Source organism: Zootoca vivipara, chromosome 5 (genome assembly GCF_965207765.1).
Source record: "Zootoca vivipara chromosome 5, rZooViv2.hap1.1, whole genome shotgun sequence".
Lineage (NCBI taxonomy): Eukaryota > Metazoa > Chordata > Lepidosauria > Squamata > Lacertidae > Zootoca > Zootoca vivipara.
Window position 1 is genome coordinate 7628690 of NC_142588.1, and position 135166 is coordinate 7763855.

Consider the following 135166-nt stretch of genomic DNA (forward strand, 5'->3'; position numbering starts at 1 on the left):
TTGTGGCTTGTACGAGTCCGCTGTTTTATATGATTTATTTTGTTGTGTTGTGCTTTATGATGGGCGTAAAGCCAAATAAACATCTTTTGTTTGTTTGTACATTGCTGTGGGTCCTGTTGATACTCCGTAGCTCAGAGTAAGCCCTGATAGCAAGAGCCAGAGTCTTCGCCAGCCCCCCTACAAAAGTTCACCTAAATGTAAAGTAACAAATGGAAATTTGTGCCAGGGGACTGTGCCCCAAGCCTTTCAAGTGTTTAGCACCTGAAAGGTGTCTGTCACCTACAGAGCCTCAGTGAAGAGCAGTGGGGGAAAGTCCATACAGGGAAATCCATCTTTATAGATCAAACCTGGAGTCCAATGACATTTGCACAAAGGGCAAGCAGCAGAAGGTCCTCGGAGAATCATCTCTCATTTCATAGACCCTCATGACAACTGGATGCAAAGAAGGGAAAGGCAATGCTTTCAGCGAACTTTCAAAGACAAGAGGAGGAAATAGCTACAGATTGGTTTACAGTTTAATTTTTATTTTAGTCCAAGGTCGAGGTCAGTAACAATGTGAAGATTCTGAGACAAGTCTCACTTTTGTGCCATGATAAACCTGCTCCTCCTGTGCCTTAATGGGGAGACGGATGATATTGTCAGATGACTGGGATACGGCTCTACATAATTTATCCCATTTCTCTTGAAATTCCTTCTCAGAGCTTTTGAGAGAGGGATTCTTGTGCCATAATGGAACTGTAATTTTTTTTATACATAAAAAACCCCTTAATCTTTTATGGAAGGAGCACATGTCAAATGGCTGGGGGCTGTTGCATTTTTAATGCAAACTGCATATCCCAGGTTTGCTTTGAAATATTGAGAATTGTTCTCATACAGATCTGCAGGCTAATAAAGATGCTTTGTAAATAAGGGTTCCAAAATAAGCGTTTTTTTCTCTCTTTGCAACGTTTGACCAGTGAATGGCCACTGCAGTTGTGGAGTGACCATTCTTCAGTCTTCTTGTCTATATTGTGGGAATGTTGAGGGTGGCAGGAGAGGATATATTATTAATATCCTTCCTAACTTGTGCTAGCAAGTTTCTTCACTTAGCAGAGTGCATTCCCCTTCTTACGCAGCAGAAAGCTGGTTGCAAACTCGTGTGAGTTTCTTAAGACAATACAGTGGTACCTCGGTTTATGAACACAATTGGTTCCAGAAGTCTGTTCATAAACTGAAGCGTTCATAAACTGAAGCAAACTTTCCCATTGAAAGTAATGGAAAGTGGATTAATCCGTTCCAGACGGGTCCGCGGAGTACTCAACCTGAAGCGTACTTAACCCGAAGCATGGGTGTAATTGGTTCCGGAAGTCTGTTCATAAACTGAAGCGTTCATAAACTGAAGCGTTCATAAACTGAAGCGAACTTTCCCACTGAAAGTAATGGAGAGTGAATTAATCTGTTCCAGATGGGTCCGCAGCGTTCGTAAACCGAAAATTCGTAAACCGAGGTGTTCATAAACCGAAGTTCCACTGTAAACCATTCAATCTGGCTTGCCCAGATTGAGATATGTTCTAATATTCCTGGTAAGAGCCCTTTGAATCTCTCCTAAAAGAATAAAGACAAAATAATCTTATTCATAAGTAACAAAAAGTAGTTTTTACTCATAATGAGGCAGAGCACTGTGTTATCCCTGAAGGCAGGCTTTAGGCTTAAACAGGTTTACCCCATATGGAAGATAACCAGCCAGCAGTACAGCCCAGGAAGTTCACAGGACGAAAGAGAAGATCGAAGAGAGGAAGGTGGCAGTGTGACTTGCCCTTTTATCAGGTCTGGAAAGGTCACGCCCACCTACCAGTCACATGCAAGGAAGGATGCTCCAGGCCAGGAGGAACAGGAAGTTCGACAGGCTGGACCAACATCCCCTGCATGACCACTCTAGCAAAACAGGTAATGTTGTACTTGACTGCTCCCAGTGGATTATATATACCGTATATTCTGGCCTATAAGACGACTTTTGAACCCAGGAAAATCTTTTCAGAAGTTGGGGGATCGTCTTATACGCCAGGTATAAGATTCTGCGGTCACCGCATATGGTGGGGGGAGCTCAAAAACGGCCCGCAAGCGCATCCCCGCCATATGCAGCGACCGTGTAAGCAGCTGCCGCTTTCTTTCCGTGCAGGAAGAGGAGATGGGTGGGGCTTTCCTCCCTGCAGGAAAAGAAAGCAGCAGCCGCTTACTCGCGTGTAAGCAGCAGCCGCTTTCTTTCCGTGCAGGAAGAGGGGATGCACGGGGCTTTCCTCCCTGCAGGAAAGAAAGCAACAGCTGCTTACTCGCATGTAAGCAGCAGCCTCCGCTTTCTTTCCATGCAGGAAGAGGGGATGCACGGGGCTTTCCTCCGTGCAGGAAAGAAAGCAACAGCCGCTTACTCGCATTTAAGCAGCAGCCTCCGCTTTTTTTCCGTGCAGCAGAGGGGACGCACGAAGCTTTACTCCCTCCTCCCTGCAGGGAAAGAAAGCGTCACCTAATTACGCGTGTGTAAGCAACTGCCGCTTTCTTTTCCTGCAGGAAGAGGGGAAAGAAAAGCACAGAAAGAAAATGTGCACGGCAGCCTCTTTCTTTCTCTCTCTCTCTCCCCCCCCCCCACCTCGGTGCCTGGAACAACAGAGTGCCAGTGGAGCAGGCTCCCTCCCCTTCTCCCTGTCCCCACCTCCCTCCGAATGAAATCTACGGTAGTTCAGGTAGTTCTTAGCATACCTGCAAGTAAGTGCATTTAAGCACCTGTGCATTTAAGCACTGATGTCTCTCTTTTGGCTTCATTTACTGGTGTTTAAAAAGCGGGGAGAGGAAGAGATACAGAAAATTTTTAATTGGTGTGCGTTGGAATTTTGGGATATACTCATTAAGGTGAGTATATCCCAAACTCTATATTTTGACTGGAAAAGTAGGGGGTCGTCTTATACGCCCAGTCGCCTTATACACCGGAATATACGGTATATATCCCAGAAGCTAAGAAAAAATGACGAGATTCTGTATGTGACTCTACATATATCTGCATCTTCTTTTTGGCACTTTTACTGATACATACATATACTCTTGCCATTGGTGTGTGAGATCCATGGGGAAAGGCCTCATTCTCCTTGATCCGTGGTAGATGCTTCAAGAAATGAGGTAACTGAAGACCATGCAAAAACATTAAAAGGGACATGGGTGGCGCTGCGGTCTAAACCACAGAGCCTAGGGCTTGCCGATCAGAAGGTCGGCGGTTCAAATCCCCGTGACGGGGTGAGCTCCCGTTGCTCGGTCCCAGCTCCTGCCAACCTAGCAGTTCAAAAGCACGTCAAAGTGCAAGTAGATAAATAGGTACTGCTACCGGGTACAGTGGGAAGGTAAACGGCGCTTCTGTGCGCTGCTCTGGTCCGCCAGAAGTGGCTTAGTCATGCTGGCCACATGACCCGGAAGCTGTACGCTGGCTCCCTCGGCCAGTAAAGCGAGATGAGCGCTGCAATCCCAGAGTCACCCGGGACTGGACCTAATGGTCAGGGGTCCCTTTACCTTTACACATTAAAAGGGATTCAAACAGGCCCTGGACAGATAGCTCTCTGTCCCTAGTCGCCTTCAAGGTTTTCTCTAACTTTCTTATGGATAGTATGACACTCCTTCAATAGCTGTTGTACCCCCAGAATAGAAGACTAAGGCCTTTTAACTGAGGCCGTTTCTCTGTTGGGGTCCCAAGAACCTGCTCTGGGTGAGCTGGGTATATGTTAGCAAATAAAACCAGAATAACGGCAGATTTCTAACATGGTGAAAACGTCAGAAACAAACCCAAGAAAGTCGTAACTCCCCAAATCGATAGAAGACGTACCAACATGGACTGCAATGAAGTGTCTTCTCTTATCCAGGCTAAACCACTGTTCCTCGTAAGCTTGGTTTCCACACCCTTTTCCATCTTGGTCACTCTCCTCTGCACATATTCTACCTTGTCATTTTCCCTCTTAAACTGCAGAGACCAGAAACTGGACACAGGACTCCAGGCAGTCAGGTCAAAGCTACTTCCCTTGTACAGCTGCTACTTCCCTTGATCTACACCAGGGGTACCCAAACTAAGGCCCGGGGGCCGGATGCGGCCCAATCACCTTCTAAATCCGGCCCACAGACAGTCCGGGGATCAGCATGTTTTTACATGAGTAGAATGTGTGCTTTTCTTTAAAATGCATCTCTGGGTTATTTGTCAGGTATAGGAATTCATATTTTTTTCCAAAATATAGTCCGGCCCCCCACAAGGTCTGAGGGACAGTGGACCGGCCCCCTGCTGAAAAAGTTTGCTGACCCCTGATCTACACTATGTTTCTGTCTATACAGCCTACGACTGAATTCACTTTCTTTGCTGCTGCATCACACTGATGACTCAGGTTAAGCTTGTGGTTTACTAAGACTGCTAGATCCTTTTCACACCATACAGTTGTCAGGCCAGGTGTCCCTTATCCTATATTTGTGCCTCTGATTATTCCTGCCCAAGCGCAGGACCTTACGGTTGTCCCAACCGAAATTCTTTTTGTTACTTCGGACCCAGTTTCACAGCCTGTTAAGCTCATATTGAATCCCAATTCCATCTTCTGAGGACGCTCCATTTGGTGTCATCCACAAATGTGTTGGCCGTCCCATCAAGTCCTTCATCCAAATTAACTGGTTAGATAGTATAGCAGGGCATCTGCTGCTGAAGGAATAAGGTTGCCTTCCATTTCTATGTAGGAGTGCCAGTGCAAATAAGTGTAAATAGTGTTTGACTGTCTATCAGCTCCACCTGGTACGCAGGCTGAGACCCTACCTGCCTGCAGATTGTCTTGCCAGAGTGGTGCATGCTCTGGTTATCTCCCGCTTGGACTACTGCAATGCGCTCTACGTGGGGCTACCTTTGAAGGTGACCCGGAAACTACAACTAATCCAGAATGCGGCAGCTAGACTGGTGACTGGGAGCGGCCGCCGAGACCACATAACACCGGTCTTGAAAGATCTACATTGGCTCCCAGTACATTTCTGAGCACAGTTCAAAGTGTTGGTGCTGACCTTTAAAGCCCTAAATGGCCTCGGTCCAGTATACCTGAAGGAGCGTCTCCACCCCCATCATTCTGCCCGGACACTGAGGTCCAGTACCGAGGGCCTTCTGCCGGTTCCCTCATTGCGAGAAGCCAAGTTGCAGGGAACCAGGCAGAGGGCCTTCTCGGTGGTGGCGCCTGCCCTGTGGAACGTCCTCCCATCAGATGTCAAAAAGGAAAACAGCTACCAGATTTTTAGAAGACATCTGAAGGCAGCCCTGTTTAGGGAGGCTTTTAATGTTTAACAAATTAGTGTATTTTAATGTTTCTGTTGGAAGCCGCCCAGAGTGGCTGGGGAAACCCGGCCAGATGTGCGGGGTATAAATAATAAATTATTATTATTTATTATTATTTGACTTGGATCATAGAGGCAATGATTCAAATCCTTGCCCAGCTCAGGAGGAGACCTCAGCCAGTCTCATCTCTATGCCTGACCTACCTTGAGAAACCATGAGGCTAAAACAGTGACAACCTCCATGTCTACTACCACAGTCCCCTTGAAGGGGGTAGGATACACCCACTCCAGCTGCAAAAAGCTGCAACAAACTCCTGGGTTGCAGCTGTTGGGGGCTCTATTATTGGTTTTAGTGCCCCAACTGTTTAAATTTTGGTTTTGATTTGCCTTTGTTTTAAATAAAAGAGCATAGGATGTGCCATGGGACCCAGGTGGCGCTGTGGTTAAACCACTGAGCCTAGGGCTTGCTGATCAGAAGGTCGGCGGTTCGAATCCCTGTGACGGGGTGAGCTCCCGTTGCTTGGTCCCAGCTCCTGCCAACCTAGCAGTTCGAAAGCATGTCAAAATGCAAGTAGATAAATAGGAACCGCTATAGCGGGAAGGTAAACGGTGTTTCCGTGTGCTGCTCTGGTTCGCCAGAAGCGGCTTTGTCATGCTGGCCACATGACCTGGAAACTGTACACCGGCTCCCTCGGCCAATAATGCGAGATGAGCGCGCTACCCCAGAGTCGGTCACGACTGGACCTAATGGTCAGGGGTCCCTTTACCTTTACCTTTAGGATGTGCCTGAGAAGAGAGGGGCAGGGGAGAGCAAGGGGGACCCGCAATCACAGTCGTTCAAGGTAGGAGGTATGGAGCTGGGAGTTGGGACAGGCTGGGGCACACAGTGACTGACTGTGCCATATGCCAGTTGTCCTATCAGCCAGCCTTCGGGTCTGTGGCTGCTGTTGCTGAATGCCAGGTTGGCCCAGAGCAAGACCTCCCTCATCCATGAACCTACCCAGACCCTGAGATCATCCTCTGAGATCATCCTCTGTGTGCCCTCCTACATGAGAGGTCCGGAGGGTGGCAGCACAAGGATAGGCCTTTTCTGCAGTGGCTCCGCGCTTGCTTGCAGAATGCTATCCCCAGGGCATTCCTCTTCAACCAGACCTTTGGCTGATTAACATCTTATACTCTTTAAATGTGTTTGTGTGTGGGGGAGGGGGTTACTGGTTTTTGTTTTTTATTCTTGTTTTATTATGCATTTTGTGTTTTTATATTGTATTTTATGTCGTGAACCATCTTGAGATCTACGGATGAAGGCGGTATACAAATTTAATAAACAAACAAAGGCTAAAACTGTTCAGCATCGCTGACACTGGATTGGGACCAGTTGTAAGGGTAAAAGAAGTGTAGACAAGCAACAGCCCTTGCAACCAAGCCTTGCTAATTCCGATACTGAAATCTGGAATTGCAGCATTCCACTGTATACAGGAGGCACAATGCCTTTGTCCTACACGCTGACAGAACTGAGTACAAACCACTTCCACTTATTGTTAGGACACTGAGGTCCAGTGCCGAGGGCCTTCTGGCGGTTCCCTCGCTACGAGAAGCCAAGTTACAGGGAACCAGGCAGAGGGCCTTCTCGGTAGTGGCACCCACCCTGTGGAATGCCCTCCCACCAGAGGTCAAAGAGAACAATTACCAGACCTTTAGAAGGCATCTCAAGGCAGGCCTGTTTAGGGAAGCTTTTAATGTTTGATGGATTTCTGTATTTTAATATTTTGTTGGAAGCCGCCCAGAGTGGCTGGGGGAACCTGGCCAGATGGGTGGGGTATAAATTATTATTATTATTATTATTATTATTATTATTATTATTATTATTATTTGGAAGAGAAATCAAAGGCAGCTTCATTTCTAAAGTACAGTACTGGTCCTCTGCTGATCTGGAGTGCTTAGCTCAATCTTTTTAACATGTCTGAAAGCAAGGGACACAGATCCGACAGATAACATACCTCTTGAGCAGGGGTCTGGCACCCTCATTACGAAAATCTACAAAGGGACAATACAGGATTTTCTTGGCATATCGTACTCCTGAATAAAACAAGTGACACTAATATTGTAAAGGTTACATGATTTATATAGGGTTTTAGCTTTGTATGTACAGATTTCTTCAGAAATGAGTTCAGTGTAACCAGTCTGAAAAACTCTCAAAGTAGATTACATGTCGGTAACAGGCTTGACTATTTTTGCTTCCTCAAGCTCAGCTTCCAGCCAGCGGAATGTGCGGTGGCGACGCAAGACTTCAATTGCTTTCTGTTCTATAGGAGTTGGGACAATACCCAAGTCCTCCAAGCCAGGAAGATCAGGGAACCTCATATCTGTGGTATGGAACTTCAAACAAACAAACAAAGAAGAAATGAGTGAACGGTGAGCTATCTTATAAATTCATCTCTCACACAGCTGCATCTTTACAAATCAAGTATGCAATATTGTTTGGATCTTATTTGGGGGGGGGGTTCTTTAGATTCCAAAGAGTTCATTAAGAGTTTCACATGAAACAGTGTGAAATAAAAAGTTAACTTCAGCTACAAAATATACAATTAGACTTTGCCAATTTTAACATCTCTCTCTCATACCTGGTCAGAGGCAAGAATGTTGAGTGTATTACCAAAGAACAGTTTGGATTCTATTTTCCTATCTGTGATTAGACTAGAATTGCAATTGTCACAACTTTTGGGTCTGGATTTAAGCTCAATGTGTGCCTGGACTTAAACTCCTGCACAGCAGAAGACATTACCTAAGGCTCTTTGCAAAGTTTCCACATTTTGCACTTGTCATATGGGAGGGTCCTCTAACACCCACCCACTCTTATTGGGGGTTTGCAAACAATAACTTCTAGGGAATACCTGATATCCGATTGACCCACCACCAAAAAGATGCATCCTGCTTATTAAGAAAAAAGGAAGGGTAACGGGAGATGAAGCCTTTAGAGCTACACAGGTTCCAAAGACTAGAAAACAAGAAAGAAGCAGGAAAGAAAACTGCACTAAAGGGGAGAGGGAAACTGCAGCTCTTTAGGACCCCAGGGATTCCTCTTGTCTGGCGTCCAAACAATTATCTTGTCAGTCACAGCTCTGACATTGCTCATTGGCTAAAACAACAAAAGGTGGGAGGAGCCAGGCAGATTCATCCCACCACAGTAATTGCTTAGAACAGTGTTTAGACATTTGCTTTATAACATTTTCTCTAGGACGTTAAATACTTTTTTAAAATGAAAGCTCATAGTCAAGGTCCCCTGCTAGCTTTGGATCTGGTACATCTGTACCCCTGCATCTACCTCTTGGCAATCTTGAATGGACTCAACAGTCTGGAGCCGTCTTTCCCAACCTAAAGATCTCCAGGTGCTTTGGACACCAAGCATTCCTAACTGTTTTTCATTATGGCTGGAGTTGTAAACAGAAACATCTGGAGGGCATCAAGTTTAGGGGGGCTAGTCTGAAAGAAAATTACCGGTACCTCTGCTTCCCCGCCCTCTACAAATAAGAAGTCTGCTTCAAGTAAGGCACAATTCAAGATTTAATTCATGGGTAGGCAAACTACCGTAGGGGCCAGATCTGGCCCAAGTGCCTTCTCAATCCTGCTCGCAGACGGTCTGGGAATCAGTGTGTTTTTACATGAGCAGAATGTGTGCTTTTATTTAAAATGTATCTCTGGGTTATTTGTGGGGCATAGGAATTCGTTCATTTTTTTCCCTTCAAAATATAGTCTGGCCCCCCACAAGGTCTGAGGAACAGTGGACCGGCCCCCTGCTGAAAAAGTTTGCTGACACCTGATAATTGATACGTTGCAACTCAAAAACTAAACATTGATCCCATCCCATTAATAAAAAATTCCACACGTGTGTAATGTTAGAATGCATTCAACCCTAAAAATAACACTGAGAAACCACACACACAGATAAACTTGTTCTGTATTCATATATATAGAGAGTTCTTAAATTGATTATCATTCTGATATTCTGTATTAATTGCATTTTGTTCCATTCTTAGCGACTTTAGGATTCGCAGGTGATAAGCAATAAACGAGATGAAAATGAAGACAATCTCACACCTACCCGATCCACTTTGTCCCTTGTTATCCATGGCTCAAAAGGATTTATCTCAAACAATCTTGCAAGTAAGCTGTAATTCAAAGTGCCACAATAATTAATACCATGGCTGAACACTGGCAATGATAGATCTGTTCTTCTCTCAAATTGGTTAGTGAAGTTTCAGATTCTCCTTCGAATTGCTCCACCAGACAAAACAGACTACTTTGTACTGTATATTCCGGCGTATAAGACGACTGGGCGTGTAAGACGACCCCCAACATTTCCAGTTAAAATACAGAGTTTGGGATATAATCACCGTATAAGAAATACGACCCGGCGTATAAGACGACCCCCGACATTTGAGAAGATTTCCCGGGGTTAAAAAGTAGTCTTATACGCAGGAATATACAGTATTTATTAATTCTATCAACCAAAGTAACTGTTGAAAGGAAAGTTAACTGAAGCCACAAGACACACGTGCTGAAGTTGGGGAAGTGCTGAGAGGACTGAGCTAGGAGAGGACAGGACTGGAGCAGAATCTGACAATTCCCTTAATAATGTTGATTACCTGAAACCTGAAAATGTGTAATAGTAATTTCTGTTCTGCAAGTCTCATGGAGGGCATCCATCATACTTGAGATGGTACCACCCTTTGGAGTACATATAGACAGGGCCAATTCCAGATGACTTCACCAGGTGGGGTGGCAGATGGGGGGTGAAGGATATGATTTGGGTCTGCTTCCCTTTGAATCCATGTCTGCTCTTTCCTGGATGAGACCTGCCACAAGGTTCCCAGTTTCTATTGCTGGAATGGACTTCCTGGACCTGCTAAGTCATCAGTGTCTTGTGGCCACTGCATAACCTGGGCGAGGGCCTCATACCCAGAAAGATCAGCGCAAAGGCTGGAAGGAGGGAAGCCATGGTCAGGGTTCGAGGCACCTTTCCCTAGGATGCCAAATGCCCTCCAGGGGCCTCTGGAGAAAGCCCCTTTTTAAAATGATGGGAAGGGGGCCATTTCTTCTCAAAACGCATTACGGTTCCCTCAGTGTGAAAAGTGAGGTTACAGGAAACCAGGCAAAGGGCCATCTCGGTAGTGGCACCCGCCCTGTGGAACGCCCTCTCATCAGATATCAAGGAAATAAACAACTATCTGACTTTTAGAAGACATCTGAAGGCAACCCTATTTAGGGAAGTTTTTAATGTTTGAAGTTTTATTATATTTTTAAGATTCTGTTGGGAGCCTCCCAGAGTGGCTGGGGAAACCCAGCCAGATGGGCGGGGTATAAATAATAAATTATTAATTATTATTACTATTATTATTATTAATAATAACAACAACAACCAGTTAAAAGTTTTCCTGAGAGCATTCTGGTTGCCATTTCAGAGGTCCCAAAATAGAGTGGCTACATGCTCTTGCTTAGGGCTCTCTTCACCTTGAGCGACGGAAGGCAGAAAAATTCTCCTGGCACATATTTTTAATGCCACCTCCCTAACTCAACTGCAGAACCTGAGTCCAGACTGATTAAGGCTCAAGCTACACATGAAATCTAATGAGGTCCAGTTCTCACTCCCAAAAGCAAGCATACAGCAATTGCAATCAAACAGACAGAGATAGTACATAGAGAAGAGGTGTGTCTTAAGCCTGCCTTCTCTGCCAGTAATCCACCTCCCAAAAACATTCCCCACCCCTAAACAGAGATAACATCTCTTCTATTCCCTCCAAAATCCAGGCCTAGTCCCCTGTTGAAGAATGCAGCCTGCGCACCTGCTTTCAATGGCAGAGATGAACAGATCTGTGTGCGCACACAAGGGGAAAAAAAACCAAACAACCAACACAGGTAGCTGGACCCTCAGAGGTAACAACTTGTCAACAAAAAACATATTAAGACTTACTGATACAGAGGACGGGGCATAGGATATGGAAAGAAACTTCTGTGGAGTACTGCATAAGCATATTCTACCACGTCGTGAAGAAGGTATCTGTTAGGGCTGCAAAGAAATGGACATTAAGTTGACTTCCGGTAATGGTGCGCTAGCGAGCGGGTCGGAAGACGGGACGCTCCGAACATCGCGGAGCTTAAACTGCAGACATCGGTGTTTTAAAGGGGGGGGAAAGCGCCTGAACCCCCTCCTAGATAAAAGGTGAGGGCACGGAGCCCTTCCCAGAGAAGAAAAGCGGCGATTTTACGGCAGAACTCAGCGGCGGCACCCTTCGAGGTGGAGAGCCGCAGAGAGGAGCCTTCGCCACGGCGGCAGCAACAGTATCGGCTGCCAGCTACAAAGTGTCTGCAGGCGCGGCGCCCGAGAACTCGCCCAGTCAGCACCAGAATTCTTCGACGGAGAACGGAAAGGATATACCGACCCGTGAGTTTAAACGAGGATTGTTTGAAAGGGCTTAAACGCGATCGCGGGCGGGGGACCAAGTCGAAGAAACTCGCAACGCACCGCTATAAAACTTGCGAGTGACAGCTCCGTGCTTACACAAGGAAACGAAGGGATATGTTAAAACAGACTATAGATCAATAAGTCCTAATTGTTGAGGGGGAAAGACTGGCGGGAATCCCTTTGCTTAAGACCTAACTGGCAGGAAAACTTTGCCCCAAGATGGCGATTTGGATCGCTGCCAACACACGCTGATCTCTGCCCGGGCTGGGAGTCTGAAAGGGAGGGAGAGGAAGAACGGGGAGTGAGGAGTGAGGAGACGTGACGATAAGCATAACTGAGAGGCTGGAAGGCTGTAACAACGGCCAGCGGACAGCGCCTAATTAACAAGCAGGAGGATATCAGGCAGCCGGTTGCCAGGCAACGTTCTTTGCTGGTTGCAGCGGACGTGATCTGAAGGCAAGCTTAAGCAGACTCTGAATGCGCTCCCTCCCCCCAGTTTCTCCTAGCCTCCCCTAGCCTCATTTTATGACTTTTGCAGCTGGCTAAAACAGTAAAGATGACCCGCTAAAGGCCAGGAAGGGGACTCCCATAAGAGGAAAGCAGGACTTGGTCGCGGTACAGCGAGATTGAAATCAATCAGAGTATGCCTTTAAAAAAATATAAGGATCAACAAGGGAATTCAGCAACGATGGCTGGGAACCAACAAAGAAGACAGTCAATGTCAAATCCTAATGGCAATGACGCCCTAGCAGATATAAAGGAATTAATAACGGAAATGAATAAATCCATAAATGAAAAACTGGACTCTGTAGAATCCAACCTAGAATCTAAGATAGAAGGGAATTCCAAAATGATTGTAGAATTGACGGGCCAAATGAAAGAACTGGCTGGTAAAAACAAGGAGCTAGACAAAGCAGTCAAGGATCTGGGAGCTAAGATGGCGAAACAAGATGATGCAATAAAGAAAATTACTTTAGAGAATAAAGAAATAAAAGCAGCAAAAGGGAAAGAAGATGAAGAGAGACAAAAAATGAAAAAAATGCAAGAGGACCTAGCGGATCAGATCGCCCTTCTTGAAATGAAACAAAGAGAGCTGGTTCTACGGATGCGCGGAGTTCCGGAGACGGCGAATGAACAGATAGATGAAAAAATAATTAAAGGTCTGGCGAACTGGTTACAGGTTAAAGAAGAAGATCTGGCACTAGATGTGGATAAAATCTACAGAGTTCGTTTGGACAGAGCTAAAAACATTAAAGGGCCTGGAGACTGCATGCTGTTCCTGAATTTTCTGTTTTTGAAAGATAAGATTTTGCAAAAGAAAAAACATGAGAACTTAATAATTGAAGGAAAATCGATAGCTATATTTAAAGAAATTCCGAGAAGGTTTAGACTCAAAAGACAGGCATATAAGAATGTGACCGAGGCCCTGACTAAGCATGGGATTTGGTTTGTTTGGGAGTTTCCTGAGGGGCTCACCTTTGAATTTAAAGGAAGAAAGAAGACTTTCAGAACGGCGGAAGAAGCAGAAAAATTCTGTACCAGAAATAAAAAAGAATTGTTTAGAGAGGAGGAGGGAAAGAGAGACGAATTAGAATAATTGTTGAATGTACATATTGATTAAGCAATATCTGAGAGTTGGAGGTCCTTTCTTCTCAAAACAAACAAAACAGCCATAGAAATTTGATAGTGTGTTCCTCTCTTCTTGTAACTTGCGGTGAATTAGACCGAGCTTAATGCGATTTATACCTCTACCACCTCCTCCTTGATGGTTAAATTTATTTTTGAAGTTGGTATTTAGAAATCAAGTCCGGGATAATCTAATAAAGTTATGGATTTTAATATTATTTCATGGAACATCAATGGTTTAAATGATAAATGTAAACGTAATAAGATTGAACGCTTATTGAAGAAAAATTCATGGAATATTATCGGTTTACAAGAAACGCATATTTCCCAGAAACATGAAAGAATATTGTTTAATAATAGATTGGGGGCGGAGTTTATTTCATCGAATAAGAAAAAAAAAGGAGGGGTAGTCATTTATGTTAAGTCAAGCATTAAATCCGAAAAACTATTTCAGGATGATGAGGGAAGGATGGTAGGGGTGCGCCTAAATTTGCCAGAGGGGAATGTAGTAGTGATTAACATCTACGCCCCCAATGGATGTAAGAAAGAATTCTTTAAAAAATTGGGAGAGAAAATGGGGGAACACATAACTGATGAGGAAATAATTCTATTTGGAGACTTCAATGGGGTAATACAACCAGAATTGGATAGATCAAAAAGTGGAAGGAAAGGAAGAGGGAGATTACCGGAGGTTTTTCTAAATTTATCACGGAATTATGAATTAGTTGATATTTGGCGAAGAGATAATCCAAAAGAGGAAAAATTTACATATTATTCAGAGGCCAAAAAAGCAGCATCGAGAATCGATATGATCTGGTTAACACCCGGTATATTACAGAGGGTAGAAAAAAGTGACATCCTGCCAAAATCTATCACCGATCATAACCCAATAATGACCAAAATTAGAGGATCAAAGAGGAGATTTAATAGATGGAGGATGGATGAGAGAATCCTGAATGATGAAATATTTGTAAAAAAAAATGAAGGAGCTCCTAAAGGAATTTTATAGAAATAACATCTCAGAAGGGGTAGAGCTTACAACGACATGGGAGGCGGGTAAGGCTTTCGTCCGGGGTCTGTATATCCAACAAAAGAGCAGAGTGAAAAGAGAAAAAGAAAAAAATCTGGAGAAAATTAAGAAGGAAATTAAGGAGAAAGAAAAGGAGCTAGCAAGAAACCCCAGAGATGAGGAAGTGGGATTGAGAATAAAAATCCTACAAAAGGAGATATCAGCTATAGTAGGCCAGGAGATTGAAAATAAAATTAGATGGGCTAGACAAAAAACATTTGAATGGGGAGGCAAGGCAGGGAAACTTTTAGCCTGGAAATTAAGGAAAGCACAAAAGGAGAGGCTGATTACAGGAATAATGGATAAGGGTAGAAAATTAACCAAGGGAGAGGATATTCAGAAATGCCTTACTCTCTTTTACCAAAAATTATATGAAAAAAGGGAAATAAATGAAGGAGAATTAGAAAAAAAATTTGCTAAAAGAAAGAGGAGAAAGATAAGTGAAGAGGAAAATGATATGCTCAATAAACAAGTATCGATGCAGGAAATTTATGATTCCATCAGAAGATTAAAATTGGGAAAATCACCCGGGACAGATGGTTTATCTAGTTTACACTATAAAGTTTTTAAAGATGAATTGGGAAGTACCTATCAAAAATTAGTAAATGGCATTATGGAGGGAGGGGCTGTTCCAAGATCTTGGCAAGAAGCTTATATTACATTAATTCCGAAGGATAATGAAGAAATCAAACAACCAGGAAATTTTAGACCAATTTCACTCCTCAATGTTGATTACAAAATATTTGCAGACATTTTAGCTAATAGGTTAAAGAAGATATTAAATAGAATCATAGGTCAGAGTCAACAGGGGTTTCTTCCAGGAAGGAAGATGGCGAGAAATATAAGGATCCTTTTAGATTTAATAGAATACCTAGATTGGACGCCAGGTAAAAAAGCGGCCTTCGTATTTTTGGATATAGAAAAAGCGTTTGATTCGTTGGTGTGGATATTCATGAAAAAAGCATTAATGGAATTCGGATTTAAAGGGAAATTTATGAAGGGGATTAATTCAATATATAATAGACAATTTGCAAAGTTAATTTTAAATGGGGATGTGATGGATGAATTCGAGTTATATAAGGGGACGAGGCAGGGGTGTCCTCTTTCTCCATTATTATTCATCTTGGCTTTGGAACCCTTACTAATTGAAATTAAGGAGGATGAAGAAATTAAGGGAATCAAAGAAAGAGACAAAATATATAAAATCAACGCTTTTGCTGATGATATGTTAGTTTTAGTGGAAGACCCAGAGGAATCCATGGGCAATCTGAAAAGAATGTTGGGAACATTTGAAAAAATTTCGGGACTCAAAATTAATGAGAAGAAAACTAAGGTAATAGTGAAAAATATAATGAGGGAAGATATTATAAAAATGGGAAGCATAACAAATTGGGAAGTAGTGAAGAGAATTAAATATTTAGGTATTGAAATTAGTGGTAAAAATATAGATCTTTTTGAAAACAATTATGGGAAAGTATGGAAAGAGATAAGAAAGGAAATGGAAAGATGGAATGATTTAAATTTGACCCTTTCAGGCAGAATGGCCGCAATTAAGATGGTTGTTCTACCCAAAATACTGTTTTTATTTCAAATGCTTCCCATTGTGTGGAAAAAAGAGGTATTTGAAAATTGGAAAAAGGACCTGTGCAAATTCATCTGGGGGGGTAAGAAAGCAAGGATCCAGTATAAGCTACTTACCGATGTTAAAGAAAGAGGAGGTTGGGGGGTCCCGGACCTTAGAATTTATCATGCCTCTGCATGTCTTTGTTGGCTCAAGGAATGGGTGTTATTGGAGGACGAAGAGATCTTAGTGTTAGAAGTGGTTACAGGTAGGTAGCCGTGTTGGTCTGGATCGAAGTAAAATAAAAAAATTCCTTCAGTAGCACCTTAAAGACCAACTAAGTTTTTATTTTGGTATGAGCTTTCGTGTGCATGCACACTTCTTCAGATACCTTCAGATTAGTGTTAGAAGGTTTTAGAAATATTACCGGGTGGCATACCTATCTACTACAGGAGGAGAGAGGGGGGTACAAACAATTCTCAGATCATATATTCAAAAAAACAATTCTTAAAACCTGGTTAGAAGTCAAGGATTTAATCGAGCCAAAAACACCTTGGTGGGCCTCCCCCCTAGAAATGACGGCAATGGGGGGAAGATGCAAGAAGGGAACATGGCTTACTTACCGAGATGTAATAGTCAAAGAAAACGAGGAGTTAAGATTGAAACCATATGATCAGATCAAAACTAGCTGTTCCAGCTGGTTTCATTATTTGCAATTGCAAAGCCTATTTAAAAAGCATAAAGAGACAGGTTTTTTGGAAGGGAAGTCGAAGGTCCAAGAATTAATAATTGAAAATGATTCCAAAATGCTATCCAAAATTTACAGATATCTCTTAGAATGGGAGTTAAAGGATGAGGCGATAAAGAGTACTATGACTAAATGGGCCCAAGACCTGGGGAGGCCAATATATAAAGTCCAATGGGACAGATTATGTAAAAAAACATTAAGATTTACGGCCTGTACCGGGATAAAGGAGAATATGATGAAGATGTTATATAGGTGGCACCTGACTCCGGAAAAACTAGGCAAAATTTATAAAAGTGAAGACAGAAACTGCTGGAAATGTAAAAATAAGGTAGGAGACTATTTACATTGTTGGTGGGGATGCGAAGGGATATTTAAATTTTGGGGGGAGGTGTACGAAGAATTGAAAAAGATGCTGAAATTCACGTTTAAGAAAAATCCGGAATACTTTTTGTTAAGTCTAATTCCTGAAAACTTTCCAGAGGATAGGGAGAGCATTTTTCTTTACGCGTGCGCAGCGGCTAGGCTGTTGATGGGACAAAAATGGAAAAAAGCAGAGGTTCCTACATTACAAGATTGGCAGATTAAATTAATAGATCTTATGAGTATGGATAGAATGACCGCAGCAATTAGGAATAAACCGAAACAATTAGTAAGTAGGAAATGGGAACTTGTAGAGGATTATTTCAAGAAAAAGGACATTAAAACGGAGCTAAGGATCTGTTTACTTTGAAGTAGCGCGGAGAAAATTAGAGGAAGTGATGTAGAGGGGGAAGAAATATACTATAGGTTTGAATTGTGAAATGATTGTGAATGATTAAGAACGCAAGAAATTGGAGTATAGTATAGCTAAGCGGTGTGGGCAAGTTGGGAAGTCAGTTTTAGTTAATAATAAATAGAGACAAGAATGCAAATGTAATAATTCTTTTTGTGTAAAGTTATGTATTTTGGAAATGTTTTATTTTATGCTGTATTCGATTTTTAAATGTCTCAATAAAGTATTTTTTTAAAATCAAAAAAAAGAAAAAGAAAAAAAAGAAATGGACATTAAGTTGTAAATTTGAGAATGAGGCCTTGGTCTAAAATGGGGTGCTTGGTACCAACAGGAAGGATATATGGAAGCCTTTGTTTTAGCCACGATGGTCACTGGTAATGAGCAACTTTCACCAACGCCTCCCCCCCAAACCCACAACCAAACCTTAATTATGTAAAAATATAGCCAGAGGTATTGTCACAAAGGTTGCACGCCACCCCCCATCTCTGCCAAGAAGTGGCAAGGGGGGTTCCAGGTGGTCATGTTTCTCGAACTTCTCTTCTCACAACTGACTAACACAATATTCTTGTAGAATTTATGCAGACTTTAAGGGTATAATAAAATTAGGGGTTCAGGTAGGTGAACAGGGAAAATAACATTCTCCCCAAATGCTTATACAACTGCCTTTTGAAACTACAATTTATGGAAAGCAGCTACTGGCTGATGTCCAATAAAAGAAGGTATCTGTAGTGAACACATACCATCTAAATCAGGCATCCCCAAACTCAGCCCTCCAGATGTTTTTGGCCTACAACTCCCATGATCCCTAGCTAGCAGGACCAGTGGTCAGGGATGATGGGAATTGTAGTCTCAAAACATCTGGAGGCTGAGGTTGAGGAAGCCTGATCTAAATCCACTGCAGAGTTTTAAAAACAACAAAGGAGGCTGGGAAATGCCTGTAGTGATTTAAGGTGGTCTGGGTAATAATAATAATAATAATAATCAACAACCTACCCAGTCAATGCATAAGTTTTTCCTTTTGAGTCGGGGTCCTTAATAGCACTAATTATAGCCTTTGCTACATCAACAACCTATGGGATAATATTTAAGAAAAATTAGCATATATTTTAAAGTTACCTTTTTTAAAAAGCAAGGTCAAAAATGTAATGAAATATATACAAAAGGAAAAGTGGTATGAAATATGTATCATAACATATTTTCCAACAATACCTACATAGATAGGCTGCTTCACAGTTTTCTTGCCCATAGCAATCATAGGCACGCCCCAAAACCAGCGCATGTCTGAATTAAGATAGATAAATTATTGGAGGATAGAAGTCAGGCTGTTAGAGATCAAAGAGCAATAACAATAAGTACTGGAAAGTCAAGCTCTCAAATGCACCTGAATGTGTCACGAGAATTGCCTGCACTAAGGGCACACTGCACGAATCTCCTGCATCTGGCCCAAGAAAATGTAAACACTATAACTGAGGATGCTCAAATCTTTCAGCAAGCTGAAGCTCGCTCTTTGGATACGAGCTACTAGATTTGGCAATTGAACATTCTTGTTTAAAAATGTTACGCCAATGCAGTGGGGTGTCAGGAGAGACTGATCTATGAAGCTGGAAGTCCCTGGTTCAAATCTTATCTTTGCTATGAATATACAAGTGGCCTCAGGCAAGTCATTCATTCCTAGCTCCATTTCCCATCTCTACGATGGGTATAATCTGTTGTAAGGGTCGCTGAGATAGCACTGATCACTTTAAAACAGGCACCCCCAAACTTCGGCCCTCCAGATGTTTTGGACTACATTTCCCATCTTCCCCGACCACTGATCCTTTTATCTAGGGATCATGGGAGTTGTAGGCCAAAACATCTGGAGGGCCGCAGTTTGGGGATGCCTGCTTTAAAAGTAGTAAAGAAACATAATAAACCCATGAAAAAATTATGGTCATGTTGCTCCAAAACTGCATACTCATAAGGAAACTATCAATAGGAAGCATATGTTCAGTTTATTTATTTACTTACTACAACAACTACATGCTTCACTCACGGTAATAATCTGCAACTATTGTTAATATTTGTAATTAAAATGACTGGCATATATTTGTATAGTACAATATAAAATACAAAAGGGTTAAAACACACATTTTCTAACATTTCAGAGGTCATCATGTTCAGCATTTTAACAGTGTTTCCCAAACGTGGGTTCCCAGCTGTTTTTGGACTACAACTCCCATCATCCCTAGCTAACATGAGTCAGGGATGATGGGAATTGCAATCTGAAAAACAGCTGGAGTCCCAAGATTGGGAAGCACTGTTCTAGAAGTTCCATTTCACCTGGGCTGAAATATGACAAAGATGGGAATAAGTGTGGGCGGGCCGGGGCGGGGCGGAGGGGAGATCTAATAGGGAGGAACTCGGGAATATGATTTCATTTTTAAAAATTAAAAATAAACCAAGCAAACATCTTCAGGAAGTTATATATATTCTGTACTGGCTTGGCATACTGTACACTCACAATGCTAAACTTAAGTCTCAGAAACAGATAGGATTTTCTGGTGGGCTGGAGTGAAATTAGTTCACTTAGCTATGCAAAGCCCATGCAAGACAATTAGGATTCTGCTATTTACAGGAAAGCTCATCTGTTGGCCCATGAATACAACACATTTCCCATGGAATAAAAGGTACAGTAGGCTAAAAAACATATTCTTTCCTGGCACCATAAGAGTTGAAGCAAAAGCTCAAGGATGATTGCCGAATAGATTTGAGTAAGATCTTAATACAGATTTTCACAATTATTCTACAATTCTAATTAAGTGCAAATACAGTGTGAAGAGATATTCCATCCCTTGCTCTCTGATATTACTTTCTCCCAAGGAGAAAGTACAAATTTTATGCTGCAAAGAGTGTACTTACTTGCATAATGGTTGAAAAACCTATCCTCTCTCCCGTACATTTCAGAAGGCTTCATGATGATGGCATCTGGAAATTCTTCCCTCACAATCTTCTCTCCAATGGCCTGCCATCAGGTCATTAGAAAGTGATTAATTTCCCATGCAAGTTCAAGATACAAAATACTACGAAACTATAATAAATTTTAGAGATACCCTTGGGTAACACATTGCATACACTTGGCCCTTTGGCATAATGTATTTATTTATTTTTAAAAAAATTCCAGCCTAGGTTTGCAAGAATATACAAATCTATATACGTATTAACATAAGGCAACCTAACAGTATTTTTTCTTTTCTTTTTTCATTCTCACACACTTTCTTTTCTTTCATTCTTTCTTCCTCGCTCTCTTTTTATAAATGAAATTCTCTTAATAAAATATTATTATTAATAATAAAATGTTCCAGTCTATCAGGCAGAACACATATTTAGCACCGTGAAATATGTAACCTAGGAAACACAAGAATTAACAGCAAACAGAATAAAGTCCATGCAGACAGCAGGGTAACTACAATGAATGAAAAGACAGAAAATCCATCAAAGGGCTTATCTACACTTCCATTTGCTCCAGCACTTTTCCCTAGGAAAACCCAGTTTAGGACTGAACTGGAGCAAACAGCAACCAGGTTTTCAATGGATTGCTGTTTGTTCTGATTTATCACTAAAGAGCAGGTTTTCTAGGGGAAAGCAGAAGGACAAGGCAAAACTGCTCGGACCAGTACCTAGAAAGCACTGCTCATATCCCATGCCTTCTAGGCCCAGGACAAGCGGGAGTGTGAATGAGCCCACAGACCGTGTCTTTCCAAAATTCCTCTTTGCAACCAGTAAGTGTATACAAATTTAAGTAATCGGAGTCACTCAGTTTTTCAAAAATCGAATTTTCTTGAAATATTTTTCAAAAGCAGCCTTATGGCATCTAGGAAATCTGTATGAAAGGTGCAGACATACACAATAACACAAACACAAACACAAATAACTACAGATGACATTGTGCTTAATCATAGTAGAAAGTGAACCGATTAGTGTTAGCCACCCACGAGAAAGGACAAAAGACATTCAACAGTTAATGTTTCCGACAAATTTACACAAGAATGTTAAAACTGTTCAAACACTATGCAAACCTCATTTCAACTAATGAAAAACTTACTTTATTTCTAAGGTATTTTGAAGGACTTTTCACGTCTGCATTCAGATGAGAAATGTGAACAAAAGTTTCTATCCCAGCTTCCTTTGAGAGCTGAGCAATTTCCCTGGGAATATTAACAAAGACGTCTTCGTACTTAAAGTGACTGGAATAAAGCATAAAGAACAGAATAAAAACCAAACTCCTTACAAAATTTAGCAGGTCATCATATCACAGCCTTGATGGTGAAGCATAGTGCCTAAGAGTGCAATCCTAAAGGAGTACAAAACCCCACAACTTACCAGGTAGCCTAAGGTAACTCAGTCTCTTTCAGCAAATTATTGCTCATTATGGCAAGTGTGCCACTGCCCTCTTGTGACCATGACAAGCCTCAGCTTTCTTCTCAAAGTCAGTAGCTGATCTTTATCTGCAAAATTGGGGGGTTATCCGAGGGTTTATCTGGCTGCAACTCAGCAGCACAGGGCCAAACCAGAAAATCAGCTGTTAGCCTTTCTTACCAAGGGCAGCCAAAAATTGTGAGCCATTGAAAAATGAAGAGAAGATATACTGAAAATGCCTTCCAGGGCTGTTGCAAACATCACAGAGGTAATGGACAGGAGATGTTTTGAACACCTGATAGAACCCAGTTCCCCAAGATGGCAGAAACATACACCAGCTCTGAAGTTGAGAGAGTACTAAAGAATGAGTCCTAAAAAGCAACAGGAAACAGAAAACCACCCACCCCTCCTTCATTTTCCACCATGCTGGCACAGATAAGCCACGGGATACACAGGTTTATTTATAATAATAATAATATAATAATTTATTATTTATACTTCGCCCATCTAGCTGGGTTTCCCCAGACACTCCGGGTGGCTCTCAACAGATTAAAAACAGAATAAAACATCAAACATTGCCTTCAGATGTCTTCTAAAAGTCAGATAGTTGTTTATTTCCTTGACATCTGATGGGAGGGCGTTCCACAGGGCGGGCGCCACCACTGAGAAGGCCCTCTGCCTCTACTTCTGGTCCCCTTCCCTCTGTCCTTTTGGCTGGTTCCTAGGTCTGGTTTACAGATTTCCAAAGATACAGCAGTTTCTTTTGTGCGCAAAAGATGAAGGAATCTGAGCAGACAAGGTATAAGAACTGTACATGCTTACAGTACGTGGGGTTGTAATTGCCTGATGCTGTCAATTTTTGTGTTTGAGAGAGGAAAGGGGCAGTTAAAGTATTTTAAATCACTAATTTTAGAAGACTTCATAAGTGTGTTACAGTTTTCCATTCAAAAGCATCTGTGCCAGGGAAATAAACCTTCCTCCTGCTTCTGCCCTGAGTCTTTGCATCACTAGGATGCATCCACAAAGAAAATGTAAGGCAGGGGTCAGCAAACTTTTTCAGCAGGGGGCCGGTCCACTGTCTCTCAGACCTTGTGGAGGGCTGGACTATATTTTAAAGGGAAAAAATGAAGCAATTCCTATGCCCCACAAATAACCCCGAGATGCATTTTAAATAAAAGGTCACATTCTGCTCATGTAAAAACAAGCTGATTCCCAGATCATCCGCGAGCCAGGTTTAGAAGGCGATTGGGCCGGATCCTGCCTCTGGGCCTTAGTTTGCCTACCCATGATGTAAGGCATAAGAAATTGGTCTTTTCTTTGGGGGGAAATCAGACTGAACCCTAGAACCTCATATAGTTTTATTTTTCCCTTTCTAGAAGAAAAAATTATAGCTATCTTTACTCAATCTATCCAAGGGAGCCAAAGAAGAAAGTTACCTTGTTTCCCACTCTTTGCCAACAAGATTGATGACTACATTGCTGTGCTCAAGAGCTCTTCGGGTAGAATCTTTGTCACGCGGATCCCATTCCTGATAGCCACAGCACAAATCAAGAGAGAAATGAAACAAAGTACAAAAAGCATTTTAGGAAGATGTTATTTATGGCCCATACCCAACTTTCAACTATTTAGCAAGTGATGCTGGTCGATCATTAACCAGACTGGATTATTACAAAGAGCATACCATGAACAGGAGCTGTCCCAGGTCACCCATGGGTCGAAGGTACATGATATCATAAGGCTCACAGCGATATGGGACGATGACTTGGGAGCCAATACGCCCTAAAATTAGAAAGGGGTTTTAAAAGAAGAACTAGGGCATGATATTAATTGAGGATGTTCTATTTTAAGCACTCAGAAAACATCAATGCTTAGCTATAGGACTCTACCTGCTGTAATCAATACAATAACTTTTATTTCTTTAAATTGTATTTCCAAAGTGGCTTCATGGAAGCCACAATCCAAACACTACATACCCTGCAGACATTTTAATTTTGGTTTCACAGCTTCTGACAACACAGCAAGCTACCCTGGAAACTGAGGGACGTTTCAAAAGGGAAAAGGAGCAGCTGGATCTATTTGATTGATTGACCTACTTAAAATGTTTTTAAAAATCTGTTCCCCTGCTGGGAGTAACTCAAGTTCTTGAACACATTTAAAAGATGTGAGTTGCAAAACCAACATGGTGTTATTGGTTTTGGGATGGGTATAAATTAATTAATGGTAGGATTTTGATTATTTGGGATATGAATGAAAATGCATGCTGCAGAACTGGGCCAGACAGGGAAACCCTGGCCAGGTTTACACAAATCAGCCTGGCTGAGCAGAGGTATTAACATAACAAAAGGTGTGGGCGGCCCATCTTAGCGGAATCTTGGACCTGCAGGGACAGAGGTTGCCAAGGTGATGGGTGTGTGAGAGAGGTAACAATAAAAGTGTATTTAGCAAGGTGTGTAGGGAAGAAGATGGGGGAACAGAGAGAGAGACCCATCTTGGGCAGGCTGGAAGAGATGCCTTGGACTCCAGAGCTGATACCGTGCTGGAAGATCTGTACTCCCTCTATGCAGACTGAATGTATAAATATGTGAATAAATCATATTTTTAGGACAGCCTCCACCGTATCTTGATTCTCAAAAAAAAACACAACACAGACCCTGGGTGAGTGCCTGGAACTCCCCTGGAATCTTACCACAGCTTGGCAGAGATTGAAGGTGGCACCCAACCTTTGTAACAGTGGGGAGGACGGGGACGGGACCTTTAAGAGGTGGACTCAGGTGATAAAAGGGTTGAAAACTACCTTCTTGAACCGCAAGGGCTCCTTGGGGATGTAGCCTGCTTCCCATCCCTATCTGGCACCAGAATACAGTAGTACCTTGGGTTATGAACACGATCCGTTCCACAGCTCGTAACCCGAAAAGGTCGCAAACTGAGCGCCATTTCTGCGCATGCACAAAGCGCGTTTTTTGTGGTTTGCGTATGCGCGAAGCGCCCCGCTTCTGCGCATGCGCGGGACGCACGCGCGCCGAAAACAATTCCGGGGGGGGGGGCGGAGTGTTCGCAACCCGAGCGGTTCGTAAACCGAGGTACGACTGTACTTGAAATGGGTAACAGAAAGAAAAAAGAAGAAGTTTGGTATTTAGGCACACAGTAACTATTGGGACATTTAGTGAAAAGCAAGGCATGCAATCAGCTACAATGGACACATGTTAAGACCTTCACATTTCGAATATGTGCAGGCAATAAAAGATGTTGAATCACAGGTCCCAGTGTCAAGCAACAGGAGGAGGAATCGTAGAACTGCAGAGTTGGAAGGGACCCAAAGGGTTAGGGTTAGCTTTGCAAACTTACACATGGGTTTACATCTTGCAAGAGACACTATATCAGATTCATTTTCCTGCTAAATATCCAGACATCTCAAATTTAATTTTGGAGAAAATTACCCAGGCGATTGACAACGTATCGTCCCAGGAAGCCTGTAGCCCCAAAGACAGTGGCCGCAATGCCACTGACAGAGGAGCGCCCACTCCTTCCATGAGGAATCACCGAGTGATGAACCTGACGGTCTTGCTGGAGTACAGGAAATGCAGCTGCAGAAGCACCATAGCCTAAAATACAAGAAAATGGAAGCGATACATGAATGGACAGTTACTACACACTTAACCAAGTAGATCAGAGAATCCCTGGTTATAGTTAATCCACAATAGTCTACCAACTACTAGAAGTTGTTTGGACCAGTGTTTCCCAATCTTGGGTCTCCAGCTGTTTTGGACTACAACACCCATCATCCCTAGCTAGCAAGACCAGTGGTCAAGGATGATGGGGACTGTAGTCCAAAAAGCAGCTGGAGACCAAAGGTTGGGAAACAATGGTTTAGACTGAGAAACAGTGAAAGAAAGCACATAGTTTGCTCAAGTTTGATGAGCTTGGTGGCTGAAACAAGACATGAGCTCCAACCTCTGCCTTTGGGCAGGAAGGATGCAGTTTGACTTACTTTGTATAAAACAAGCCCAAAGGAGGCCCCTAACCCGCTCACAGGTCTTTGTATGATCAGTGGAAACAGTTGGTCCTGGCAATTATTAACCACTCTGTTCCACCCTGATAATTGCCACCTGCCCAGATTTTAACTTGTCTGAATTAATTTTAAGATGTATTTTAATTAATTGATGTCTGTTTTTATGCTTATTGTGTTGTTTTTATGATGTTAGCTGCTCTGAGCCCGGCCTCGGCCGGGAGACAAATAAAACTTATGTTGTTGTTGTTGTTAACACATTATCCACAGTACCACAAAAACTTTATCCAGAAAAAAGAGAAAATAGTAGTAATTGTTACTTCAGATCACAATAAATTCTTCTTATATCTATGTCGACTTCCTGTCACCCCATCATGTATCTACCACTTAATCCACCTACCGCACTATTCAGTCTCTTTTATTAATTTTCATTAATGATTTCATTTTTTCATAAAAACCATGCACCGCTTGATTATTCCTGCACTGCAGGGGGGCTGGCTTAGAGATAACCCTTGGGGTCCCTTTTCCAACTTGACAATTCTGTGTTTTTATGATTAAAACAAAAAACAAACAAAAAAACTCAAAGCGCTTTACAAAAGATCAAAGCAGTAAAAGCGAGGAAAAATTCTCAACCTTACTATAACAGAAAGTTAAAACGCTGAGGCGGGTTAAAATCACCTCTGCTTCAAACTACAAGAGTCTGGCGTAAAATACGCCCACTGTAAATAGGGCTGCTTAATTAATTACACTGGGTTGAAGATGATGATTTATTTATACCCCGCCCATCCGACTGCATTTCCCTAGAAAGAGGGGTGTCTATCAAAGGAAGGGGTTTGGATGAAGCATAAGTGGAAGTGAGATACTGTAGTACAAAGATCAGTAGCTGCTGGCGAGCCTGTTCCAATATCTGTTACTTCTGAGCAGTGCCGGAGTACAGTATAAACTAAACAAGCTATAGCTTAAGGCCCCACTCTCTTGGGGGCCCCAAAAAAGTATACTTCTTAATTGTATTTCACTATTAATATACTTCTTCTTAATTGTATTTCGGTCCAACAATTACTTTGATAAAATACATATTTTGTTATGTGCAAATTGCTTTAGATACCTATTAAGTCTATAAATTACCATATACCGTAGCAGGCGCATCCAACTACCAAGAGACTGTGATCTACTTCCAGTATAAAGAACCTGGCAGTGATCTATGCATTGTCATTGCCCAGAGTTGTTGAGCTTTATTATTATTATTATTATTAGCTTCATTCATCCCATGATTGACCAGGAACACACCAGCGATCGACCAGTAGATCTGCCATATAGATCTGCCATATATATATATATATATATATATATATATATATATATATGTAAAGGGACCCCTGACCATTAGGTCCAGTCGTGACCGACTCTGGAGTTGCACGCTCATCTCGCATTATTGGCCGAGGGAGCCAGCGTATAGCTTCCAGGTCATGTGGCCAGCATGACAAAGCCGCTTCTGGCAAACCAGAGCAGCACATGGAAACGCCGTTTACCTTCCCGCCGGAGCGGTCCCTATTTATCTACTTGCGTTTTGACGTGCTTTCAAACTGCTAGGTTGGCAGGAGCTGGGACCAAGCAACGGGAGCTCACCCCGTCACAGGGATTTGAACCGCCGACCTTCTGATCAGCAAGCCCTAGGCTCAGTGGTTTAACCACAGCGCCACCTGGGTCTATGTCTGCCATATAGCCTTGGCCCAGTATACCTGAAGAAGTGTCTCCACCCCTATCGTTCAGCCCGGATACTGAGATCCAGCGCCGAGGGCCTTCTGGTGGTTCCCTCATTGCGAGAAGTGAAGTTACAGGGAACCAGGCAGAGGGCCTTCTCAGTGGTGGCGCCCGCCCTGTGGAACGCCCTCCCATCAGATGTCAAGGAAATAAGCAACTATCCTATTTTCTAAGACATCTGAAGGCAGCCCTGTTTAGGGAAGTTTTTAATATTTAATGCTGTATTGCTTTTAACACTCGATTGGAAGCCACCCAGAGTGGCTGGGGAAACTCAGCCAGATGGGCAGGGTATAAATATATATATATTATCATTATAGTCAACACAAAAAACAGCAACAATTTGTTGTTGACAAAGGACATCTGGACATACAAATTACCTTCAGTAGCTTAGGGCCTCATCAAACATCAATCCGGCCCTGCCCCTGAGACTGTCAAACTGCCCTACCAGACACCGTTGCGGAAGTCTGGGAGGTTCTATTCAGATGAATAAAGACGATAAACAAGGGAAAGGGGGGACGGGACGTATGTGTAAATAAAAAGAAGCGAGAAGCGGCTTTCGGGATTTTGCCACAGAGAGAGTCTCCACTTAGAAGCCCCAGGTGTTCTGCTGCCTCTAGCCTAGCAGAGGGAAGGCGCCTGCCTCACCTCCAGTGGCAGGGAGTTCCGAAGGGCAGGCGGAAAGCGGGGTCTCGCGGGCTTCACCATCGAGCCCCCCCCCCGGCCTCGGGAGCGTCGCCCAGGGGGAACTCGCAGGCTCACCGGTCCCTGGACCGGAGGAGGCGCCGCCGTGACCTTCCCGAAGGGCGGCCCCTCAGAGACAGCCGCGCTCTTCCCCCCCCCCGGCTACGAAGAGGGCGCCGAGGGAGGGGAGAGGGAGCCCCATTCGCGCCCCCCGCTGCCGTGGTCGCCCCCGCCTCTTACCCGCCCTCGGAGGAGTCAGGAGGGCCCTGCAGGGGAGCCGGGAGCACCGAGCGGAAGCCGCCATCTTGCCCCCGTCGCCTCGCCCCGCCCCGCGACGGGTGCCGCGCGAGGCCAATCGAGTAGCAATCGAATGGAAACGGCCTCCCCGAAAGCGCGTCGGGCGGGGACGACGGAGCGGGCAGGATCCGCGGGTCTTCTACAAGGCGGGCGGGCGAATCTGTTTTTGTTTTTGTTTTCAATAACAAAAAACGACGGAATTGGGGTGCAGGTGGGGGCCACATTATTTTTTATGAAGCACAGGTATTAAAGAAGGACCAGCATGTTGTTCTATTTTGTTTTATTTTTATATTCTTAATTATTCTTATTATTTTGATGGATTTTTATCATTAAGGTAACTGATGCACATGAATGATGTTAAAAGTAATATCTCTGAAAATAAAATATGCAGAATACAGGACTGTAATGTGTTTCCTAACATTTTGATGGAATTTGAATCCAGTTTCAGAAGGGGGGGGGAATCAAAGACTCCCTCGCCATCATCGTAAAGGACTTTCTAAATTACATTCTACAAAAAATGACTACGGTAAACCTAAAGTTACCCAAAATCAAAGAGAAGGCCTTAAGACGTGAGCATAACAGAAGATGAAATAAAATAAACAATTAAGCAGCATCAATCGCCAGGTGAAAAATGGCAGGTGAATTTTTTTTAAAAAAAACTATATTAATATTTTGATTCCAAATTTAGAACTACTTTTTAATAATCGCTGGAAGGTGAACCTATTACAGATGACTGGTAGAAATCTAGAATAATATTACTTTTGAAATAAAGTAAACATCCCAGTTGTATGGATTGTTGTAATTAATCAAGATGTGGAAATAGGTTTTTAAACTTTGACAGGTAGACTAAGTCATAGAGCACTTAAGGTTATTAATTTGAATAATTAAATCAGGGGCAGATAGCTGACTCTATAAGGGGAGCATTAAATATAATTAATCACTGAAGCACTCCTGCAATGGTCCTTTCTATTCAGGCAACCAAAGCTTTTAATAAAGTTAATTGAGATTTTCTAAAAAGCTTATTAAAATTTCTGGAATTTGGCCAAAAATATATATATAGGAGTCATCAATCAACTTTAAAGCAACAATTTGGCTTATCTTCATATCAATGACAGGGATTGTAATATTTATTCAAATTGTAATGATATTAAACAAGGCCTTATCTCCACTTTTATTTGCTTTTTATCTAGAACCTCCTGCTGAACTCATAAGAAATGACCCATAAGTAGAGAATATCCCAATAAATCGTGCACAACACTGTATTTGAATATTTGCTTATTCTTTTTATTATTAACAAATCATGAACAATCAACAATCAATGTCTTTGATTTCAGATTTTGGCAGACGGTCAGGTCTTCAAATAAACTTAAAGGATATCAGAAACGCTACGTTTTAACAAAAAGAGGTTGTTTTCTGGGAACAGAAAACAACTTATGGAAAAATTACACATATATCAACACATTACAAGTCAATAAAATATTTGGTCGAGATTCTCCCTAAAAAAACCTTGAGATTGCTAGAAAAAGATAACTTCAAACTTGTCATTATAAGCTGTAAAAAATAATACATCCCCCCCCCCCAAGATGGAGCAAAATGAGTATTTCCTGGCGAAGAAAAAATTCTTACATAAAAAAAATGAATATTCTACTATGACATGATTGGGGGGGGGGAATCAAGATTTTTTAATAAAAAATCCATAATATATAAACTAAATATTTTACTAAATAAAAGTGCCTGCTGCACAAAGTTGAAAAGCATTTGCATAACACTAAATGTGGTCTATCATATTTATTTAGTAAATATCTAAATAATAATAAAATAAAACATTTGCAATCACACAAATAAACAATGGACACAAGCTTTACTGAAGGCCATATTTATCTCAGAGCTTTCTTTTTCTTTTTAAGGAAAACTTAACATTGGACAACACAGTCTCCCCAAGGAACTAAATAAACCGGAAACTCTTGTGTTGCCTTGTAAAAGGCGGAGAGGTGGATTGCCATGCTTAGTTGTGCAAGTCTGATTAAAGAAAGGAAGTTATGAAACTGTTGTGTGTGTTTATATGTTTTTTGCTCATCTAAGGCAGGCTAGTTCATGTTTTTGTCCCTTGAAAATACATATTCAGATAGTTTTATCTGAGGATCACTGCATTACGTCACTTTACAATCTAATCCTAAATCCATACTGAAGGGTGGGCTAAGGGTATGAGAGGCTATCAGATGGTGGCAATGTAAAGTTATTAAGAAGGCCTGGGAAGTGATATACTGTACAAAGATCTGAAGAAAGTGCTGGAAATGATCTTTGTTTAAAAACAAAACAAAAGCTATGATTCTGAAAGGTACAGGAGTTAATGAGCTTATTGTACAAAAGACTGTGTTCCTGCATCTGAGAGTCGACGCCATGCAGAACATATCATGCAGGTCATATTAGATAATCTGAAACCCGAGAAAGAGAAAGGACATTGTTTATTTATTTATTTTTAAAAGAGGAAATGTTTAATGCATCCCTTGCAAGCTTTGTGTATGGGTTTTTACATTAGCTGAACTTTTAAAGGTTGCTTGTAATAACATGAGTAAGGTTTTAAAATTGGATTATTAAGAATATAATATTTTATGAATAAGCATAAAATAATGGAACCAGGAGGGGGAGTGGAGGGAAGTCAATTAAGATGTATGATTTAAACTTTTGATTGTGATGTTTTGTTTTGTTTTTTGTTATTATAAAATTAATAAATTGTATCATCATAATAATAATCCAAAATCCATACTGGGCAGGGTAGTTGTAGAAAAAGGATGGCTAAGCTCCTGTACCTTCAGTATCTGAACGGAAGAGCAGGTGCCATTTTGCCCAGCCAGCTCCAACTTTGGCAACTCCCTCCAGCACATTTTGTGGGATATGATCCATGAGAGGCAGTCAAGTTCAACATTCCTTGTAATGCTAGAAAAGACATGCGAGGGGGTGTTTGATCCAGCCAGTCGAAAACTTCCTGTTCCTCCTGGCTGGAACATCCTTCCTTTTGCATGTGATAGAAGGTGGGCGTGACCTAACCTGTTCAGGTAACAAAAGGACGAGTCACGAAGCACACCCTCCTCTCTTTTTGACTTCCTTCTTCGTTTGACCAGCTTTTAGCTAGGACTGCTCAGCTAGCAGAAACACTGGGATTATTTCCCCATATGGGGTAGATCCACATGTACATATTTGTAACTAAGTCTGCCTTTAGGAATCCAACTGTGAACTGAATTCTTTTAAGAGGGATTCAAGGGGACTGAATTGTAGAACCACACGAGCCTGTAGCCAGCTATCTGCTGTGCCCATAAGAAGGGGGAATGTAACTTTGCTACATAAAGGAACTTGCTAACGCAAGTTAGGAAGCATATTCATAAACAATATATCCTCTCCTGCCACCCTGAACATTCCCACATACAGTGGACACTTGGGTTGCGAACATGATCCATGCGGGAGGCACATTCACAACCCGCAGCGTTCGCAACCTGCAGCGCCACATCTGCGCACGCGCAGGTTGCGATTCGGCGCTTCTGCGCATGTGCAAACTGTTATTTTAGTCCTTCTGCGCATGCGTGAGTGCCGAAACCTGGAAGTAACCTATTCCGGGACTTCCGGGTTCGGCGCGGTGCGCAACCCGAAAATGCGCAACCTGAAACAGCCGTAACCCGAGGTATGACTATATTTTAAGCGCAGAGGGCTTCTCTTTTCCACAAGGGAATGATTAAAGGAGCCTTTAATTTCATATCTCATCCCGGCCTTGGGTTAGCCTGGCCCCCTCCTTGCAGTGTTGACTGTTGCCATGGAAAAGCCAGTTTCTCCTTGTGCTTTGTGATGTCAGTCTGCATTCTGGCAAGTGGAGGGTAAGAGAGGAGACCACAGTGTGGGGAGCTTTCAAAGAATATCCTAGAAGTTTTTGGTGGGTGGGAATTCTTTTGGATGCTCGCGTTGATGTGATAGAGGTAGGCAAGGGCCCTTGGTTCTGCAGTGAGCACATTATGGCGAATTTAAAGGTGTGGAACTGGGTGGTGACATAGCTGCCAAGTTCTCCCTTTTTTTAAGGGAAATTCCCTTATGCTGAATAGGCTTCCTTGTGAGAAAAGGGAAAACTTGGCAGCTATGGGTGGTGATAAGCGACATCTGCTGAAATTCCTTTTTCTCCATGACTTCTGAAGGCATGTTCTCTTTTCCACTTGGTGACCCTACTGAAGAGAGCCCTAATTTGACCAGGGGGCACCCGGAGAAAAAGAATGAACTCATGAATTCTTACCAGCTGGGTTGTACTTTTCCGTTCATCTACAGTGGTGCCTCGCTTAACGAATGCCCTGCTTAACGAAATTTCCGCTCAACGAAAGGTTTTTTCTAGTGGAGGTTGCCTCGCTAGACGAATTTGTTTCACGAAAAACTCGTCTAGCGAATCGCGGTTTCCCATAGGAATGCGTTGAAATTCAATTAATGCGTTCCTATGGGCAAAAAAAAATTCAATGCATTCCTATGGGATTCGCTAGACGAATTTTTCGTTATAAGAAAAGACCCGTGGAACTAATTAAATTCGTCTAGCGAGGCACCACTATACTCCAAAGATTGAGCCAAATGGCCTTGCTGCTGTTTTGTCTTTTTTGTAGTAAGGGTTAAGGATCAGGAAATTTCCCTTCTAGTGGGGCCCACCTAATTAATGAGAAGTGAATGAAAAATGGAATATTTGCATTTCTTCCAGGTTAAGAGAGTAAAGGGTTAAGTTCCTGTTGCTCTCACTCTTTGCCCTATTTCTGAGGTCACATGGGGGGATTTATCAGTTGCGCCTTTATGTAGAACTTGCTCACGGATCTTGAATATTGAGTAGCTGTTATAAACAGCTTAATAGGGCAATTTGCTAGGCAGTCACGCCAAAGGCACAAAGCCAAAGGCACAAAGGAAAGCCATTTCCTCTTTCCCAGGCTAAACATACCCAGCTCCTTCAACCATTCCTCAAAAGGTTTGGTTTCCACATCCTTGATCATCTTGGTCACCCCCCTCTGCCCACATTCCAGCTTGTCAATATCCTTCTTAAAATGGCGGCAACCGTAACTGATCACAGTACTCCATGTGTGATCTGTAAATTTCTTAACAATAAATCAACATTTGCTTTATTGTGCATGAATGTGAATACTTAAATGGCATGTACTTTCCCCCCAAGGATAATGCACAGATCAACTTAATTAACAACTCTGTTCATCAAAATATCTGTATTTTATGTCAGAAGTGAAATGGCTGAGATGCACAGGAAATATAGAGCGATGGGCAAAAGTGTGTAACTTTATAAAACCTCTGCTGTGTCAATTTCTCATTTTGCTCAATTAGTGGCACTCATTAGAGTAAATGGGAGTTGCAGGAGAGCATCCTGTTACTTAATTTCATTTCAGTGGGGTTGGAAAAGGATAATTTTCCAATGGATTATCCCCAAGGATGTTTTGCTGTACTGGATTTGATGTTAATGCCCTACAACTTAGTGGAGAGCTGTCAACAGCAATTATTTTGTTCCTCTCTCATAGATTCTTTTATGTATATATATATATAGCAACTTATGGAAGCCATTCCTGGAAGTTGAGAGTGTCAGCAACATTTCAGAGACGTGTCTTGGGCCTACAAATCATATGAAAAAGAATGGTGGGTTTTTAGAAAAGGAAGAAAAAGGACAGAAAAGTTACCATAGTATAAGACAGGGACGTCCAACTCCCAAGAGACTGCGATCTACTCACAGGGGGGGGGGGGAAACTGGACGTGATCTACCCATTGGGGGTGGGGAGGTCAAAGTTGTTGGCGGGATCAAATGCCCCTTTTCCTCCGCGGACAAAAACGAGCCCGCGATCGACTTCTAACAACTGGGGGTCGACCTGCCGATCGCGATCGACCTGTTGGACATCCCTGGCATAAGAGATTGAAAAACAATATTGGCATTCATGAATGTTTGATATCTTTGTTCTGTTTTTCTGCTGCCATTCCGAATTAGTTCATTTTGTGCTGGCGTTTTAGGTAGCTAGTTTTTCTAAAGTTATTGGGGGTATTGTGATTCATCGTTAGCGTGCTTCAACAAGTTAATAATGAGTTTTGTAGTTTCCTTGAATTATTTGTATTGCTATTTTTGATGTTGTTCTGCTTTGGTTTTGCTGTCTCCTTTAGGCTTTCTTCAAGATACCAAAAGTGGAATGTAAATATAGATCTTTAAGAGAATCTGCTTCAGATAGGGATTGCAGTACTGTTTGTTTAACACTTTTTATTATCCTCCAGAAGCTACACAGGGTGGTATCCAGTGACACAGTTCTGCAAAGTGACTCTTCCAATCCTCTCTACTTGCACTCCATAAATCTGTTCTGGAGTCCCGTCCCGTCCCCAGGGGTGTAGGAAGGGGGGTGCGGTGGGTGTGGTGTGCCCCGGGTGTCATCCCTGAGGGAGTGACAATATGGCACACCGCGGAGGGTGGCACTTACCTGGGAGTGACACGGTGGCTCGGAGCACTGCGCTGCCCAAAACGGCAGCGTGGGACTTGTGTCCGCCAGGCAGACTCTGTGGGCAGCTTGCCGCCCCGCCCCCCCAGGCAGATCGCCGCCCCGCCCCGTGGGTGGCTCCCCCCGTCCCCCAACAGGTGCCGGAGCAGCTAGCTACTCCCCTGTTCCCCTCACCCCTCCATAGCAGATTTGGGGGCACTGGAAGAAGAGAGGGAAGTTTTGTTGTGTAAGTGTACATTCCTTCACTAGTGAAAATGCTTGGTTAGTGCCCAGTCAGAGTAGCTAGCTAGAGCACATGTATTGTACCTAAAACAGTACAATTTCTCCCTTACGTTTCCTTGTAATTTAAAGGATTTGCAGAAGCTAGGATGGCATTTACCAAAGCCTAGTTAAATGTGATATCTTGAGCTATTTTAGAAGGTACAAAAATTATACACACCCAGTACTTTTTTTCTGTTTTTTAAAAAAATGTGTAGGGTCAAGACTCAAGAAAATCACCATTTTATAGTTCAAATCGGGGGAAACAAATACAGTAAATGGACAAAAGTACCAAGATTCACAAAATGTTTAGGGGTATTGCGTACCCCTCTGTCCCCCGCTCCAGAACAAAGCACTGTACACATGGGCGTACCCAGGATCAAAACTAGGGGGGGGCAAGGGGAGGGGCCAAGGCACGGAAGGGGAGGGGCCACAAAGTGGGCAGGAACGGCGAACTCGCGCTCCGCCGGGCTGTGCCCCTCCCTAGCAGCAGGGCTGGTGGGCGGAGGCGGAGCCCAGCCCAGCGGAGCGCGAGTTCGGCGTTCCTGCCCGCCGCACCGCGCTCTCTGGTTCCCCACCGCGCTTGGCCTTGCCAGAGGGCGCGACGGGGAGCTGGAGGGAGGGCGCAGCGCAGCGGGCGGGAACGGCGAACTCGCGCTCCGCCGGGCTGTGCCCCTCCCTAGCAGCAGGGCTGGTGGGCGGAGGCGGAGCCCAGCCCAGCGGAGCGCGAGTTCGGCGTTCCCGCCCACCGCGCCGCGCTCCTTGGTTCCCCGCCGCGCTTGGCCTTGCCTGAGGGCGCGCCGGGGAGCTGGAGGGAGGGTGCGGCGCGGCGCGGCGCGGCGGGAATGGCGAACTCGCGCTCCGCCGGGCTGTGCTCCGCCTCTGCCCACCAGCCCTGCTTCTAGAGTAGGGCAGCTGCCCTAACTTGCCCCATGGTGGGTACGCCCTTGACTGTACATACATGTTCTTGTGGTTTAATTTAAGTTGAAGATCTTGTGCATATTAATGTCCCTTGTGTAGAAGGAGCTTGTCTGGTGAAGCAAAGCTGCAGTTCTAGCTTCTGGCCAGGGGTCTTGCTGTTGCTTAAAATGAGGGATTGCTTAAAAGGGCTGTGAATGCACTAGCAGAGCTGATACAGCACTGATATAGCTCAGTGGGTAGAGCATCAGACAATTAATCTTAGGGTTGTGGGTTTGAGCCCCATGAATCTACTTTGTGGACTTTTGTAGATATGTAACTTTGAAAACTCTGTGTTTCCTACCTCCAGTAATAGATGATAGGGATTTTTTTTTTTTAAAGGGAGAATGTTGTGTCTTGCCAGGGAGCCTCAGAATTTTAAGTTAACGCCTTGTTTTATTTAGGGTTTACATAATTTTAAAGGGGTTGAATGTTGTGATTTTGAAATCCAGACGTTTGCTTCTGCTTTTATAGAGTTCTATTTGAGTCTGTGTTTGTTTTTATTGACATTAACTTGTGTTAATTTTTTACAAATACATAATTCCCTTTTGATTCGTAAAGGTCTGGTAACTAGGTACAGTACAAATAAATCTGAATTAAGCTGAATTAATGGCCCCCTGGAAATTTAACTTTGGTTGTATTCCCTCTTTATTGCAGATGACAGAGAGTATCGACTGGTTGCAGAGCCAGAGTGGATTGTGTAAAGTTGATCGTTATACCGCAAGTGATGAGGAAGACCAGAACTGGGCAGTAAGAAGTTGATAGTTATTTCGGCATAATTGCTTTCGGGAGACTATGTTGTTGCTTCTTAATGTGATAGTACTGAAGATGTGTTTGATCCTTTACGTTTGAGCTCAGGTGCCGACAGGATTTCCTGCGTCCAGTATACTATATGTGAATTGGGTTCTCTGACCCAGTGACAAAGAGCACACAGATTTGCATAAAATGTGTTTTCCTTTGCAGGTGGAGGGGAACGCCCCAAAATAAACCAGCAGCCACAAATGTAATGTCTATCAGACAGAATCTGAACTGGTGAAGCTTTTCCCCATAGTTCTGCTTCCTTACCAGAAAAGGCCTGTTGAATTTCTGCCTGCCACAGGGCACAAGGCACAAGGACCCTGCTTCTCCCAGTACTAGCTCTAAGCCAGGGGTGTCCAAACTTTTTTCAAAGAGGGCCAGATTTGATGAAGTAAACATGTGTGAGGGCCGACCGAAGGGCCGACCAAAGTTGTTGTTGAGCTTTTTTTACAATTTTACCCCAAAGTTGTTGAGCTTTTTACTTTTTATTGGATAGAAGTTGTTGAGCTTTGTTTGTTTTTTTGAGCTTTTTAAAGGATTCCCCCCCCCAAGAAACAAACTGCACCAGGGGCCAGATGAAACCGACCGGTGGGCCAGATTAGGCCCCAAAACAGACTTTGGACATGCCTGCCTAGGTTTCCCATCCCGTATCTACTTATCTGGGAGTAAGTCCCATGAAACAGAAAGAGACTTCTATTACAGTAGCACCTCTACTTACGAATAACTCTACTTACGAATGTTTCTACTTACGAATGGAGCTCCGTCCGCCATCTTGGATGTGGTTTAGATAGGATTTTTTCTACTTACGAATTTTTTCTCCAAATGCATTCCTATGGGATTCGACTTACAAATGTTTTCTACTTACAAATGTGCGTTTGGAACACATTAAATTCGTAAGTAGAGGTACCACTGTATAGCCTAATTGCATCACACATTGGGGTTATATTCCAGAGGCAGCACGTATACACGAAAATCATATATAGCTATTTATTCACCTGGCTGACAAGGGGCGGAAACCCCACAGGAAGCCCTACCCCGTTGTCTCCCCTGCCTTCCCTCACTCCTCCACATGCGAGCAGGGGCAGAGGAAGGGGGGGCGTGATGGATGCCCTGAAGGGGGTGACAAAATGCCGGGTGGCACAGACTAGGCAATCCATATCCATTAGAATGGCACTTGTGACTTTCAGTGTTTCCCGGAATCAAAAGAGCGAGGAAGTTGTACTTAGTGACTACAAAAACCACGGGAACTAAACCGTTGTGAAATTGTCTTTTGTTTACTGTTTAGACCGACTCATCCAAGAAGCTTTGTCAGCAAACTGCCCCTGATCCACTCAAAGTTTTAAGTTGGCTCCGAAAAGATTTGGAAAACTGTGCCATCGGAGTCCAGAATGTGTTGAATGCCAGTAACAACGCAGGGGGAGCAAAATCGAGGGACCCATCCACAACGAGGCAAAACATGCCGCAACGCAATGTACGTTCCCCGGGCGGTTTCAGTGTCTGCGATGAGGAATTCAGTGTGAACGTCAGGTCCAACACGGCTTCTCCCACCTTTCACTTGTCCATGAAGGCTGCTTGTCAGAAGGAATCCAAGGATGAAGAAAGCGATGGCTCTACTTCACCAAACACAAATCCTGATCCAGATGACGTATCTTTTTATTGCAATAGGCTTTCCAACCTTGCCATAGCTATGGCCCGGAAAGAGATGACCGACCGGTCAGATGGCAACAACACGTGCATACATAAGTCGCTTTATGGCCCTGCTGGGGACCATGGCCACAGGTCTATCGGGGTGGGCACGGAGGACATCAAGCACAATGTACCACCCAAGATGTGTGAAGGCGAATATGAAGAAACTCCAGCTTCTAAGAAGAAAACCACATTTTATTACAAAGAAGAAAATGCCGAAATACCTAATAAGAGTGACCCTTACAGGGACGGGATCAAAGGCTGCAACCGCAAGAAGCGCTTTGGTCAAGACGAGTATGGCAACTCGCTGAGCAAAGGCATATTGGTTTATGCCAACAACGTGGTTTCAGATATGATGGTCTCGGTTATGAAGACCATGAAGGTGAAGGTGAACGACTCAAACATTGCTTGTGCAGTGCTGAAGAAGGTTCTGCTGAAGCACTCCAAAGAGGTTGTGTCTGATTTCATAGACTCCTGCATGAAGAACTTACACGATGTCACCGGAACGCTCATGACCGACTCTGACTTTGTTTCAGCCGTGAAGCGAAGCCTCTTCACCCAGGGAAGTCAGAAGGCGTCTGAAATTGTCCAAGCCATGCTGAATCGGTTACACAATGCTTTGATTGTACAGAAGCACGTGAGCGATAGGGGAAGGTCTCAGAGCATGGCCTTTGCAAGTGTCAAGACAGGGTCCGGACATGATGGAAAGTCTCAAAACATGAGGTTTTCTGCCACGAAAACAGAATCTTGTAAAGAAAAAGAAATGACCTGTGCAGAAACCGTGGGCAACCACATAATAAAGGAGGGCCTCACCATGTGGCACCAGAAACAACATGACGACTGTACAAATCCCCAGTCATCAAAGGCTGGGTGGAATCCAGAAAATCCAGATCTTGCCAACCTCACAACAGATTCTTGGGCAAGAGACCTGATTGTGACAGCATTACTGCTGATACAATATCATCTAGTCCAGCAGGAGAATGCATTGAAGGAGGCCGAATGTGGTAGGAGCAGCAAGGTGGGTGGAACCGGTTTCGGGTTCTTGTCTCAAGATAAAGGTGGCAATGCCTGTCCACTACCTTTAGCAAAACAGTTTGAATCGCTGAAGCAAAGTGACGACGAGCAGTGTGAGACAAATGCCGAAAATGATATGTCAAGTGTCGTAGTCATGCTCATGCAAAAGCTCATCAATGAGACGGTCAACAAATTAGGAGGAAACGCTGGAACTTTGATGGCAGACGAGGCCTACAAGAGCGCTTACAAATGCCCCGAGGGACCTGGGCCTTCAGGCGCTACCGAAGGAGACCACTCCTATGAGGAGGCCATTTCTGGACTGACCAAAATGATTCTGGATCAGTTTGACGTCAACAGGAAGGAAGGAGGCAGCGGGCCGTTCATTGACAACCTGGTGGATACAGTGACCAAATTGTGTCTCATGATAGCCAAATACAGCAATCCTGAGTCAGCTCTGGGGGATATGGGAGACGGGGAAGATGCTTGCGGGCCTCTGTATGCAAAGGCCACAGATTCTGCAGAAAGCCGAATAGGGTCAGGGGAAGACACACTGTCTGGCCGCAAAGTGGTTGTAACCAACCAGAATGCTCCGGAGAACATTCAAAACAAACAGCTTCAAGCCATTCTTCAGTGGGTAGCAGCCTCTCAGCTGAACGTCCCTGTGTTGTACTTCATGGATGATGATGAAGAGACCCTGAATAAGGTAAATGGGAGGGGGAAACTAGTGGGGGCATTTGCGTGGGGTAGTATTAAGTTGTGCATGTATTGCAATAAGTTTTGTTGCCTCTGTATTTCCCTGATATATCACAGATAACCTTTCAGGCAGGGGTATTGGGGAAGCATCTTCCAATTTCGGTTACTCTCCCTCTTGCCCATCCCCTTCTCTCATCTCTTTTCCTCCTGCTGCAACCTCTCCTTCTGCTCAGGTTGCTTCCATGCAGAAAAGAAAATTGCTCAAATGGAAGGAGAAAACAGCAGCTCTTTAGAACCCCAAAGATTCCAAATAACTCACTAATCATCAGTCACAGTTTTTACTTCATTCATTGGTGAAAAACACTGAAAGGTGGGAGCACCCTGGCTGGCCTCTTCTCATACTTAGGCAGCTTAGAAAGTTGCCTGAATATTTTGCTTCCTAACTTTCTTTCCAAGAATGCTAGAGACTTTTTTTTAAGTGAAAGCTCAGAGTCTGGGCCCCCTTGCAGGCTTGAGCCCTGGAGAACTGCTCCAATTGCACCATTATAATCAGTGCTATTTTTCTAGAAAAATAGGTGCCGGAACTCATTCTTTTAGAATGGCAATGGCACCTACCTGAGAGATGGCGGAACTGAGTTCTGGTTAGTTATGGCTGAAAAAAAGCCCTGATTATAATGTTGCTATTGGATGAGTTTAATCTTGTTCAAATGGTATTTGGTACCATTAGTCAAATTTAGACATTTAGTTGGTACAGAACCACAGAACACAGTTTTCTGGTAGTTCCAGTTCTAGGTCTGTGAACTGTCCAAGATGATGGTGATACTACCGGTATTTAGCCTACATGACCTTTGTCCTATGGGATGCCTCAGGGCCCTATTTTATCCCCTGTACTCTTTAATATCTACATAGAGACACTGGCAGTGGTCATCTGGGTTTTGCAAGAAACAAAGCAATAGTGAATGCAATCTTCAAGAAAGGCCAACCCAGTGACCCAGAGAACTATAGACCGATTAGCTTGTTATCAATAAAGGGGGAAATTATGCCTGCTACCGGTACCTCTGCACTAGACTGCCTGCCTTTCTGAATGCTAATAGCATCTTTATTGAGATACAAGCTACATTTAGAGAGAACTACTCAACTTTCCAAACACTGTATACAGTGGTACCTTGGTTTACAACCATAATCCGTTCCGGAGGCCCATTTGTAAACCAAAACAGGTTGTAATCCAAGGCGCACTTTCACCAATGGGGCCTCCAAAAATAATTTTTTCCGTAATCCCGAAAAAATGGGTTGTAATCCAAAAAAGGTTGCAAACCAGGACACGCACTTCTGGGTTTGACGTGTTTGTAATCCAAAACGTATGCAAACCAAGTTACCACTGCAGTTCTATTCCACCTTGCCGAGACCTCTACAAGCAAACTGTATGTAGCTTTTATGGACCAAAAATCAGCCTTCAATTCCATCACCAGAGCCAAGTTATGGGGAAAGTAGGACAAGGTTCTGGTTGACATCAAGACCCTTTATAGTAATAGCAAGCTATTAGTCAGATGTGGTACCCAGGGACAGCTTTTCAAGTGAAATATCTCTGTCTAGAGGAATCAGACAGTGCTGCATCCTTGCACCATCCTTGTTTAACATATTTATAAATGACCTAGAGGATGACCCACTTGGCCACATGCCCAAACCTGGGGTCAGGAGGACACCATTAGTACTATATGCTGATGACGCAGCCATTCTGTAATGTTCCAGACCAGGAGAAACTAAGGAGGTTCATGTCTTATTGCGTACAGAATGATCTAAAAATTAACTTTGGGAAATCTAACATCTTGGGTTTTGAGAAGAAATTTTCCCAATGCAAATGGTCACTAGACAGGCATTAGAAGCTTTCAATACCTGGGGCCGACATTCCATCACACGACGACATGGACCACCCATAGATCTGTGGCCCTCCAGAAAGCACAAGGTAGTCAGCCGGCCACTCTTTACCAAAGGGGGGCAGTATATTCCACCTACCGTCAAAGTATTCAATACCCAAACAGCTGCCCAATTACTATATGCCTCTAATATCTGGGGTGGAGGAATAACATTTGAGTTGAATAATCTCCAGGCAAAATTCTTGAAGCCTCTCCTCCAGATCTCATGGAAACTGGGCGGTGCCCTCTACTGACCAGGGTCTGGTGGGCAGCCTTAAAATACCAGCTTAAGGTCAATGTTTTCAAACTGGGCACAGGACTACTCCAACACGTAGCTCAGAATAATTTCGTAAGATGCTGGTCCAAGCTCAACGCCCGAAAAGCTTCCTCAATTGGGCTGTCCCCATCTCTTCTTGAACACTTGGGCTTCAACATAGCCTTTAAATCACTAAAACAAAACCGTGGGCCATTGCGTACGGTGATCTGCAGGCCCGTTCATACTCATTCTGCTCACCAAGAGCTGTGAGTTTACAGTATATTGGGACACTTTACATAGCTGAATATCTAAAGAACTTGACAGTGGTCAACTACCGCAGGCTTTTTACCAAGGACAGACTGAATCTCTTTCCTTCTGAATTGCTTCAAGGCAAATTTGTGAGTATTCCCTACTCTGCTAGCTTATGCCCCTGTACAAATCAGGTAGTAGAATCTATACAGCATATTCAACTGGCCTGCAGACTATACAAGCAGGTCAGACAACAAAAGATTATTCCTTTAAGTGCAAACCTTCCAGAAAGACCCACACAATTTCATGTTAGGCACCTATTAGAGGATAGGATTCCAAGCGTATCTTTGGCAGTTGCCAAGTTTCTTTCTGAGGTGGTCAGGATCAGAGAGCACTTTGTATTAGTTAAAGGTCTGAGACAAGCTTAGTTTTATCCGACGCTCAAGTATTATGGATGTATTTTGTATTTTTATGTACTGGAATCTATTTGTGGGTCTTTGGACTGCATTAAAGAATTGACCGACTAGGCAATGTTCTTTTTCCAGATGTTTTGGACTACAACTTTCCATCAGGCCCAGCTAGCATGAGTAACGGTTAGGGATAACAGAAATTTAGTTTGGAAAAGCTGGACGGCACTATGTTGACTTACCCCTGTGCTGCAGTATCAGCTGGGCCTGATTGTATAAACTGGGCTTTGGTCTTGAGTAGAAAATAATTTTGGAAATTGGCTATTGGGCAGATGCTGGAGGAGGGTGGGAATGTGAAAGTTCTGGTGGGGGAATATGAACCAATACCAGCTCTCCAAATAAATCACACTCATCGCTGTCTTTTCGCCCAACAGCTTCAGCAACTCTCCACAGTGGCCGTGGACAGGGGCTACAGCGTAGGAGAAGTGATGCAGGCAGTTCTGAAGTATGAGAAGGAAAGGCAGCTGGGGGAGGCCTTGGGCAACTTTGTGCGGCTGCCTGTTCTGGACTGGCTGCTTCAAAACCTGTGAACACGGCGGCCTCTCCCTGCCCCCCTCCAAGCGCAGGCTTCTCTTCCGTCACAGCATTAATTTCCACAGCACTCATTGGTCAGATATGATGTTATGAGTTTTACTAAATCTTCCCCTGCTGAGCAGTCAAATGAATAAAAGGAAATACTTAAGTGGTGGGGCAGTCTTCATTCCTAGGCATTTCAACTTAAATGGGGCATTTGAGTCCAACTTTGGAACTTGCTCCTCCAGTGATGGCCACCGACTTGGATGGCTTTAAAAGGAGACAAATTCATGGAGGAGAGGCTTTTGGTGGCTATGCTTTATCACTACAGTTGGAGGCGTCAATGCTTCTGAATGTCAGTTCCTGGAAGCCACTGGAGGGAAGAGAAGCTCTTGGTTTCGTGTCCCATTCCCTGGCTTCTCACAGGCATCTGGTTAACCTCTGTGACAATGGGATGCTGGACTTAGGTGGGCAGCAGGCTGGATCTAAATTGTTTTTCTTGCAGCAGTTATTCTGTTGCAAATGTTTTAAATACTACATTCTTTGTCACCAATGTTATTTGAATTATACTCTGTCTCTTACCGTTCCTCTAGAGCAAAGAGGCTTATTAGTGAGGCCACAGAGCCTTGAGGCCTCCCTGCACTAATGATTTAGAGTTTCACAGGAGCACAAAACTTATTTGACAGAGGGACCGGCCATACCCTCAGACTTCAAGTTGACACTGCAAGCCATCGTTTATGAATGCTTACAAAATTATGTGGGTGATCAGAGTTCAGATGCCACTCCTGTTGAAAGCATCATTTCCTCCTCTTAAGCTCATTTTTTTACAGAGTTCAAAACCACATGGCTCCCTCCAATGCTTCCATTAGAAAGTAGTAATTTCAATATTATCGCAGCAATCAAGATTTTATGGCTACCTTAATCATTTTGCGAAATCATCTGTGTTGTGGAACCTTGTGCTATTATGAGATTCCAACCAAGTCATGGCTAAAACGAATTTGGTTTTGCTTAATGTTAATGATCTGGGAACATCAGCAAAAAACAACCACCCAGAAATGAAGCTTTCTGGTGAAAGACTGATCCAGATATTGCTTTGTTCTGGGAAACTCACCAGAAACGTAAAAGGTAAAGTTAAAGGACCCCTGGACAGTTAAGTCCAGTTAAAGGTGACTATGGGATGCAGTACTCACCTCGCTTTTCAGGCCAGGAGAGCCGGCGTTTGTCCACAGACAGCTTTCCAGGTCATGTGGCCAACATGATTAAACCACCTCTGGTGCACGGAGGACCATGACGAGTGCCAGAGAGCACGGAAACACCAGTTACCCTCCTGCCGCAGTGGTACCTACTTATCTATTTGCACTGGTATGTTTTCGAACTGCTAGGTTGGCAGGAGCTGGAAAAGAGCAATAGGAACTCGCCCCATCACATGGATTCGCACTGCTGACCTTCCGATCGGCAAGCCCAAGAGGCTCAGTGGTATAGACCACAGCGCCACCTGTGTCCCTTCTCACCGGAAAGACCCCACCCTTAGCAAGCTTACAGGTTGTTGCATCAGATAATATTTTGCTGCATCAGATAATATTTTGCTGCATTTGGAAGCCCTAAACCTGAGGGGTGGTGGTGGTTATTACCACCTTTTTCATCTTCTGTTGCTCCTCTCAACTGGTAGGTTTGCTTTGGGAACCCAAGGGTCGCTATCTGTTTCGTCATGGCACAACTGGGGACTTGAAGTTGTCTTTGACAACAGTCTACTGTCCCAACTCCCACCACCAGCTACCCTTCCTGCATGGGATACCTCAATGATTAAAGTAATAAGAAGGGTGGAGTAGCACGTAGCATTTTCTCCTATATTTAACAGTCTCACCTCACTGATGCATGGAGTTCTATCCTTTAGAACAGGCTTCCTCAACCTCGGCCCTCCAGATGTTTTTGGCCTACGACTCCCATGATCCCTAGCTAGCAGGACCAGTGGTCAGGGATGATGGGAATTGTAGTCTCAAAACACCTGGAGGACCGAGGTTGAGGAAGCCTGCATTAGAACATAACTACAGTACACCTTTTCATGCAACACACACAAAGTTTATTACTCTGGCAATATCTTCCTTACATCCAAGACTTTAGGGCCAGCAAGGCTCCTTTTTGTGGCGGATAAGCTTAAATCCTCTTTAACTGAATATTTTGAGTCAAATACTTTGCCTGAGCTCTCCCAGGTGACACCATGGGATGCCATGAAATTTGTAACCATGAGAAACCAGAGGGAGGTGTCTGAAACTACCTCTCTCTTTTTGTAAAGTACCTAGAACCTCCTTGATTAAAGAAATCTCTGATTTGGAAGTTCCTTACAAATGTACTAGGAGCTCTAAAGTTTATTATAAGCTTGTGGCTAAACAGGCTGACTTACAAGCTTATGAATCATAGAGTTGGAATGGACCACAGGGGCCATCTAGTCCAATCTTCTGCAATGCAAGAATCTTTCACACACACACACACCCATGTGGGGCTCGAAGCCACAACCCTGAGATTAAGAGTCTCATGTTCTGCCAACTGAAATTGCCAAGATCCCTAAACCTTTACTATTAAGAAGGCAATGCTATTTTGAGTTTGGATGAAACAATTCTAAGTTCCTTGCCAATGCGATTACAGAAAAGAAGTGTGGTTTCTTGTGTCCTCAGTTCAAAGGGCAGGAACTGTCGGACCACAGGTGAGATCCGCTGTGCATTCACTTATTTGTACTCAGCTCTTTATGGGTTAAGATTCACTGGATCAATTTGCCATTGACAGCTTTTCGCCCAATGTTCACATGCCTCAGCTGAGTACAGATCATAGAGACCATCTTAACAGCCCTGAATAGTTAGTTGGGAGGTAGCTATCAGCTCTCTTAACAATGGGGAACCTCTGTGATACATTGGAAGAGGCATGGTGATTCCTGGCCTCACTTTGAAGCAGCCTTCCTTCGTATACATTCTAGCTGAGCTTTGGTCCTTTTTGACCTTCATTTTAAGTACTGAATTCTAATTTTCTGGAAATTATTCTCCTTTGAAATTTAAAAGGGACCCCATTGCACTTTCTGGACAACTTTCCATTTACATTGATAGCACTGTGGTCCCTTATTCTTATTTGTACCTGCACCTCACACCAGATCCTGGAGGCATTCTGGATTAACTCCAGGATCAGCTCTCCTCTAGTTACAGGTGAAACTCGGAAAATTAGAATATCGTCAAAAAGTGCATTTGTTTCAGCAATGCAACTTTTTTTTCCTTTTAATTTTTACAAATGCTTTCTTTTGGAAATTCCACAGTAATAAAACAAATAGTTACAATAATACAAAAATAAACATCGCTATTACATTTCATTAATTAGATTACATTTATAATTGACCTGCCTAACGTCAAATAATTACAATGACCACAAATAAAGGCTTGACATACTCTTGCTTTGCATGTCATGCATCTATCTCATATATTGGTTTCACCTTTTAAATTGCGTTACTGAAATAAATGCACTTTTCGACGATATTCTAATTTTCCGAGTTTCACCTGTAGTTGTTTCTAGAATTTTTCTCTTTGTTGACACCTCAACAAAACTCATATAACAAGAGTGACTGAAATGGCCCCGTCATTAAAATACATTCTCCTTTGCTTGGGTCCTTTTATTTCCTTCAGGGTTGTTACCAAATTATTAGCCCAGACTGTTCTTTACATTTCTGGAAAACCCAGTAAAATACACATCTGCAGTCACTGTTGGAGTTGAAGTTCATTGATAGCACTTTTAAATTTTCTTTTCTTCGTGGGTGTCCTGTCACATGCGTGGTGACGTTTCTGTGGGTGGCCTCTAACACCAAACCCCTTATTCCGTTTGCTTCTCACCTGAGCATAAGCCGGCTGTTTTGCTTCCAGTGGCCTAGTGGCACCAGTCACTGGAGACGGAGGGCAAACATGGAATTTCAACAACACAGTTAGAAAAAGTTGTTTTCTCAAGATCTCTATGAAATTCATGTGAGAGATTATCTTGGAAACTGGAATGGTAGCACATATAAAAGGCTTTTAAAGTGTGTGTGTGTGTGTGTACAGGGGTCTCACACAATGCCCCTTTATCACTATTGTGCAAATTATAGGGCTCCCATCTATTGAATTGGGGTCACAAGGCAGAGCTCTGGTACCCCTATCTTGCTGCTCTTTCTGATTTTTTCTTTCTTTTTCTGGGGAATGTTTTAAGTTGTGGTTGTTGTTGTTTTTAACACCTGTCGCTTCTGGTGTCCTTAACCACCCTGAGGTCCTCGGATATATGGCGGTATACAAATTTAATAAATAAAATACGACATGACACTCAAAAAACCAAACCCCTAACTGAAATAACAACATGAGCTGTGCAAGAAATGTCTTGGAGGTTAGACAGAGGTCGTATTTCTTCACCTTGCAGTACTCACGAGTAAAATGTTCAACCCCACCCTTGTTCTGATCAAAATTAATTTCTGTCCCTCAACAGAAGAGCAAAATATATTCTATTTGAACTGTAAAATAGTACCCATTTCCACTCATACAATCTTCCTCCACACCAAGAAATCTGCACAGACAGTAAACAGATAGTTATGTTAAATTTCTGTTCTTGAACATTTTGCAGCAAAAAAAGTTACCTAAAAGCAGACCACAAATGATATGCAAAGAGGACTAGTCATTGCTTGTACTTGATGGGTGGCAAGATGCTTGTATTTTTGTGCATGACCTTCTCAGTCCTATGGTCTCTCTGTTCTCTTTTAACAGTTTTGTCCAACAGGGTTTCCGGTTCTTTTTCTGGAGTTTCTTGCTTGTTTGAATCCTCCTTTTCCTCTTCGTTTGCATCTTGGGAGGTTATGATGGGAGATAATTTCTGATTTGGAACAGATAACTTTTCAGAGGGGTCTGATTTTATTTCTCCAGCAGGTTGGTGCCGTGCGGTTTCATCTGCAGAAAAGGGAAGGCACAAAATTAAAGAGAAAATGTAGTAATCACAGGGAGCAGCAAATCCAGAATTGCTTTAGGACTTCAATAAATACAGAGAAGGTATTTAAAGAAGGTTTTGGCACCTGCTTAAAACACTTTTGTATCCAGCCATATGGATGCTGGCATAGTTTATAATTGTTTTTAACTGTATTCATAATTTTAATATTTCTTGCAGACCACAATTTTTATATACGGTCAAACCTTGGTTTACGCCTACCTCGGCAAGCGATTGCTTTGGCGAGCGACCGCCGCAGACCCGGAAGTCTTTACATCCGGGTTCCGCGGCGTCGGATGCGCAAACGCAATCTGCATAGCTCGCGCATGCGCAAAAGCGATCAAAGCTCGCGTGTGCGCAGAAGCACTCTATCAGTGCTTCGCGCACGCGCAGAAGAGTGCCTTCGGTGAGCGACCGCTTTGGCGAGTGACCGCCTCCACGGAACGGATTGCGGTCGCAAACCGAGGTACCACTGTAGAGGTTATATATTAAGCAACATATAATTTGCTCAAGGTTCGAGCCCCATGTTGGGTGAAAAATTCCTGCACTGCAGGGGGCTGAACTAAATTGCCCTTGTGGTCCCTTCCAACTCTACAGTTCTGTGAATCAAAGTGTTGAACGTTGCTACACACACCGAAGCCAGATTTCTCCTCTCATTCCTCCTCCCCTATTCACAAAAAACACAATTAAGCAAAAACCTAGAAACATACATACAACTGTCTACCATTGCTCTCTCTTGACAAATGTTAATTATAAAAACAAGCTATCGAAACTGGCAACAACCAACTGGCAACAACAGCCTTCTCCTGGCTAGCTGCAACGGACGTGCTTTGAGGTGTGGCCTTATGGAAACCAGCTCTGAGCATGCTCAGACTGTTCTCCAAGGCAGTTCTACTGGGCCAATACTGAGGCTGCTCTTAGCCCTGACAGCAAGAGATGGAGAAGAAACCCATGCCTTCTTCTCCTTAGTCACAAATATGCTTTGGGATTGCGATGGGCAGAGAACAGCAGGTTGACCGAAATGTTTGCCGAGCTTTCCTGCGTTTGGACAGAAGAGTAAAATGCATGTTGTACAGGGAAGAGTGTGTGGCTCTGAAATTTGTGGGGAGGGTTATGCCTCAGGAAGGCAGCCTCTGCTAGAGATACCTGTACCTGTTTGAAATTTCTGCGAGTGGTGCAGGTCGAAGTGCAGTGGGCTGAAAGAACAGGAAGGTTGAGATGTGTAACAAAAACCAGTATTTCTAGCACACCACCAGGGCAGGCCCACCTATGAGGCTGACTGAAGCCACCACCAGGAGCAGCAGAATCCCATGATCACCCTTGCTCCTCCCTGCTGCCAACTGCCAGAGAAGCCAGGAGAAATGGCGGCAGTAGCAGCAGCTTCCAGCGAGATCTCGAGATAGTTCTGCGAGATGTCTCTGGAACATACCTGCCAAGTTGCCGGGCCGGAAATAGCAGACCGGAAGTAGCGCTGCCGCCATTTTGGAACTGGGCGGAGCATGCTCAGAAGTGACTTTTGGTGCTGCTTTGCCCAGTTCCAAAATGGTCGCCACGCCAGGAGTCGCTCTGCAGCCATTTTGGAACTGGGCAGAGCAGCATCAAAAGTCACTTCTGAGCATGCTCCGCCCAGTTCCAAAATGGCCGCCACGCCAGAATAAACCGGGGGGAAACAAAAAAAAAATTCTGTTTTTTCAGCTAGGAACAGCTGGAAAAACGGGGATTTCCCGGGGAAAACAGGAGACTTGGCAGCTATGATGGGCAGCAGAATCCCATGATCACCCTTGCTCCTCCCTGCTGCCAACTGCCAGAGAAGCCAGGAGAAATGGCGGCAGTAGCAGCAGCTTCCAGCGAGATCTCGAGATAGTTCTGCGAGATAGTTCTCTGGAAGCTACCATCACCGGGCAAGTGGAGCAGAGATTTTGTCTCTCCACACTACAAACATGTAGCTGCCCATCACTGATAGACTCTCTCGACCTTAATAATCAAACACGGGGGAGATAAAAGCTTCCTCTGTTCTCAGTCTCTCCTTTCTCCCTCTCTTTCCAGGGCAAACATAGGCGACCAACCTCTATCCCTGAAACAGCTGAAGGCAAGGGGGAACTGGGCTCAGGAAACAGACATCAAATGGCCTGTTTTCTTAGCAAATGCATCACAGTGATAGCTTCAGTAGCAGAAAACAGACTTCCTCCAACCCCAAAGCAAACAGCGTGTGTGTTTGTGTACACATGTTGACTTGGTCTTGGAACTGGAGGATAACACTCAAGGAAAATGATGTTTATATTTTCAGTTCATTCCCCCTGCCACCCCACATCAATTTCTGGGTTGACGGAGGCTGTTATGATGTCCAGGGAACAATTGCCATGGGCTGAGAGTATTTAGGAACCGGGGGGGGTGGCAAGGGCTTTCCGGGGTCCTTTCCATTGACGAGGGGCAAGCATGGACACCAGAGCTTGAGAGCACTTGAGATGTGGCAATTGCACGGTCCTCTACTTTCAGAAATTGCCCACACAGGTGCAACCTACTCCCTGCGGATATCTGAACACGGTCCCATCATACTTTTATCCTGCTCGCCACACTTCAGGGGAGCAGAAAACCGAGTAGGGTAGAAAGCAACGAAATGGGCAGCAAGGTAACCAAATAGATTCTGTGAAATGTATAGGCTATGCAAATTAAGGAAATGTGCATTGTTTCTATTATTTTGTATAATCTGTTTTTCAAAGCGCTATGCAATTTTGCAATAAATTACATGGAAATAGTTTTCTTTTTCATATTTTTTTCTGCTTTCCTGCCTGTCATGGGGAGGGGCAAGGAGGCATATATTGTGCTACAGCCCCACCATACAATCACTGAAAATCTTATGCAACAAGTCCTCTGGCACTGACTATTTCAAACATATCTTTTCGACCATAATGGATGGAAACTTGCTGCTGCTGCTTCTTTATGTGGAGTTGGAATTCTTTGGAAGCTGAGTTCTGCTACTAGTATCCCATAATGTGGCCTTTCTGGTTTCCATAGCATGCAAACTGCCCAAGAGAGAGAAGCACACCTCAAGATGCTGCTGAATTTGGCAGATGCTTCCTGGTGTTTTGGTTTTGGTTTTGGTTTTGTCTCACTCTGAAATACCTATTTAAAGACAATTCATTTTGGGGGAAAGAAAGAACCGAGAACTATGAGTTCACCTCTTTCTGGCTGCGCACTCTTATGAGCATTTTCCTTCTTCTCTGCCTCGCCTGACTTTGTAGGAGGCTTGGGCTTTTGCTTTGCTTTATGTAACCATGGGTCCTGCATCCAGGAGTGGCGCATTGCATCTTCCGGAGTCATGCGCAGGGAAGGTTTCCACCTGGACATAAAACATAGAGAGAACATCAGTATGGAACATTATGCACATGTATTCTATACAGCAAGGGTGGCCACCTCCCAAGAGACTCTGATCTACTCACAGAGTTAAAAACTGGGAGTGATCTACCCCCTTTTGGGGGGTTCAGGTCAAAGCTGTTGAGTTTTTTTTTTAAGGAAGGGAAGCCCTGTTTTGGGGGGTTTAGGTCAAACTTGTTGAGCTTCTTTTAGGAGGGAGGGAGGCCCATTTTTGTTTAGGGCTTCAGGTCATAGTTCAGCTTTTTTTAGGGAGGAGGAAAATTTTGGGTGAGCTTTTTTTAGGGGTGCCAGTGATCTAGCAGTGATCTACCACAGACATCCAGTGATCTACTGGTAGATCACAATCTACCTGTTGGATGTGCCTGCTATACAGTCATACCTCGGTTTAAGTATGCCTCGGTTTGAGTATTTTCAGTATTTTGAGTATTTGAGTATTTTCAGTACTCCGCGGACCTGTCTAGAACGGATTAATCCACTTTCCATTACTTTCAATGGGAAAGTTCACTTCAGGTTAAGTACGCTTCAGGTTAAGTACGGCCTTCCGGAACCAATTACACTCATACCTCAGGTAAAGTACGCTTCAGGTTGAGTACTCCACGGACCCGTCTGGAACCGATTAATGCACTTTCCAGTACTTTCAATGGGAAAGTTCGCTTCAGGTTAAGTACACTTCAGTTTAAGTACTCCACAGACCGCCTGGAACCGATTAATCCACTTTCCATTACTTTCAATGGGAAAGTTCGCTTCAGGTTAAGTACAGACTTCCGGAACCAATTGTGTTTGTAAAGCGAGGTACCACTGTAATACAAACCTAGGTGCATATGGGGATTATTACTCACGTTATCCTACATGTGACAGCACACGAAAACACCACATTCATATGGTATGACCTTACTGCACAGTAATTGCATTTTCACAGCAGTTTCATCACTGCACGTCACATAATTCACTCTGCAAAAATCTGAGTGTCTAATATATAGGCACTGCACCCCAAAAAAGGCAGAGGACCTTAGAGCCGGAAAGCAGGCAAAATGAAGAGGAAAGATAGATGAGGGAGATCAGTTTGGAAATGCCAGAATGCATAGGTAAGTTTTTAACAGGCATTGAAAGGAGTCAGGTGGGTCCTGGGAGACAGAGCTTCAAGAGCAATAGATCTAACTTTAGCCACCTTTGCACCCAACCACCAATACCTCCTAAGCCACCAAGTGAGTGTGGCCTTACACTTCTAAAATCATGTCTTTAATTCTGCCAACTCAGCTCAGATGCTGACTGTGATCCCATCTAGTATCACCCTAACTTAGTGGTTTTAAAACTTGTCTATCAACGGACCTCTTCCCTGCATGTCTGCCATGGGGTCCAAGCAAGTTTATGGAAAACATAAATAGGATAACTCTCCATTAGCACATGGTGTGAACCAGCCACTTGGAACACATCCAATATGTTCTTTAAAGTGGCACATTCTCTTTTCCATCTGTTCTTTATCTTTCTTATACAATTGTTTGTAATAATTTTGAAAACTCTTCCTTATTTCCACAGGGTTCTGTATTATCTTCTCTTCCATCTTGATGTTTGTTATTGTATTCATTTTTTGTCTCTTCTTCAGCTGCCATGCAAGCAATTTCCCACATTTATTGGCTGATTCAAAAGTCTTTTGATTCATCATTTTAACCTTCCATTCTATTTCTTGATTTAATATCTGCGAATACTGTACTCGTAATAAATTTTATACTTTTTTGAATCTGCTGATTCTTTGGATCCGACCTTAATTCCTTCTCTTTATCCTTTAATTGATCCAATAGCTTTTCTTTTTTTTCTCATTTTGTTGCTTTTTCATTATTGCATTTTGCTGTATCAGAATTCCTCTCATGACAGCTTTACTTGCATCCCAAATCACCCTTTTGCCCATTCCTGTCTTCAGATTAATTTCAAAATAGTCCTTCAGGGTTTTTTGGGCCTCCTTTATTACTTTTTCATTCCTCATTAAGATGCTGCTTCCTTCCGCAAAACATTTTCATTACATACTCTGGCACTATGGGGAATCAGCAAATCAAACATTGCTACCATAACACAGCCCTAGACATTTACCAACGCTTAAGGACAGAAAAGAGGGACGCGGGTGGCGCTGTGGTCTAAACCACTGAGCCTCTTGGGCTTGCCAATCAGACGTTCGGTGGTTCAAATCCGCACAACGGAGTGAGCTCCCGTTCGGTCCCAGCTCCTGCCAACCTAGCAGTTTGAAAGCACATCAAAGTGCAAGTAGATAAATAGGTACTGTTCCGGCGGGAAGGTAAACGGGGTTTCCGTGCGCTGCTCTGGTTTTGCCAGGAGCAGCTTAGTCATGGTGGCCACATGACCTGGAAGCTGTCTGCGGACAAACGCTGGCTCCCTCAGCCTATAGAGCGAGATGAGTGCCGCAACCCCAGAGTCCTCTGCGACTGGACCTAACGGTCAAGGGTACCTTTACCTTTGTAAGGACAGAAAAGCAGGGTTTAAGAGCCTATATATGCAATGGGCAAAACAAATGAAAGCTATCTTACACAAGGCACTTTTTCAGAAAATCCAGAAAGGCACCATCATATGTTTTCAATACAGCGCTCAGTTCCTTTGAGTTGGGGTTTCTTATTCTCCCCCTACTATTTGTAAGATTCTTTGGAGTACCGCTGGAATCTTTAAGACAGAAAAGCAACATTTTAAAACTGTATACACATTTGCATAATATTTAAAGTTTTGATGCTGGAAGAGTAAGTCCACAGAAGATTTAAGACTGCCCAGATAATATTTATTTAGAACAGGGATGTCCAATGCTGTAATGTTGGGATCCACCCTATTCAGTTGGAAGTGCATTTTGCCATAAAAACCAATTCCTTATTTTTATGGTCAGACACCCATAACCCGCTTGGTCACTCTTAATTTGCATATAACCATATATATTCACATTATTTGGTTACATACATTGAAGAGTTTTATTCTTGTTCAGCTGGTTACGTTTGGTGTGTTTCTTAATTTAGAAACTGACTTGAATAAAGCAACTGCATATAATATTATGGAACATATAATATAGAAAGTTTTAAAAACAAACACCATTCTTCTTCTCTGTGCCATTTTTGTGTGCTGTATGGGCAGATTATTTGCATTAGAGTTGACATCAGCTGGAACATTTTCAAGCTAAGGCTTGATATTTTCCGTCTCGACAGACCAAAGCTTGGCAACAGAGCCAACATGCCCACTATAGTCCGAGCCCAAACTGCAAAAGCAGGCTAAGCATCAGCACAAACCCAGATGGCATGATAAGAACAACGAGCACTAAATGAATGTGGACAAGCTGCAAGACCAATCCCTAGTCTGCACTGAGCTCTTAATTCCAAGGAAACGAAACCAAAGGCGGCAGCCTTGAAATCTCTGCCACTCGAGAAGCTGGGGTGTGTATCTAGAGCATATAAATATGCATTGCGCAATACAATATGAAGGTCTTTCTTCCACAAATGCCCTATCCACCATAATGATGGGCACTATGCGAGTAAGTCAATAACAGCAAAGGACTTACCAAAGAACGTCCGTCTTCTTGATGCACTCTGAATGAAATCAGCTGGTGGAAGACCTAGTATCTTTAACACACACACAAAAAGTCAGCCTGAAGAGCAGCTCTGTTAAGTATATAACAAATTAATGGTCTTGCACCTTTAACATGAAGGACATGTTGATAGGATGGCTGGGCTCTTTTTTATTTTATTGCAGTCAGCTGAAAAGTGGCAGGGGGCGGGGATACCACAAAAAGTAAAAAAATAAGGGTTCTGAGGAACTCATCAATAGTTCCAATCTAACTGGAGATTTCTACCTGTACTGGATCTGATACTCTTCAAAACACTGTTATCAATGATTAAAAAATGAAAGTTATGCCTGGGACAAAACTGGGAGGGAGAACTAATGTATCAGAAGACAGAAATAAAGTTCAAAACTATCTTAAAAAACTGGGCTGGAACTAATAAAATCTCTGTACACATCTAACCCAATTTAGAAACTGACTTTTATAATCAAATGAGAGTGTATCTGTTAAATCAGGCATAGGCAACCTTGGCTCTCCAGATGTTTTGGGACTACAACTCCCATGATCCCTGACCTCTGGCCCTGTTAGCTAGAGATCATGGGAGTTGTAGTTCTAAAACATCTGGAGAGCCAAGGTTGCCTATGCCTGTGTTAAATGGTACATTTTGAGTTTCATATTCTTCGCAAAGAGTGCTGCCCTCCTTTTTCTGGGTCAACTCTATGGGCCTGTTGCATGCTAAAAGCCCCTAAAGGGGCTTTTAATACTTGGGAGTTAGAGTGTTTAAATCACTTCACACACATAATCTTCTTGTAATCCTTGAAACACCCAACAGGTCTATGTTATTATCCCACATTTCAATTTCCCGTCACTAGGTGATATTTTGGTCTTTGTGTTCTGGGTTGTATGAGTTCCTGTGCGGATATTAAACATTTTACAGACACTCTAATGCCACTGTAATGCCACTTATATGCAAGCCATTTTTGCAATGCAACATTTTATTTCATAAGGACATATTTTGTACAGAAAACAATTTTGTGTGTGTGTGTGCATCTTCTGAGACAAACACTAGCTAAGTTGTTTAAAATGTTTGTAGTAGACATCATTTTTGTTGGACACACTGAATTCCTCAGACTTTAACAGAGGAGCACGGATAAAATGCACAGGTACCGGTAATGAAAGAGATACCTTCGTTTCATGTGAACAAGCATGACTGAAACCTGGTGAGATGAGGCTGATAACCTATTCAAAAGGCATGGATCAGACAGAAAGGAGGAGAAGTAGCATTGCGTGTAAAGGATGTGTATGCCTGGAAGGACACCCATGACTTGGAGCACAGAAGGCAGGTTCAGAGTATTGGGGCGCTGCAGATTGTTGGGGACGGTATGAACTGTGACCACACTTCCATGGGGTTGTGTCTCTGGAAAAGTAAACCTCTGCATGCCATCTGATTCATATTGTCCCACCCCCTGGCTTTTTGCAGGAAATCCCGAAAGCATCTCTCACAGATGGCTGTCCAGCCTCCAAAGACCTCCATTTAGGGAGACTGCAGCACCTCTCAAGGTAATTGTTCCCATTGCCAAATGCTGTTACCATTAAGAAGTTTCTCCTGAGATCTGCCCTCCTGTACCTTAAGTCCACTAGACCTAATCTTGCCTTCTGGAGTAGCAGGCGACAAGTCCTTGCTTGTTTTCCATGTAAAACCCTTTCAGATATCTGAAGAATGCTATCACCTCAGCCTTGTCTTCTCCAGGGGAAATCAGCCCAACCTTCTTTCAACCTTCCACATTTGTTGTCCTGCTCTGAACACTCCCAACATCTACATATCCTTCTAAAAGTGCACAGTTTTCCAGGTGAAGCCGAACTAGTAAGGAATAAAGTGGAACTTTGTGAGACAAATCTTAGAGGAGTTTCAAAAACTACTTGCGATGTTGCAAGAAAGAAAGAAATCCCCTTTGTGAGCATGCGCAAGTTCTTGTGTATAGCTAAACTTGTTCTTTAAAGCCTGGGTTGTTTCTGCACACCTGCTAATATTAAAATCAGAAGTTACCTCCATAATGCATGCAAGCTGCTCCACTTCATTCTCTCCAGGAAAAAGTGGGTACCCTGTGTAGAGTTCAGCCATAATGCACCCTAGGCTCCACATGTCAATAGGGGTTGCATAGGGGTGACCAAGAATCACTTCTGGGGAACGATAAAATCGACTCTGGACATATGTATACACTGGAATAAAAAGACAGGGGGAAAAACACTGGATACATAAATTATCTCCTCTTCCATTGCCACCAATCCTCTCCTCAATGCAAGCCCCTAAGCTCCTTTCTTAACTCCCATCATTTTGAGGTTTCCAACCTTTTTGAGTCCAGAGGTTTCCAACCTTTTTGAGTCCAAGGCTCCCTTGACCAACTACATTCTTTCTGCAGTCTATTTATTTATATATACTTTTCTAGAAGATAGTGTGTTGAACCAGGGATCAGCAAACTTTTTCAGTCCACTGTCCCTCAGACCTTGTGGGGGGGGGGACTTTATTTTGAAAAAAAAAGAATGAATTCCTATACCCCACAAATAACCCAGAGATGCATTTTAAATAAAAGGACACATTCTAATCATGTAAAAACACCAGGCAGGCCCCACAAATAACCCAGAGATGCATTTTAAATAAAAGGACACATTCTACTCATGTAAAAACATGCTGATTCCCGGACTGTCCATGGGCTGGATTTAGAAGGTGATTGGGCTGCATCCGGCCCCCGGGCCTTAGTTTGGGGACCCCTGTGTTGCACTATCAATATAGCAAAAGTTCATATTCTAGCTCACAGGTTTTCAACCTTTTTGGGTCCACGGCTCTCTTGACCAACTACGTTCTTTCTGCGGCACCCCTGTGGGGCTCAGGAGCCCCTTGACTGCAGAGCTGGCAGCCTCTCACCCCTTTTTGAACACCCTCCCTTGTGGAGTGTTCCCTCAGCCTCCTCTCCCCTCTCTCGGGGAGTCCTCTGGGCAGCAGCCCCCACCGACCCTGGGCTCTCCGCTGCCCTATCCACCCCAAAGAGATGTGCCTCCTCACACTGTCCCCCCAGGAGTTTGGGAAGAGGATGCCCCCAGCCTCAGGGGCCCAACAGAGACTGGCCAAAGGTGAACATGAAGCCAGCACCTTACTCACCTGGGGAGGCAGCAGTGGGCGCTGCCTGGCCTGTATGGTGGGAAAACTCCCCTTCAGCACCGGGAACACAGCTCCCAGGCAGGTCTTGCACACAGTAAGCACAAGAAAGGCCACCTGCTTGCCAGGCATCCCACTAGTTTCTCCATTCCCAACTGCAAGGGCTTGCGGACTGGCCGGCTGGGCACCCTGGCCCACTTGCTTGCTTACTTACTTACTCCAAGGCCGCCTCAGCTCCCGGCACTCCCCGCCGCCCCAGAGCCAGCCCCAGAGACACCATTCAGCTGAGGAGCTTGTAGCCAGGGTTGCTGCAACAAACAGCCATGCGAGCCTTTGGGAGGCAGAGATGTGAAAGGGCATCAGAGGAGGGAGGGAAGGAAAGAGGGACAGAGGCCAGTGTTGATTTCCCTTTTTACTTCAAAAAACTATTTGAAAAATTCATTGTGCCTATGTTTCTAACGCCCCCATGAGCTGCCCCAAGATTATAAATTTCATACTGAAGATGTGAAGTATGAAGTACATAAGGAAATAAATCAAAAATTAAGAAATCTAATAAAGAAAATTACATCTACTTGGCTTTTCTGCAAACCTCTTTGGTGTTCATAGCAGCTTGATCCAAAGTCGATAACTTTAAATGAAACCTGCCCAGGCTGGGGTTGGTTTATTAATATGTTCTCCTAAAAGGAGGGAAAGCGAAGAAGGGGGAGAGAAAATATCAACACACACCTATCAGGTTAGCAAACTAACGGCAAAAACATTTTTACAGGAAAAAACAACCCGCCTGCAAATATATGGTGGGGTCTGGTGAGAAATCCCAGCATCTTTGACCTTCTCCTTTAGGTGTGACTTATTTTGTGGATGAAGTGTTCATATAGGAACGCAAAGGTCATTCATTTGCTGATATATCCGCAAGAACTCAAACAATGCTTATAAATTATAGGTTGCCATTTTGCTCTCATGGCTACATTCTGAAGAAGTATTGACCATTCCCTAGCACCTTGGAATGCTTAGCTCAGAAGGGCTGGTTAGTCAGCCACACTGAGAAAATGCCTCCCTGAGACTTTATCATGTTCCCTAGGAGCCATGAAAATTAGCCCCAGAAAGGGAATCAACTGTTGCATACCTATAGAGGGGCCACATAAACCTGCTGGGCCAATCTGGGAAGGAATCAAAAATGCCTCCCTTGATGGGGGTCATTTCCACCCACTTCAGATCTCAGTTCTCTAACATTGAGCATATAGAACTCTGCATGAGCAAATATACATTTTTTTTATACACCGAATGGCACATTTAAGCCAGGCTAAGGATGGCAGCTTCAGACCATCTTTTGCGCTCTCCTCATTCACCCTCATTTGGAGGCTGTGAGAGATTTTACTGTCTTGGGCTCCATGATCATTGCAGATGGTATTAAAAGACGCCTGCTTCTTGGGAGAAAAGCAATGACAAACCTAGACAGCATCTTAAAAAGCAGAGATATCACCTTGCCAACAAAGGTCCGTATAGTTAAAGCTATGGTTGTCCCACTAGTGATGTATGGAAGTGAGAGCTGGACCATGAAGAAGGCTGATCGCCGAAGAATTGATGCTTTTGAATTATGGTGCTGGAGGAGACTCTTGAGAGTCCCATGGACTGCAAGAAGATCAAACCTATCCATTCTGAGGCTCCAGTAATTTGGTCACCTCATGAGAAGAGAAGACTCCCTGGAAAAGACCCTGATGTTGGGAAAGATGGAGGGCACTAGGAGAAGGGGATGACAGAGGACAAGATGGTTGGACAGTGTTCTCAAAGCTACGAACATGAGTTTGACCAAACTGCGGGAGGCAGTGCAAGACAGGAGTGCCTGGCGTGCTATGGTCCATGGGGTCATGAGGAGTCAGACACGACTAAACGACTAAACAACAAAAGGATGGCAGCATACCAATTACAAGGGAAAGTGCTTTTATATAGATGGTGTCTCATAGAAAACAGGCCTTAATTAGGAGCCTGTACTAGAGGAAACTGAAATAAGCTAATGCTTTGGTCTATATATTTGGTCATATGACACTCAGTGATTTGGAAAATTCACTGAATGGTTAAAGCTTTCCAAACATCACTGCTGCATCAACATAAAACAGCTATTGTGATGTTAAACGCTTAACCATATGAGAGTCATCTATACCTCATTGTTTCATCACTCCCTTTAACTTTCATTGAGGTCCGAGTTGCAAGCTAGACATGACATTAAATAGTGACAATGGGAGTTTTCCTTCCAATGCAAATAGCAGTTTCAGAGGTGCATTTTTTTTGGCCAGGATAGAAATCAAGAAGATAAGGGTTAAACTCCCCTTTGCTGCTTCCAGCAATTATCACCCCCAGCACCTACTATTTGTATTTTTTTTAAAGTGCATGTTAAATGCAGATACACACATAATGTCCAATCTTGTTTTGACCTAACTGACCCCATTCATTGAAATGAACTCATCACACACACACACACACACACACACACACACACACACGGGAATACTGAAATGCCACAGACTTAACCTCCATTTTGCAGTAGAATACACAGAATATGAAACAACACAGTTTGGGGGGGGGTTTACATATTTTTTTCTACTCCTTGGTGTAAATAACAATCCATAATGTGCATGAGAGTTAAAAATTAGTCACTGACAAGGTACCCAGAAGATCTTAAGTGAAGGAGAGAAAAAGAATGTACTGTAATGTAATTTTGGAAACAATATTTTTTTGTCTTGTCTAAAGACTTGGACTATGCTTCATTATACAAAATCTGCAATGATATATAAAAAATGGCTGTACTTACAGGCTTTAGATCACAGTGAATAATCTTTTCTGTGTACAACAACTGTAAGCATCTTAATATGCACAGGGTGAATCTACGAATCAAACCCAGCGTAAAACCTTGGAAATTATTTTTCTTGATTAGTTCATACAAATTTATACTGTGGGATGAGAAAAACGAAAAGCATTTACACATTATACTGTGAAGAAATTTAAACGGCAGAAAAAAATATATTACTTTATTTACTACTTCTGACTGAAAGGATAAAATCTGAACACACATTTTCCAAGGCACTTAAAGTCCAAGACTGAATGGATAAAATCTGCACACAAGGCACTTAAAGTCCAAGACCATGTCAGAATATTTACATCCTTCAGAACAAAAGTACAGTGGTGCCTCGCTTAACGAATGCCCTGCTTAACGAAATTTCCGCTTAACGAAAGGTTTTTTCTAGCGGAGGTTGCCTCGCTAGACGAATTCGTTTTACGAAAAATTTGTCTAGCGAATCGCGATTTCCCATAGAAATGGATTGATATTCAATTAATGCGTTCCTATGGGCAAAAAAGAAAAATTCCAAAAAAAATTCCTATGCATTCCTATGGGATTCGCTAGACGAATTTTTCTTTATAAGAAAAGACCCATGGAACGAATTAAATTCGTCTAGTGAGGCACCACTGTATGGCTATCTAGTTACATCATAAAAGTTTCAGCATCTCTGATGGCAGCCGCTGAGCAATGATGGGTGGAGTGAAAACTGAATTGGGCAGGTTACCATGCATCAAAGTTGCTCAAATGCCTGGGTAGGTTCCCTTAATGACTTCTGATTTTTATATAATTTATTTATTAAATTTTCACCTTGATCTTCCTTCCAAAGGAGCCCGTGGCTGTAAATACTTTGAAAGTTTCATTAAAAAAAAAATCACTTCCAAGGTGTACAACACTGGAACACCATACAAATCTTCCTGGTAGGAAATTAGTTCTACCATACCACAGCAAACTGTACCAGAACACCTTGAGTTCTGTGAAACACCCTCCCAGCAGATGTCAAGGCAATAAGCAATTATTTTACTTTTAGAAAACAACTGAAGTTTTTAGGGAAGTTTTTAATGTTTGATGCTGTACTGTTTTTAATATTCGGTTGGAAGCCGCCCAGAATGGCTGGGGAAGCCCAGCCAGATGGGCGGGGTATAAATAATAAATTATTATAGAAAGGGTCCTCAGATGACAGAAAACCACAATCTTTCATTATGGTTATTTAAAAGAATAGAATTGTAGAATCGTGGAGCTGGAAGTGTGCAATGTAGGAATTTAGTGCAATGCAGGAATCCTGACAAAAGCACCTATGTCAGATGGCCATCCAACCTCTGCTTAAAAATCTCCAGTATCAATTTCAAATCATTCTCGTGTGTGTGCATGTGTATTCATTTTAAAGATTCACTATTATGAATCTTGCTAATAACTGGGACTCACATTTGGGCCTGTTCCCCGCGGATCCCATGGATCAAGGGGCATTCAATGGGCTACTCCCTTGGGATGGGCACAATGAATGATGCCTGAATGATCAGGCTCCATATAAGGCAGTTTCATACGTTCAAAAATTATAAGCAGATCCGCAATATGCAACTTGATACAGATCAATGATCAGATCTCCATTCAATAAGGGGTGGCTCGAATAAAAAATTCAAAAATAATTGGGAAAAATTTGGAATATATGTAAAAGAGCTTGGGTTAAAAACAATATTTCTTGTAGAACTCCCAGAAGGAAAGTATTGGAAGCAGCAGAGATGTGAACAAATTTGAAGCCAGGGAGGAGGAGAAGGGGAAGTCGAATTGTAAAGAAGATATGAATATGAATATGAAAATGTACAAAGCAGGAAAAATGATGCAGTAGAAGACAAAATAAAGTATGCTGGAAACGTACATGATTGTTTATCTGTATTTTCAGTTGGTTTGTATTTTAGTTGGATGTTTTGTTTTGTTTTATACTTATTTTAAAATTAATAAAGATTTTTTTAAAAATTTAAAAGATCAGATCTCCATTATACTGCTTAGAGAGATGCCTATGCTTGTGGAACAGAAATGTGAATACTTAGCTATTGCTTCCCCTCCCATACCCCCATCTCTAATTTAGGCATGAATACACACAACGGTTTACATAATTGCTATTATAGATAAGGAAAAGTTGTCTTACCCTAAAAGTTCAAAGGAAATGCAGAAATGATTACGGAAGTAAAAATATTCTTTCATGTGGACGACATTGTGAGCGTTGTCCTCATCCTTTTGCCGTAGAGCACTGAGGATGCTGACTTCTACCAAGGCTTGATTATGAAATCTAAGTGCAACAGAAGGGTTTTGGTTTTCATTTTTTTTACACAAGCTGATGCCAGAAGCTAGATCATTCCCGTGTGTTGTTGAAAACAGCACTTATGACAATATGTCTTGTACTTTGGGATTGTTCTCCCAAATGTGTTTTCAAAAGCTGGTCCTCGACCGTAATAAAATTATTCATTCATTCACTTATGACAAATTACTCTTAGTGCCCTTCAGCTCTCTATATTGGACAAACAGGCCAAACCCTACGCCAAAGGATAAATGGACATAAATCTGACATCAGGAATCACAAGACAGAGAAACCAGTAGGAGGACACTTCAATCTCCCAGGGCATTCTGTACAAGATCTCAAAGTAGCTGTCTTATTACAGAAAATTTTCAGAAACAGACTGGAAAGAGAGGTTGCTGAATTGCAACTTATTACCAAACTTAAAACCATGGAGAGACCTGGTCTGAATAGAGACATTGGATTCTTATCTCATTATACATGATAATGCTATTTTTGGCCATCTCACCCCTTGCTTTTTCCTGTAAGACCACAGTCGTTAACAGTCAACAGGTTTACCACACCTATCAGCCAATCACTCATTCCCGCCACCCTTCTGAGTAATACCCCTCCCTACCCTCTGACTATACATAGGGTCTTCTGGTGACTTCTGTTTCAGTGTATCTGAAGAAGTGTGCATGCACATGAAAGCTCATACCAATGACAAACTTAGTTGGTCTCTAAGGTGCTACTGGAAGGATTTTTTTTATTTTGTTTCGACTACAGCAGACCAACATGGCTACCTACCTGTAACTACTCTTAGTGCAGGCACACTACACAAAATGCAAAGCTGAATGTGATGTTTCTATACTTGTCTGATCACAAGAGGGCTTGTCCCATGTGCACTATGTGTGTTCTTCATGTGTTTAGTGTGAAGTCCAAAAGGGGCTTCTAACCATGTCCAGCAGTTAGAAACCTCCTCAAGATCTTCACACCAAGAGAACAAGAAGGACATACGTTGAAAGAAGATTGGAAAATGTTTATTGAATATACGGGGGAGAAATTGTATACACTTGAAAAGTTTGGCAGCGTTAAGATAAATTTGACAGGGCAAATAAGCTTTGATGGCTGTAATAATGGAATACTGAATGGTTTAGTTTATGTAAAATATCCAGGGAATTATGTCATGCAAAATGAACCATGGAAAGGGAGGAAGGGAAGCCACTGATATTTTAAGGTTGTTTAAATGAATATTCTAAAATGTAAAACAGGAAAATTAATAAAAAACTATAGAATTAAAAGATATAGCCCTCAAAATAACTTACAATTTTGAAAACCTGAATATGAATTTTGTTTGTTTAGTCAGAAAGCTGTAACAATATTTTCTGCAATTTCTTGTTAGCTGAAAAATTTGTGCAGTGGTACTTTGACCTATAGAGTGAGATGAGCGCTGCAACTCCAGAGTCATCCACAACTGGACCTAACGGTCAGGGGTACCTTTACCTTTTTACCTCGGTTTAAGAACAGTCCTGTTTACGAATGATTCGGTTTACGAACTCCGCAAAACCAGAAGTAGTGTCCCAGTTTGCGAACTTTACCTCGGTATAAGAACAGAATCCGAATGGTGGAAGGGCACCGGCAGTGGGAGGCCTCATTAGGGAAAGCGCACTTCAGTTTAAGAACAGTTTCAGTTTAAGAACAGACTTCCAGAACGGATTAAGTTTGTAAACCGAGGTACCACTGTACTGCTTTTCTGACTAAACACTAATTAAAACCACTCCTATCTTCTGCTAAAAAAATAAAACAAATCACAATTAAATTAAAAAAATTAAAAAATGTCTTTCTATTCAACTAATATCTAACATTGTGGTATTTTGATAAAGTTTATAAAACTTTTGACATACCGTACCTCTTTTTGTTCCTTATTATTTTCACTGCTACTTTTTCACCTGTCTTGTGGTCCAAGCACTTCACAACATGCCCAAATGACCCTTTCCCAATAACAGCCAGTATTTCATATCTGTATGCGATATGATCACTTAGAACCTATACAAGGTGACAAAAAGTGGAAAGCAAAAGTAGTACGTGCCCTTGTATCTCTGGTGCTAAAAGGACCTAGGGTCCTAGTAGATCACAAGCTGAACATGAATCAACGGTGCAATGCAGCAGCGAATGCTATTCTAGACTGCATTAACAGACGTCTAGTGTCAGGATCAAGGAAAGTAATAGTCCCACTCTATTCTGCCTTGGTCAGACCCCACCTAGAGTACAGTGTCCAGTTCTGATCACCACAATTTAAGAAGGACATTGACAAGCTGGAACGTGTGCAGAGGAGGGCGACTAGGATGATCAAGGGTCTGGAATCCAAGCCATATGAGGAACGGTTGAGGGAATTGGGCCTGGATAAGAGGAGGTCAAGAGGAGATATGATAGCCATCTTCAAATATCTCAAGAGCTGTCACATGGAAGATGGAGCGAGCTTGTTTTCTCTAGCTCTGGTGGGTAGGACTAGAACCAATGGCTTCAAGTTAAACAAAGTAAATTCCGACAAAACAACAGAAAGAATTTTCTGGCGGTGAGAGCTGTTTGACAGTGGAACGGAGTCCCTTGGGAGGTGATGGACTCTCCTTCCTTTAAAGTTTTTAAGAAGAGGTTGGATGGCCATAAGTCATGGATACTTTAGCTGAGATTCCTGCATTGCAGAGGGCTGGACTAGATGACCCCCGGGGTCCCTTCAAACTCTACAATTCTGGGATTCAGTGATTCCATGAACAAAACACAAGTACATGTTCCATGCATTCACCATCCAGTGACACGTGGGTAGAAGGATCACAGGGATTAAAATAAAGACTCTGGCTCAGACCAAAATCTTCCTTCTCCTTCTAGATCAAAATCCAAGCTGAAGAAGAATTTGGGGCTGTAAATGCTCATCTCATCTTTGAGGTGAGCATTATGAGTCCCCAAGATTCTTATTTCTGAGCCAGGATTTATGAAACGGAATGAGAAAATTACTCTTCACTTCCTCTCAATGGACAGCTCTCACACAAGATGAACACCAATAGTTGTGCATTGTTTCCATAGTCACAGATGCCAAAGCAATACGGCACTTTCAGCCTCTTACCTTTTTGTAGGAGCCATGATCATCATCATAGGAACTGTTGTTCTCTGCATCAGGATAGCCTTCAATCTTTTTAGCTCCCAATCCAAGAAACCACAGCTCTCTATATTCCTTAATCTCCCGTTGTTCATACGTTGTTAGCTGGCTCTTAAAATGTTTCAAGGCTTCTGATTGGGAGACAAAAATCAAACACTGAATACTGGATATTGTGTTTATTTATATATTCTGCCAAGGAACCCAAAGCAGCTCACCATTTAAATACTAACTCAAACAGATTGTACATAATATTGATAGACCAATTTCAAGAGCCGATGGCACTATCTTCCTGGCCTGGACTTCTCTTCTCTGCATTCACATAACTTAACCATCATGCAGGGAATAAATAACTCATTTCCTCATTCTCCCCCATCTCTCAGAAGGTACTGTTTAAAGCAGTTCCCAAAAAATGCTGGCTATGGCTGCTGGAAGTTGCAGAATAAAAACATATGGAGAGCACCGGGTTAGAGGAGACTAGTATTAGTGTCCCTGCATCAGTGAGCTCAGTAGGCAATTGCTATTCTTATTATCCCTGTAGTGCAGGGGTAGGCAAACTAAGGCCCGGGGGCTGGATCTGGCCCAATTGCCTTCTAAATCTGAGCCACGTACGGTCTGGGAATCAGTGTGTTTTTACATGAGTAGAATGTGTGCTTTTATTTAAAATGCATCTTTGGCTTATTTGTGGGACCTGCCTGGTGCTTTTACATGAGTAGAATGTGTGCTTTTGTTTAAAATGCATCTCTGGCTTATTTGTGGGGACGCCCACAAGGTCTGAGGGACAGTGGACCAGCCCACGGCTGAAAAAGGTTGCTGACCCCTGCTGTAGTGCAAATTGGCGCTGGGAAAACTGAAAGGCTGGCCTGAGATCTGCAAGTAAGTTCACAGTTGAGATGTGGTTTGAACCAGTGTCTGTCCCCCCCCCCCCCAATTTTATAGCTTATATATTTACCCACTCCAAGTCTCATTCAAGCATTTGTCACAATTTTGTCCTCATCAATTTGTTTCTGTTAGGGGAAAAAAATAGCATTCAAAATTTGTACCTGCTGAAGTCAGGGGCAGCTTTAGATTGTGGCCTTTTTCTGTTTCTGACTTGCTGGACAGAACTACTGCACTGTTTTCACGATGAGCTGAAGGAAATGATTGGCCTTGGGCTCTGTTTTCCTGCTAAAGAGTAATACAGTGCCTTGTAAAATACTTGCCTTAAGCCCATACATCTAAGCCCCTTTTTCTCAGTCCACCTCTACAGTAAAATAATTTCCAATGAGTAATTCTTGTCTGATTAAAACAGGCATCCCCAAACTCGGCCCTCCAGATGTTTTGGGACTACAACTCCCATCATCCCTAGCTAACAGGACCTGTGGTCAGGGATGATGGGAATTGTAGTCCCAAAACATCTGGAGGGCCGAGTTTGGGGATGCATGGATTAAAACAACAACAGAGGCCATCTTTAGACAGCTGTAACAAAGGCAATGAAGAGCCTTCTGCATCTGTAGGCATATAGGCACATATGTATGGACAGGAACTGGTATTTCTCTGCTGGGGGGTCAGATTTTCAGTTTTAAAATGCCACACACAAACTTGCCTCTAAACCCAACAAAGATTTCCTCTTTCTCTTCCTGCTACCTCCACTCCTTGCCTCATGCTTCAAGTCTTAACAATAATTTTTTTCAAGCAGCTTGAAAGTTTACCCAATTAAAGAAAACAATTTAAAGCTTAAAAATAACACCCATTATTTAAATTTTAACAATTGTTCCAGAGAAAGGGGAAAAAGGAACTTTTTTATGACACAAGAGCAAACCAATATCTACTATGTGCCATCATCCACCAGACCTCAGCTCTGCAGGGACGACTGTAAAGTATTTAATCACATTTAATCACTCTTGCTATCTATGGACTGTCAAAGCATAATCCTGTGCTCTAAAAGTGCTGGCTAGTAGACTGTAGGACAGGTATCCCCAAACTGCGGCCCTCCAGATGTTTTGGCCTACAACTCCCATGATCCCTAGCTAACAGGACTAGTGGTTGGGGAAGATGGGAATTGTAGTCCAAAACATCTGGAGGGCCGAAGTTTGGGGATGCCTACTGTAGGATATGGTGGGAACCCCACAACAGCATCACCTCTTGAGACAGCAGAGCATCTCTTGGTACAAGCCAGCACAACTCCATTCTGTTGTATTTGCACCACTACGGTGTAGCTCTGCTGGGAGGGTGGCCAAAGCAGGTGCAGACTTGGGTGGGAATGGGGAGCAGCATATACATGCCAAACCCTGTATCTTACGAAGTCTTCAGTGCACCTTTGATACAAGTGCAACACTGAGAATCGGCTTCAGGTGCACATTCATCTCCAATGTAGTCCTACGGATTGCAAGGCTCACGGCTAATTGTGATTATGGCTAAGATGTCACTACTTATCCAGAGAACTCCAGTTCAGGGGCCTGCCTTGGGTGTCCCCACTGAGGGGGGTGGGAAAATGCTAGGCGGCACTTACCAAGGGGCCTGCAGCGCACCCAAGCCACGTATCTCTCCAGGGAGTGACGTAGTGGTTTAAGCACCCGCAGGCTCCGCGCTGCCCAAACGTTCCGCCCGTTGCCTCCCCCTCAGCTGTAGGGTGGCTGAGTGGGAGGAGGCAGGCAGACTCCTCAGAGGCCCTGCCATGCCCCCATGGGTGCCCACAGGCACAAGGCGCCCAATCGGCTTGCTCCGCCGCTGCTCCAGTTCCATCCAACTGGAAGCTGAGTGATGGGAGGCAGAGGGACCCCCTGATACAAACTGTAATGGTGGCATGTGTGTCCCCTCTCCCACCTGGAGGGCCAGGGCTGCACATTCCTATGCTAGAGGCAAGGGATCCCTTCCTCACGCCCCAGCTCCATCTCACTTCTGCTAGCCTCAGGATCAGATACGGTGGTACCTTGGTTCTCAAACGCCTTGGTACTCAAACAACTGGGAACCCAAACACTGCAAACCCGGAAGTAAGTGTTCCGGTTTGCGAACTTTTCCCAGAAGTCGAACATGTTCCGTTTTGAGTGCCACACTTCCGTTTTGTGTGTTACGCTGAGGTCTGTCTGTTTTTGCTATTTATTTTGCGGCTCTTTTCCTTTTGTTTTTGCGACTGCGTGGAACCCAGTTCAGCGACCTGTGGATTGATTGTGTGACTGCAGTACATTGTTTATTGCTTTCATTTTATGGAACAATGGTCTCGTTAGATAGTAAATTTCATGTTAAATTGCTGTTTTAAGGGGTTGTTTTTAAAAGTCTGGAACGGATTAATCCATTTTGCATTACTTTCTATGGGAAAGCGCGCCTCGGTTTTGGAACGCTTTGGTTTTGGAACGGACTTCCGGAACGGATTAAGTTTGAGAACCAAGGTACCACTGTACAGACCTTGACTTCATTGCTACCAGTGCTCAGGGTCAGGGGCTCTGCCATTCTCTGCTCGTTCAGGCTCCATGGATTCTAAGGGTCGAGAAGCCTCTTGAAACACGCAAGAGGGATTGGCCACTGCTGGGATGTAGAAGGGATGGGAGTGACAGGCAGCCAGGCCCAAGAGGATGATAACCACCAGATGTGGCTAGCCAAGAGGGGGAAACAAATTGTTACATAGGTTATCAGTGAAAAGGGTGGGCCAAAAGGGCTCAATGTTCCATGCAGAAACCTGGCTACAGATAGCACCCCATGTTTGTCTCAACCACCACATTCTCTCGGGGCCCTCTGTGTGTGTCTGTGCTCTTGTCTTCTGCAGGAGGGCCCCACCTCCTGGATTTGGAGGCGAGGGTTACTGTATATAAGGCTTGAGCTTTTCTACCAGGCTAGGTAGGGCTCCTTCTACAATCAACATGATCTCCATTTACTAAAGAACTCAGAATCAGGGCCGTCTTAAGCATGTCGGGCGCTCCCGGGCGCCGTGGTGCCCAGATCGCTCCGGCGCCCCTGCCCCGCCCCGTTTCTTGCCGTGGCTGGTGGGCAGGCACAGCGCGCAGCGTGGTTGCTGCGCGGCTCCAACATGCCGCGCCCCCCTGCCGGCCCGACGCCCTGGCGCCCCGCGCCACCCAGCCTACCCTTAGAGCCGGCCCTGCTCAGAATTTCCTCCTGCAATTTTGAAAATCTTAAGAATGCCTGGTAAACGTCAATGTTTATAAAAAAATTCTGACACAATGAGATGCACGCATCTACATACACGATATTCCGTAACTTTTCTAACCACAACAATAAAACGTAAAAACGTAGTACTAAGCTCTGTTCAGCTTACCTGATGCAACTTCTTGGTGGATATTTGCGGAAGGATAGCCTCTTGCTGCTGCGGCTTCACAGCACTTGAAACCAAATTCCTCTTAACTTGGCACTCCAACTGAGGGAGCACACTAATGCTGCTATTTAATTTCTAATGGAATAAATAAAGTTAGCACAAAAAGAAATAGTTTGTATTTGGTTTCATAAAGTATTTAAAACATTAAAAAATAACTTTTACAGGCTATATGAAATCATGAGCAAATAGATTGACACAGCAAAATGAGTTTTTCCTGCTACAAGAAATGAACTAACTGCTCTCCTTTGTGTCCTTTAGTATAGGAAGATCCTGACTCCCAAACAAGCCAGAGGATTTAGAGGAGTGGAGTGTCTTTCTCCTGCCTGGCACTAAACAACAGAGCAGGGGTCGGCAACCTAAGGCCCATGGGCCACAAGCGGCCCACAGGGGTCGTTTAACCGGCCCACGAGCCACCCCCGAACCGAGACGCCCACTCAGTGAGTCCCCGTGTGGTGCACCGGAAATCACACCTGCACAGACGCAGATGCCGGAAATCACAGGCGCGCACGCTCACATGCATGTGCAATCTGGCCCACAGAGGAATCTCCACTGGAGTGAACGGGCCCAGGTGAGGTAAACCTTGCCGCCCCCTGCAATAGAGTCACTCTAGACCCTTCCCACAGAAGTTAGGAAAATAGACTGAGAGTGTTCATCAGGAAGCAGTTTCCAGTGGCAACCTGAACTCCACATATGTAGAATCATATTTGTAATCTATTCAGGACATGGGGAAAAAAAATTCAGAGAAGCGGAAATGACAAGGAACAGAGGCTAATTTTTTAAACAATGCCCCAAAATTGCTCAGATGTTAATGGCCCAGAGATGGAAAGAAGACCAAGTCTCTACCAGAGAAGGATGGCAGATTAAGTTGACGGATTATGCCAAAAATGGCAAAAATTACCGGAAGAATCAGAAACCAGGAAGACCAAATTTTAAATAAGAAATGGGAAAAATTTATAATTTATCTTAAAAACCATTGTAAACAGCAAAGATCGTTAGTAGGATTGGAATAATACTTGTAGTTGAGCATTAAACTACATTAAACTTGTAGCTGAGCATTAAATTTTGAATATAATGGAGGTGTAAAAGATTTGGATTATTATAAAAGATGCAGGAGGAAATGGTTAACAAAAGGACCCACAAAGTGGAGGAGGGAAGTTCAGGAGATTCTTTGGAATCTTGTTTTTATGTTGGTTGTTGATAATTGACTACAAAACTTTAAACAGAAAAACTAAATATTTTTTTAAATTAATCAATTTTTTTTTTATTTTAAAGTTGGCAAGTTTGCTTTGCTTTGCTTTATTATACATATTGCCATGCTGCTTTTCTTTCAAATGAATCGTAAAGCGGTTTACAAACCATACATTACAATAACAGAACAGAACAGGACAAATGCAGCATAATTCTTACCAAGCAATTAACAAATCATGTGAAACAATTGCAATCTACAAAATGCCATTAACAAAACAACTAAAAAAATATATAGCTAAACAGCACAATTACAACAAAAGTCATATTATAGGATGAACAAATTAATACGGCACTTAGTATCAATAAAACAATATTAACAGATTTCCCAAAATGGCAACCCATAAATAAACTAAGCACTGCTGAATTCATATACACACTTCCCACCCCCCATAACTCATAATCCTTCACTCTGTTCAGTCCATTAAAGGACACAAACACAGCATCTTCCGCCTGAAAGCTCCCCAGGGGCAGCACAGGTGAAACCAACCAGTTGTAAGGTAAAACTGCTTGAAAGTGTGCTACAGGGACATCCAACTCCCAATAGACTGCGATCTACTCACAGTATTAAAAAACTAAAAAAATTCCTTCAGTAGCACCTTAAAGACCAACTAAGTTTATATTTTGGTATGAGCTTTCGTGTGCATGCACACGAAAGCTCATACCAAAATATAAACTTAGTTGGTCTTTAAGGTGCTACTGAAGGAATTTTTTTATTTTGCTTCGACTCAGACCAACACGGCTACCTACCTGTATTAAAAAACTGGCAGTGATCTACCCATTGTCGTTAAAAAAAACTAGCAGTGATCTACCCAAACTTTTTGAGCTTTTTTTGGGAAGCAAAAGTTGTTGAACTTTTTCAGGAAGCCAAAGTTGTGGATTTTTTTTGAAAGCCAAAGTTTTTGTTTTGCTTTTGTTTTGCTTTTTTCTAAGGAGATTGCTGGGGGGCCAGAGATCAACCAGGATCTACCAGGAACACCCCGTGATCTATCAGTAGATCACGATCTACCTGTTGGACATGCCTGCTTACAGTATTATCATTGCCTGGAGACAGATGGAACTTGCCTTTTAAACTTCAGGATAGATAGACCTATACGTTTACTTGGATCACTGTCCTGCTTTAATAAACTCATCAAGTATTTCCTCTCTCTCTTTTTATATATATAAAAAGTGCACCTTTTTCTTTTCTTCAAAAAGCATAGTAATAGTAATTTAGGACATGATTTACGAAGAGTTTTTAAAAAATGCTAAAACATACATTTCAAAAAACAAAAACAAAACCAGAAGCGTTTTTAGTACGGTAGGCATTTTAACAATAAACATTCTAAACGAAACCAAAAGACTGTTTCTTTATGCAGTTACAGCAGCCAGAATCTTAAAAGCGAAATATTGGAAGAACGAATCTACACCAACAAGAGAGGAATGGCTATTAAAATTATGTGAATGCTTGGAACTCGCTAAAATGACGGAGTTAATATGAAACAAATCGGTAGGTAAGGTTGAAAAAGAATGGGAATGTTTTAGTAACTATTTGACAAAACACAGTTCCAATAATAACATTTGGCTGTGTCTAGAATGAATTTCACAGATAGAAAAATATATTTTTTTCACCCCAAGTTGAGGGTAAACAATTAAATACAGATTAAAAATAGGAGTAAGTTGAACTGAAACAGCAAAGAGTTAGACGGAAGCCAACAAAACAATAAATTGATAAGGGATTTCAATCCAACACGAAGGATTTTGTGTACAAAATACCCTAGTATTAGTTTGAATTGTTTGAACATTGCTTATCGATCAATAGGAATTTTTAGTTTTAACACTTTCTTTCCAATGTTATTAGAATTATATATTTATATCTATAGACATATCTTAGATCTCTAAACAATTTTACTATGTATATTGTAACATTCATCTTCATCTAAGAATATCTACTGTAAGATTGACTTATCTTTCTCTTTTTATGTTTTTCCATTTTTCTTTTGTGAAATTTTTGAAAATTGAAACTTAAAAAAGTAATAGTAATTTAGCTAAATCAGGCATGGCCAACAGGTAGATCGGTATCTACCGGTAGATCCCCAGGACATTTCTGGTAGATCGCGGGTAGATTGTGGGTTCCTTAGTGATCGCCAGCCTAAAAGAAAAGAAAGAGCTCTCCCCCTAAAAAAAACCCTCAATAACTCTTGTCTCTCCCCCACAAAAAAGCTCAATAACCATGGTCAATTACAGGGAGAGCTCCTTCCCTCTTCCCGATACTGAGCTTACCAGTATGTGTGTGACTGCGTTAGTGCATTGCACAGAATGGCTGGATTGCTCCCTGTCCCTCTTGCCTGCCTAGACTAGAGCTCCCCGGCTCCTCCTCCCTCATGCCGGCAGAGAGGGAGGGGTGTGTGTGAGTTTGCTCACAGAGGGATTTCCCCCCTGTCCCTGTCTCTTTGAGCCACTGGGAGCCAGCTAGCGAGAGAGGGGGGGTGGATGGGTGCCTCTAGCTGAGGGGGTGGGGGAGAAAGAGAGAGAGGGAGAGAGGGAGGGAGGGAGGTGGATGGGTGCCCCTAGCTGAGGGGGTGGGGGAGAAAGCGAGAGAGAGAGAGAGAGCAACGTTCAAACATGACAGATGAGCACTTTAAGGATTCCCTGAAGCTGGCCCTGACACAGTACTCGTCTGATATTGAACAGTTGGTTACCAAAATGGTGATGCAGGTGTCACACTAACAATGGATGAAGGCATGTATTTTTTAAGAAATCTTGATAGGTAGGTTAATGGAGTGGGTAAAGGAGTTTGTGCGGCGTACAGTTTTGTGAGTGTTTTTTATGCAATTCCAGGGTGGATAAAAATCAATGTTTTTTTAAAAAAAATAAAAAAAATTGGATTTTTTTGATTTAAATCGGATTTTTTGATTTAAATCGATTTTTTAAAATTTAAATAGGATTTTTTTAAAATAAAATGCTTTTTGAGGAAAATATATTACCATCCAAAGGTTATTCCATCATGAAATAAAGATTAGTTTTTTAATTATGTAGAATAAGGTTGTATATGTTTAATTTTGGGGGTAAATAAATTCCATTAATCCATTCACAATGTCATGCTCTTCCAGAGGTTTTTGTAAGATTATTGGGCAGTTTCTCTGCCTACAAGATATTATCACAGATGCTTGGTTTACTTTTGCAGTTCTCAAAACTGAATTTGACTCAACAGAGGTCACATGCCTCTTCTTCACAGCAAAAATGTTATAACATGAACAGAGTTGAGAAAAAAACCTTAATCCTATTGTTCTACAAACCTATGAATACAGAAACAACCCCTTCAGTGCTAAGTTTCAAGAAGTTCAGTGAATAGAATAGAAACAATATTTTTCTGATTGTTTGGAGTGGACAGTATTTAGGTTTTTCATGTGTAGGCTGGGCTGACTGTCTAAATTTCTTTAAATATATATATATTGTTTTTGTTTAGCCAAATTAGTTAACAAGCATGGGTGTTTGTTTAAGCAAATAACATATGCTGTAATGTTATTGTTTCAGTTGAATAAATCTATTTAAATAGTTATTATTAAGGTAATGATTATTTTTCTCCTTCCTAAGTACAACAGTAAAGTTGTCCAAATATGAATGATTAACCTATTAAACTGGGGATAAAAAACTAATATGAAAAGTTATTCTGAAAATCTTCATCTACTTGCATATTAAAGTTATACCAGCAATAATTAGTCTTTATGTAGAAAACTATGATTTAAATCAAGCCTTACTGACTAGTGATTTAAATCGTGATTTAAATCAGTTTGATTTAAATCAAATCCACCCTGTGCAATTCTCTCCCAAGAAATCTCTAAAAGTTTCTGTTGTCCCTTGTCCCCCGTAAGAAAAGTATTTGGGCAGTGCTCCCCCAAAAAAGGTTACCAAATCTGGTCACCCCCCTTTCCTTCTCCCTAAAAAAAGCTCAACAACTCTGAGCCGAACCCCCCAAAATGGGGGTAGATCACCGCCAGATTTTGATTCTGAAAGTAGATCACAGTCTCTTGGGAGTTGGCCACCCCTGAGCTAAATCATAGCAACTTCTACTTAACACAGAATATACAAGTTAAAATATACTTCTGTTCCCATACTGTATGGCGGAATGCCTATACAACACTGCAACAGCCGTATTATGAACCAACATAGACACACACAGTTTGCAGGAAAGAAGCAAAACAAACTTCCGCAAGGGTTACCTTCGGCTGCACTCTGCGGTTCCTCCTCATTGGTAAACAACAGATGTTGGAGACACTGAGATCACAAAAGTTTGGGGCACGTCTTTCACACCCCATAATAACAGAGCTCCATGATTTAGGCCTGTCTCCATTAAAATGTTCACTCTGAAAAGTGAAATCCAACACCACACTAGTAGATGGTACAGTGGTACCTCGGGTTACAGACGCTTCAGGTTACAGATGCTTCAGGTTACAGACTCCGCTAACCCAGAAATAGCACCTTGGGTTAAGAACTTTGCTTCAGGACGAGAACAGAAATCGTGCGGCGGCAGCGGGAGGCCCCATTAGCTAAAGTGGTACCTCAGGTTAAGAACAGTTTCAGGTTAAGAACGGACCTCTAGAACGAATTAAGTTCTTAACCAGAGGTACCAGTATACTTGATATGAAGCTTTTGTGCTGTATTTTTCTTTCTTTCCCTCAATTAGTGCTTCTCCAACCTCACTGAATTCTAGAATCTTGAGGCCCCTTGTTGGCATGCACAGGTATTTATTTATCTGTGTATGTGCACCTTGTTTTCTCTCTCTAAAAAATCTAAAAAAAACATTTACAAAGCAAAGTTTGAAAAATGGTCATTTTTAAACAGCAAGTTGAAAATGAAATCTGTGTGTGTGTGTGTGTGTGTGTGTGTGTGTGTGTCAGAAAGCAAAGAATAGCCAGGCGTCAAGATATGAGTGGCACTGATTCACTCACAAAGGAGAGACAGATAACCGACTGGGTGAAGGCAATCCAGTTGGATGTTTTCTGAAGTTCCCTCCTTCCCAAGGCTTTCCCATTCTTACAGCTGTTTATTCGTAAGTACATTCCATTGAAGTGAAGCTTAACTATTTTGAAGCAAGGGCTGCCTTCGCCATTGCAGCCCAGTCTTCTCCAGCCGGCTGTTGACATTGGGGGTTTGGGGGGGGGCATGGTGACAAACGGCAAAAACCACCAGAACCCACCTACCCAATTTTATGCTGAATTAACTTTGCTTAACAAATTTTCCTTGGGTCGAGTTTACTGTGGCTGTCAGTTGAAGGAGGAGGATGTCATGTGGACAATACCAAAGATATTGAGACACATGCAACTGCAAATCTGTGAAGAAGCAATCTAACCTAAAACGCAGTGAATTAGGGTCTCTTCATACACCCATTCCCACCCACCCCTGGAGTGAGATCAACTTCCTCAAGATGCAATCCCATGCTTTTGAGGAGCATGCCAGCAGCTCAATTGCAGGACCAAACAAACTGGGTCGCCCTCCACTGCAATCTGATCAACAGGTAGAGAGTGAACTGCTAAAAATAAATCAAACCATATTTATCTCACCTGCGGATGCCAGTCTTTATGATTCGTCAGCCCTTTCTTGAATTTGTGTGTCAGGGATGTGTTTTCTTGGGGAATTAAATGAGGCACCTCCCGTTGTCTTTGGATCACGGCTTTGGGATCAGGTAGAGTCTGCAACAGCAAGCCAAGAAATTACGAGCAGCTTCCCACTGTGCACATTCTAAACCCTGAGAAGGTATCTTTGAACATTTCCCAGTCGGCAAAGACATCAACAAGCCTTGGGGAAATGTGCCCATTTCAACAGTGGGAGAGAGAGTACGTGAGCGACAAAGAGGGAGGGAAGGAAGGAGACAGGGCAGGTGAACAGGTTTGGTAGTTATGTTCCCTGCCTCACACATGTCTTATTAATTGTAGTATTCCCTCCTGCCAAGTGGCAGAACCGTGGGGAGCAGGGGAGAAGATGTGGCTGAACCTGATTCCCCCTGCTGCTCAGCTCTAAGGAGGGAAATGAATACAGGTGATCCTTGTTTTGTGGGGGGGCGGGGATCCTGTTCTGGACCCCCGTTCACGTCAGCAGAAGAGCATGTAAACCCTTTGGCACGATGGGGGCGTGTGCACGATCACACATCATTTAGACAGGCCTAAACCGGGAGCTGCCTGTACAGGAGTATAAGAGGAGGGCTCTTCATTGGCTGAGGGAAGGGAGCGTAACTGCAAAAAATACTTATTTCTTTCTCCAGCCATGCCCCCCCTCCCCCATTCTTAGCTGTTTGACCACTCAGGGGTTAACAAACTTTTTCAGCAGGGGGGCAGTCCACTGTCCCTCAGGCCTTGTGGGGGGGCTGGACTATATTTGGGGGGGGGATGAACAAATTCCTTGTTGTTGTTTAGTCGTTTAATCGTGTCCGACTCTTCGTGACCCCATGGACCATAGCACGCCAGGCACTCCTGTCTTACACTGCCTCCCGCAGTTTGGTCAAACTCATGTTCGTAGCTTCGAGAACACTGTCCAACCATCTCGTCCTCTGCCGTCCACTTCTCCTAGTGCCCTCCATCTTTCCCAACATCAAGGTCTTTTCCAAGGATTCTTCTCTTCTCATGAGGTGACCAAAGTATTGGAGCCTCAGCTTCAGGATCTGTCCTTCCAGTGAGGACTCAGGGCTGATTTCCTTCAGAATGGATAGGTTTGATCTTCTTGCAGTCCACGGGACTCTCAAGAGTCTCCTCCAGCACCATAATTCAAAAGCATCCATTCTTCGGCGATCAGCCTTCTTTATGGTCCAGCTCTCACTTCCATACATCACTACTGGGATGTATGAATTCCTATGCCCCACAAATAGCCCAGAGATGCATGAGTAGACACATTCTACTCATGTAGAAACACGCTGATTCCTGGACCGTCCGCAGGCAGGATTTAGAAGGTGATTGGGCCGGATCCGGCCCCCGGGCCTTAGGTTGCCTACCCATGGCTTAGTTCTATGAATAGATAGGTGGGAGTGATACAGACCCCTGAACCCCCAATCTATTCATACACACACCCTCACACGACACCCCACCTTTCTGTTCATACAGCTGAGCACCCTGCTAGTCCATTCACTGGGTGTGACACATTTGAAAGAGAAGATATTGTTATGATTATTAATACCACACATTTTCACCTGATGGGTCTCAAGGAGGCTTGCAGATATAAAAAAAAACTAGAGCCACTAAAAATACAGAGAAACCAATAATTAAAAATCAACATTCACACAGACACAGACACAGACACACACACACACGTATTTCAACTTGCCTTGAAACTTGCATTATTTGTAGCTATGAAGATGTGCAACAGTTTAGCAAATGAATTGTTCATGCATGCAATGGATCATTATAAATAATTATGAATTGACTGCTTACCAAAGGTAATTGGGCATAAGCTGCTTCACTTGATGCTTGATCTATCTTTGTTTTGCTTCCTGTATGGCATATGTCTCCCTTAGGAGTCCTCCCTATATAGAAAAATATAGGTTAGGAGTATTTCTACACAGGAGGCTATTCTACAGTGGTGCCTCGACTTATGAATTTAGTCTGTTCCGAAGGCACCTTCGTAGGTCGAAAAATTCGTAAGTCGAAAAGCGCCATTGGAAACGCGATTTCCCATAGGAATGCATTGGAAACGAAAAAATTCGTAAGTCGAAGCAACCCCATCTAAAAATTCATAAGTCGAAAAAACCCTATCTAAAACCGCCACGGTTTCCGTTCGGATGTCGAGAAATTCGTAAGTGTGCGGCCATTTGCCCCATTCGTGAGTTGAAAAATTCAGTTGTCGAGTCGTTCGTAAATCGAGGTACCACTGTAATTGTTTGGATACACTATATTTTTAATATGCTAGTTGTGATAATTTTATGCCCATTAAAATTGTCCATACAGTAGTTATATTTTATGTTTCTAAAGTAAAAGAATGACTTTCAATCTGGAAAAGAACAAAGAAGTGCTAATGTAGCATTTTTTCCCATTTTTTTCGAAAATTTCCGTTTCCCCCCGTAAAAAAACCGGAAAAAAACTGGGGGGTTTTCCAAGCTTCAAAATTCCCAGAAATTTTACATCTCTAGGGGTAGGTGATGGCTTCTACTTCCCCTCCCCTCCAATCTAATACTACAATGCCTAACAGCCACCCGAGCCAAACTGCGCGAGCAGGAACCGGAAAAAAGGGGGGAGTTCCCGCCTGTGGGCTGCTAAATAGAACACGCCATGCCCCCTGGCCGCCTGGATTGGTAGGCCTGGGGTGTGACGCAGAGAGCACTGCCTATGACGTGGGGGCTAGCTACACCCCCACGCTTGTGTCCAGCCCACAACTCCATTTCCCTGGGAAGGGAAATGGCTTTATCTTCCATTTAGAAGACATCTGAAGGCAGCCCTGTTTAGGCAAGTTTTTAATGTTTGAAGTTTTATTCTGCTTTTAATGTTCTGTTGGAAGCCGCCCAGAGTGACTGGGGAAACCTAGCCAGATGGGCGGGGTAGAAATAAACTATTATTATTATTATTATTATTATTATTATTATTATTATTATTATTTCCTTATGAGGTGGTTTGTCTATCATCTCAGGTGTGAGGTACATCTGGTAAGTTTTACAGCTCGTTTTGTTTACCCCAACTCCTGCCTGCCCCACTTTCTTGACACTCCATAGATCCCTCATAGACATCTTTGAGAAGTGAAGAGTATGCCAACCAGCTCTTCAACAGGATGCAAATTCTGGTCTCACTTTCACATGCATTGGTCTACTTCCCAGAGATCCAGCTGAATCCTATATGCTATGTTTGTTGAGTTCTGTCAAGCGTTCACAAGAACCGTTGCAGTTACCTAAGCTGTTTGACAAAAGCTCCTACGGAGGACAACTTTCATTTCAAAATAGAAGCGGCTTATAGCCTAAGCTTTGCTTACCACAGGGATCGGGCTGGCCTGATCCAATTCTAATTTTTTCTCCATCTTGCTTTGAGCTGTGAACAACAGCACTCCGTTCCCTTTCCTGTAAGAAAGAACAGGGAGAGGGAATGTATAACGAAGCCAGAGATTTCCTGCACACTTGAATGTTCTCCAGTGGAAAAGTAACACATTATCAGGCAAAAGCACTGGTACAACAGAATTTATTTTGCTAATTAGCACAAGTAGACCCTACTCTGGCTCCAAACAGCCTGACAGCAACTTGTAGAATCATACGACTGGAAGGGACCTCAAAGGTCCTATAGTCTAGCTCCCCGCCAATGCAAGAAACCCACTGATAGGTGGCCATTCATCCTCTGCTTAAAAGCTTGCAATGGAGGTGAGTCTTTCTGAGGCAGCCTGTTCTACTGTCAAACCACTCACACGACTAGGAAGTTACTTCTAATATTTTAATTGACATTTTTTCTTGTAACTTGAACCTGAGAAGTGGTGATTAACTCTTTCCGCACACTTTAGGCCCTAAGGAAAGAGCTGCGTTACCATAGTACTAGTCTTGGAAAGGCAAGGAGTCTAATGAGATGCGTTCTTTATTCTGTGAGCTGTGGTACTGGGATGCCCTGTCACCCTGGGATTCCCCTCAGCACATTTTCAGGCACCCTTGCAGCTCATGAGGACTACAAACATATTTTGAAAAAGGAAAGTCAAGAGGCTGAGGATCCATAATCCTCACTTGTGTTATATATATTGTGCTAAATGGGGGAAATAAAAGGTATACAACTGCTGCGACATTAGTTTTGCTTACCTTTTGGTAAGCATTTGTTTTTTCTCCAGGCTTCCGTATAACCGGGAGCGCACTTGATCTGCCTTTTCTTATTTTTTCAGCCTTGGTGACAATCTTCTTCCTAAAGAGTAAACACGGAGAAAATCAATCATGCGAACATTGTAATAACAACATTATTCCAAATTTAGAAATATAAGCTGAAATAATTTGAGGAAATAATGTGTACCATGCTTAGAAGAGTGTTTTTTTATTGTCGAAAGGATAATATATATTAAAAGTAAAATAAGATAAGGATCAGTAGCCATGTAGCCAGCTAGGACTACAAAAGTTTAACTAAAAGTAAAGAATACTGTGCAGGAACAAAGGTTATTATAGTCTGGGGCATGTCAGGAAATAAGGTAAGGGGGGAAAGGAAAAGGATTAGTTGAACTTGCACATTTTCACTGATGCTTTGTTCTGTTAGTAAGCAACTGGAAGTGTCCTTCCTATTATCAATGTTAACATTTAAAAATCAAACATTGCTATCAATGCATGACCAGCAATAGTTCAGAGCTCACCAAGAAAACCAGGAAAACGTGGACCATTCTATGATTCAAATGACCTATTTCCTTCCTCAATAACAGCAGTAGGCCTTTAAATCAGCTTCCTACACACTTTAATTCAGTTTCTCTCATATTTTAGAAGCTCACATTCTCCTTCTCAGGTGAACCCTACCCTCCATCGCACCCAAAACACTCCCAATGCAGACCCAAATATGTTTGGGGGGGGGGCTCATTGCTACTCTTTCATTGTTTGCTGCCACGATTGAGACTCAAGAGCAGGAAGCGAACAACGCCTTCCTCCAGCTGCTGTTGGGACGGATCCTTCTTGGTATCTCAGAGACCCTGTCAGTACGCCCTGTTCCGCCCACGTCTTAAGCGTGTGCATGGGCTAGGCGACTGGAGCACCTTCACCGACCTTCCGATCACAGGAACATAGACACAGCATTCCCGGAAAACAGGTCCTGGTGCAATGGACTCACACCTGCTCATTGTGAGCACCTCAGACTCAGCAGAGTAAAAACAGAAGCATAGCTGTGGAGGTTTTGAAGCATACCCTAATTTGTTTCTGACAGTCACTACAAAACACTACGGACATACATGAGAAGAGCAGTGTGGTGATTAGCCCAGAGCCAGGCCCGAACAAGTAAGGGTTAAAATTTTGTGCCAGTTAGAACCCAGAGGGGCGGGCTCAGCCAGGGTATAAAAAGCCCTCCCTGGAGAGAGAGGGGAGAGTTGGTGAGAGGAGAGGAGAGTGAGAGCTAAGAGTCCGACGTGAGAGCTGGATCTGGGAGTGATAGGTGATTGGTGGTAGTTAACAGGCAGGATAACCAGTTATTGTGAAACTTGTTGTGTTTATTAATTAGCTGTTTTTAGCGGTAATAGGCCGGTATAGGTCATCTATTATAGGTTTATTGAACACTGTTTATTATCCAGCAACCACAAGCCTTTGTACATGTCAGGGGTTCTTGCGACTACTCTAGAGTAACGACGCTCCGCATGCTTGTCTTTGAACAGTTTTTATTAGTGCAGTCTATTTACAGTGAGACAGGTGTGTAAAACATGTCTGCTCATTCCGATGCAGAATCTGGCACTGCCCCCCCCCCACGTGATCTTCTCCAACATAGGAGTCTTGGGACAGTGAATCTCCTCCCTTTCTTTCTCCTGCGTAATTCCCGAACCGGAGGAAAGGGTCTACGCTCCATGCTTTCCTTTTCTCCCTTCTCCCCCTCTCTTGCCTCCCTCCTGTGTAGCCGGGGCTCTCCCATGCTGCTGGAGCCCTGGCCCTCTCTCTCCACTTCCTGACTAGCCTCCTCAGAGCCCTCGCTTCCATCACTGCTTGGGGAGGAGCTACTTCTGATGCAAGGGGGAGGTTCTCTGTACTTTCTCCCCCTTACAGTACACAATAAAGCAACTTGTTTATTCACATCCTCCTCGTCTGTGGTAAATAAAACGAGCAGGTACCAATTAGCAGTCTGGTGAGCTGCAGCTGAGGTACCATTGGTCATTGGTGTAGTACTCATAGACCGTGAAACGTCCGGGGGTGCTGCACAGGTCTGCAGGGACCGTGACAAGCAGTTCCCATGCAGCCATCTATCTTATCTCTACATAGATAAGATCGAAAACATTTTAGTACCAGAGACGGAAGAACCAAAGAGCAGCTTCCGCCCCCTCCTTTCTCATAACATGGAAGCAAAATAAAAAAGATCAGGCGATTCTTGCAATGGGAGGGGTGAAATGCTTTGGGCACCAAGGGGGGATTAATGCTATTGTCGAGGCATCGGTGGGCCTTTCCTTTCATCCTAAGCGTTCATTCTTGGGAATGCAGGCCTTACCTTTCCATAGGAAGCAGGAATAAGAAGTCAGCAGAAGTCAAGAGGAGGTTAGGAGCAAGTGAGTTTCAAAACCTCCAGCATGATGCATAAACATGTAACAAGTAAAAACATAAACAACTTTGCCAGTTCATGTACAGTACTAGCTGACTGGGGGTGGTACAATGCTTTTGGGGTCAACAATCCAACCCTCTGCTTGCTGCCAATGTGCAAAGCAGTAGGGTGAGGGGATTTGCAAGGGCAAAATGGTGGCTTTCAACATTCCTCCATCTGCTGCTCATCTTCTGCAGTCACTCAAAGGGCTGCAAGGGAAAAGGAGCAGAAATAGGATTTATAATCAACCCACCGTCATTTCTCCGCAACAGAACTCACAGACTCCCTGCACTTCCATGCCACATTTGCGCATTGGCCACAAACGTGCCAGCAACCTGAGAACCCCTTATTTGGCACCAAGCATGGAGTTCTGCACTCAGTGGCTGATCTTAGTTTCCCTTGCATGATGTGCGAAGCAGGCCTCAGTGCAACTCTGTAAGTGTAGGTTAGGGGTACTGTTCGTAACAACTGGCTGTAGTGCGCATTTAGCGGGTCTTGTGGAGAATGCACACATAATCTATCCACAAAGAAGGGATTGTGCATATCCCTAGCCAATACAGGCCTTGGAGAATGGACATTTTGTACGTTCTCCAAGAAATAATGCGATTCCGCCACCTCTATCTCTACTTCAGAATTTTGCAATCTGCAACCCATGGATTGCTTCTGGCCCACTGCTTAATCTTACATGGCACAAGAGAGGAAAGAGGGAGTGGGGTCCAAGGAAAAGGATTCATTCTGACCCCCCCCCCCCCGCGGGTCCAGTTTCCTTTTGAGCTGTTCCCCAGTCAGCTGAGCAGCACAAGGGACATCAAAGGAAGCGGAAAGCTATATACCTTCCTTCTCATAAGTCTTTTTTTAAGATTAAAAATAACTTTATTTTCATATTAAAATTACAAAATAATATAACATTACAAAATAATATAACGTGGAACATAACATAATTAAACATAAGCAAAACATAATCCTCAATCAATACATAAAAAAAGAGAGAAAAGGAAATGAGAAGAAAAAGAAGAAGAGAAAAAGAAGAAAAAAGAAGAGAGAGAGAAAAGGATCTAGAAGGAATCTGGAAGAAGCACCACAGGTAAGAAAACGGGGGAGGGGGGAAAGGGAAAAGGGGGAGAGAAAAAAGAAAGAAGAAAGAAGAAGAAAAATATGAAAAATATGAAAAAAGAATAAAAATATCAACTTCCAAACATTTAAGATCGGTTCCCTCTCTTAAATAATTTCTACTAGACTTTCCCTTATCATTAGAAATCTAAACCATATCCTGATTTCTTTATAATTTCCACTTATTTTACCAGCTTGTGCATTTCATTCTAAACATATCACCAATTTCGAATGTATACCTTGTTTATAAAAATAATCATCTACATATTTCCACTCTTCCTTTATTTTTTGTTTGGGGATCCTCCTAATTATCGCAGTTAATTTTGCTAAGGTCATATATTCAGCCAATTTCACATGCCAATCCTGTATACCTTCTCATAAGTCTTATGGGAATTGCCACCCATGCTGCTCTTAAGCATGGCGCCAATTGTCACAGGAATCACTTGGGAGGAGAGAGTTAAACTGCTGATGAAAGGTAACTCAGCAGGGAAAAGACGACTGTGAATGTGAAGGACTTCTGGTCTTGGCCGCTACCAATCTGGGAAGTCCTCCTAGCCTCTGGAGTGATTTTCATGCCTCTCTGCCTCACCCTGGCCAGTATGAAATATTCTCAGTTCTACTAACATGTTGAGGGGAGTCTATTACTGTGTCTGTGTTACCCAGGCATCCCCAAACTTCGGCCCTCCAGATGTTTTGGACTACAATTCCCATCTTCCCCGACCACTGGTCCTGTTAGCTAGGGATCATGGGAGTTGTAGGCCAAAACATCTGGAGGGCCGCAGTTTGGGGGTGCTTGGTGTTACCATTGTTCATAACAGGATGTTAATGAATGAATCTGTAGAGTTTTGCCCGTTTAAGAATTCCTGTTCTGGAATGAAAGTTTGTGAAAGTTGTACAAAATGGTTGGTGTAGGAGAAAGTATGCCATCGTTTCCCTGCCCCAGCCAGTAACCTATAAGTAATGATTCAATTTTCCTACCTCGTCAGAACTGGCTGAGATGTTATGAGCTGAGGAACTAAGGCATTCATCTTGTTTTCCGAACATTCCTCCATTGACCTTAACACAGAGAGAAAAGTCTTCCATGAGATTTCCAACGAATCACCAGTTTCCACACTGGGAGCCCCAGAGAGACTCAGGTTGCATGGAGTAGGGCAAGCAACAGCTCTTGGGGCACCAGAACACCCAGTTCTGTCTTGATAGTCGCCTGTCTCCAACTTGTACTCAGCAGCCCTTTGCTTGTTTTGCTCAATGAGTGATAGCTTCTTTTTCTGTGGCATTCCCACTACACTCAAGAGCTCATCCCAGGAATGGCAAACGTCAACGAGGCACCAGAATGCTAGCTATCAATTGAACTCAGCACATACACAAATCAAAGTAGCGGCATTCTAATGTAACCTTTCAGTTTTGCCAATTTTTCTTTCCCCCACCCCCCCAGTATTTATAGCATCCAGAGAGAACAGTGGGATATAGAGGGTACATGACAGACTAGTAGAATTTTAGTGTCTGTGATGTAACAGTGTCACACATGTAAGGCTGGAATTCCTGAGGATACGGTGATCGAGCATCACGAAACTGCCCAGGTGTTATCAACATTAGACATACGGCAGGGCAGTGGGCAGGAAGAGGGCCTTTTCAGTAGTAGCACACCTGAGCAGCCTTGCCGGGGCTCCTTGCCTGGCATCATCTTGGTGTTCTCTGGGTGCCAAGTGAAGATCAACTTAGGTCACCTAATGTTCCGTTTCAAATTTTTTATGGCTCCCCAGCTCCTTAATGGTTTTGTGTTTTACTCTGTGTTTAAATTGTTTTGTTTTTACTTTTTTGATTGCATGCCAGAGAACTTTATGTTATAACAGACAGGCTGTTTCATCCAAGCTGCACTCACACTTCCTTTACAGGCCAAAGCAGGGCTTGGCAACACTTATGGGGTGGCATACAAATGTGGGAACGAAGAAGACCCAGCACACATGGCAACTGTGATCAAATATCAGTGAGAGCCAGTGTGGTGTAGTGGTTAAGAGCGGTAGCCTCGTAATTTGGGGAACCGGGTTCGCGTCTCCGCTCCTCCACATGCAGCTGCTGGGTGACCTTGGGCTAGTCACACTTCTTTGAAGTCTCTCAGCCCCACCCACCTCACAGAGTGTTTGTTGTGGGGGAGGAAGGGAAAGGAGAATGTTAGCCACTTTGAGACTCCTTCGGGTAGTGATAAAGCGGGGTATCAAATCCAAACTCTTCTTCTTCTTCAGCTGGAAGAAGCTGGGAGAAATGGCTTCAGTTAAGTGCTTGATGTTGTGATTCTTAGCCATTAGAACTTTTCTTCAGCTCAAACTGAAACTGAACCAGTTTCGTGTATTTTGCTCAAGGTGTCAATGAGGAATACTTAAAGTGGCTGACACAAACAGCTTTTTTCTCTTTATACAGATATTTTATTTCACTGAAAAGGGACAGAGATACATAATATACATTTACCAATAAAATCCACACATGAATGCAAACATCAGAATAAATGTATAAATTTCTGAAAATATGTTTCCTATCGAAAGGATGAAGCTATCAAGGTGAAACTTCAAGATTGCTTTTAGCAAAATATCCAAGTTACAAGTCTTGCTTTTAGCAAGATATCCAAGTTACAAGTCTTCATAATGGTCTTCATAATGATTCAAAATGCAGCATCTAAAAATTGGAAGCTAGCCTAGATCACAATTGACTTCCATGGGGCCATATCTATGAAGTATTAAGCCAGCCAATGATCTGAACATTTCAGTGTGTGAGTGTGTGGGTGTGTCACAACAACACTGGAGTTTAAGTGCTGTCAATACCTCACACCTTACACTTTTTGAGAATGAAATCTTTTAAAAAATGCATCAACTTTTTCTCATTCAGAATGATAAATATATATGGGCTGAAACAAAACCCACAATTTTAAAAAAAAATTCTACACCACACCCAAAGTATTTAATGTCAATCTGCGACCCTCTGAAGCCATCGCAGGTACTTAGTTATTGGCAAAACTCGGGTGCAGTGATTTCACTCTTGCCAACCTAGAGAGGCCAAGCCTGAGACCTTGTGTGGGCGATTTCACGTGGGTTCTTCCCAGCTGTGTGGCACTGCTTCCAGATGTAGCTGAAAAGATTGTTGGAGAGGTACATTAAGAAAAAAAAGTAGACTAGAATATTGTATTCATGCTTCACTGCCTGCATAGCAGTGAACTCTGAGTGCTGTACATGCAATTTTGTGTAAGACACAAGCTCATCTCTGGCACATACTCTTCTTCAAGCTCATTTCATCTCTTTAGAGGCTTCAGAACAAAAATTTACAAAGGAATTCAACAGCATGTTTTGCAAATTGTTAGGTCAGTCCGAGCTTTTCAGCTTGCCCAACCAAACCATTTCCCCTCTCCTCCCTGAGTACTGTTTGGGGGGGCTCTCCAGACCCCATCAGAGCCAATTTTGGGGGTGAAGGAAGAGATGGAGGAATTGTTGACCTAGCTCCTACTAGTGCATCTTCTTCACTGAATCCAGCCCTTAACTATACAGTGGAACCTCGGTTTATGAACACCTCGGTTTATGAATTTTTGGTTTATGAACGCCGCGGACCCATCTGGAACGGATTAATTCATTTTCCATTACTTTCAATGGGAAAGTTCGCTTCAGTTTATGAACGCTTCAGTTTATGAACAGACTTCCGGAACCAATTACACCCATGCTTCAGTTTATGAACATTTCAGTTTAAGTACTCCGCGGACCCGCCTGGAACGGATTAATCCACTTTCCATTACTTTCAATGGGAAAGTTCGCTTCAGTTTATGAACGCTTCAGTTTAAGTACTCCACGGACTGTCTGGAATGGATTAATCCACTTTCCATTACTTTCAATGGGAAAGTTCGCTTCAGTTTATGAACAGATTTCCGGAACCAATTGTGTTCATAAACCGAGGTACCACTGTACAAATGCATGGGGGCTGTAAACTTTAAAGGACTTTTTGCATGACGACATGTCCTCCTCAAATATATCCAGTCTCCTATTAAGAAGCAACCTCACTTAAAAAGTCTGAGTCTCAAAACAGTGGGAGACAGGGGAAAATATGTGGGGTTACCCATGGTTCAAGTAATCTACAAGATGCAAGAAACACCAGTGAAAGAAATAGTGGACGAACTAAACAAAGTAGCATTCAGTATTACATAATGCATAATTTCTAGTACACGGAGGGGTATTTCTGTTGTTGTCAGATCATCTCCAGTTTGTGCCAATGTTTCCATTTTGTCCCCGAGATTCCATCCCGTCTATTAGTAGCTGTCAATGTGAAATGGGGAGGGGGGAACCTCATGCATTCTGAGATATGGAATTCTTCAGCATCCTAAAGCCAACCTCCCCTCTGTCCCAAGGCAAGTCCCTGGCAATACAGTGGTACCTCTGGTTGCGGAAGGGATCCGTTCTGGAGCTCCGGTCAGATCCCGATGTTTCCACAACCGGAGGGACCGCTTCTGCGCATGTGCGTGGTGCGGTAGACTGCTTCTGCACATGTGCGCGCAGTGAAACCCGGAAAAATACCTCCGGGTTTGCCGCGTACGTATCCCAAAGGATATGTAACCGGAGGTGAACGTAAGTAGAGGTACCACTGTAATGAGTCCTGTGTTTTACAACCTTCCACTTTGCACTAAATACATCCATCTAGCATCTATCATGCCTCTTTTTGAAAAATAGCCTTGGCACCTGCCTTTTCATTTCCACATAAAACCTCTTTCAGCAGACACCCTGGCTTTTGCCTTCTAATACTATATAACTGTTTTCATCCTTGACTTAAGTGTGCTTTTTTGGAGAATGGTCATCCTGGAACCCACATTGTTCTCTCTTGAAGCTTCCAGAAGAATGCTTGTGCATTCTTCAACCTCAACCCCTGCAGTTCTGCTCAGTGAAACCTGGGAAGGCCTGATATTTTTTCTGGGTTGTTTTTTTGTTTTGTATGTTTTCCAAAAGCAGTCCAGAAGCCCCAGCCTGGTGCCCATTCTTGCATGGCTGCATCCCATGAGCCTGCCGAAATGAAAGCTGTAGCACGGGATGGGAAGGCAAATTCTCCCTGCCATTGGCATCTACTATCCAGCCACAAGAATCCATCTTCCCCTTCCTTCCTCCGTGTATCTCAGCAAACTCTAGAGCAAGCAAACTCTTGTTTTGACTTGCGCCTCCTGCCTGATCTTGCAGGTCACTTTCTTCCCTTCTTCTCTTCCTTGCTTTGGAGACAGCATGTGCCACAATGCAGCTGTGCAGCTCCAGCTCACTACTGCTCTTTCTCCCTCCCCTTGTGGGTAACTTGACTACGCTGTTTGTGTCTCTTAATGCCTTTTAATAAACCCGCTCTTCTGGGTCAATTACCCAAAGTCTCAGTTCCATTTTCCTTCCAAGAAACTTTAGGATGACAATTCAAAGCAAAGGCTCAATGTTTTTGAGGATGGGGGTGGGCAGGTGTGGAGGACCCCCTGGTCCTGAATGGGGTAACTGTGCCCCTGAAGGACCAGGTGCGTAGCCTGGGAGTCATTTTGGACGCACAGCTGTCCATGGAGGCGCAGGTCAATTCTGTGTCCAGGGCAGCTGTCTACCAGCTCCATCTGGTACACAGGCTGAGACCCTACCTGCCTGCGGACTGTCTCGCCAGAGTGGTGCATGCTCTAGTTATCTCCCACTTGGACTACTGCAATGCGCTCTATGTGGGGCTACCTTTGAAGGTGACCCAGAGACTACAATTAATCCAGGATGCGGCAGCTAGACTGGTGACTGGGACTGGCCACCGAGACCATATAACAACCAGTCCTGAAAGACCTACATTGGCTCCCAGTACGTTTCTGAGCTCAATTCAAAGTGTTGGTGCTGAACTTTAAAGCCCTAAACAGCCTCGGCCCAGTGTACCTGAAGGAGCGTCTCCCGCTCCATTGTTCAGCCCAGACACTGAGGTCCAGCTCCAAGGGCCTTCTGGTGGTTCCCTCACTGCGAGAATTGAGGTTACAGGGAACCAGGCAGAGGGCCTTCTCGATAGTGGCGCCGGCCCTGTGGAACGCCACCAATCAGATGTCAAAGAAACAAGCAACTATCTGACTTTTAGAAGACATCTGAAGGCAACCCTGTTTAGGGAAGTTTTTAAAGTTTTGTGTTTTATTGTGTTTTTAATATTCTGTTGGGAGCCTCCCAGAGTGGCTGGGGAAACCCAGCCAGATGGGCGGGGTATAAATAATAAGTTGTTGTTGATGTTGTTGTTGTTCAGCAGCCTGTCTTCTGTCAAAAATAAGAGCCAGAGGCTACTGAGGAAAAAGGTTAACCTGAAAGACCAGATTAATATATTTTTCATTATCCATGGTTCCTGAGGGGCTTTACCTGAACATGGAAAATAGATGTAGTTAATGATTATATTGTTATCCTGGTTTTCAGACAATGATTTTGCATAGATATAGGAATCCTAAGCAACCATAGAAACAGTGTATGTATTTAATATACCTGGTGATGTGCAGTTAGGCTTCTTGGCCAAAGAAGGGCCAGATGTTTTCAAAGGCTGTCCAATCTGTTCTAGAGAACTTGACAAATTCTGTGAAGCTGGTTCAGATTTGCCTGGAAGTAGTCCTATGGTTAAAAAATAAGAAAGAATAACTTTGGAAAACCATTTTAATGGATGGATGATACAGAATAGAGGCTATATTTAAGAAATATGGAAGTCACTTTTAAAAGCAAATTAATTGGACAGCTACTGAAAAAAACAAGCACATTCCTCTGACATATACTTCAATTTTGGTTAACAAAAAGTTTATCGCAATAAGTTGCTAAAAAGGTAAAGGTAAAGGACCCCTGACAGTTAAGTCCAGTCACAGACCACTCTGGGGTTGCAGCGCTCATCTCGCTTTACAGGCCGAGGGAGCTGGCATTTGTCCGCAGACAGTTTTTCCGAGTCATGTGGCCAGCATGACTAAGCCGCTTCTGGCGAAACCAGAGCAGCACACGGAAACGCCATTTAACTTCCCGCCGGAGTGGTACCTATTTATCTACTTGCACTTTTTGGCGTGCTTTCGAACTGCTAGGTTGGCAGGAGCTGGGACGGAGCAACGGCAGTGCACTGAAAATAAGGTGTTTAAATTGTGCACTTGCACGCCTCTAACTTTCTCAGGATTGCACTTCAGTATGGAAACAACAGCATGGGAAGTTGATTTCATAAAACACTCGTGTGAAAAGGCCTGAAGCGCAAGTTTCACTTAACTTTAAATTAAGTGCTATTTTATGCATACCACACACACCTCTGAAAACCAGATGCCAGAAAGCTTGGCATCCAGGAAAGAATCAAATCTGCTTACCTACTGAATCCCTTTCTGATTTGGAATGCTTCTTTTCTTTCTTTCTGCTTTCAGCATTTAGCTGCCTTCCTTCTTTTCTGTTTCCTGTAGCTTTCTTCTTCACAACAAATTCAACATCATCTTCACTGACGCTGGAATAACCCTCAGATTCTTCAGTTGCAACCAGAAATGGGAAACAGTCAGGTACAAAGTAATGGCATAAAGTTTAGTAGTGATAGGCTAGGAAAATTAACTATCTTTCTACCACATTATTAAAAAAGAAGTCACACTGTGGGAACTTTACTACTGAGTAACGCAGGTGGCGCTGTGGTCCAAACCACTGAGCCTAGGGCGTGCCGATCGGAAGGTTGGCAATTCGAATCCCTGCGATGGGGTGAACTCCTGTTGTTTGGTCCCAGCTCCTGCCCACCTAGCAGTTCGAAAACATGTAAAAGTGCAAGTAGATAAATAGGTACCGCTCCGGCGGGAAGGTAAACGGCGTTTCCGTGCGCTGCTCTGATTTGCCAGAAGTGGCTTAGTCATGCTGGCCGCATGACCAGCAGACAAATGCCAGCTCCCTCGGCCTATAGAACAAGATGAGTGCGCAACCCCAGAGTCGCCCACGACTGGACCTAACAGTCAGGGGCACCTTATTTTACCTTAAGTGGACTGTGGCCATACAGTGCAATCCAATATATGTCTATGCAGAAATGAGCACTTCTGAACTTTCACCTTATTCCCAGACACAGTCTCTCCTTTTTAAAGTTATCAAAATAATTAACCGAACTTTGAAAATATTTCACTCTACCTATCATGGCCGAATTTCTACTTTTGCATTGAACCAACTGCATATTACTTACGTTGCATTTTGTGATTTTCATCAACATCAATATTTCTCAAATAGGTTATTGGTTAAAAGAGAATTATGAATGTCTCTTCCTTTACCAAAGGTGTCATGGGTTTTGAAGACACTCGAACTCAGGACGCAGGGGAGAAACGTGCTAGGAGGAAGGCACCCTTGGCAAATCCACACCGTGATCAACTCCCACCTGGAAACCAATGTCCCCACTGTGGAAGGACGTGTGGATCCAGAACTGGCCTCCACAGTCACTTACGGACTCATTGTTAAAACCATGTTTATGGAAGACAATCTTACTCGGCTACGAGTGATCGCCAAAGAAGAAGAATGAATGTCTTTTATTTCTGGTCCTAAATACATATGGGACTGCAGCCCAAAATGTCAACACTACTTTAAGAGCAGCAAATGCACAGGAAAGAAATGTTTCTATTGAGTCTTCAAGAATCACCTTGTTTCTGCGAATTGTTTACTTTATGGTTCCTTCCTGGTGGTTCCTCCACTGATAACGCTAAGGCAACTTCCAAATCTCTCTGGTAAAGTCTGTGATCCAAGGCAAGTCTGAAGTAATTTGAAAAACAGTTATGGAAAACACATTATCAATATGTAAGTTTATTCAATATGTAAGTTTATTAACCTCAGTGCCAACACAAATAAAAAAAGAAACTATTTCAGGCTCTGAAACCAACTTTAAATCCTGGTTTTAGATTTTATAACCTCCATAATTGTTAAGATCAGTTCCAATAAACTGATCTTAGGTAGGCAAGGGGAATTCGCACCACTCCAAGGGAATGAGCTTATATCCCCAAAGCCCTGTTTCTTAACCACAGCTAGGAAAAAAACCAGTGTTGTATCACAAACACATAAGTAAATTTAAAATGAATGGATTTTTCTTGTTTTGTCTTACCTTTTGTTCGGTGAACTCTTTTGGAAGTGAATCTCCTGTTTGGGGGGCTTTTGCTCCATTTTCTTCTTTGTCAACTCAGAGCATGTCCTCTTTAATTTTTTGCTTGAAGGTGCAGTTATATTTGCAAAATCTTCATCTGTTTAGCAGAAGCACATTAGACGCACTGGAACAGTGCAAGTTCTTCCAGTTGTTTTTTTTTTAAAAAAAAACCATTTTAACAATATGTACAATGCATTAATTGTAAGATATTCTAGCGCTTTAGATCTTCTGCAGTAATCCAGCATGACATAAAGCAAAATACAAGGAGATATTGGCACAGTCATAGCAGAGCAGGACAAGGGCAAGGAAATGGGGATTTCATCTCTCTGCTTAACATTGCCTCCTCCCGAGTGGCACCCACTGCAAGGTGTGAGTGAAGGACGCTGAAATGGAGGGTGTTTGCCTCCTTCCATTGCCACGGTCCCCATTTCTCCTTGCAACATGTCAACTGAGAATGAGGAGGTTTGCTGCATCCGGAGTTAAGAATGCTATTTTTCAACACCCCAAAGGCCAGGGAATAGGTTATGCTTATTTCATATGAAGCAGCCTTGCTGTGTCTGTTCAGAACTTTGTTAGGAAGGATTCTTTAATGAAAGCTGGAGGGTCTTAAAATCAGATTTACGGGGAAGAAGGAGACATCGACCAGCTTTGTCCTTTTTCCATTTATTTTTTGGTGATCTCTCTCATGTACCCAGCCAGTCTTTCAAGCCCGTCCAGCTTTCATTACCCAGGACATGGTATGTACAAAAATATCCTCTGTAACTAAAAACTGAAAACTATTATGTTGTAAACAAAAATGCAAACTAACTGTTGTGTGTGACACTGGGTAAGGATATCCAGACAGTAGAGCTGGGCAATATTTCGATACTTTGCCTGAAACAGGTATGAAGTCCAGATTGCAAAGACTGTTTCAGACCGGTTCAGTAACAGGAGGAACAACTGACCGGAAGGAAAGAAGCAGTCCACGTTACTTGCTAGGGCGAAGAGGCAAACACATAGACAGATAAGCAGGTGGAGCACCTTCAAGACTGGGCTGTGGGGGGAAAGGCCAGGAGCTCCTTCGCCCGAGCAAGCGGGCAGCCTTCTTCCCTTCCTCTTGGTCTTTCCTCCCTCCCTCCACAGCCCAGCTGCTTTTTCAGATGTTATTTCGGTCATTGTGATATATCACTATATTGTGATGGTTAGCTGGTGATATATTACGATGCTAAAAACCAGGTATCCCCCAGAATTTGAAGTGCAATGTCATCAATATACCAATGATATCAAACTCTTATTTCTCTTTTTATCCGATTCATGTGAAGCTTTCAGAAGTCCTAAACCGGAGTCCAAGATTATTAATGGGCTTGATGAAGGCTAATAAACTGAAACTCAATCCAAGTAAGAGACAGGTAGTGCTGGTGAGTGGTTCATGCAAATTTGAATATTGTATGGCACTGTACATGGGCTACCCTTGAAAACCGTTCAGAAGACTGTTTGGAAGTACAAAATACTGCAGCTATGATATTAATTGGGAGCAGATGTACAGAGTGTACCTTGCCAGACTTAAAACAATAGCACTGGCTTGTAGTATGTGCTCATATTTAAATGTACAACAGGTTTGGGGGAAAGCTGCTATAAACCTTTGTAGAACCAGTGCAAGCAAAGCTTAAACCCAATGAACTTTTCTTCTAGTTGCACTCATATAAAACAGCTTCAGCAAGCTTCCATGTTACTTTCCCACTGAATCTGTCCCCCTTTGGCATGAAAGAATCACGAATGACTTACCATCATCATCTTCATCCACACTGCCAAACTGAGAATAATCAACTGCTTTCTTATTCCTAGAATAATAAAACATGCAAATGGATAAGAGGGGTCATTTTTTGTCTAACCCATGGAACCATTATGCATATGTAAGCAGTTGTTGTATTTGAATCAAAATATTCATATTTAATTGCTACTGCTTTATGCAATGATGATTCTGGGAAACATGTAAAAGTAAAATTAATTTAGAAACCGTACACCTGACTTTTCTTAAGATACTGTAGCAGCCGCACAATGCCCAATTATATATACATTACACACACATGTATACGTATATGAAACAATTATTCACTTTATTTTTTTACTAATTATTTTGCTGTAGTAGCTTCTTTATAGCTGGCTGCCTCTGAATTTTTCTCACTCATATTTCAACAAGAGCATTAGAATTAGTCTTACTGAAATAAATTCCGGGGGAGCCAGCTATACAGTAAAGAGCAATCTATGCATAAAAATGTAAATTAAACTAATCCATTTTAGCTTGGTATTACTGTAATAGATTTATGATGCTGTAGTTTCTGTCTCTGAATCCTAGACTGCTAAAAGAAAAATATGGATAAAAATGCATGTTTCCATATCTTCAGGCACCAGGCAAAAGTGTTCAATCAGTCCATGGCCTGGCTGTAAAAAAACAACCAACAGCTTTTTAAGTGTGTCTGTGGGAGGGAGGATATAGGCTTTTTGTTTCTTTGTTATGCATTTTGCGTTCTCACTTGGTTTTTTTTTTCTGTGATCTTCAGAGGAAGGGCAGTATACAAATTCAAGAAACAAACAACATTCCCAGGTGTCAAAAAAGACTATTTATGTATGCCACTACTGTGTGTTTTGTTAGCCCAAAAATGGAAAAAGAGCAAGGTCCCAACCAAGGAAGAGTGGCAACAAAGTTGATAGAATATATGCAGTTTGCAGACTTAACATATAGAATAAGAAAACAAGAAGAAGATACGTTTAGAGAAGACTGGAAAACGTTTGTTGAATACATGGGGAATAACTGTGTGCACTGAAAACACTGGCAACATTGAGATAAATTCAACAGTGTAAATAAGTTGTGATGGATGTAATAATGGAATACTGAATGGTATAGTTCCTGTAAAATATGCAGGGGTTTGTGATATGTAAAATGAAGCATGGAAAGAGAGGAAGGGAAGTCACTGATATCTTAAAGATGTAAAAATGAGTACTTTAAATTGTAAAACAGAAAATTTAATAATTTAATAAAAAATTATACACAAACAAATAAACAAACAACAAAATGTTGGAAGGAAGAAGATATCCCATCTAAGTCAGACTGGCAAAATAAAATAAGAGTGCGCTGAACTGGCGAGATTATTAGCAAGGCTAAGAGACGTTACAGAAGAAAAAATATTCCAAGTGCTATATATAGAGAGTCTATGTAAAAGAACATTGTCAAAAAATCAATCCGTTGGCAGGTTTTGATTGCGCTTCAGTGTGTAAATAGGATAATTGTATAAAATAAAATTTATAGTAAGTCAAATAAAACAGAGAAAGTAAAGTTTAAGTGCGTATTTAAGGAATTTAATTCGGGCATTAAAGAGGAAGATCGGAGGACTTCACAAATTTAATCACAAATGGATGTACAAAGCAAGAATGAGTTAAAGGATGAACAACCGTTTATTTTTTTTATTTTTCATTTTGCCTATAAATATCTATTGCACCCTTCCCTTATAAAGTTTTCAACCAATAAAGCACTCAAAAGCAAAAGAAAGAGATAAATTCAACAGCGTAAATAAGTTATGATGAATGTAATAATGGAATACTGAATGGTATAGTAGGGAAGTCACTGATATCTTAAGGATGTAAAAATGAGTACTTTAAATTAAACTGAAAAATTAATTTAAAAAATTACGTATGCACAAACAAACAGCAGCAGCCCAAGGGCCTCCGCCCGCCCCCTCCTCTCCTGCCCCGGCGCGAGGGGACCCGGCTCACCTCCGCGACGGGCGCGCCATCCCGGGGCTCCGCTTCGGCCCTCGGCCGGCCGCCAGTTCAGAATTCCGCGCGCGGAGAAGAGGCCGGAAGTGACGGTCACAGGAGGCCGGAAGTGACGGAAGGCAGTCCGCCCCACCCGCGCGCTCTCATCCCGTGAGGAGAACGTTCCGAGGACGGAAAAGTGGGCGGGGCGTGTCCTGGTGGACGCGGGTGTTCCTTCCTCTGGCCGACGCGGGGACTCCCGTCTCGTGGGAATAGGCCATTCCGCCGAAGGAGGGCAGCGAGGGAGTCCAGGAGCGTGTAAGTTCTTTGGTGGGGGGGGGGGGTTCCTTGTGTTCTCCAAGCCAAACGCAGACTCTCGGGCTGCTTCCATGTCGCCTCAGGGGTGAAGGCCGGGTTGGGGAGGGAGGCAGGTCGCTTGTCCGAAAGGAAAAAGAATCCGAGGAATGCCTGCAGTTTTGTTTTGCTATAATGTAACGGGTGTTATCAACGCATGTCGTGAAGGAGGAAACCAGGAACCGAGTCTGGTGGTTCCCCCTGCAGGCGGGGGGGGGGGGGCGGGACTTGAATAAAATATTTGGGGGCCCAAGCAAGCCCCGCCCTGCACAATTGATCGCAGTGCCGGATTTACGTATAAGCTAAACAAGCTATAGTTTAGGGCCCCACTCTTGGGAACCCCCCAAAAAAGTAAATGGGAAAAAAATCCCTGCATACAGCAACAGTGTTTTTGTGTTGTGTAGGCTCCTACGATGTAAGCCTGCTAGCCTGCTCCCTAAAATATCGCTGCTTTGTTCATTTCTATAGGAACTTTTATTATTGCCAAATGCCAGTGTGTTTGCATTATTAAGTTTGTTACGTACAAAAAATCAAGTTAGAGCTTAATAATTATTTCACTATTAATATACTTCGTCTTAAATGTATTTCAGTTCAACAATTACTTTGATAAAATACATATTTTGTTATGTGCAAATGACTTTAGATACCTATTAGGTCCATAAATGACCATATAGCATATGTTTAACACAAAAAAAAGCCACAATTTGTTGTTGACAAAGGGCAGCTGGACATATAAAGGGCCCCCATTACCTTCAGTAATTTAGGGCGTCATCAAATCTAAATCTGGCCCTGATTAATGACGAAGAATAGAATAGAATAATTTATTATTGGCCAAGTACATTTTCCAACATACTTGGAATTTGTTTCGGCTACATTGCATTGTAAACATACACACACTGTTCCACTCACAATACAAATAAGCAAAGAAACCTGCCCATAATTGACCTCCCCTTCAGCTACACATCTACAAATTTTACGATTTAATGGCACAAGGGAAAGAACTGTCCCTGTGCCTGGCTGATTTTGTATATGAAGACCTGTAGCGACATCCAGATGGGAGCAGGGCCGGCTCTAGGTATAGTCCCGGTGGCGCAGGGCGCCGGGCGGGCAGGCGGGGCGCTGCGCGGCAAAGCCACGCGCTGTGGGGGGTCGGAGCGATCTCCGTGCCTCAGCGCCAGGGCACCCGACCTGCTCGAGACTGCCCTGGATGGGAGTAAATCTAGCCGATGATGACCGGGATGTAAAGGTTCTGCTGCAATTCTCTCTGCTCTCTTCTTCAATCTCCTTTTTTTTTACTTATAAAAAATTCACTTACTGACTCCCCTCCCCTTTCTGTGTGTTTGTGTAAAGATATAATGGTAATAGCATTCTCATTTTGCTTCAATGCAGGAAGGCTTTGAAATGAAGGGTGACCAAGGAACAATCTGTAGTAAGGAGAGAGGGTTTTTGTATGAATTCAGCGCTGGAAACCAACATTTTGTGCTTACAGTTCCTCTGAAATTCCCAGTGCAAGAAAGTGCTACCCATTTACATAGGCATCTGATGCGTCCTTACAACTTGCCGTGCTTCATAGAAAATGGTAAGGATTTATTCTATACAGTACCATCAGTTGCATAGGGCCTCTTAAAAACTTGGATTTCACGTAATGCCATTGGTGGGGGGGCTTCCTTCCCTCCTTTCTCTGAACTCTTCCCCCTCCCTTCTTTCTGCTGTGGGAATGCTCCCTCCACCTGTGAAGCAGACCACCAAACTGTAATGCAGAAAAATATTACATCGGGTATGAGGGACTTGCACACCAAATGTGTGGAACTTACAACCTTTCCTATGAATGTCCTCTTAGTAACATTAAAAAAATGAATTTACCCTTTATAATGACTGTAAATTAATAAGATAAGCATTTCAGTTAATGGATAACCCCCCCAAAAAAACTGCCATTATTTCAGATTTAAAGGAATCCCTGAATAGATTCATTGAGGAGGAATCCATAAAAGATCATGATGAAGAAGCAGAAGGAGCCCTGGAAGCTGTAAAATCTGGCAAAGTAGATTTGCACCAACTGGCAAATGCTTGGGCCAAAACGTATACTGAGGTAAGAAGTCTCCATAGCATTATAGATGCTTCAGAAGATGATGCTGGAACTTATTTTTGTCCATATAGCATACTCATTCTTTACTGGATATTTCACTCTCTGATTAGAAATACATGAACCAACTATTGTTGTTTTGGCTCCATAAGGATCCATGCTCAGAATGAGTTTGCTTTCCATTGTTCAGTTATTTGCCTTCCTCTCTTCTCAGGCTCTAACGAATGATGGTTAATTTGAACATAAACTACTTCGCAAGGCATTAACAACTAATTGTTGCTAGAAGGCTGATTGAGTTTTCATCTTTGGCTTATGCCTTCCCTTTTTCTGCTAATACATGAATTGCTAATACCCTGTTTCTCATATTTTAAGACATACCTATAAAATAAGCCATAGCAGGATTTTTAAGCATTCAAGGAATATAAGCCATACCCTGAAAATAAGACATAGTGATAGGCGCAGCAGCAATGCCGGCCGCAGCAGGAGGAGGAGGAAAAAAATAAGACATCCCTTGAAAATAAGCCATAGTGTGTTTTTTTGAGGAAAAAATAAATATAAGACATGTCTTATAATATGAGAAACACGGTACATGAATTTAGTTTGTTTGCTTTTTTCCTTTTGTAACAAACACTGGCAAAAATGTTATTAATGCATTATATATTAGATACTTAAGAATTGTGTGTGCTTGCACAGAATCTTTCAGTACAGTGGAACCTCTACTTATGGACATAATTAGTTCCGGAGGTCCGTCCGTAAGTCGATCCAGGTCACTGATAGAAGCGCCGTTGTGCACAGGCGCATTAGGTGGCAGCGCGCTTCTGTGCATGTGCAAATGGCAGAAGCTGCTTCTGCGCATGCGTGAATTGCTGCAAACTTGGTATTTACTTCGGGTTTGCCGCAGTCGCAACTTGGATCGGGCCCAAGTAGAGGTGGTCGTAAGTAGAGGTTCTACTGTAGTTGGTAGCCCATGGATGGATTTAAGTTATTAACAGATAAAAAAAAGATGGGTGGTACTGTGTTTTTCTTTCTGGGACTGATGGGAGTTATAAGTTCAGAAGCATCTGGAGGGCTGAAGTGCCCCACTCCTAACTGTTTAAAGGTATGTGGTGCACTAACAAACTTAACTGAGAATTTGATTACTTCTGTAATCTACCATATTGCATTAAGTTTGCATTGATCAATACAATCACTCGTACTAGGAAAGTACTGTTAAACACTGACAGTCTGAGCCATTGATATTATTTAACATACTGCTCACAATCTTTAATGCAGATAAAGAACATTTTAAAGTTATCTTACTGCCTTTTCTAAAGATTCTTATAAACACAGAACATCAGTAATTATTCAAAAGGAATGGGGTTTAAAAAGAAGAATGATGCTGAATAATTTCTTGTACCTCTGTGTGATTATTTATATTCGTTTGTAAAAAATATTTATATACTTGGGAGGGACTTCCCTGTATCCCTCGTCCCCCTGTTATTCCTAAAAATATCAAGAGTGGTTTACAACAGTTGTACATAAAACCCATACAATAAAAGTAACATATAAAACAGTTAAAATCAGAAATCAGCTAACTGTTGTGGAAAGATATATTCTTAATTGCCTAAATAAGCCTGATGGAATAGAAAACTTTTCAACAGGAGTTGAAAAGTTGAAACAATGCAGAACAATGGAATGAAAACCTCCATGGTGTGATTGGTGTGTGATCTCAGATTCTGGTTGGTAGTGCTGCCATTGATAATTCATATATTAATGGCAGTACTTCTAACTGGCATATGCTCACCAATCATTTTCATATCTTGAAGAAGAACCTTATATAAGATTCTTCTTCTATATAAGAAGAACCTTACATAGCCAAATAGTAAGATACTGAATTGTATAGTGAATCGTAGCCTGTCTTGTATCTCACATTAATTTTCAGAAATCCTGTATCTTAGGACATGCCCAATAAATGTGATAGATTCTGGCACCGTGTGCCCTAATCAAATTCAAGTTCTCACATATTTCCTTTCATAAATCTTGTTTCTCCAGGGACTATTGACATCAACTTCCAAATTAAGAATCATAGATCTGAATCAAAGCCCCCTTTTTGACGGATTACCTGAGATCAGCATCTCTTGGGAAACTATGGCCCAAATCAGGGATCCCCAACCTTTTTGGGCCAGTCGGCGAAGTGCCTTTTTTGTGCTTAGCATCTTGTTGGAGTTGGAGCATAAAAAATACGCTTCCTTGGAGTTATAGACAGTTGCTATACAAGAATGAATGAGGGAGAGATCACCAGTTTGCTAGTTGTGGCTGCGCCTTGTCCAAAGCAGTTGTCAGCATGTGGATTCTGAACCATGGAGGCAAAATCTTCAAGGGAAAACCCACAAATTTTATCAAAACAACAATGTCCCACAGGCAACCAATCAGTATAACAATTAAAAAAGAATTTTCGAGTCTTCATGTGCAGGGCACGTTATCATCATTTTATAATTTTCCAGGCAACATTGGAATATGCAAGACCTGAAGACCCAAGCTGGGATGAAGATTTTGCAGATGTCTATCATGATCTTATCCATTCTCCTGCTTCTGAAACTCTGTTAAATCTGGAACACAATTATTTTGTTAGCATCTCTGAACTGATAAGTGAAAGAGATGTGGAACTGAAAAAATTACGAGAAAGGTAATTTTTTTAACCTGGCATTTTCTGTTAGCCCTAAAATTATTATAAGAGAGAAGAAAATAATCTGGTGTGTGTTATTTTTCTAAAGAATTACTAGAGATTTAAATACTGTCAGGAACCGAAGTGCAGACAGTTGATTTTCTTTTTTTAATGGACCTCCTTTTTTAATGTACTGTTCCCGCCAAAGACAGTTTTTGAAGTTTCCCTTTGCCATAGAGTTGAGTGTGTGTGACACCGTTGATTAAAAACAAATCTGCAGTCCTTTACAAACTTAAAAGTAAGGGTCCTTATTAAGTTGATAGAACTAGTTTAAGGGTCATAGTTTTTTTGGATCCTCGCCACTAGCTGTGTAGTAGCAGGTCACTATTTCACATATTTAACTTGTGCTCAGCTTCACATGCTTGGTGGCTGGGCAGCTGATACAGCACAAGTTAAATTCACGCAAGGCAGACAGCTTAAAAGCTCTTTCTGTGCCCAGTTTTCCTCTCTGGGGAGAGAGCTTTTAAGCTGTCAGACTTGCTTACTGGGCTCTGGGAAGATCTCACACAGGCTCTGTAAACTTCCCTACCTTTTCAAAGAAAGGAAGAAAGCTATGCTAAATGGATATTGCAGCATGTAAACTTCCCTGCTCCATCATCTGGCCATGCTGGCTGTTGCATTTCCAAACATCTGGAGGGCAGCTGACATAATGGCAGTGAGAGGAGACAAACCTTTTTTGGTGGCAGAAACCCTGTCGCGAACTCTCCCCCAAGGGAAATTTGACTCCCGCCCCCCTTTGGTGGTTTTCATTCCACCAAGCCTTTAATGGTTTTTAGTGCTGATTGTTATGCTCTTTTTCAAGATGCTGTTTTTAAGGTATTTACTCTCAGCTTTTCTTCTATTGGCATAAGTTTTTGGTGGGGGGGAGCCTCTTGTCAGGGCCAAATTGTGATGCATAAATTTTTTTTTACAAACAAACAAAATATTTCTGACTAGATTTTTATTGTAGGCAAGGTGCTGAAATGGATAAGGTGATGCAAGAACTGGGGAAGTCATTATCAGATCAAGATGTAAACATGCTGGCAGCACAACACTTCGAATCCCAGCAGGTAAATGAAGCACCTGGTTGGAATAAATTGGGCAGTTCATTTGTTGTTAATCAATTGGCTGAATTGATACCTCCTTTTAGGTTTTGGAGAACAAGTGGAACAATGAACTGAAGCAAACCACAGCTATCCAGAAACAGGAGTATCAGGAATGGGTGGTAAAGCTTCACGAGGATCTGAAAACCCCCAGCACCACTATCGGGTACCCTTCTTTCTTAGTTTTCTTCATAAATTACTGGTTAGGGATTATATCTGTTAGGAGTCTGTCGCTTCTTCTGACCAAATGTTTAATCTAGTCCTGGATTAGTTTATGGGACTGTTATTTTAGTGTAGAAAATCAATATCCTAATATGGACTAAAAGCATACAGGAGGTAGGAGAGACCCCAATAGGATGTTACTCTGTCACAACAAAGGGGGGTCTGCTTGTGTTGCAAGATCAGCACCAGGGCCTAGATATGAATGAGGCAGCTGGTTGCCTGTTGGCTAAGAGTTTCTCACTCTGTGCTATGCTGTTTGTTTTCACAAAGTGCTCAAAGGGGTGAGCAGTGCTCTTCCCCGACCCATTTTGTCATTGCAACAACCCTGTGAGGTAGGTTAGGCTGAAGGGCAGCGTTTGGTTCAGGACCACCCAGCAAGCAATTACGGCTTTGTGGGGATTTGAACATTGGTCTCCCAGATCATAGCCTTACACTCTAAGCTGCTACACCACACGGGCTCTCTGTAGCTCTGCCCTTGAGGCTGTTGCAGTTCACATGGTTAGGATAAAATACCTGTTGCTGTCAAATTAATAAATACGGAGGCAGTGGGGGACAGAAAGCTTTGTCTGGCTTCATTTTCTTTCTTTTTATTTCAGTGATGAAATCAATGTCCAACCCAATCAGTGGAGAGAATCTGCAGAAGGCAATGGGAGGCTTTTTGAAGACCAGAGACAGCTGGAAGAAAGTTTCACTATTCATCTGGGTAAGTGAAAGATTGAACGCCCAGAGCTTTTTCTCACAGCCACGTTTTCATTCATTTCCAGATTGAACGTGTTTGTCCACGTATCCATATTCAATGGCTCAACACACATACAGACCACAAATTACCAAATTTGAAACATGTATTGTGATCTAAACCTATGTTGGTAACCACATCAGTGAGTAAAAAATCATTGAAAAGCTTGGCTGGTATTGATTACAACTTATGAAAAAGGTTGTGCCAAGTGCAGATTTTCCATCACTAAGTTTACTTAGTGTAAAGCTAGTTTCGTGCACCAGCAAAAGTAGTTTACTTTAGAAATCAGATCAGTGATGACTATTATGTCTTCTCTGAGAGCCCAAATGATTTTTCTAAATACAAATGGACCCAAAATGGGTTTATTTCAAATAAAGGTAAAGGGACCCCTGACCATTAGGTCAAGTTGTGACCGACTCTGGGGTTGCGGTGCTCATTTTGCATTATTGGCCGAGGAAGCCGGCGTACAGCTTCCAGGTCATGTGGCCAGCATGACAAAGCTGCTTCTGGCAAACCAGATCAGCACACGGAAACGCCGTTTACCTTCCCACCGGAGTGTTACATATTTATCTACTTGCACTTTGATGTGCTTTCGAACTGCTAGGTCGGCAGGAGCTGGGACCGAGCAATGGAAGCTCACCCCGTCGCGGGGATTCGAACCACCAACCTTCCAATCGGCAAGCCCTAGGCTCAGTGGTTTAACCCACAGCGCCACCCCTTTATTTCAAATTGACAGATGCTAAAACTGTCTGATTTCCCCTGAAGTCAGATTATTGTTTTCTAGATATTTTTGTATTCCACCCCCCCTCTGCTATTGATTGAGTTGCTTGATATTGCTGCAATATTAGCAGACGCTGCTGATCTCTCTGAACTGGTGTACTTTGCCTTCATGAGGACATTGCTACACTATGGTTAAGTAAATTTCTGTTCTGATCTGGGGTGAGTCTACTGGGCTTATTTCACTACACATACCTCTGTTTTTTCACAAGTTACTAAGAGAATGTATATGTTCACCTTTGGGGAGAGAATGTGTGTAGTTTGATATTAGAAGCGAACAGTAGTTAAACGTCTTTAAACTGAGACACACAGTATAGCTCTGGTCCTTGCTATTGCTCCCTCGATATGTGGGATCAGGTAACTGATTTTACAGTGTGTTTTAGATTAGCTTTAGCAGTAAAGTCAGATTATCTGGACATGGTTATATAATTCACTTTTGCTGAGGTGATTCCAGCTCCTTTTGGTCTTTCTCTTTCTCTTGCACACACACCTTCTTTTTTCCTCCTCCCTAGGAGCCCAATTGAAAACGATGCACAACTTGAGACTGCTGAGGGCAGATATGCTGGACTTCTGCAAGCACAAACGCCATCACCGCAGTGGAGTCAAACTCCACAGGCTTCAAACGGCACTGTCGCTTTATTCAACTTCTCTTTGTGGCCTGGTCTTGTTAGTGGATAATCGCATCAGTTCGTACAGTGGGATCAAAAGAGGTAAGTTGTCCTCATTGAATTGGATTTCTTCCTGTGGAGTTCAGGTCAAAAGTTATAAAACTACGTACTTTTTTTGCCCGATCTAACATATAATGGATCATTTGACAGCAACCTCTCATTCTTCCTATATGAGCTCCCTTGTATAAATGGCAACTCCCAGAGGGGTAGCTGTGTTAGTCTGTGCCAAGGAGACGAGTCTGAGGCATTTGTCCTTTAACTTCTTGCATATTTTATTGTTAAATCTGGGGGGAGGCACAATTTTTCAAAGCAATATAATGAAGTGCATCACCCAAATAGTTGTAAGGCCCACTTGTAAGAATGTAAAATGGGATAGAGAAGTCAACTTTGCACCCTTTTTTTCTTGCTGGTTTTAAATCGTTGGTTTTAAATTTAAATCGAAGCCCTCCTGCATGCTAGAACCTTTCCCGACACCTAGTCTTCTATGTGAAGGGAATGTTTTTACACAGGAAAGTATTCAATCGCGTGAACTTCTGGCTCATAAACCAGGTTCTTCTCCACTGAGACCTACAATCTTTCTTTCCTTTCTTCCAGATTTTGCAACAGTTTGCCAGGAGTGCACAGACTTCCACTTCCCTGGGATTCAGGAGCAACTTGACGTTGTTCAGCAGGTTGTACTTTATGCCAGGGCACAACGCAGCAGCAAGTCCAAGAAAGTGCATGGTCAGTACTAGTTGTGGTTGCTTTCCTTCAAATATAAACTGAAAGTGATTTCTAGTGTCCTTGCCAGTAAAAATGAGGGAAACAAGGATTCCAAAAGTGTTATTTAAGAATACATTTCTACGCACAAAATTTTTAATTCTCAAGTTTCAATTGATCACTGCTGCTTGTGTTAGAAATGTTCCAGTTTCTTCTTCCTTGTTTGTGTAGAAAATAACTTGATCTTTCCTTGTGCGACATAATATATAACCAAGACAGATTATATATATGTGTATGTATGTATGTATTGTCCAGTAGCACCTTAGAGACCAACTAAGTTTGTCAACATTTTTGCCCTGCACCCCCCCAAAATGTGGCTTTCCTCCTCCCTAAAAAAAGCTCAACAACCTTGACCTGAACCCCTAAAAAGGGGGTAGATCACTGCCAATTTTTAACTCTGTGAGTAGATTGCAGTGTCTTGGGAGTTGGCCACCCCTGCTGTATATAGTGGGAGAATGGGGTGGGGTTTTTCTCAGGAGGGTAGTAGGAGATAGGTGATTGATTGACTCAATGGGTATGGTAAACCTGTTGACGACTGTTAACAACTGCAATTAGTCCTACAGAAAAAAGCAAGGGATAGTATGCAGATGATTAGCATATGTAATGAAATGGGAATCCAATATCTCTATTCAGACCAGGTCTCTCCATAGTTTTCAGTTTTCCTGCTACTTCAGTGTATCTGAAGAAGCATGCATGCACACGAAAGCTTATACCAAGAACAAACTTGATTGGTCTCTAAGGTGCTACTGGACAATTTTTTTATATATTTTGACTGCGTCAGACCAACACAGCTACCTATCTGAATCAAGATAAATTCAGTTACATATGATATACTAATATTTTTTTTTATAATCTACAGATTCAGGAAACAGAAACAATGGCAATGAGGATAAATCTAAGAACATAGAACAAAACCTGTCAAATATTTTACCTGGTACGTTTAGTTTTGCAGTTTGTTCAGTTAGATACTTTCCTTGCTAGAATTCATAATGCATTCTTTTTGAAATTCCTGTCAATTTATCATTCCAAGCTAGTTGCCTAATGTGCTTTAACTGAAAGGCACCCCAGAGTTTCCAAGGGCTAGGCAATTTTGAGATGGGCCACAACCAGTAACCTAATTAAGGTCTCTGTGAATTAAAGAATGATTTGTGTCATCTTGAAGCACAAAGGGAAGAAGAGCTAACAAAGGATCTGGTTTAATAGGTTGCTGTGTGATTTTGGTAAATACTATCTTCCAAAAATCTGCCACTCTGGCATAGTCCTCCACAGGTGAAAAAGCACTTCCTTAACTTGAAAACCCCACCAACAATATGCAGAGAGACTCCAATAAATATAATAGAGGTGAATTGGAGTCCTGTGCCATCAGGCTAGTCTCCTGTGCTTTAGCAGAGATAGAGTGTAAATGAAGTCGAGCTCACGTAGCTTTCCATTCAGCTTCAGTAATTTTAATATTCATGTCCTCCCATAGCTGACAAGATCCAGAGCAATCTGGGTATTGGAAATACAGCAACATTTTATAAATTTCCACATTCACCCCATTATTTCTCTAAGGTACAGTGGGACCTCGACTTACGAATTTAATCCGTTCCGAATGCACACTCGTAGGTCGAAAGCTTCGTAAGTCGAGTTTCCCATAGGAAAAGCGGTTTCCCATAGGAATGCATTGGAAACGGAAAAAATCGTAAGTCGAGGAAACCGCATCTAAAAACTCGTAAGTCGAGGAAACCGCATCTAGCCGCGAACGGGTTTTCCGTTCGGATGTCGGAAAAATCGTAAGCGCGCGGCCACTTTTTCCGCTCGTAACTCGAAAACATCGGATGTCAAATAGCTCGTAAGTCGAGGTCCCACTGTAGTGTCTCTCATAGACTTTCAAACATTCTCAGAGATCGAGGAGGACCATAACTGACAGAGAAGACTTGGGCTTTCTGAAACCAGGAAACTTTTATACCTTATAGTAAGGAATCCAGCATTTTAGCTAAAGTAGAAGTGAAGATGTAAAAGGATTAAGCTTTTGGCCCATCTCTTCCATGTCGTGTTAGACTAAGGAAAGGGTTAGAGACTTTTTAAAGTGAAGCAGAGATGGCAAGGCAAAGAGGCAGGGAGGAAAGTGTGTCGTTTCCATTGAAACCCACAGGAATATTTTAGCATTACAAGTCAGTACTTGGAATAGTTGACCTAATTGACAGGAGTCAGAATAAAGACTAAGGACATTCCAGATCTCTTACGCTGTTCACTAAAGGATTCAAAAATATTCTGCCACTTTTTAAAAGTAGAATCGGCTATATATACGGTACCTGGGAAGAATTTAAAATAAAAACATAAACTTTGGCAGAATCACTGTTTTCAAGGCTGCTATATGCCCAAGCCAATATAAATTGAGCATGATCCAACTTACAATATCTTTCTCAATAGGAACTGCCAAAGGAGTAAAATTGTGTTTCACAATCAAGAAGTTAAAATCTCAAATGAATTTGTGACTGTTGCACTGCCTTGTTTTGACTATGTTCTATTTGTCCAAGCATGTAAATGTTAAATAGCATGGGGTACATTTTTACACTTTGCCATGTAATCTTGCCAAAAAAACAACATGAACTATATTTAATTCTTACCTAATAGAACACATCTGATATCCAGAATTCGGATGTGATGCTAAAATACTTCCCCACATTTTACCCCTTTCATAGGTTTTGGTTTTAAATTTATCACTAAACTTATTACAACATTTTTCCCTTAGGAGAATTTTACATCACCCGTCATTCAAATCTCTCTGAGATTCATGTTACTTTTCACCTCTGTGTGGATGATAATGTGAGGTCAGGCAATATTACTGCCCGGGATCCTGCAATAATGGGCCTACGAAATATCCTCAAAGTGTGTTGCACACATGACATTACCACAGTTAGTATTCCTCTTCTGCTGGTACACGATATGTCTGAGGTAAGCAATTTATCTCCAGTGACTCCTTTTTCCTGCTTAACAATATTATGGCTGACCCTGCTAGTTTCCCAAAGTGGTGCGCATCGACCCACAGTGAATAAAGACCTAGGAGTCTAAAGGTTCCTGGAGTAGAAAAGCAGTTTACAAGATGTGTGAAAAACCTAATTAGGAACTGTGATCTTCAGAAATAAAGGTCATGGGCATATACAGAGTGCATCTTCCTTGCTACTGAAAAGCCTCTCTATATTTAACAAGATTTCACAGTGGGGGCAGTGTTCTCAGACCATACTATATTGCTTTTTTAAAAAAAGTATACAGGTGAAGAGTTTCAGTTTTAGAACAATTGTGTGTGTGTTTTCAAAAGAAAAAATCTTTATTTCCTCCAAAGATACAGCTATAAAAGCAAGCTGCCTTCTGGAAAACTTTAAGGAGCTTTTTAAAAGACCTTGGAGCTTGGCTTCAAAGCTACATTCCCCCTCACCTCATCATCACAAACACATACCGTGTTTCTCCGAAAATAAGACACCATCTTATATTTCTTTTTCCTCAAAAAAACACACTATGGCTTATTTTCAGGGGATGTCTTATTTTTTCCCTCCTCCTGCCGCGGCCGGCATTGCTGCTGCGCCTATCACTATGTCTTATTTTCGGGGTATGGCTTATATTCCTTGAATGCTTAAAAATCCTGCTACGGCTTATTTTATGGCTATGTCTTATTTTCGGAGAAACAGGGTACTTCAGGCCTCCATGCTGCTGCATAACGCCATCATTTTAAGAAGTTCTCTGCACTGTTTAAAAACCTATGTTAAAAATGGGAGGAGGAGCAAGCACTCTCTCCCACAATTATTTTTTCTCCCATCCAAAATCAGTAGGACCGTAAGTAAAATACTCACACTTTGTTCACTGGTATTCTGCCTCCCTCTCCCTGCTTGCTCGGTAGCTAGCCTAGCTAGTACACACATTCATGGGGCTCTGCAAAATGGGGTGTGTTTTGTCACTCAGTAGGCACATCCTGTGAGGAAATAACAGTCAGAATCTAGAATCGATTCTGATTGACTTATTAGGGCTTCATAATACCTGCCCTCTCCGGTTTATTAATAGGATTTTGTGCTGTGTGCTCATTCCAGTATTGTGATTGGCGTGATTGTTGAATAGCAGAAGTTGCCATCTATTAATGAACACACAATTACCAAGCGTTCATTGGCTTTTATCTGGCAGTATGTTGCATCATGATCCTTAGAAAAAATGTCACTGGTATTCACAAGAATACAGTGGTACCTCTAGTTACGGACTCGATCCGTTCCGGGGTGGCGTTTGCACCCTGAAAAGTCTGCAACTAGAGTGCCATTTCTGCACACGGTGCGATACAATTTGCAGAGATTTGCAGAGTGCTTCTGCGCATGTGCGTGCGGAGCGAAACCCAGAAGTATACACTTCCAGGTTTGCCGCGTTCGTATCCTGAGAAAATGCAACTGGAGACTGACGTAACAAGAGGTACGACTGTACTCAAAAATGGGATTTCTCTGTTAGCCTACTGACATATGCCTATGTGTGTGATATGTGAAAATGCATATCGGAATGATGGGGGCCCTTGAGAGAAACGGGAAATTTGTGACTGCCCCTTAAGAACAACTCTTTTGATGTGGAAGGAGGGGAGTTTGGTTTTTGCCCAGGGATGTCGCCACTTACCCTGATATTGGATCACCCTGCTTTTAGACTCTTGGATAATACCAGCAGTTCCTGGCCTGGGAATCAATGGAAGTCTGTAGAATGGGCGCCATTAAGGAGGAGCTTCTAATTGCATTGCTAGAGAGGACCCTATCATTCCTCCTGCGTAATAAAAAAATTCCTTCCAGTAGCACCTTAGAGACCAACTAAGTTTGTCATTGGTATGAGCTTTCGTGAGCATGCACACTTCTTCAGATTCCTCCTGCGTGGGCTCCGACTCCACCTAGTGGACAGAGGGGAAGTAGGTGTCTCCTAATCAGCTTTTGTTCCCACCTGAGGCATTCTCATCACTCTTAAAAAGGTAAAGGGACCCCTGACCATTAGGTCCAGTCACGGACGACTCTGGGGTTGCAACGCTCATCTCACTTTACTGGCCGAGGGAGCCAGCGTACAGCTTCCAGGTCATGTGGCCAGCACGACAAAGCCGCTTCTGGCGAACCAGAGCAGCGCATGGAAACGCCGTTTACCTTCCCGCCAGAGCGGTACCTATTTATCTACTTGCACTTTGACGTGCTTTCGAACAATCACTCTTAGTTCTAGCTTATTCTACCCCCCCCCCTCCTCTGAAGCCCCTCTCCACCCAGAGCAGCAGCTTCCCCATCTGCCCTCCAGATCTTCCAACCTCCCTCCATTTGGAGTGGCAACTTCTACCCCTTTACTCCTTTCCTGAACATTTTTTTTCAGGTTGTTTGCTAAAAAATGAAGGGGAAAAAGGCTTCCCCTCTTTCTTTCCCTGCTCAACGGACTGTATTCAGGGAAGGGGACTTGCATCGCAGACCCATAGAGTCGTTCCACATGGTTCAGTGCACCTGATCAGGCCCATGTCCATCTTGGGTGCGCATGTCTGTAACTCCCCTTGCCTGCACACATGTTTACAGAGCAGCAGCCTCCAGCACTTTCCAGCAACTTTTCAGGGGCTCCCATAGGCCACAAGGAAGAAACAGTACCTTGACTAGGTATTGATACATCACCCAGGACTGGTTTGAGGGCCAGAGCACAGTGGCGCTTTCACCTGGTGGTATATTGCAGGTGAAACCACTGCCATCGGGTTTAGGCGTCATCACGCATTGGCCCTCATACCAAGGGGGGAACAAGGATTGGCCCTGGCCCCAAAAGGCACCATGGCCAATGGCGCTGGTAACTCCCTCTGTGCTCTGGCTGCAGGTGCCACTTAATACTCATTCCTCACTTGTAAGAAATCATTATTTCATTGTGGCAGCACCTGTACTCTGGATCTCCTTCCCTATTGACTTCAGGCAGGTGCCTCTGTTGTACTTTTTGCCAGTTGTTAAAACATTATTGTTCAGACAAGCCTATCCAGATACATTGACATTAGTATGTTTTAATCTCTCTTTTCCTGCCAACCTAGCAGTTCGAAAGCACGTCAAAATGCAAGTAGATAAATAGGAACCGCTACAGCGGGAAGGTAAACGGCGTTTCCATGTGCTGCTCTGGTTTGCCAGAAGCGGCTTTGTCATGCTGGCCACATGACCTGGAAGCTATACGCCGGCTCCCTCGGCCAATAATGCGAGATGAGCATCACAACCCCAGAGTCGGTCACGACTGGACCTAATGGTCAGGGGTCCCTTTACCTTTAATCTCTCTTTAGTCTATGGTTAATTTTAATTGTTTTTTAAATATTTTGACTTGTTTTTGCTTGTTTTTTATTTACAATTCTACTATTTCTTGTAAACTACTTAGAGCTTTTATTACAATCCAGCGGTGTATAAATTTTGTTAAATAAGATAAACAAACGGTGTTGTTTCTGAGAAGATTAATTTTATAGATTTCAATCCTGTGCTGTTCTCTGTGCCCGGGCTTATTTTTATTCTGTGCATACCCAAAATGACAAGTACACACATTGTCATCCAAAGCAGTCATCATCCAAGTGTCACATCCTGTTTCTTCCAGAATGCCTTTTATGGCATCAGCTCGTAACCTCACTGACTGCCAAATGTGCTCCTAATTTCCCTTCAGAACAACAGGACCTTCCTTTTTAGAGTCTGGTTTTTATCTTCGCCAAGACGCAGATCAAAACCACCGGCAAACACCCACATTGCATGTGAGCAAGAGAGTGTGTGGGCAGATGAAATTACAATGGAGATCTAGTATTTCTTCCGCTAAGCCTGAAAAATCCCTATATCTGTATTCCGTTATCCCTTGCTACTCTTTCTGATTCATATATTACATAACCCCAAGGGCTAAGTAAACAGACGTTAAGGATTTGCATCATGAGAAAATTGATTCTAAATGTTTCCAGTTTACAAGATGTTTTGTGGTTTTACCTTCAGTCTGTATTTTATACATATTCACTGAATCTAGGTATTTTAGTCTTGCTATCCTTGTAGGAGGGACCCAGGTGGCACTGTGGGTTAAACCACAGAGTCTAGGGCTTGCTGATCAGAAGGTCGGCGGTTCGAATCCCTGCAACGGGGTGAGCTTCCGTTGCTCGGTCCCAGTTCCTGCCCACCTAGCAGTTCGAAAGCACATCAAAAAAGTGCAAGTAGATAAATAGGGACCGCTCCGGCGGGAAGGTAAACGGCGTTTCCGTGCGCTGCTCTGGTTCGCCACATGACCTGGAAGCTGTCTGCGGACAAACGCCGGCTCCCTCGGCCTATAGAGCGAGATAAGCGCCGCAACCCCAGAGTTGGACACGACTGGACCTGATGGTCAGGGGCCCCTTTACCTTTTATCCTTGTAGGACATGGTGGGACAGATTTGACTGCTTCCAAACAATGAGTGTGAAATTGAACCTGAATTTAACAGTTATTTATTTTATCAAATGTAAGCTTCGACTTTCTACACTAGGTCCTCAGGGTGGCTAAGTCAATAATGTTGAAAATACAACATTAAAAAGCAAGTTAAAGCACAGTTGGTAACTGATAAAGCAGCAAGATAAATGCAGTCACCAGCTGATATAAATTGGTGTATTTTGAGAACCCAAGAATGAATTTACAGAGCTTATTTATTAGCAGACTTTTGAAATGATTGAGACGCTTAATGTGCATGGCGGGGGAGCAGATTTAATCACACTTAGTATAGTTTGACTGTGGCGTGATAGAATCAGAGTCGGAGAGGTTCTTTTAGGCCGTGTAGCGAAACCTCCACTTGATAGAACTAGATCGTCCCCAAGGTGGCTGCCCAGCCTCTTCTTGAAGACCTCTAGAAAGTGAGAACCCACAAACCTTCTAGAGACTTGGTCCCATTGCCCTATGTCTCACTGTTAAATGAAATGAGACTTGTATAAATAAAAATATTGGGGGAGGACGAGCAACCGGCAGTGGTCGGGGGGAGGGATTGAGTGAGCATAGGTAAAAAAGGTAAAGGGACCCCTGACCATTAGGTCCAGTCGTGACCGACTCTGGGGTTGCGCGCTCATCTCGCATTATTGGCCGAGGGAGCCGGCGTATAGCTTCCAGGTCATGTGGCCAGCATGACAAAGCCGCTTCTGGCAAACCAGAGCAGCACATGGAAACGCCGTTTACCTTCCCGCTGTAGCGATTCCTATTTATCTACTTGCATTTTGACGTGCTTTCGAACTGCTAGGTTGGCAGGAGCTGGGACCAAGCAACGGGAGCTCACCCCGTCACAGGGATTCGAACCGCTGACCTTCTGATCAGCAAGCCCTAGGCTCAGTGAGCATAGCAACCGTATATTCAATAAATTTGAGATGAATGAAGAAATGGTGACCCAAAAGAAAAACAGTTAACTTGTTGCAATGGCTTATTAATTTTTGTCATTTGCTGAGTGTCTTGAGCTGTATATAAAACCCCTACTATTTAATTGATATTAATCAATTTTGTTTTTTATTTTAAGGAAATGACTATATCCTGGTGCCTGAAAAGGGCAGAGCTTGTATTTAAGTGTGTTAAAGGTTAGTAGTGCACAGTCATATTCTACATTTTTTGGAAATGCCAATTTCAAGAGTAATGGGAACAGCCTTAACTCAATGAGCACATGCATTGCAAGCAAAATCCCTGGCATCTCTGGTTACAAAGCTCAAACAGTACAGTTAGGAAAGACCTGAGACCTTAGATCGCTGCTGCCAGTCAGAATAGATAGCACTAGACTAGACTAAATCAGCATGAGTCAACTTGGTATGTTCCACTAAAGTAGTGATTTCTGAACTGTTTGAAAACTAGACTTAACGACTATGCAAATGTGTGTGGAATTGCAGCCTGAACCACACTGCATATCAATATTGTTATTTTCTTCTGAACGGAGTGTCCATCATAAAATCCACTATGCCAAGAGCTCTTTGTCTTATTGAGGTTTTCAAGACCAGAATAAACCCTTTGGGCCTTCCCGTTGAGCATACCAGATAGACACCATAAACATAGAAGAAACTGCTCTGCATGATCTAATAATAGTACTGTACATTAGCTAAGACCATGTTGACTTATTTCTCTGCACTATGACTGTGAAGGTGGGGGAATAAGAAATTCAGGCTGCCTCCAGTCCCAACCAAGCCTTGTATGAAAAGCAACATGTTGCAGGAAGCTGTCCTTGGTTCTGGGGTTGTGGGCAATGTAGTGTGGGGAGATAAGAATTCCTCTTCCAAGGATGTTCCTTTCCCGTTCTATTCCACATTGAATTGTACTAACAAAACCACTGAAAGTCTGCACTTCTTTAGGTGGAACTTGGGCAAAAGCTTGTACGCTTGACTCAAGCCAGTTCTTTTCATGTTGTCATGTGAAGCTGTTGTAGAAAACTGGGAGCGCCTAATTGGCTTTGCTCAGTCAGGTGGCTTAATCACAGAAGCCAGGTTCTATTATATACAATCCTGCTTGGAGCCATGACTTACAGGGTCACTGTGTTTTTGAATTCCTTCCAGGATTCATGATGGAAATGGCTTCATGGGATGGAGGGATTTCTCGGACGGTTCAGTTCCTGGTACCGCAGGTGAGTTAGTTAACACACACACACACTTTAAATTTTGCTATGTTCTAGAACAGACATTTTGATAGGTTCTAGAACAGAAATGGTTCATAGATTTCCCTGAGTGTTGTTATTAAAAAAAAATCTTGTGACTATGAACTTTATGCCAAAAAGCACCTCCCAATCCCATGGTTTTGTTAGTATTTTAAATAATAATAATAATAGCAGGGTGGTTTATCAGATGGAAGGCCTGCCCTGGATTTGAATCTCAATTCAGCTTTGGAACTCCCTAGTTTATATCCCAGCTTACAGGTCCAATGTACGGATAAAATGGGGGTAGTCAACGTATATGTTGCCCTGAGCTGCTTGGAGGGAGGGTAGGATAAAAAATATAATTAAGTGGCTATTTGTAGCTGATAAGCAGAACTTTGCAAATATGTGACTTAGATTCACACATTTTGTAAAATAGCTGTTTGTATAAAATAAACAGAGTTTATTTTGTGAAATGAGAGGTGTGTTTTATTTATTGCTGGGATGAATCTGAATGTAGCTGGAAATTCCCTCTCCCACTTGATGTGTAGAATGCACTTATGAAGCTCCTTCAGGAGGAAGAGCTGGATATAAATTAAATAAATAAAAATTTAAAAGTTGAAAGGAAAGCTCAGAGGCTTAATTTGTGTTTGAGCTAGAGAGAACAAGAAACATATTTACTCTTTGGCTCTCTTCCTTTTTATTACAGAGTATTTCTGAAGAAATGTTTTATCAGCTGAGTAATATGTTGCCACAGATTTTCCGTGTCTCATCTACGCTTACTCTGACATCCAAACACTGAGTGCCATCAAATACTCTGAAAAAGAAATATAGGAAGACAACGGTGAAGTTCCTTGAAAAAGCTGGGATTGAAGACATACTTTAAAGCTTGCACTTTTGTCTGCATGCCCTCTCACCATATTAGGGGCTGTTTTGGGTCCTCCAAGCTTCAGAAGCAGTGGGGAGAGAGGGGCAGTAGGGAGAGTGCTAGAAAAGGCAGGTGCTCAGAAGCCTAATTGCTGTATGAAATGCCACAGTGGAGCTCTGGGTCAAGCCGTAATGTATTTTCCTGTACAGTACATAAATATTGTCAAAGAGATACACTTTTTTAAAAATAATAATAATGGATCTCTTGACAAATGTGTTGATATTTTGTATTGAGTGTAATGCTGATCTCATTTACATTGTTGACATTTGACATTCTTTGCATTTATTTTTATGTGCGAAATGGCTACAACTTGCTTCAGTGCACAGGTTGCAGTCATAAGCTTCTGTAGGCTGGTGGCCGCTGCTGGGAACAGTGGTCTATAGCATTGTTGTCACACACACACACCCCAAAAAAATGTTTTGTACAACTTACCTGTGGCCAGATACCATGGCTTTGTGCATTTGACCTGCTCACATTCCACATCATTGGCTGCTAGGAGCCAGGGAAATGCACAATTTTAGGAAGCCAGAATATGGGTTAACGAGGGGAAGGGAATTAGACATAACGCTGCTGTTTTCATTTGCAGCCATGTGTATATTTTAGCATCTGACCTTAGTAAGAAGCAAGTTTGGCGAGTCAATTGCAACTTCCTTCCAAGTGGAGTGCTGGTTTAACAGAGCGAGATACTTTTCTATTCCTGCATTATTATACTTGTTCCGTAATACATAGTAAAGCATGAAACATGATATGTAAGCCCTTTAGTAGTATGATATATTTAAACAAAATGAGAAGAGAATCACCTTCCTTGCAGTTAGCAAATAAAAAGTAATGATCATTTCTCACTATCTTAGATTCGTGCCACTAGATTTGTGCGGTGTGGTACAGTTCTGAGCCTTAGGTCACATTGTTTAATGTATTTTTAATCTTTGTTGGAAGCCGCCCAGAGTGACTAAATAATAATTATTATTGTTCTACTGATCATTCTTGTAATTGTCACCCATTTCCAGAATGGAATTTTCCTTTCTGAGGTACAGTGTTTTGGTGTTGGGATAAGATATGACATACCAGCTCCTCTGCTCTCCCACCACTCCATTCCTCTTGAGAGCCTGTGCACAGAACTGCTCTGGAAGATAAAGCTGTCTTTTCTTTCAGCTTAACCTATAATACTAAATAACCTGAAACACTCAAATAAACCATGACAGGCATCAATAGCACATGCTGTGAGACAAACACCACCTTGTCCTTGTCTTCAGACTTCACATCAAATGAATGGATCAGTGTGCAGAATCTAGCAACTTTATTTGTGAGTGGCTTGAAATAAAATGAAATTTATTACGGTCCCAGACCAGCTTCACGTACCGTACTAAGCGAACATAAAACACAATAGAATTAAGTTTGAATTAACAATCAAATATAACAATAAACAATACAAATATGACAGCCATTAGAAATGTGGTTTAGGTCTTAGTCTCTAAAATATTATCTAGAGTTTGCATCTGAGGCCTTAGTCTTTGTAATAGCACAGCTTGTTCCCTGAGTTTTATGACAGCAGCGCAAAATGGGACCACCCTTGGCGTGATCTCTGGATCCTTATCCTCTATCAGGGATTTTAAGCATTGAGGTTCAGACCCACTTGGAATTTTCTGTATAACAGGGGTGATAAAGACCGAGCGAATATGCTCGCAAAAACGACATTGTAGCAAGACATGAGAGACAGTTTCCACCTCTATCACGCCACAGGGGCAGACTCGCTCCGCATACGGTTTACCCACATATCTGCCCTGCAATAAGGCAGATGGCAGCGCGTTGAATCTAGCGCGGGTGAACGGCCGTCTATATTTATATACTTGTAATTTTGACAGATATATTGCTGTGGTAAAACCTCTCCCATTGTCTTTGGTCGCTGGGTACACATTCATATCACTCACATGACACTGAAATTCTACGTCCCAGATTCGTTGGGTGAGTGGCTCTGTTTTGCTTCCAAACCGATAGACACAGACCCATCCATGCAGTTTTAGGCCTATTACGTCATAAAGGTTAGGCCTCTCCACAATTTAAAATGTAACCTATTTAAGTAAGGGTCCTTCGTTTAACCCAAAGGAGGACCTGCCTTCTCAAGGTAGGGAGCAAAAATTCCAAGCAAGCTGGAAGATCAGTGGGAGTTTGGAGACCTTGGAGAGGAGAAAGGGGAGCAAAATTAAAAGGGTATGTGAACCTGATGCTTATACAGTAGAGTAATAGTGGTTATGTTCACGAACTGCTCCTTTGATGTGAATAAGCATACTTTTCTAGAAGAAGAAGCACCTTAGAGACCAACTAAGTTTGTTCTGGGTATAAGCTTTTGTGTGCATGCACACTTCTTCAGATACTCTCTTCTAAAAGAGTAACTCTGCCTCTGTTTTTTAAAGAAATAATTAATACGTGGTCGGCAGACAAGGAAGGACAAGAACCCATTAGAAAGGGACGATAGGGAAGGACTCTGAGAAAGTTCCCCCATACAAAGTACCCACCATTAGAGATTGGCAAGAGAAATTAATCAGTTATATTGATTTGGCTAAATTAACAAATTCGATCAGGGGTGGTTCAAGTAAAAAATTTAATGACAATTGGGAAAAATTTGGAATATATTTAAAAGAACTTGGGTTTGAAACTAATATTTTGTAGAATTCTCAGGAGGAAAGTTAATGAAAGCAGTAGGAAGATAAATAATTTTAAAGTCAGGATGGAAGAGAAGGGGAAGTTGACTCACAAAAGAAGATCCGAATACAGAATTGAAGAGCTGATAAAGTATTTGAGAAGATAGAATAAGTTTTGTTTGAAATTGTACGATTATTTATGTATTGATTTTGCTTATATTTTAGATGGTTGTTTTGTTTTATATTTATTTTAAATTTAATAAAGATTTAATTTTTTTTTTAAAAAAAAAGAGAGAGAAAGTTCCCCCATACAAAATCATAATAGTATTTGCTGTGTCCATTTAGTTCAGTAGTCCAGCCTGGATCTCCAGGTGACCTTGCATTAGTTGCTCCAGCGTTGCCCATTTTTTGCTAATCATCCCTGTTCACTGCAGACTGCTCCACCCCTTCTCACACCTGACAACAGCATTTTTTGTTGGGGGTGTGTGTGTGAAATGGATTGCAGCAGCAAGCAAATAGGAGAGCCTGGTTCCATATTTGCTCATATTTGGCTTTCCTGCGTCATTGCAATACACCATCCATTCAAATAGATTCTGCCTCACCTACACAAACGACGCTAACAAAAAACCCCACACATGTTAAGCAAAATAGAAACATCGTCACCCGACCCCACCCACCCACCCTCCCATCTACCTGTCTTCCCCTTTTCTTCCTAATGTCTCAACAAATGCAACTGATTTGTAAAAATGTTATGAGAGACATTGCGCATATCTTTGTAAACCAAGAAAACCTTTAATAATAATAAAAATTTTCAGCTCAACTTGAGTTGAGTTGAGTTGAATAAAAAATTTTAAAAAATAGATTCTGCCCCTATAAACATAGGATTTTAGCAATAGTGACCAATGTGTTCATAGACAGATTAGCCCTCTCTCTCTCTCTTTTTAAGCCACCTAAGCTAGTGGATTATGGTGCTGGAGGAGACTCTTGAGAGTCCCATGGACTGCAAGAAGATCAAACCTATCCATTCTGAAGGAAATCAGCCCTGAGTGCTCACTGGAAGGACAGATCCTGAAGCTGAGGCTCCAATACTTTGGCCACCTCATGAGAAGAGAAGACTCCCTGGAAAAGACCCTGATGTTGGGAAAGATGGAGGGCACTAGGAGAAGGGGACGACAGAGGACGAGATGGTTGGACAGTGTTCTCGAAGCCACTAACATGAGTTTGACCAAACTGCGGGAGGCAGTGGAAGACAGGAGTGCCTGGCGTGCTATGGTCCATGGGGTCACGAAGAGTCGGACACGACTAAACAACAACAAAGCTAGTGGACAGTGAATGCCGTCATAATGGATTGTAAAGCCATTGTTTTTGCCTCGTGAACCTGCTGTAAGTCAACTTAATTGGAATTACCTGAGTTCCACAATTATTATTCTGTAATTGTTTTGCAATCTGGATTCTTTTCATCGCTATGTAAGGGGGAAAGATGGGCTGAAGGAAGACAGCTGAGGGCTGCATCTGGGGATGTCAGTTTTTGTTTCTGGGCAACCATTTTACAGCTGCTGTGAGTCTGAAGCTAAAGGTCAGTGTAGAGACGCTGCGGAAGAAAGTTCCATGCACATTCCAGCTGTGAACACATGGCTGCTGCTTGTCTGTTTCGGAGGAATTTTCAGTGTACCCTCGCATGCTTGCCTTGACCTCGCTCCATGCCTTCCGTCTAGTGTGAATCAGGCAGAAGCTATTCTCTAATCTCACGTCAAATAGGCATTCTGCACAGGAGATGCTTTGAATTGCTGCATATCATCATTAGAACGGTGGCTATGAATGGATCTCGTTTATCTTTAGCCCAAGGTTTGCATCCACAGGACCATCAAGCCAAGATCAAGCTTAAAAACTCTGGAACATTGAATGATTTATGGAATTCATTGACTTCTAAATATGAGGAATGTTCAGTTCCTTTAAAAAGGAGAGTTGGGCCAAAATTATCTCATTTTCGGATCATTTTCATGTGTGAAAAAAAAGCTCCTCCCATTTTTGGCAATTTCCTGCACTTGTTACAAGCATATTCACACTGTTTCCATACTGTTCCTCTTGGGGCCATTTTGTCAAGCAATCGTCTGGCAGCATATTTCACAATGTGACTGCAGAAACTCCATTTGTATCACATCACATTTATCCATTTAAAATTTTATTCTGCTTTTCCTCCCAGACTGAATCATTTAAAATCAGGGGTAGGCAACCTAAGGCCCGTGGGCCAGACGTGGCCCAATTGCCTTCTCAATCTGGCCCGTGGACAGTCCAGGAATCAGCATGTTTTTACATGAGTAGAATGTGTCCTTTTATTTAAATTGCATCTCTGGGTTATTTGTGGGACCTGCCTGGTGTTTTTTAAATGAGTAGAATGTGTGCTTTTATTTAAAATGCATCTCTGGGTTATTTGTGGACCATAGGAATTCATTCACACACCCACACCCAAAAAATATAGTCCAGCCCACCACATGGTCTGAGGGACGGTGGACCGGCCCATGGCTGAAAAAGGTTGCTGACCCCTGTTTAAAATCAAATTGGCAGTGCAATAGCATACACGTATACACAGAAATGGACACAGGTGGCGCTGTGGGTTAAACCACAGAGCCTAGGGCTTGCCAATCAGAAGGTCGGCGGTTCAAATCCCTGTGATGGGGTGAGCTCCCGTTGCTCGGTCCCAGCTCCTGCCCACCTAGCAGTTCGAAAGCACATCAAAGTGCAAGTAGATAAATAGGTACCGCTACAGTGGGAAGGTAAACGGCGTTTCCATGCGCTGCTCTGGTTCGCCGGAAGCGGCTTTGTCATGCTGGCCACATGACCTGGAAGCTGTACACTGGCTCCCTCGGCCAATAACGCGAGATGAGCATCACAACCCCAGAGTCGGTCACGACTGGACCTAATGGTCAGGGGTCCCTTTACCTTTTTATACACAGAAATAAGTCCCACTGAGTTTAATGCAACTTCTTCCTGGGTATTTGAGTGCAGGATTTCAGCTGTAAAGGATTAAATAACTTATTGGAATAATCAACTATGGTTCTAAAACTCAGTACTCTAGCTTCCATTAGTTTTGTTTTTTAAGGGTTGAGCTGTCCCACCCAGGTGAGTGAAAGGAAAGGGGTTGGAATATAATTTTGTGAAGCCTTCCTGCCTCTCCTCCATTTAGTCACATGGTTTGCAGTCTCTCCATTCATTGCTCACTATCTAAGTCCATTCTAGAGATCATTTCCTTGCAAGGAGCCCGGCCCACAATATTTCAGCCACAGGGATGGAAGGAAAGGACCCTATTGAGCCCTAGGCTGATCGCACCATTCATTTTTATTAATAGATACCTAAAAGATGGACAGTTGAGCAACTACAAATCTAATCTGTTGAAACACTTAGCTGTTACTGCTTAAGATAATGATCTGTTTGTTTATAATTAGACTTTTTTATATGGCACAAATTGAAGTCTCTACAGCTACAAAGGCTTTCGGCAGCTAGAGGACATACTTTTGTAACATCAGTTGATAAAAATAAGATGGTCTTTTTAATAGAACAAGTTACTTACATTTTATATTTAACCACTGTCAGTGCTATTATTTCAAAATACTTTCGAAATCTGATCTTGATCTTGCATATGTTAAGAGCTGTCACAAACAGATGCCTTTGCTCTTTGGCAGGGGTCGGAAACCTTTCCAAGCAGGCACACCAGGTCCTAAAGTTCCCCACCCTTGGTAGCCCATTTGGCAGGTGGGCGCTCCCCACCTGTCAATCACCTGACATCACGATGACACCAGGCAACCCATTTTTCATTTGCAGCACTTTTCTAGACTAATTTAAATCTGATTTCTCAACTTGGGCGTACTAGCTTTTAACAAATTATTCCCATTCTTTGGCTGCGTAGCAGCTTAAAAAAAAAAATCCAAACCAGAAGGAATAATAGCAAGGGTTGGGAGAAACACACGAGTCCGTATGCTCAATTGGATCTACTTCAGAGGGAATTCTAGGTATGTAAATCTGAGGCACTGCTAAGGAAGACAAAGACAAAGAAGAAGGATTTCCAAGGGATCTCCTTATTTTAATGTCAAATTTGCCTGTGCTCAGTGCAAAAGGATTTCCAGCACATGTACATGGCATAACATTCAACTGCTGCTTACATTATAGAATCATAGAGTTGGAAGAGACCACAAGGGCCATCCAGTCCAACCCCCTGCCAAGCAGGAAACACCATCAAAGCATTCTTGACATATGCCTGTCAAGCCTCTGCTTAAAGACCTCCAAAGGAGGAGACTCCACCACACTCCTTGGTAGCAAATTCCACTGCCGAACAGCTCTTACTGTCAGGAAGTTCTTCCTAATGTTTAGGTGGAATCTTCTTTCTTGTACTGTAGTTTGAATCCATTGCTCCGTGTCCGCTTCTCTGGAGCAGCAGAAAACAACCTTTCTCCCTCCTCCATATGACATCCTTTCATATATTTGAACATGGCTATCATATCACCCCTTAACCTTTTCTTCTCCAGGCTAAACAGACCCAGCTCCCTAAGCCGTTCCTCATAAGGCATCGTTTCCAGGCCTTTGACCATTTTGGTTGCAAAATGGTGCACCTTGCACAATGGTTTGCATACAGAATACAGTGGTACCTTGAGTTACAAACTTAATTCATTCCAGAGGTCCATTCTTAACCCGAAACCGTTCTTAACCTGAGCCGCACTTTCGCTAATGGGGCCTTCCGCCGCCGCCGCCCTGCCGCCCTGGAATTTCCATTCTCATCCTGGGGCAAAGTTCGTAACCTGAGGTACTACTTTCGGGTTAGCGGTGTCTGTAACCCAAAGCGTTTGTAACTTGAGGTTCCGCTGTCTAATAGGATATAGCTTTAACCCACAGAGACTTGTGCAGCTACCAAAGACAGTGAAGAAAGTAATCCCAAGCTGATAAGGACATTCTATAGATAACGGCTCACAAGGCTGGGAGCCACATCTCTCTTGCGATCCATACTGAGACATACATGAATGCAGGAAGCTTATTTCACTAGCAGAAAATAAGACAGCGATCACCACTACACCTGCTGACAGTAGCATCAATTGTCAAGGTGCAGTATGGATTCCTCACATTTGCAGGCAATGGTGATAACTTGTGGCGGCTTACCCAAAATTAACACATTTGTGGAGCTCCCTGATGTATTTGTTCAACTGAAAAGCACAGGGTCAATGTTCAAGTGAGCTTTTGGGGGGGGGGCAGATACCAATGAAAATCAGTTAAGGCTTGTATTTATTAGAAATTCATGCATACTTCCACACTCTTGTATGCAGATTGTCCTTCCTGACAAGTAATTGGAAAAGCTTCCCTGTATGCCTGAGAATAAGTCCTTGCTTGCTTTGTTTCTCAGTTTATATATGAGACCCTCAATGCTGTCGTTGCTGAAGGATTCTAAGGTGAAAGGAACATGATGTTTGTGCAACTTCAGGAAGCACATGAAAAGGCAGACTCTAGAATTGCACAGTGCACAGTTAACAGCTATGTTGATGGACACAGAGACATTTCTTTCCTTAGGGCACCACTTCTGCGCACCAAGTGGGTTAGAATCATAGAATCATAGAGTTGGAAGAGACCACTAGGGCCATCCAGTCCAACCCCCTGCCAAGCAGGAAACACCATCAAAACATTCTTGGCATATGCCTGTCAAGCCTCTGCTTAAAGACCACCAAAGAAGGAGACTACACCACACTCCTTGGTAGCAAATTCCACTGCCGAACAGCTCTTACTGTCAGGAAGTTCTTCCTAATGTTTAGGTGGGTTGATGGCTAGGTAAAGGTAAAGGTAACCCTGACCGTTAGGTCCAGTTGTAGATGACTGGGGTTGCGGTGTTCATCTCGCTCTATAGGCCAAGGGAGCCGGCGTTTGCCCGCAGACAGCTTCCAGGTCATGTGGCCAGCATGACTAACCAGCTCATGGCGAACCAGAGCAGCGCACGGAAACGCTGTTTACCTTCCCACCGGAGCGGTACCTATTTATCTACTTGCACTTGACGTACTTTCAAACTGCTAGGTGGGCAGGACCTGGGACCGAACAATGGGAGCTCCGCCCGTTGCGAGGATTCAAACCACCAACCTTCAGATCGGCAAACCCTAGGCTCTGTGGTTTAGACCACAGCGCCACCCCCGTCCAGGTTGATGGCTAGAGCAATGTAGTACATGTTCAGTCCTCAGTCTTTGCAGCCAGCATCCTGTTCGATGATGCAGTGCTTTGCAATAATCAAACATGAAGATGAGCTCTGCATCAGTTTGTTTGCTTGTTTGCCTACCAAGCAAGCCAGTTGGTAGGTTTTATACCAATTTAAAAAATAAAACCGTCCCTCTCTCCTGCTCTTTTATTTGTCTGATCTCTCTCCGTGGTTTCTGCCTGAAAATGGCTGCCATCAACCAACAAAGCACAAACAAATACTCTGTCTGTATGGATATCTGAATCGGCTGTGAGGGGCTGTCTTTGGGGGGTTTGGTTGATGGATGGAGTTTGATTGGCAGATGGAGACCTCAGAAATGGGTGTCCATCTCTTCAGGAGGGATGGGGGAGGGGGTGCCAGTCAAAACAGGAACAGCCAAAACAACTTCTAGTAGTATCCACTAAGCTACTTGCTCAGAATCCATTTACCCTACAATGGCTAACACTCAGCCTTAAGTCTTCCTCCTTGCTAACTGAAACTCAATCCCTCTCAGCAGATATTTATGCCCATCCTCCCGGCTTTGGAAACTGAAAACTAACCTTTTCACAAACCACCCTACTGGGCCAAGATCGTACAAAGTTAACACAATGCAAATAGTAACGTGATCAAAAGACAAACTGATACAGAACAGTATCTAGTAACCTGGAATACTTACTTGCATCCTGTAGCTTTGGAACTGTTAAAATTTGTGTTCCGCATAACTAACAAGGAACTGACTGCAGATGGTTTAAAGCTGGAGCAGAGTATCAGAACAGACAGCCAGGCACTCGATATTTGGGAAGAAATCAGAACCCCTGCCTTCCACGACCAAGTTGACACCTTCCTGCATCATATCCAGACTGCTATATGGCAGAGTGCAGTTACCTAATCCTATGAGCTGTACCGGAAAAAAGGTCTCACTCCCCCATCCTTATAATATTTCATCCTTTCCTCAGGCTTGTCTTGATGCAATGGTGTGAGGTTGCAAAACCAGCTGTTCAAGAAAGTAGAATTACCATGCAGAAATGCTTCTTTGGTGCTACCTGTGTAAATGTGGATTATTCCCTTTAATTGTTCTGTCCTTATGTGCGTTGATTTGTTGTTTCTTAAAAGCTTTTGTGGTGTATTAAACATCTTCATAAGTTAGGGTTGTCATATTTCAGAAAGATTTTTAAGGCAAAGTTGTTGATCCTTTTTTTTTAGGTTTCTCCCCTGAAATTGAGCTTTCCCCCCATAAATTGCCAAAAACGGCACTTCCAATATGGGTTGCCATACAGCTGAATCCCGGGTATACCTTGAAAAATTCTGGACATATGGCAGCCCTATATTCATTGCATTGCATTTCAATCTGATATATCTCATATTAGCCCATAAGTCATGCAAACCAGACAGAAAACATTGGGACTCAATTTGACAGACAGACAGACAGACAGACAGACAGACAGACAGATGATAGATATAAATTCCAGCCAGCATAACATTTAATTTATAAGTGACAAAGAATAATTCAAAACATTGTTCTGTTTCCAAATGTAATATGTAATTCAAATATTTTATAGGGCAAGACAACCTCAAAGCACTAATATGGCTTACTGATATTATATGGGGGCTTCAAAATTGATTAAATGCAGGATATTGTGGGACACATTTATTATGTGTACAGTATTGTTGCTTTTATAGGCTCCTTAAACCCCCCAATTGAGTCGCTGAGTTGCTACTCTCAAGCTCCTCCTATACTGCCATAGAAACAGAAGCATTGGTTCAAACCATCTTGGATACCATCTTGAAATCTAGCCTGTTCTGTTGAGAAATCAGCTTAGGAACAGTGATTTTCAGATGCAGCACGGGGGTCCCGTTATGCTAGACAAGCGATTTACCAAAAAATTAATGGAAAATGCTTATTAAAAGGCCATAGATTTGTCAAAACCTGGGAAAAGAGGACTGTTTTGTCTTTTATCTTGTCTTTTTATGCTATGAACCACCCTGAGATCTTCTGATGAAGGATGGTATACAAATTTAATAAATAATAGTAATGTTTTTGCCTGGCGCCAAAAAATATATATAACAAAGGCTTCAAGTGAGCCTCCCGGGGAGAGCATCCCACTAACAGGGAGCCACCACCGAAAAGGCCCCTTATCGTGTTGCTTCTCGAGATCAACCCGCTGTAACAATGGAGTCCAGTCCTGGTGATGCAAGTGGTTTTATCCTCAAAACGCCTTGCAAACGAAACAGCAAGCTGCCGACAGTCCTGCCACCTCCAGGCCAGACTGTAAGAGGCCCCTCACTCCCTGGGAAAGCTCTGCCCTCAGCAGTGTTCAATTGCATTCAGCAGCTGGAGTTTTCTCCACTCATGTTTGAGCCGCCTCCCAGCTTGTTTCCTTGCCCTAAATTCTGGATTACACCAGGGAGCCAAGGGGGCTCCACAAAGTGGGAGAAGGCACTCAGGGGCAATGGTGTCAACAGCCCGAGCCATTCAGATGTTCCAGAGGGTGGCCAGGGCTTTGACAGGACCATCAGTCGTATCAGCCAGGAAATCCCCCAGTGCTGTCTGGAAACCCACTGGAGTGTCCAATTATTATCATCCTAATAGCCTTCCTGGGACCCAGGTGGCGCTGTGGTTAAACCACTGAGCCTAGGGCTTGCTGATCAGAAGGTTGGCGGTTCGAATCCCTGTGATGGGGTGAGCTCCCGTTGCTCGGTCCCAGCTCCTGCCAACCTAGCAGTTCGAAAGCACGTCAAAATGCAAGTAGATAAATAGGAACCGCTACAGCAGGAAGGTAAACGGTGTTTCCATGTGCTGCTCTGGTTTGCCAGAAGCGGCTTTGTCATGCTGGCCACATGACCTGGAAGCTATACGCCGGCTCCCTCGGCCAATAATGCGAGATGAGCGCGCAACCCCAGAGTTGGTCACGACTGGACCTAATGGTCAGGGGTCCCTTTGCCTAATAGCCTTCCTGGCTCTCCGGATGGGAAAAGGTGCTGAAAGCCTTAACCTCAGCAGGAACACCCATCTGCAAAGCATTCTGGGCAGCCTTGGGTGAGCCACTATCACCCTATGTCTCAAGGTTGGTGATTCTGATTAGCTAAGCAGAGAAGATGGGCAGAAATATTGAGGAAGCCTCTCAGTCCGGGAAATGCATTAATAATGCCTGAGTGGCAGGAGAGAGACTGGACTCTGGCTGCAGAGGTTTGGGGGGGGACTAGAATCTTTGGAGGGTTGCACCCCACTTGGCTCAACAGAGGAGCTTCTGCTGGGATTAAGGGTTACACGGATGTAACCCTTAGGCAGAACACTGATGCCAGAGCGATACTGCAAGGTGGGGTCTCCCTTTTAACATAACGATAGTAAAGGAAAAGGGGCCCCTGATCATCAGGTCCAGTCGTGTCCGACTCTGGGGTTGCGGCGCTCATCTCGCTCTATAGGCCGAGGGAGCCGGCGCTTTTCCGCAGACAGCTTCCGGGTCATGTGGCCAGCATGACAAAGCCGCTTCTGACGAACCAGAGCAGCACACGGAAATGCCGTTTACCTTCCCGCCGGAGCGGTCCCTATTTATCTACTTGCACTTTGATGTGCTTTCGAACTCCTAGGTGGGCAGGAGCTGGGACCGAGCAACGGGAGCTCAACCCGTTGCAGGGATTCGAACCGCCGACCTTCTGATCAGCAAGCCCTCGGCTCAGTGGTTTAACCACAGCGCCACCTGGGTCCCTAACATAACGATAGATCAATCAAATATAGAACGCTGCCGACTGGAGAGCAGGAAGCATTCAAAACATGGTCCCCAACAGGCTTCTCATTCTCTCCCTGACCCAACTGCTCTTGGGCTTTAGTTTCATGTCCAAAATCTTCCTCTGCTTTCCAAAAATAAGCCACTGCCACCATGCTGAAGGGAGAAAAACAAGAAGGGTGGTATTTTTAGGGCCATTAATTCTGACCACGTGCCCAGGAGGTGAACGGATGGCTATTGCACAAAGGCTTCTCATCACTATGTCCTACGAAGCCAGCATTCACTTGACGTTCCCTGCTGTTGTTCTCCTGGGCTTTCTGGCTGAGATTATCTTTCCATACCCAGTTGTCGTCAGAACAAATGGCACCCTGTTGGACAGAGGATGGGAGTCTATCTTATCCAGGTCCCTTGCTGGAATGTCAGGGGAGAAATCTGAAGTCAACTGGGAGACTGACTATTTGCTAGGAATCAAGAGGCGGCGGAGGCTTTACTGCAACGTGGGCATTGGGTTTCATCTCCAGATATTTCCAGATGGACAGATAAGTGGTGTTCATGCTGAAAACCAATACAGTGAGTTGCAAACTGCATCACAATGCAAAATGGTGGAATTGATATCACCTTTTTACTTTATTTCTAACACCCTACCTAGAAACTGAAAGCTACTGCTTATTACTATTAGTCTTAAGTACTTCTTCTGTGGCCTTTTTAAATGTTTCAGGATCAATCAGCACCAAAACCTCCAGGCTGAAACATGTCCTGAATACTTGGACAAAATTAGATACCAACTTATTTTTAGTTGGTTTGACTTTACAGCCTTGAAAATGCAAAGAGGTTGGGATCTCTCTCTCTCTCTCTCTCTCTCTCTCTCTCTCTCTCTCTCTCTCTCTCTCTCTCTCTCTCTCTCTCTCTCTCTCTCTCTCTCTCTTTAAGATGCTATTCCTGCTTCCCCCATGGCCCCCCTTTTTTGCAGGTAGATGAACTTGCAGCCTGTATGTACAAGACGTTTTTTTGGGGGAAGCTGGGAATACTTGAGAAATCTTAAAAGACAGCTTTCATGGCAATAATATAGGTTGTTGATTTTAATCCAGGAAATTAAGAGACTGCTTTGAAAAATAATGCCAGCAATTGGTAGCGAAGTATAGAAAATGACTTCATCATTCATTTTGTGATCTACATTGTGGAGATCGCAGTCCAGAGGGATCACTGTGAATGGGTTGGAATTTGAGGAGCTGAGTGGCAATTATATTTATGGTTTGTTTTAAATGCACGGCTGCAAGTTCTGAGCTTGCTAAACATGCAGAGAAGGTGGGGCTTGCTGGCTCGGAACCAGCAATCACATTATGACAGCACTGCCACAGATAAAGAGAGGGATATTTGTGCACTAAAGCACCTATTATCACACCAAGAAATCGCTACTTAAGCCTTCCATTTCGTTCTTCCTGCTGGATAGAGTATGTACCGGTATATGTTCTGGAACAATATGTCCTGTATCAGATGTGCTACTAGATTGAGAACAATCGTTTCCTTCTTTCTTTTGACAAATTAAGAATGCGAAAAAATAACCTTTTATCTCACAATGGATCTGATTGCAGTAGCAGGAAATCTGCCACTCAAACACATTGAGCAGTATTTACTGTCTGGACAGATGGCTTGGGAGAGGGAATAGAAGGAAAACCATTGTGCTGGCAGTCAGAATGCCTGTGTGCCCTTGTGTACTACCGTAGAGATAAGATGCACACACACACATGGAGAGCTTTTACATCTAGAGACCTGGAAGAAGGGGCAGAAACCTAAAGAACTTGTACATTTCTGTACACGCGGACATTTCTTAAAATGTTGCTCAAAAGGCAAATACAAAATGAGGAAACAGTGTCTAGTTATGGACAGAAAATAGTCTGTGAACAAGCAAAACAGGATATCACACACCAGCTGGGCTGGGTTTTTTGGGGGGAGGGGGTTAGACTGGTGTCCAGCTTCAGTTATTAAAATACTGGATTACTCCATTGATTTCTATGGGCAACTCTCGCTTCCATCCCTGGGAATGTTTAATAATAGTTTCTCAGTGAGAACCAGGAAATTACCTAGCCGGACAATGAGATTGCTCTCTCTCTCTCTCCCTCTCTCTCTCTCTCTCTTCCTCCTCCTCCTCCTTTCCAGCCATTCTGTTTCATTCCCTCTCTTCGCAAATCTTCAGCCTCCTCTCCCAATAATAGAATCGTAGAATTGGAAGGGACCCCAAGGGTCATCTAGCCCAACCCCTGCAATGCATGAATAGGAGGTGGTTAGCATTCTGTTAGCACTATTCATGCTCAGTCTTCAATGCATTGTTTTGGGGTCTCTTCTAAGTGGAATTGCCCTCTGGTGTGTGGGCACACTCTTATATAGATGCACAGAAAACAACTAGATTTAAAACAGGATGGTGATTTAGTGCACAGTCCAGCCACACTTAAAACATATGTGTGTTCCTTTGTTTAAGAATGAAGCTTAAGCCTCCCTCTTGAAATCAATGAGAAATAAAGGTGCTTAACTGTCGGGTTCTAAATTTACAGTGCAATCCTATTTACAGGTAGGTAACCATGTTGGTTTGAGTCGAAGCAAAATAAAAAATTCCTTCAGTAGCACCTTAAAGACCAACTAAGTTTATATTTTGGTATGAGCTTTCGTGTGCATGCATGGTATCTGAAGAAGTGTGCATGCACACGAAAGCTCATACCAAAATATAAACTGAGTGCAATGCTATATATGTCTACTCAGAAGGAAGCTCCATTGCTTTCAGTAGGACTTGCTTTCTCAGGTAAGTGTGCAAAGGATTGCAGACACAAATGATTTAATTCCTCATCTAACTGATTACTCACTTACCGGTATAAAAGGCAGATTGACTAAAATGCATTTATTTGTGGACCAGCCTATTTCTGGTTTTTTAAAATTTGGTTTTATGGTACAGTTTCTTAAGATGAAAAATCTGTTGCACAAAAGTTATTGTTTTCTATTAAATTTTGTATGACTTTTAAAAAAATAGGCGTTTCTATATTTAATAATGTTCCTTCAGCAGCTATATAAAAAGAAAACGGCTTTCAATCTCCATTGCATCTGTCTGCTTCTTTAGGTCTCTTGGAAATATCAACAGTAGAGAGAGGTGTGGTTAGTCTGTTTGGTGTCAAAAGTGCACTCTTTATTGCAATGAACAGCAATGGCAGATTATATGGCACGGTGAGTATTCTTACAATCTGGTTTTCAGCCAAGGAAATGCTAATACGCCGCTATGCGCTTTACTGAGAAATCTCGAATATTTTCACCTTTGAAAAAGTATCAGTTCCTGTCAAGATCTGCATTCATTGGTATTCCAAAATGTATGAGATTAGTTGGTCCAAATTAACTGTATTTATTGTGCAAGACCCAGGTGGCGCTGTGGGTTAAACCACAGAGTCTAGGGCTTGCTGATCAGAAGGTCGGCGGTTCAAATCCCTGCAACAGGGTGAGCTCCCATTGCTCGGTCCCAGCTCCTGCCCACCTAGCAGTTCGAAAGCACATCAAAGTGCAAGTAGATAAATAGGGACCGCTCCGGCGGGAAGGTAAACGGCGTTTCCGTGCGCTGCTCTGGTTTGCCAGAAGCAGCTTTGTCATGCTGGCCACATGACCCGGAAGCTGTCTGCGGACAAACGCCGGCTCCCTCGGCCTATAGAGCGAGATGAGCGCTGCAACCCCAGAGTCGGACACGACTGGACCTGATGGTCAGGGGCCCCTTTACCTTTACCTATTGTGCAAGATATA

At 42.9% G+C, this 135166-nt stretch overlaps 6 protein-coding genes across 8 annotated transcripts in view; 3 read left to right on the forward strand and 3 right to left on the reverse strand.

Annotated features, from left to right (window-relative positions):
* Window positions 1-7408: 7408 nt before the first annotated feature.
* Window positions 7409-28717, reverse strand: NDUFA9 (NADH:ubiquinone oxidoreductase subunit A9). Its single transcript, XM_035138291.3, has 11 exons — window positions 28627-28717; window positions 25376-25540; window positions 23620-23717; window positions 23375-23466; window positions 21625-21766; window positions 20442-20544; window positions 18757-18824; window positions 18537-18613; window positions 11276-11371; window positions 9407-9473; window positions 7409-7683 (listed from the first exon to the last, which is right to left on the reverse strand). The coding sequence occupies exons 1-11, from the start codon at window positions 28688-28690 to the stop codon at window positions 7510-7512; spliced, it is 1146 nt and encodes a 381-aa protein (XP_034994182.2). The 5' UTR covers window positions 28691-28717; the 3' UTR covers window positions 7409-7509.
* An 8326-nt stretch (window positions 28718-37043) lies between these two features.
* Window positions 37044-45802, forward strand: AKAP3 (A-kinase anchoring protein 3). Its single transcript, XM_035138491.3, has 3 exons — window positions 37044-37136; window positions 38470-40587; window positions 43837-45802. The coding sequence occupies exons 1-3, from the start codon at window positions 37044-37046 to the stop codon at window positions 43990-43992; spliced, it is 2367 nt and encodes a 788-aa protein (XP_034994382.3). The 3' UTR covers window positions 43993-45802.
* A 2651-nt stretch (window positions 45803-48453) lies between these two features.
* Window positions 48454-87383, reverse strand: DYRK4 (dual specificity tyrosine phosphorylation regulated kinase 4). Its single transcript, XM_088669989.1, has 18 exons — window positions 87085-87383; window positions 82554-82653; window positions 81752-81836; window positions 80227-80318; window positions 78370-78498; window positions 77029-77172; window positions 71525-71656; window positions 68319-68442; window positions 67246-67409; window positions 66034-66170; window positions 63999-64139; window positions 61829-61967; window positions 59612-59699; window positions 57916-58088; window positions 55869-55929; window positions 54862-54991; window positions 52129-52289; window positions 48454-48915 (listed from the first exon to the last, which is right to left on the reverse strand). The coding sequence occupies exons 1-18, from the start codon at window positions 87381-87383 to the stop codon at window positions 48647-48649; spliced, it is 2568 nt and encodes an 855-aa protein (XP_088526115.1). The 3' UTR covers window positions 48454-48646.
* A 1123-nt stretch (window positions 87384-88506) lies between these two features.
* RAD51AP1 (RAD51 associated protein 1) lies at window positions 88507-99040 on the reverse strand. 2 transcript variants are annotated; one of them, XM_060275136.2, is made up of 7 exons: window positions 98965-99040; window positions 96979-97034; window positions 95176-95311; window positions 94720-94829; window positions 93434-93583; window positions 92589-92699; window positions 88507-89226 (listed from the first exon to the last, which is right to left on the reverse strand). In XM_060275136.2, the coding sequence occupies exons 1-7, from the start codon at window positions 98982-98984 to the stop codon at window positions 89099-89101; spliced, it is 711 nt and encodes a 236-aa protein (XP_060131119.1). In that variant the 5' UTR covers window positions 98985-99040; the 3' UTR covers window positions 88507-89098. The 2 variants fall into 2 exon arrangements, with proteins under 2 accessions (XP_060131119.1, XP_034993823.1); XM_035137932.3 differs by having other exon boundaries at window positions 92589-92711.
* A 99-nt stretch (window positions 99041-99139) lies between these two features.
* FERRY3 (FERRY endosomal RAB5 effector complex subunit 3) lies at window positions 99140-119810 on the forward strand. Of its 2 annotated transcripts, XM_035137931.3 has the most exons (14): window positions 99140-99264; window positions 100690-100879; window positions 101244-101389; window positions 103867-104048; window positions 105037-105136; window positions 105217-105335; window positions 105988-106094; window positions 107417-107614; window positions 108167-108295; window positions 109191-109265; window positions 111066-111268; window positions 116813-116870; window positions 117831-117898; window positions 118614-119810. In XM_035137931.3, exons 2-14 carry the CDS (start codon window positions 100702-100704, stop codon window positions 118704-118706), a joined length of 1656 nt encoding a protein of 551 aa, XP_034993822.1. In that variant the 5' UTR covers window positions 99140-99264; window positions 100690-100701; the 3' UTR covers window positions 118707-119810. The 2 variants fall into 2 exon arrangements, with proteins under 2 accessions (XP_034993822.1, XP_088526116.1); XM_088669990.1 differs by lacking the exon at window positions 99140-99264 and having other exon boundaries at window positions 100684-100879.
* Window positions 119811-131442: 11632 nt separating this feature from the next.
* Window positions 131443-135166, forward strand: part of FGF6 (fibroblast growth factor 6) — a 13832-nt gene continuing 10108 nt past the window's right edge. Inside the window, exons 1-2 of the mRNA XM_035137968.3 lie at window positions 131443-131965; window positions 134502-134605. Of these exons, the coding sequence (XP_034993859.2) occupies window positions 131443-131965; window positions 134502-134605 (627 nt within the window). The remainder of the gene's footprint in view (window positions 131966-134501; window positions 134606-135166) is intronic.

What these genes read in the sequence shown, in the direction of transcription:
- DYRK4 (XM_088669989.1), bottom strand. Translation starts at nt 87,383, where the DNA reads ATGCCACAGAAAAAGAAGCTATCACTCATTGAGCAAAACAAGCAAAGG. An exon ending in ATAAAGACTGGCATCCGCAG is followed by an intron (nt 77,173 to 78,369) that starts GTGAGATAAATA and finishes TTCACTTTTCAG; the next exon opens with AGTGAACATTTTAATGGAGA. An exon ending in ATAATAAGGAACAAAAAGAG is followed by an intron (nt 64,140 to 66,033) that starts GTACGGTATGTC and finishes TGTTGCACTTAG; the next exon opens with ATTTCATAATCAAGCCTTGG.
- AKAP3 (XM_035138491.3), top strand. Translation starts at nt 37,044, where the DNA reads ATGACAGAGAGTATCGACTGGTTGCAGAGCCAGAGTGGATTGTGTAAA. An exon ending in AGGAAGACCAGAACTGGGCA is followed by an intron (nt 37,137 to 38,469) that starts GTAAGAAGTTGA and finishes TTTACTGTTTAG; the next exon opens with ACCGACTCATCCAAGAAGCT. An exon ending in ATGAAGAGACCCTGAATAAG is followed by an intron (nt 40,588 to 43,836) that starts GTAAATGGGAGG and finishes TTCGCCCAACAG; the next exon opens with CTTCAGCAACTCTCCACAGT.
- FERRY3 (XM_088669990.1), top strand. Translation starts at nt 100,684, where the DNA reads ATGCAGGAAGGCTTTGAAATGAAGGGTGACCAAGGAACAATCTGTAGT. An exon ending in ACCCCCAGCACCACTATCGG is followed by an intron (nt 105,336 to 105,987) that starts GTACCCTTCTTT and finishes TTTTTATTTCAG; the next exon opens with TGATGAAATCAATGTCCAAC. An exon ending in TTCAGTTCCTGGTACCGCAG is followed by an intron (nt 117,899 to 118,613) that starts GTGAGTTAGTTA and finishes TTTTTATTACAG; the next exon opens with AGTATTTCTGAAGAAATGTT.
- RAD51AP1 (XM_035137932.3), bottom strand. Translation starts at nt 98,984, where the DNA reads ATGGCGCGCCCGTCGCGGAG. An exon ending in ATCAGAAAGGGATTCAGTAG is followed by an intron (nt 92,712 to 93,433) that starts GTAAGCAGATTT and finishes TTTTAACCATAG; the next exon opens with GACTACTTCCAGGCAAATCT. An exon ending in GCCTAACTGCACATCACCAG is followed by an intron (nt 89,227 to 92,588) that starts GTATATTAAATA and finishes CAATCTTTTCAG; the next exon opens with CTACATCTGGAAGCAGTGCC.
- NDUFA9 (XM_035138291.3), bottom strand. Translation starts at nt 28,690, where the DNA reads ATGGCGGCTTCCGCTCGGTGCTCCCGGCTCCCCTGCAGGGCCCTCCTG. An exon ending in CAAAATACCTTAGAAATAAA is followed by an intron (nt 20,545 to 21,624) that starts GTAAGTTTTTCA and finishes ACCTGATGGCAG; the next exon opens with GCCATTGGAGAGAAGATTGT. An exon ending in ATGCCCCGTCCTCTGTATCA is followed by an intron (nt 9,474 to 11,275) that starts GTAAGTCTTAAT and finishes TTTGAATTACAG; the next exon opens with CTTACTTGCAAGATTGTTTG.